The sequence below is a fragment of the Equus quagga genome, chromosome 3 (genome assembly GCF_021613505.1).
Source record: "Equus quagga isolate Etosha38 chromosome 3, UCLA_HA_Equagga_1.0, whole genome shotgun sequence".
Classification (NCBI taxonomy): Eukaryota; Metazoa; Chordata; class Mammalia; order Perissodactyla; family Equidae; genus Equus; species Equus quagga.
The window spans coordinates 88,728,667-88,872,845 of NC_060269.1; the positions used below are offsets into that span (position 1 = coordinate 88,728,667).

At 40.6% G+C, this 144,179-nt stretch overlaps 2 protein-coding genes across 8 annotated transcripts in view; one reads left to right on the forward strand and one right to left on the reverse strand.

Annotated features, from left to right (window-relative positions):
- WDFY3 (WD repeat and FYVE domain containing 3) overlaps nt 1-19,059 on the forward strand; it is a 251,147-nt gene extending 232,088 nt beyond the window's left edge. For all 7 annotated transcript variants that reach the window (XM_046656544.1, XM_046656548.1, XM_046656546.1 and 4 more), the window contains 8 exons: nt 1,029-1,187; nt 3,042-3,221; nt 6,488-6,670; nt 8,365-8,461; nt 10,758-11,081; nt 11,660-11,771; nt 12,189-12,386; nt 15,894-19,059. In XM_046656544.1, coding sequence (XP_046512500.1) covers nt 1,029-1,187; nt 3,042-3,221; nt 6,488-6,670; nt 8,365-8,461; nt 10,758-11,081; nt 11,660-11,771; nt 12,189-12,386; nt 15,894-16,017 — 1,377 coding nt within the window. In that variant the 3' untranslated portion in view covers nt 16,018-19,059. The remainder of the gene's footprint in view (nt 1-1,028; nt 1,188-3,041; nt 3,222-6,487; nt 6,671-8,364; nt 8,462-10,757; nt 11,082-11,659; nt 11,772-12,188; nt 12,387-15,893) is intronic.
- A 15,405-nt stretch (nt 19,060-34,464) lies between these two features.
- On the reverse strand, nt 34,465-95,687 carry CDS1 (CDP-diacylglycerol synthase 1). Its single transcript, XM_046656196.1, has 13 exons — nt 95,559-95,687; nt 79,091-79,218; nt 73,461-73,557; nt 66,871-66,968; nt 63,476-63,615; nt 53,886-53,944; nt 51,446-51,528; nt 50,051-50,138; nt 47,463-47,531; nt 45,423-45,575; nt 43,772-43,891; nt 41,377-41,480; nt 34,465-37,286 (listed from the first exon to the last, which is right to left on the reverse strand). Exons 1-13 carry the CDS (start codon nt 95,673-95,675, stop codon nt 37,157-37,159), a joined length of 1,386 nt encoding a protein of 461 aa, XP_046512152.1. The 5' UTR covers nt 95,676-95,687; the 3' UTR covers nt 34,465-37,156.
- Nucleotides 95,688-144,179: the final 48,492 nt, after the last annotated feature.

Here is a 144,179-nt window from a genome sequence, read left to right on the forward strand (position 1 = left end):
TTCACTCTGTCAGGTCAGGATGAAGGAGCCAGTGGACAAGTCACTAGTTTTCTGCAGAGCAAGCCTCTTTGCAAAGTTGTGTACTAGGGGCTAGCAGTTTCCCTTCCACTCAGAGAATTCCTCCACTCGGTCCTAGCCAGCCAGGCAGTCAACATTTCCACCAACCAGAAGAGCCTCCTTTTGATGAGTCACCATCTGGCCCACTTGTCATTTCAGTACAGTCAGACATTGCTTAATGACAGGGATACGTGCTGGGAAACTCGTCGTTAGGCGATTTCGTCATTGTGCGGACATCATAGAGTATACCTACACAGCCCTAGATGCTAGAGCCTGCTACACACCGAGGCCCTATGGTGCTGATCTTATGGGCCCGCCATCACATACATGATTCATACTTGACCGAAACATCATGTGGCACATGACAGTACTCTTAAATGGCTGACGGAAAACCTGTCACCCCTCCCCCAAGAAGTAGCGGCTACTAGTTTGAGCCCTGTAAGTCCCTCCTGGAAAGGCAGCATGTCATGATCCTTCAGTGCCCTGTGTTTGTCCTCGGACAGTCCCTCCTGAGTGCAAGGGAGTTACAGTCTACACAGGCCTGCGTGTTGGACTACGACATGGTTCTGTTTAGTTTACGTTCTCATTAAACAGCAACACTCGTGCTTTCCCTTTACATCTTACTGACTGCGGCAAATACATCCTTTTCCCAGATTATCCCCTTCATCTTACTTAGCATCGCACAATCTGAACATCATTTTCCTGGACTAGAGAAACTAGAGACCCCCATTATGAGCAAAGTCCTGTTTATTATGATTTTTAGCAGCAACTGTAGTTAGGAGGCTGTCGGGGGCGGTTCAGAGAAGAGCTTCAGTGGAAATGTTGCTAAATTGAAAGTGGCCCAGAATGCATGCAGGTGTTTGCCTGTGAGATGCCTGCACAGAGTTCTTCTTGGCTCAGTGTGCTCGCTGTGTCTCAGGCGTGTCTAGTACTTGAGGGCGTGTGTGTCTCACATCTGTTTTGTTTTACAGGCAGTGACTGTCTATGAGTGTTTGTCTGAGTGGGGCCAGATTCTCTGTGCAATCTGCCCCAACCCAAAGCTGATCATCACGGGTGGAACGAGCACAGTGGTGTGCGTGTGGGAGATGGGCACCTCGAAAGAAAAGGCTAAGACCCTCACTCTGAAACAGGTAACAGAATGGGCAGGATATGGACGCAGTCACTCTCAGCTGCCCACACTCGAGAAACAGACGTAATGGACAAAGCCAAAAAGTAGATGTTCCTTTGCTAGAAATGGGTCTAAAATAAAAGGAAAGGAAATGAGAAGATACTGTTTCTAGAAATGATCTAAGCTGGTCCTTTAAAATTGAAGCAAGCCGTCTTTGGGTAATATTTTTTAAATATATTTAAGTAATATAAATGTTTCTCAGAAATTATATGTAAATTGAATTTTTGTAAACCAAATTATATTTGCTATTAATTCATACTAATTTCTTCTCTGGGTGATTTTCATTCTACTGGATGACTAAATCTTTGATTCTTTTATTTTTCTCTTTCCTCTTGAGGAGACAGCAAACTTATGCATGTGTTCAGTAGAAAAAGTATTTGATCACATGTTAGATAATGACTCTATTATAAATTTTTACTTAAAGCAAGAATCTTTTTATAATTAAGCCATCATCTTTTAATATTTGATTCATGAGTGAATTTACCATAAAGTTTTTTTTAATGGAATATACATCTAAGTGTTTTTTATGATACAGATTTGAAAAGTAGTATCTACATAATGTCTGCATTTATTGAGCACCTCCTCTGTTCAGAGCACTCTGCTGGGGGCTTAAAAATGTCAAAGTCCAATCTTTACAATTCTATGAGGTAATTATTGACCCTATTTACACCTGGAAACACCACGGCTTGGAGAGGTTAAGCCACATGCCCAAGTCACACTTAGTGGTAAAGTCAAGATGTAAACTCAGTTGTATGTGACTCCAAAGCTATTTTAAAGCCAAACTCAAACAAATAGTAGTGGCTTAGCTACCTGTGGAAAGAATGGAAGCCCTTGTACTTATACCAACAACCGTCCATGTGGGCCAGAAACTTCTCTGGTTGCTGAGTCTCATGGTGGGCCACATAAAGAGATACAGTGTCCACAGATACAAGGTCGACAGAGTGGTTTGCTGACTCAAACTCTGCTGCTTACAATATTTTCAGTTTAGAAAATGGGCTTTGAAGCTAGTGTGCCAGTAACCCCTCAATAGAAAGCACTTCTTATTTAAAACAGCCTTCTGGGGTTTGCTAAGCATATGGTAAGTGTGTCTGTATGACCAAAATTTTAAGCCAACTCATTATTTAAATAGTAAATACTCAGAAACTCCTAACAGTAATCTAAATCTTTTTCTTCAAAATACTTCCTTATTTTCCCACATTACCATTTCCTGGGGTTCTCTTCATATTCCAGCAGAAGAGGGAAGTTCTTATTCTGGTTTGAAGGAGGAGTCCCTCTTGGTCAGAGATGTCCAGATGTCTCCAGTTCAGTAACAGGAACTCAGCAGACACACCAGGACCACATTTTCCCTTTATCTTTCTAGGATCGCGTGCTGTAACCACGCAGTCCTCACACTCTGTGCATTTTTTTAAAAATCCATTCAGTTGTAGTTCAGAGTTGGTGGCGTGAAAGAATTGAATCAGAATTTTAATTCTGTACTTTGAGGGCCATGATCAAGACATCCCCAAGTAAAACTGGTCTGAAGAAACCCAGGCTGGGCCAGTTGCCATTCTCCCTTCCTTCTATGATACTGGCCCAAATCCAGGAAAGAGGTAACGTAAAAATGGCGATTAGACCTCCACAGTCCTCCAGACTTCTCTCTTCCCCTAGTGGGATGAGGTGAGGACAGTTGACAGAGGAGAATGAACACTCTCCAGACACCACTGCTCGAGGCACTGGCTCCCCCAGCGTGCTCCTGTCATTTCCTCCAGGACCTTCTGGAGTCCCTTAAAGAGCACTGTGCCTGTGATCATCCTGGTTTTTTCTGTCTCTATTGTAGGCCTTACTTGGCCACACCGATACTGTTACCTGTGCTACAGCATCATTAGCCTATCACATAATCGTCAGCGGGTCCCGTGACCGAACGTGCATCATTTGGGACCTGAACAAACTATCGTTCCTAACCCAGCTCCGAGGCCATCGAGCTCCGGTTTCTGCTCTTTGTATCAATGAATTAACGGTAAGTAGTAAATTACCCACTTTGTTTATGTTTTGGAAAACAAGTAGCTCTGGCCAGTGTAAGTAAAAAATGACTAAGTGTTTTCTAAGGTTATAGATGCTTGTTTTATAAAAGCCACTATATTTTCCCTGATTTATGGTTTCCTTGATTTATGATTGATTTATTTGCAAAAGCAAATGGATATTAAAGTTTGTAATCTGGGGCTGGCCCCGTGGCCGAGTGGTTAAGTTCACGCGCTGCGCTGCAGGCGGCCCAGTGTTTCGTTGGTTCGAATCCTGGGCGCGGACATGGCACTGCTCATCAAACCACGCTGAGGCAACGTCCCACATGCCGCAACTAGAAGGACCCACAACGAAGAATATACAACTATGTACCGGGGGGATTTGGGGAGAAAAAGGAAAAAATAAATAAATAAATAAAATCTTTAAAAAAAAAAAAAGTTTGTAATCCAGAAAGCGATTTTGTCTTAGAATCCATTCACTGCTGCATATACTTTAAAGAGCAAGGTTTGGTTCAAAACAAGACATTCTAGAATAGGCTTTTTTAAAACCAAGGAATTTGGAGGATTTGTTAAGAATGTTAAAATTGTGTTGAAATTTTTATGAAATATATTTAAATTATTTATTTCTTAAGTAAAGTGAAGAGAGTAATATTTGGGTACCCAAACAAGAGAAAAATTGTTATAGAACTATTTTCAAAACCGATTCCAAAGTTATCCAAGGATATTATCTCCTCTCAGAAATAAATATTTTATATACAGATAAATAAAATGAGTGAGAATAAAATAAATGTACTGGCCTAGGAGCCCACCATGTAGCCCAGGCCCTCCTGAGGTGGGGTGACAGGAGCACAGGTATGTTGCTAAGCTGTACTGGTGAGCAGAGGAAGCTAAGGGTGAAGTGTCAAAGACTGAGGCCTCTGTGTCCAAGGGACAAGTCATCATAGTCCTCATGTAGATGATGCCCACATATGCACGTCAGTCTTGCAAATCAGTCAGAACCCACCCAACCTCATCCCTGCTTAGCTTTACCGACCCATTCCCACCCTTGCCCTCAGCCCCACCCCAGATCATCCTGCACGACCCGGAGTGGTTCTGGCCACGTCGTATCATCACCTACACAGCCAGCTTTCCTTTTGAGGGACGCTGCATCTTTCATTTCTACCAGAAGATACCAAGTATTATGCTTTTAATCAAATGCCCTGTAGTCACTCAAAGGAAATAAAGAAGAAATTCAGTTCTAGTGAATGACGCTTAGAGTGTCTGCTACTAGTAAGAGTAATCAGAGTTGGCTGTGAGTGGGGAGAGTGCAGGGGTGAAAAAGTTGGATTAGTTTTTCATGGTATTTGAAAGGTTTAAGATGTTAGAACAGCACCTTGGATTGGTCCTGTAAACGTTTGTACCTGAGAGCTTTACGAAAATGGCAGTGCAACAGAGCCGCTCTGCCCTGGCGGTGTTGCTGTGGGCCACATGCTTAATTGCACTGTTTGGAGCAGTTTGTTTGGGGGTTGTTCTTACGTTAAATACTGAGAATTTTATTTATAGTCAGCTGCTATTTGAGCGAGTGTACACCCACTGGATTGCAGTAGTTGCTGCAAACACTACAGAAGCGTTTGAGTTTTCTCTTTTAAGATGCTTTCGTAATCTCTTAATAACTCATGAAAAGATTCCTATTTCTGTTACATTTTTGCAGCCAACATCACGTCTGCTTTACTTCAGTCTACAGTTTTGACTAAGCTACCTTGCAGCTGTCCTTTAATTCCGCTTCTCACTGCTCAGCCCTCAGAACCACAGGATTTGCTCTAATGACTCTAACTGAGGTGCCCTGGAGTAATTGAAGAAAGCTTGCGTAGTGCAGAGTGGAGCGGCTGCCTCTTGTCTCCTGCGGAGACTGAGGCCATTAATTAAAGCTCAGCTGCCGACACTCATTGTCAGAGGCGGTTCAGTGGCCAATACAGAGGTAGACACAGGAGTGCTTTGCTAAGTATTATTTTTGTTTGAGTTTTGGTTTGGTTCTTGCTGTCTTGGTAGAAGGACGGAGAGAACAGGAGCAGGACCCACACAGACAGTGGTTTGGGCAAATCCCCAGGCCTCCTCCCGCGGACCTCGTGCTTGCGTTGGTGCTGCTGTTCAGCTTCTGCTTTCCCTCTGTTCTTCATGACCATCTTCCGATTTCTGTAGGTCCTCCTGTGCCTGCTGGCTGCCCTGAAATTCACCGGGCATTTCTAAAGTCAGTCCCTAGCATCATGGCAGTCAGGCTGTCCGAGGGATAAAAGAGCCTGCGTGGTATGGTGTATAAGCTTTGGGGCCAGAAAGAGCTGGGTTCAAATCTTTACTCTGTGATATGAGGCAAGTTACTTAAGCTCTTTGCACCTCACCGTCCTCTGCTCTAAAGCAGGGCTAGCAAGAGGTCACCTCACAAGGTGGTTATGAGGATGAAATGGAATGTCTGAAGTGCCCACCATAGTAACACACACAGTAGATGCTTCAGCAAGTGTGTTAATCCCTTTAACAGTGAACAGTGGTGGGTTGTATTCTTACTAGGTTGGATAGAGCACAACCAAGTAGAATTTGAGCAAAGGACTAGTTCTTTTCTGTCTCTGGAACTCATGAGAACCTGAGTTACAAGCTCAGGGAGTCTTAAGGTTTATTCGGTTTGCCAAGAAGTGACCTCTATACCAGTTTTCTTCTTTCTTTCCTCATTCCCCAATCCTAATTGTGAATGCAAATTTTAAAATAGAATACAGTGTTACCAAGATTTCATCTTTTCGTTTATCAGAGAAAGATCCAACTGTATCTGGACTGAAAGATTTCTCTTCTACCCTATGGTTTTGGTGATTGGACTCAGTTTGTAAAATTAAGTGGGATCTAAATGAAAGCTCTAAATAGACTTGTAAACAATGAAAGGAGGCAGAGCAGTTCGTCACCTCGTTAGGTCCAGGCAGCTTTGGCGTGGAATAAAACATTCCTCTGCAGTTTGCTGGGGCATAAGCCAAGAGCGTGGAAGGGCTCCTGCCCTTGTCTCTGCTGGAGGTGGGCCTTGGCCGCAGCACCCACTCAACCTTGAATCCTTGAAGAGGCCTCTGTTTAGGGTGTTTTGTTTAAGGCAGCAAGCACTGAACTCCAGGCTACCTCAGAAATTGCACAGTCACTAGTTGAAGGGCAGGAAGGTATTTTGAGAGCTAGGCCAAGGATTCAGTTTGCTTCTGAAACCAGAACATGGTATGAAGGGAGCAAGAGAGTGAAGAGTTTTCCTTTATCTTCTCAGGGAGACATTGTGTCCTGCGCAGGCACGTATATCCATGTGTGGAGCATCAATGGGAACCCTATCGTGAGTGTAAACACATTCACAGGTAGGAGCCAGCAGATTGTCTGCTGCTGCGTGTCGGAGATGAACGAGTGGGATACACAGAACGTCATAGTGACGGGACACTCGGATGGCGTGGTTCGGGTAAGTCAGCTGCGAGCAAAGCACATTAGGTCTCTGCTGCCCAAGCTTACCTGAGACTTGTGAAGCTGTCACAGTTGAAAGACATCTGAGCAGGTTACAGTATTGTTTAGCAAAGTCGCTCCAATGCAGACAAGCCTTGGCCACCGTGTTACTGGACAAGGAGAACATCAGGGACTCGGCTTCTTTTCTTCCCATGAAGTAGATCTGTTAGTGCCACTAGCCACTTGGCACCTTGACGCAAGATGGTGACTTAAACATGATTCCCACGTCGTGTTGGGCTTGCTAAAAATGGAAATTGCCTAAGTGTTGGCTTTTCAGCCTGCCAAATGGCTTCTTAGGGAAAACAAGGACTGTCTCTTTTCTACAAAGATTTGCAGAGCTGGAAACTGCTTCCAGAGGCCTCAGGTTGTCCATTCCTTGTCTAGAATCCTAGATGATTTCACCTGAATCCTAGATAGTTTCTCTTTTTCTTATTTTTGTATGTGTTGGGCTTCTGCAGAAAATGGAATCCAGAGTATTTACTTTCGTAGTCTTTTCAAGCATTAGGGCAGTTTTCTCTCAGGAGATTTTTCTTTATGCCTGTTTTCTTTAGTTGTGCTCTTTGTGAAAGAAGAGAGCAGCTGATTGCTGCCCTCATAGTCACAGTCACAAGCTGAGCGCAGTGAGGCTGTCAGCCACCCCCACACCACACCCTGTGCCTCAGACAACTGGCACCCTCCAAAGTCTGCCGTCTCCAGAGCAGCGGTTTAGGTGACCCCATATGTGAGGCATTATGAAAAGGTCTATAGCCGGATGCATTTGGGGATCCTGTTTCCTGTATGCCTTCTTGGAGATCTGGAGTATATGTTAGCATATGCAAGGCTTCAGAGGTTTTCGTAGGAAACAAAAAAGTGTACGTAGTTGAACTGTATTTTTCAAACTTACTTGACCACAGTCCTTTTCCCTCCACTATGAAATACCCATTAACATCTTATGGAACACAGTTTGGGAAGCACTGTTTATGTGTAGTTTCAGGGAGGGGGAAATTCCTCCCTCTACCCTTCTTGAATACTTATGGCTGGACTAATAATAAAATTGACACAAGACTAGATTAACAGGAGAAAAACCAATTAGATACATATGTACGAGAGATCATTAAAAAATTACCCTCAGAGAATGAACAAAGAGACATTGTCTCTTTTTACACAAAGAGACAATAAATTTGTAAGGAACTGACAGGCCAAAGAAACTTAGGTTTGGGGTGTCATAAGTGAGAAATTTAAGCAGAGTTTAGGATTGAGGTAGTAAATTAGTAAAAGTAAGAAAGTTTGTTTACACAGGCTTCTCGGCCCTGAATCCCCCAGCTCTGGTGATGGGGATGTCTTTACCTCCTGGGGCAGGGAGGGTACCTTTCACATGGCTATTTATTTCCTGCTTTCATGGGGAACAGAGAGAGGAGGGTCAAAACTTTAAGTCAAAATAAGTAACTTTAATTCAAAATGATAAGTATGCCATTGTGGGATATTTTGAGGTATCCTGCCTTGGGCCCCAACAGTAGGCAATCCCCTGCCACATTTTTTCAAGATACAGGGAAATCTAATTATCCACAATGTTAGAAATTAACTTATTTGTTTAACCCCAAGAACCCATCTTCATCTAGTAACATGCAAATCATTTCCTTAATCTATTTAAGTGTTTTTTATTTTCATACTTAGTTTTGGAGAATGGAATTTTTGCAAGTTCCTGAAACACCAGCTCCTGAGCCTGTTGAAGTCCTAGAAATGCAGGAAGACTGTCCAGAAGCACAAATAGGTACCTGACACTTTCTAAAATGTTATTCAATAGTTTTCATATTTTTTTCCAAGTCATTATGGATAAACTTACATCAAACAATAAGGACAAGAGCCTGAGGTGGGGCACTGTTCTCAGAAGCATGTTAAGTAGCAGGGCAGGACGCAAAGGTTTCTCCAGTTCACTGGGCAATGCTCGCTGTGAGCTCTTGTGGTTGGCTTCCCCAATCTATATTATAGTTATTACTTCCTGGAGTATCAAAGGCTTAGGCTTTGAATTCTGAAAACACAAAGCATACCTGAAGGGCACAAGGTTGGACAAATCAGACAGCCCGTACCTCAGTCCCGCGGCTGTTCTGCCCATCACTTGGCCGGCTCAGTGTGGATGACAGGGCGGCATCATGTTTGTAAACTGTCACAGAGGCAGGCGGAGTCCCCACCCTGGGCCTGTCAAGAAAGGCATTCATTCAAATCGAAGCCTGGTGATCTGTACTCTATTATCTGTTATTTGTGAAGCACTTTAAAATTTTCCAGTGAAATATGGAGATACATGATTACTGTACAGAATGCTTGGAAACAATGCCAAAAACCCGGCTGAGATCTGCCTTGGGTTGCTCATCTCCAGAGAAGTTACCCACCTTTGAATTAGAACAGTTGGTGCAAGAGACCTCCTGGAAAGGAGCAGAGTTTTAAGTTTGGCCTTCAGATTGTTTCTCGATGGTTAATGTTTGTATACTGAGAATTCAGTGTGAGTTTTATGATATGAAAGCATTGCTAAGGGAAAAGGTTTATTAGAAGGGCACAAATCACTTCCTTTTGTAAGCTGAAAGCACTTTTTATTTCTTTGCCAGAAACAGAAATGATCTGACGGGCAGGGCATTTTAATGCTTGTATTACTTTAATACGTGTGAATTTCTACAAGGTCAATTGCAGCTTCAATAAAAAGGTCATCTGGGTGTTTGGAGACATAAAAATTCAGTTCAACTCAGTAAATATTTGAGGATTACCATATTGTATGTCAGACATGGGCTTAAGGGTCCATTGAGAAGTGGGTCACTTTCCCTTCCTTTAACAAAGCTGTTGAGTGAACAACAGTGGATGATGAGATGAATAATGAGGTAGAAGAAGGGGTCAGATTCAGAGAGGAGAGACATTTGTTTTTCTTCCTCCTCCTTGTATTGTAGACAGAGTTTGGCAGAAGTAGCAGGAAGGGGAGAGCAGCCCACAAGGAAGGCTTGACTCTGGGCAGCGTGGAAGTGGGGGACTGGAGGGCGGTTGCCTGGTGAAAGGGAAGACAAGCCAGTGGTTCCCTGGAAATTAAAGCCTTTTTCCAGACTGCTTGTTTGAAGACCTTAAAGCTCATGATCATAAGCCATTGGGGTGAAAAAAATCCACTCAAATTAGTCAACTAGGCTACTAGTGTGAGTGAGTAGAAGGGAGGAAAATTATTTGTCTTACTAAAACAATATGTGTGTGCAGTGGGCTGGTACTTGCACACTTGTTTTCCCAATTATATATATTTATTTCTCATAAATTTCCCCTTCAGTAGACTTTATTGCAAGGGAGTAGAGAGTCGAGGTGCAGAAAGGCAAAATAACAATGGAAAGAGGATAAATAACCGAAATCCTAAATTACAGCTTTCATCAGTAATTGATTCATCTATGTGGTCATTTATATTGACTGCTCTATGGAAGGCACTGAGCTTGGGGCCCCTTCTCGCAAGCTGACTACTGTCTTGTAGAAAGAATATCCACAACTAATAGGTCCGGGTGAGAATTTCAAATACACGAGAGGCATACCAGCGTTCCAGAAGAGAGAGAACTACTTTCTGCTGCAGGAACTGGGTAAGATTTTAGAGAAAGAAGTATTTAAGCTGTGTCTTGAAAGACAGGTAACGTCGGCACACACAGAGATTGGGAAGATGGGTCTAGGTAGGGCCAAAGGGATGTGCCGAATGAGCCATAAGGCAGAGCAGAGCTGCGTGGAGAACAGAGCTGGCACCGTCTAGCCAAACTGAGGGTAGGGAGTATGAGGCAGGTAGTGAGAAATTCGCAAAGGCAGATTTGGCCAGATTGTGAAAGAAGGAATGCCAAGCTAGGATTTTGGCCAAAGCAATCTATGAACTCAGAAATTCTAACCTTTTTTTGCTATATGTAATCCAGCCAAAAATTCTGGTAATTTTTTTCTTTTATTGTTATACTTAGCTTCAAATACTATGTTGATTGTGTCTTAACTGGTAGAGGAAAAGTTCCAGTGGGACAAAGCTGGGTCTAACATAATATGTGTGCGTTTTCTCATTCTCCCAATGCGTTACCCAGGGCAGGAAGCTCAGGACGAGGACAGCAGCGATTCAGAAGCGGATGAGCAGAGCCTCAGCCAGGACCCCAAGGACACGCCCAGTCAGCCCAGCAGCACCAGCCACAGGCCCCGGGCAGCCTCCTGCAGAGCAACAGCCACCTGGTGTAACGACAGTGGCTCCGATGACTCCAGGCGCTGGTCCGACCAGCTCAGTCTAGATGAGAAAGATGGCTTCATATTTGTGAACTATTCAGAGGGCCAGACCAGGGCCCATCTGCAGGCTCCCCTTAACCACCCCCACCCCAACCCCATGGAAGTGCGGCATTACAGCAGATTGAAGCCTGGTAACTTGAAGTCCGGGGTCTGTGCCTCGCTCCTGTGGGTGGTGTGGGGGTTGTGGGCTCTGGCTCTCCCTGCACCCCATCCCTGTGGCCCGGGCCACACAGAGAAGGCCTCTTACCTTTCTTTTTGTGTAAAGTAGACTTAGAGGTTCTGTCCCACACTGAGGATTGCAATGTGTGGGGCCTTTCTTAAAGAAACCAAAAGCTTTCTTCATTCATCAATCATGAAAGCAAGTTAGTGATTACAGACACATGAATGAAAATGCACTCACAGGTAGCTTTGCCTGTGATAGATTTGGAGGCGAGGTCCTCAGCAGGAGAAAATTGTATCTTCTTGCATTGAAGATTTCCCCTTCTCTGTGTTCGCCTTTGTGAATGAGGCGTTCTTCGACCTGGCCCATGATGAGGCTTCAGCTAGATGGCTTCCCCTTCAACCAAGGCAGCAGCTGCTGAGAACCAGAAAAGCTGCTGTAACTGTGTGTTGTGGAACCCGGACTTTTGAGAGCACTGTGTCAAGGAACACCTACCAAATGTTGGCCTCCCTCACTTTAGTCTGTCATGTCTTGACCTTCCCACTCCAGGGTACCGGTGGGAACGGCAGCTGGTGTTCAGGAGTAAGCTAACTATGCACACAGCCTTCGATCGGAGGGACAACGCACACCCAGCAGAGATCACCGCCCTGGGTGTCTCCAAGTAAGTGTCGGACCTTTTCTAGCTCCTCTTGCCAGCAGAGCCGTCTGCTTAGCCTAGGCCCACACTCCAGGCCAGACTTCAGGGAAAACAGACCCCATTTGCATTGTCATATGTGGCTTGAACAGACAAAGCAGAAGGAGAAAGCTGCCAGTGGGTAGATTTTCATTCCAAATTTTAAAAAAACAAAAAACTTTGCCTTCTCTGTTCTTCAAACAGGTGGCAAGGTTTGATCCAAAGACAGTTGAGATGGAAGTATAAATTTGGGCTCATTCTACTTTTGTCTCTTTATACACACAACCGCCACCCCAACACACACCCCCCTGAAGACTGGAGAGGCTCCGGAGTCCCAGAGAGCGCCTCCACGTGGGGCCTCGTGGAGGCCTGCCCTGAGGCGGCTTCCTGTTGTGTCTCCTGCAGGGATCACAGTAGGATCCTCGTTGGTGACAGTCGAGGCCGAGTTTTCAGCTGGTCTGTGAGTGACCAGCCAGGCCATTCTGCTGCTGACCACTGGGTGAAGGATGAAGGAGGCGACAGCTGTTCAGGCTGCTCGGTGAGGTTTTCTCTCACAGAAAGACGGCACCATTGCAGGAACTGCGGTCAGCTCTTCTGCCAGAAGTAAGATGACATCCACGCTTTCTGAGTTTCTGTGGGTTAAGCTCTAAGGATGTTAATTATGCCTCCTGAGCATAGGTTCTGGTTTTCCCCGGGGTCCCCACTACAGTCTGCTGTGTCAGTCTAAAGCAGTCCTCGCTTTCTCTTGGTTCTTTTTTATTACAATTGTGAATTATTTCTATCATATTGAAAAATACAGAAGTAATCATCACAATCACCTGGTCACCCAAGACTCAGAATGGGAAGGTGCTGATGTTTCATTACACTTGAATATAAGACGTTCTGGATTACTTTTAAGTCCTGACCAATCACACCGCCTGCCTCTCCATGTCATTATACTTGGAGTGCACGCGTCATGTCCATAAACAATACTATGTTATTGTTTTGTGTGTTTTCAGTTTTATATAAATAGAGCATACTGTCAGGACGTTCTGTAACTTACTTTTTTTCACTCAACATTGTTTTTGAAATCCATTTACTTAAATAACTATTATTCTAATATTTTAACTTTAACTACCGCCACATATCTTTTGTATGAATATATCAGAATTTATCTACTTCCCTTTTGATGGACTCAAGGGATTTTTTTCATTTTATCAGTACTGTAACCACTGCTCCAGTACACACCCTTACAGTTGCCCTCCTAACAGACGAGCTGGAGCGTCTCTGAGGAGGTACCTCAGAAGGCCATGGGTAGGGGGCTGGCCCCGTGGCTGAGTGGTTAAGTTTGCGCGCTGCGCTGCAGGTGGCCCAGTGTTTCGTTGGTTCGAATCCTGGGCGCGGACATGGCACTGCTCATCAAACCACGCTGAGGCAGCGTCCCACATGCCACAACTAGAAGGACCCACAACTAAGAATATACAACTATGTACCAGGGGGGCTTTGGGGAGAAAAAGGAAAAAAGTAAATAAAATATTTAAAGAAAAAAAGAAGAAGAAGAAGAAGGGGAGGGGTAGGTGGGAGACATGCCCTTTGAGCTTACCTAGGTATTGCCAAATGCTCTCCAAACAGTAGTGCTAATTTACCTCCGCAGGAGAGGCGAGTTCTCCAAATTCTTGTTCACACTTGCAGTCGCCAAGCCTTTCTCTTTGCCAAGCTGATAGCCAGTAGTGCTTTGTTGTTTTCACTTGCAGTGCTAGTGAGCTTGAACATCTTTTCATATGCTTATTGGCCATCTGAGTGTCCTCTTGGGTAATCTGGCCCATTTTCCTTTTGGGTTGGCTTGTCTTTTCTCTCCCCTCCTTGATGCGGCCTTCTTGTACTCTGGGTGCTAATCCTTTGGCTTTATACATCTTACAGATAGTTTCTGTGGCTCGTGTTTTGACTTTATATATGTTTCTTCCACCAAACAAGTTTTTAATTTTGATGTAGTTACATTTATTACTTTTTATGATTTTTGCTTTTGGTTTGTTCAGAAATCTTTCCCTGTGCTGAGATCATAAAAATAGCCTTGTTTATTTTTTTTTTTTAAGTTTCAAAGTTTTGTTTTTCCTGTTTAGTTCTTTAGGTCCAAATCCATTTTGAATTTATGTAGGGGTTTAACATGGGATGAGGTTCTTTTTTATTTCTCCTGTATGAAAAATCACTTGTCCCATCACCATTGATTTGGGTGCCATCTCTGTCACACACTGGGGTCCCATGCATGCGTGGACAGCCGTCACTCTCCACAGCAGACGCAGGAAAGATCCCGTGGGCAGCACTCTCTAATGCTTATGTTGCCTTACCATAGAGATGATCTCACAGAAAACGCAAATTGTATCATTGTTTTGGGGCCAGTTACTGAGCTTTTGAGGGCACTGACTTATTGGAAAGGGTGTGGTCTTTGGGTTCACGCTGACCAGATGCTCACTGGGTTACTGCCCATTGTGTCACCCCAGGCAAGTTACTGGCTCTCTCTGAGGTTCAGTTTCTTCATTTGTAAAGTGTAGATAATTAGACCTCTCCTCATAGAGGTGGTGAGAGAATTAAATGAAATCATGTATATGAGTTTTGTAGATAGCGCAAAATGCAGCATCTGGCAATATAGGTGTTCATTAAAAGGTGGTATTATTACAAATTTTTTTCCAGATTAATGTCTTAAACTTTTTTTCCTGGAAAGGCTGATTTGAGATGAGGTAGCCAGGATGTCGCTATCAGCTGTTCCCAATGGGAATTTCTGTGAGGTTGGCAGAAGAGTTTCTGTGCTTTGAGAAGCCCACTCCATGAAACCTAGTACTCTAGTAATTTGAGAGTCGACACCCTTGTATGTATGCTGCTACACATCTGTTCTTTGTAGTGCTTAATTTTCCAAATATTGTTTAAATTTGTTTAAATTATCCATTGCTATCAAATGTTGGCTGGAGGCTCTGTTTCGAAAGCCAACCAAACACTGATTGATTATGATAGAGCAGACACAGAAGGAAGAGCTGTCCAGGAGGGCAGAGGCCTGCCTGTGCTCTGCGTGCCCTTCAGTTGCTGAGTGCTTGTCAGCACTCCTGAGCATCTCTTCAAAGTCCAAGAACAGGCCTTTAACCCCTTACTCTGGTAGTACTTCATTTATTCTCTGGACGCTTTTACTGTTAGATTAATGGAGGAAATAGAATTCTCTGTTTTAGTCTTGTGGAAAGCCAAACTTAAAGTGATTAAATGCCACATGTAAGATCATGCCCTGCTTTACTCCAGGAATAGGAATACTTCGTAAGGAATTTGAACATCTCTTAAGTATAGTCTCCTTCAAGGAATTCTATCAAGATAAACAGAAAACGAGAACATTTGGACCAGAGAGAAAAACCAAGCTGCCCATTTAAGAAATGACTAAGGAGTGGATCAAACGAGGTGTTTAAAAGCCCAAAGGACTTGATAGTAACCAAGTGTCTTTTAAAATGGGTAGTAAGTCTTCTCCTGCCAAGAGAAGAAAGTGAAGCTCAAGTAAAGACACTGGCATACCTCCCAGGTTTCTAGGGCATGAGAACCAGTCCTGCACAGGGACAGTGACCTCACGGCTGGTCAGACCCCTGGCTTCATCCTATAGGAGAATCTTAACTTTTTTGTTTCCTTCCTCTCCCCCCACCAACCCAAGCCCCAGGACACAGTTGGGTACAGTTGTAAATTCTTCTGGTTCTTCTATGTGAGCCACTGCCACGGCATGGCTACTGACAGACGAGTGTGTGGTTCCAGGCCCGGGAACTGAACTCAGGCCACTGAAGTGGAGTACACAGAACTTTAACACTAGGCCATCATGGCTAGCTCAACTTTTTTTTTTTTTTTTTTTTAATTCAGTCAAAAAAGAGCTTGCGTTGGTTTAATATTACATTTCTTTGTAGCCTGAAACAAATAGTATAGCATTCCTTGTGGTCTTGGGTCAACCACATGACACAAACCATGACACAAAAGGTCTTTGGCATTCTTTGGCATGATACGGTCTCGGGCAGTGTACTGCAGCCTTTCCATTCGATTTGTAAATTAGTGTTTCTCAGCCCAATGGTCAGACGTGGAGATGACCTTTAACTACTTGATTTTGCTTTCCTTTAGGTGCAGTCGATTTCAATCAGAAATCAAACGCTTGAAAATCTCATCCCCAGTGCGTGTTTGTCAGAACTGTTATTACAACTTACAGCACGAGAGGGGTTCAGAAGATGGGCCTCGAAATTGTTGAAGATGCAGCAAGTCGATTGGAGACCACGGTCTGTAGACCCCTTCCTGATTCCCCGTCACAGCTCGCACCTCGGAAGGCATCGAAACAGTCTCCGTTTACACATCTCTTCATGCCATGTGTTTGAAGTATTGAATTCAAAGGGATCATTGAATAAACGGGTGTAGAGTGCAGTAATGGGGCGGACGCTATTCAGGTGAACAGCACAAGAAGACTATGAGGTGGTTCCTAGGAGCAACATTTTCAATATCCAGTTCTCCCTGTTCACAACAGCTGTCTCCAAGAGAAAATCCTCACTGTTGACTGTCTTTTCTCATGTCGCATTTTTGTAGAGCTACTCATCCTTATTTGGAAAAACCAACAACAACAAAAAAAGGCTTTTAGAAAATGGTTGTAAATCTATCTTCTTTGCAAGTAACTGTGTATATTGTAAATAGGTATAAAGGCCTTTTTTCTAAATAAGGACTTAACTGCCTGTAACATGAGACTTCAAACTAAACGACTAACTCAATGAACGACTTATGGTTTGTCTGACGTCTCTCACCAATTAATTATAAATATGTTTTTTTAAATCCTCAAAGACATTATCTGTGGTCTTTTTTTTCCCCCCTTTCAAAGCCAGCCTGTGAGCCCGATGTCCTTTCTTTCAAGTTGCCCACAGTATCTCCACTTAAACTAGGCTAGTAACCAAAATAACATGGACCTTCTTTAGGAAACAGTGTGGGAGAATAAGAGTCGGGCTGTAAGATGCCCTGGAAATGTTTGGGCGTCTTGCACCTGGCTACGCACCACCTCAGTGTTGTTCTTCTGTCATGAGGCCCCTGTAAACGTCTGTGTGGACTGCCGTTTGGTCGTAGCTCACCTTCTTAGCATTGACAGCGGTGGTCAGGTGATGGATGCAATGCAGGAACCAGCCCTGCCTCAACTAATGGGAATGTATTTGCATGTAACCCAAATTAGCTTCTCTTGCATAGAACAGAGTAAGCATATGTCCTTGGTGACACTAATGTTCTACCGTAGCTTATTTTCAAAAAAGGGGAAAAAAGGAAAAAATTGTACAGAATTAACATATAAACCTTGTTGTAAAACTGGATCATGTCAGAACTGCTTATAATTAACCTTTACCATTTAATGCCATCTACCTGAAAACAGTGAGATTTATACTGTATCAATGTCTATTTTTTTGTTTTTGCTATGAATATAATTACAGTATTTTAATATTTAGTTATTTAATTTGTTCTACTAGTTGGATACAGAACACACAAATCCAGGGAGACTAAAGCTGGTGGGGGCTAAGAGATAAGTTTAGTTTACAGAAAAAAAGGCTTTGGTGGTGGGATTTTTTTAAATGTGTGTTGTGTACATATATAAATATATATATAAAACAAATGAAACAATTAATCTAGATTTTAACATTTTCAGATATTTAGTGATAATATTATGAACAATTCTAAAAGCCCTGTGATTTGAAAAATGTAGAATCATTTATGGCCCAAGAAAGGAAGGACAGGCCTTCACGCCATCGTGGAGGCATCTCACAAAGGACAGTGGCTTCGGCTTTCCCGACTCTTCATCTTTAGGCCCTGGTGACAGGCACACTTATGCACTAAAATGCACATATATGCACATGCGTTCAAAAATAGGCATTGGTACAATAGTAACCTTGTACCTAATGGGCTGAAACCAGCTTAAGAACAGATTGGTTCTTCCTGATAACTAGGTCTCCAAGAGAAAATATAAAGGCTGCTTTTAGTGCCTTATGCTTACTAAATTGACACCTTTATTTACCTAGGTGTGAGCCTACAGTCTATTTATGATTACCTATCAAAATTGATTAAAACACTTCCATTTCTAAAAGTTCAAATATACTTGTTAATAAAAGGATTATTGGCATTAATACTTTAACTTGAAGAAAAGTTGTGTTCTGTTTTCCTTTCTGTGTCTCACTCCTCCCCACGCTCCCCTCCCCCCCCCCCCCCCCCCCACCCATCTTCCTTCAGTCTGATAAATAATGCTGGATGTTCACCAGCTGCAGGAATTGTGCTGTCCCATAACCACGGGCTCTGCCCCCGTCTGGCCCTATCGATGAGTTGTAGCAGTGTTATTCTACACTTTTTTAAAGAAGCATCCTCCTCTTGTCCATGAACCATGTTCACCCCAAACCCAGTGGCAGAGGTGTTCTTTAAAGACTTGAATATATGAATGTGTGTATGTAGTTAAAGGTTATTCCTCTATGTAATATGAAGTTATATGGGATGAACACTTTTAAACTTTCCGACACAACTTCCATAACTAGAAGGTGGAAACCAAAACCCTCATGATAGTATTTCCTCTGGCAGCTGGTGCTGTGGGCAACTGTTTTGTTCAGTGGGGTTTCTTTTCTTTTTGCTTCTAATGCAGAAATCACGAATCACTCACACATACAAGTGCACTCACATACATAAACTAATTGTTTCTCTGGATGTCTTTCCGTGTTCCATGGGTATTTGTTTACTGACATATCTTAGCATGTACATCCACCTTTCTGTGGTCTCTATTCTTTCTCTGAGAGTACCTCCCAGGGCTCCTGCCTGATCTTTGTAGTTCGTTTGTTCATCCATCCATCCATCCCTCCCTCCCTCCATCCCTTCATTCATCCATGTGTCCTAACATTCATGTGTCGTGTGCAGCTGTCATGTCATGCCTCCGCAGAGAATAGCTGCCTGTAGCAGCCCATCCATCTGGACAATAGCAAAACCCTCTAGATAAGTTATTTTGCACTTTCTTATGTATAAAGTTGGTAGAAACTTATTTTTGCTTTGTATCATTTAAATACATTTTGTTTTGGTAAATGAACTGTGTATAAAATATTTATGCCGTTAAAACTGTTTTTAGAAAGTATTTTTAATTTCAGCAAGTTTGGTTACTTGTTGCATGACTATTAACACAGCTGACTTTTTGTGTCAGTGCAATGTATATTTTTTTGTCCTGTTATTAACTTGTAAGCCCTAGTAATGGCCAATTATTTGTACAGCAACAGAAGTAAATTGAAGATACTGGCTAAGACTGGACTGATTGTGGACTTTTGTACTATATTGCAGAATCTAATATCTGTTCTTTGGTGGTTATGTAAAAGGCCTGAAGAATTACTATCTAGTGTGCAATCTGTGATAACTGAATGTTCATTGTATATCTGTCTCTGATGCAAAAAGGTAGAGTAACACAATTACAATACATGATTAAATGCACTAGTCCAGGTACTTTTTTTTTTCATTTCAAATAAATACCTACTATTTACCACTCCCCCCAAAAAAGTTGTTTTTAAGCCAGTTCTTCAGGGAAGGAAAAACAAAACTAAACTGAGATCTAGTAATTCCCCAAACTTTGTGTAGTTCTTTTCTAGCTGTGACTGTAGCTTTCAGAAGCGCCTGCTTACGTTCTCTGCTTGCAGAGATGTTGGCTGTTGGGCTCAGGTTCAAATTCTAGTTTGATCCATCTGTAAAAACCAGGCTTTGTGCATTCTGAGCTTCCCAGTTATGCTGGATTCCAGAGGCTGGCGAGAATGTGCAGACGGCCACAGCGAGAGGCGGATGACTTCTCGGAGACACGGCCCTCAACAGACTCATGGGAAAGACCTCATGGCGTGGTCTCGGCTCTTTTTTCCCGAGCCTTATTTTCTATCCATCGTATTGTGAAAAGTACGCAACAGTAAGTCATCTCTCTCTCTCTCTCCTACCCGTCGCGTATTCACATCAGGACTATTCTGGTGTCCCGCCCCTTGTCTGGAAGTACAGCACCCACTGTCATTAGCTAGTCTTCCCATTTCAGTCTTTGAGAGTGATAGAACTCATAAATCCGTTTTTATTGTTACTAGCTTATTTGGTTTTAAAATTGCCTTCCCGGTAAAGAAGAACATAGAAAACACTTTTTAAGTTTATTTAGGTTGCTTTAGTAAGTTGACTTTCCCTCTTTCTAAAGATGCTAACAAAAATCCCAGTCCATTTTAAGCTTGAACAGCAGAGCCCCAAATTGGAAGATTGTGTTTATTACGAATTTCACCTCAGTGCAACTCCACTGTAGAGGCAGAAGATAGAGGAATGCCAAGAACTTCTAAGACAGTAGCTGTTTCTTCAAAAATAAAATGTCAGTGGCAAGAGAGAAACCCTAGGGCGCTTCCCATTTCTTTAATGCAGTACTACTCAGTTCCAGTGACCTGGAGATGAGGGGCAGTCAAGGAAGTGCGTTGCAGAATTCTCAACTGCAGAAATTCTTTCAGGGTTTAAAGGACAAACATGCAAATGATTTTCAAAGTCCCTTTTCTGCCATTTGCTTCTCCAACAGGATTTCCTCTTCACTGCTCGTTTTGGCCCATCTGAAGCATCAAAGAGGAAGCGGTCCCATGGGATTGGTCCAGCGTTGGCTTAGTCTTTTTGCTTTATATCAATAGCCTCATTTACCCCCACCCATTGCAAAGCTCTTTTTCGTTTATTGTTCCTTTTGACTTTTGCTAGGAATGGCCCCAAGCCAAGCGCACACACTCAGCGGTACCGTGGTATTTGGAGAGCCCTGGAATAGGAATTCAGAGACAGGCTGCGGCCCTTGTTTCAGCGCGCTCCGTGCCTCACGTCTCCCTTGCCAGGAGCTGCCTGCAAGCATGCGAGAGGCCTGAGAGCGCTGCTGCAGCTTTTTGGTCTCGGCACCTTCTGATCCTTAAAAACTATCAAGGACCCCACACCACTTTTGTTCACGTGGTGTGCATCTACCAGTAGTCATTGTCTTAGAAATCAAAACTGAGATTTAAAATATATATATTCATTTAAAAATAATGATAAAACCATGATATATTAACATCAATTACATATTTCTAGGAAAAAAATTTGCAAACCAGAAAAAATTTAGAGAGTGGTATTGTTTTACAGTTTGGCAGATCTCTTTAATGTCTGGCTTAATTGAACACAGGTGGATTGTCATGTCTGCTCCTGCATTCAGTCTTTTGCGATACTTCGTCTGGGTTGACGCATACAAGGAAAATCCAGCCTCACACAGGTATGTGGTTGGAAAAGGCGGAAATATTTTAATAGCCTATTCAGATCATTCTTTCTTTTTTTTTTTTTTTTTTGAGGAAGATTAGCCCTGAGCTAACTACTGTCAATCCTCCTCTTTTTGCTGAGGAAGCCTGGCTCTGAGCTATCATCCATGCCCATCTTCCTCTACTTTTATATGTGGGACGCCTACCACAGCACGGCTTGCCAAGCAGTGCCATGTTCACACCCAGGATCCGAACCGGCAAACTCCAGGCTACCAAGAAGCAAAATGTGCGAACTTAACCACTGCGCCACCGGGCGGGCCCCTCAGATCATTATTTCTTAAAGATAATAGTTTAAGTTTCTTAAAGATTGGTTACTATATGACATCTGAAACTACATCAATAAACTTCTCCTACTCTATTACCTTAAAATCCATTGGTTTATCTTGCACTTTGAGTATATCTTTCTCCCACACTCATTTTATAGCCTGCATTGGTCATTTAGGAAATACTGCTACTACTGTAATGAGTGTAGATCTGCCAAGTGTTGATGTATTTCATTATATAAAATATCAATAAAAATCACATCGTATATAATATCAAAATATCATCAGCAGGGGCCGGCCCTGTGGCATAGTGGTTAAGTTCAGCATGCTCCACTTTGGTAGCCCAGGTTCACAGGGTCAGATCCTGAGCAGGGACCAGCTCCACTCATCAGCCATGCTGTGGCAGTGACCCACATACAAAATAGAGGAAGACTGGCACAGATGTTAGCTCAGGGTGAATCTTCCTCAGCAAAAGAAAAAAATATCACCAGAGATCTCAGGACATTCTAAGTCAGACTCACAGTGGTGAATACAAGTTTTCCAAAATTAGACTTTTTGCTTAAGACCTAAAATTTTATTATTGGCAATAAATACTCTTTTCTTTTAAGTGACAAGCTCTCTTTGTTAATTTCCAGAACACTTGTGCCAAAGAACCATAGTTTGTCAGTTGTTCTTTCAAATAAAAATGGTGTGCCATGAGGACAGCAGCCAGTTCAGCCCACAACGCAACTGCACAAGTGCTTTTCTTTGAGACAAACATTGTACTTCAGGATGGGAGTGCCTTATGGGTCCTTCTCGTTTTGTGTCACACTACTTAGGGTTCAAGATTTAGTAAAAGTAGTCATTTTTACTGCTCTGTTCTTCAGTGCTTGGCGATGAAGACTATCCTTACTACCAGCAGTGTGGGACCACTGGCCTGATTGTGCTTAGATCCCAGCAGTTCTGCTCACCGTTGCTCCTGCACCTCAGTTCAAATCAATTATCAGTGCAGTGAAAAAAGCAAATAGCGTTTTAGTATTATTGTGAAAATAGTCTTCACCTTGCAGACCCCATGCAAGGATCTCAAGACTCCCAGGGGCCTGTGAACCAGACTTTGAGAAGTGCTGGTCCAAGGAGAAGATGCTGAGACACTACCTACACTGTAAAGCAGCATGTGCACGATCTTACGCGGAACAGTGTTCCTAATCGCAGGCCCGGGGCTCCCATGGGAGCCGGCCCGGTGGCCCAGTGGTTAAAGTTCCACCCTCCACTTGGGAGGCCCAGATTTGCAATTTCCATCCCAGATGTGGACCTACTCTACTCATCGGCCAGGCTGTGGCGGCATCCCACGTACAAGATAGAGGAAGATTGGCACAGATGTTAGTGCAGGGACAAGCTTCCTCAAGCAAAAAGAGGAGAATTGGCAGTGGATGTTAGCTCAGGGTGAATCTTTCTCAGCAAAAACAAAAAACCTGCCAAGTGCAAATAGCCACACCCAGCTGTGGGTATACCGCCTCCACAGCTCGGGGCAAGAGCGCATCTCTGAAGTGTTGGGTTTCTAATAAGGTCTGTTTTCAGTCACCTTCTAGTCAAGACTCTAAAATTGTGACAATGTAAAAAAACTGTTAATAGTAGTCTTTTCATATAAGGTACAGGCGTACCTAGTGTAATACCCAGGTCAGGAGCATGGCGGCTGAGTCAGTCGGGTTGAAGTTCCCATCCCACCGCTTCCCGCGTGGTATCGCCAACCTCCCCCGAAGCTGAGTTTCCTCCTGTGTAAATTTTGTGTCATGATACCTCCCCCCGGAGAAGAATTGTAAGGACTAAATCGGGCAATATGTGTAGGACATGTAGTGCTTGACAAGTATTTGTAGTGTTAATTTGGAAGTATGAACGTGAAAGCAACGATGACTTTTACGAAGCCTAAATAAAGCCACTGGCAGGGAGTTCACCCTCAGTGAGATGCACAGCAGGCGGAATGGGAGTGTGGGAAGAGCCCTGGGCGGTCATCCTGCCCAAAGCCTGTAACACACGAGGGACGGGACTCTGAGGACTCAGAGGTGTTCACCGTCCCCAGAGCCAGTGCTGCCTGGGTCTCCTTCTCAGCTCCAGCCCTAACCCTCCCAACTCCCCGGCCAGTGCTCTTTACCAACAGCTCCCAGTTTACATTTTCCTTTTATTTCTTTGGTGACTGCAATGAAAGTGTACGTAGGATGTCATTTCTGTATCATCTATGCATAATCGTGCCCTGCTTCATCAAGACGATAGAGCATACGAACTTCACCCTCGGCCTTCAGCTGTCACACTTCCTGCTCAACAAAGGCAAAGCAAAGCTGCAAGCTGCAATCCAGAGCAGAGGGCGGCGGCGGCGTTGCTTAAAGACAAACAGCTCGTTTATGATCGTGCCCTCAAGCGCTACTGCAGATTTCAAACAAAAGCTGTGCCCTAAAAACTATTTCTGTTCCTAAAAGGAAGCCGCCCCTTTGCAACCTGAAGAGAGTGGAATAAACCACGGAGCGAAGCTCAACCTATGGCGTCTTGGGCTGTGAACTTAAGGATCATTACAGTCTGGCTCTGTGGGTGATTCTGCCAAGAGGGAGAAAGAATTCTGCCAGGGCCATGTCATCAGGTGTGCTCGTGGTGCCGGGTGGAACCCAGCCATGTAGATTTATTTCTCTTCTCCTAAGGTAGCAATTTCTGTGTCCATGCTGATACATATTCCACTGGGCTTTAAGAGTGATACAAAAATGATGTAACTACCCTCTTCAAGAACTTTCTGCCCTGTACCCGAGAAGCTTGCCCTCCTGTGAGTATCTGCAGTTCACCTTTCAGCAGGTCAATCTATTTCGCGTTGTTTCTAATCCAGCCAGGCTGACTGTCTCTTCACAGTTCACTTTCTTAGCTCTGCAGTCTTCGTTTTCACAGCATTCTGTTATTTCATCATCTTCTTTGATCGTTTATTGAATTCATATTCTTACTAAGTTCTATAATACAAAGGCTTCCCAGAAAATTCTCTCCTATTCAGAGACTGGGTTCTTGGTCTTTTGCAAATATTGTCCTGCCCTCTTGCCTGCCTGCCTGCCTTTGTTGTGTATAGTGTGACACCGTTGATTTCATCGTGCTCCTCTTAGATGGGGACACTCCTGCCCGGATTTGGTATCTGCTGAGATACGGTGCGAGTGGATGCTCCTCTGCCCTCTTCCCAGCCTTGCTTTGAGGACCAGCTCTGGTGATTTTGCACTTCTGCCTTTGCCTGCCAGTCGATTCTCAACTCGGCAGCAACAGTGAGCTGCTAAAACATGGATCCCGCCTGGCCCTGCATGGCTCCTCGCCTCCTTCCCCCTCCCTCACTATGCTTCTGCGTGCAGGTCAGGCCCACCCTGGGGCAGGGCCTTCACCCTGATGAACCTTGACCTGTGACCATCCTAACCACGGGCCTCCTCTGCCTCCCTCACCTGCTGTGGTCATTTCACAAACGTCACCTTCCAAGGGAGGCCTTCCGTGACTCCCGTGCGGCACTGACAATTGCTGTTCCCTGCCTCTGACTCGCCCATGATCTCCCTTCTCTGCTTTGTTCTTCCCTGCGGCATCTATCGCTCTGACATCCCAGGTGTTATCTGTTTGTGGGGTCTCCCCGTAAAGCGTGGCTACATGGAGGCTGAGATTTGTGCCTATTTTGGTTACAACTGTGCCTGGCAGAGTAGCTGCTCTATGAATTTGCTGAGTGAAGGAATTAGAGGCAGCCCTTGACTTACCGACCTTCAACTTCTTTGTTTTATTATTGTAGTAAGAACATTTGACATGAGATTTACCCTCTTAACAAACTTGTAAGTGCACAACCCCGTATTGTCAACTGCAGGCCCACAGTTGTACAGCGGATCTCTAGAACTTGTTCATCTTGCGTAACTGAATCTTAACGCCCATTGAATAGCATCTCCGCATCTGCCCTGGCCCCTGGCAACCACCCTTCTCCTCTCTGCCTCTGTGAGTTTGACTATTTTAGATATGTTGTATAAGGGGAATCGTACAGTGTTTGTCCTCCCCTGACTGGCCGTATTTCACTTAGCACAATGTTACGCATCTTCAACTGTAACGCAGTCTGCCTTTGTGGAAATCTTAAGTCTTCTTTCTTGTGTTGAATTTGAGCTTTGGCATGCCACATGCCTGAACACTTGTGTTTCAAACTGTCACTGGGATTTAATCTTGAATATTCCAAGTGCATTTGTCCTTGAGGGTGCCCTTGAACAAGGCACCCTCTCCCTACAGGGAGAACTGCCTGCCTGCCTGCCAGCCCAGGGCAGAAACCGTAGAGTCTTCACAGCAATGCCAGAGAAAAAGCCTCCCCTTGTTCTAGTCCAGCCTAACTTGGATGCTTAACTATTCCAGGGCAGCCCCCACAACACCGCGCAGCCGATAATTCAAGGAGGCGTGGCTGGACCCCAGCTATGGGGTCCCCAATTAGGGAGATAGTTGGCAGCCCGTTCCTGGACCTCCCCAGGCCCGGGATACCCTCCCCTGCCGATTTCATCATTGCAGATTCTCTGGTCAGATTTTTCAACAAGTTCACTGAGATATAATTAACATACTTTGAAATTCATCAAAGTGTACAACTCAATGTGTTTTAGCATATTCATGAGTTGTGCGACCATCACCACAATCTAATTTTAGAACATTTTCATGACCCCAAAAGAAACCTCACACCATTAGCAGTCACTTCCATTTCTCCTCGCCATCCCCAAGCCCTGGCAACCATGACTCTACTGTCTGTCTGTGGATTTGCCTATTCTGGACATTCGCTATAAGGAATCATGCACTATGTGGTCTTTAGTGACGGTCTTATTTTACATAACACGCTATTTTTGAGACTCACCTGTGCTGCAGCGTGTAGCAGAACTTCATTCCTTTTTATTGCCAAGCAGTTTAGTCCACTGTATGGCTAGGCCACATTTTATTTATCCATTCACCACTTGATGGACATTTAGGTTGTTTCCACTTTTTTGCTATTGTGAATAATGCTGCTGTAAACATTCATGTACAGGTTTTTGTGTGGGTGGGCATTTTCATTTCTCTTGGGTATTTACCTAAGAGTGGAATTGCTGGATCACATGGTAACTCTAAGTTGAACATTTTGAGGAATTGCCAAACGTTTTCCAAGATAGTTGCACTATTTTACATTCCCTCCAGTAATGTATCCAAGTGTTTTTTATTCTCAGGGAACAGCACCAACCAACCTGCCTTGCCTGTCTATGTCACCTACAGGCCCTCATTAAGATGTGTCTTTGGGGGCTGGCCTGATGGCATAGTGGTTGGGTTTATACACTCTGCTTTGGTGGCCCCAGGTTCGTGGGTTTGGATCCCAGGCATGGACCTACACACCACTCATCAAGCTATGCTGTGGTAGCATCCCACATGCCGGGTGGAGGAAGATTGGCACAGATGTTGGCTTGGTGACAATCTTCCTCAAGCAAAAAGAGGAAGATTGGCAACAGATGTCAACTTGGGGACAATCTTCCTCACCAAAAAAAAAAAAAAAAGTCTCTTTGATTTATACACAGGCCACTTTCCAATATACTTTCAAGAAGGATCTGGTAAGAAAGTAGGTGACAGTGACAGCCTTCACTAGCAGCCTTGGAATGCACCAGGGTCTCTGGTCCTGCTGGGTTTTTCTCGCCACTTCTCCTCACTTCCTCCCCAGCTCCAGCCCAGGTGAGAGGCCCTTCCCATGTAGACCACAGTGTCTCCCCAGGTAACCTGGAAATTCTTCTGAGGGCATGAGGATATATTTGAAGGTTCCCATTTAGAACTTCCATGAAGTCCTTTTGGCTCTCCTTTTATTTTTATTTTTTCTTTAATATTAGTGTGTACGCTTGGTTACTACTCACCAGCTGAAGGTGTCATATTGGATTAAGATCTATCCCTTCTCTTCCTAGCATACAATAGAATTGCCACGGTGGGATTTCCAGCTATGTCTAGGGGAAGAGGTCAGCATAGCCTCTCCCCAAAAATGATCTATAAAGCTCGACAAAATTGATTATTTCCATGCTCTGGAAATCAAAGAAAGATAAACAATATGAAAAGCATTTATGCTTGAAAAACTGCTGCACACGGGGAGCCTGTGGAGTTCTCTCCCCAGGCTGCTCCCACTGCCCTACGAGCTTAGTTCATGTGGAGGTTTGGTCAGGGCAGGACAGAACTGTGGGACCCCAACAGTCAAAGAGGACTCACTCGATTTGAAACAGTGGATGACGCTTGTACCCGATGAAGTTGTCAGTAGAAGTGACTCAGCCGAGAGTGAGTGGAGTGGACAAATGGCCCCATACGCCTGGAATTGTGTGGTTGGACCAAGTCTGTTCCTGGATGAGGCTACACACATGCACAGTGGAGACCTGTAGAAGGTCTGAGTGATCCACATACTCCTGGCTGACCCTGAGGCTACACACAGGATCCTCAACAGACAAAATTAATTAATTGAATATCATCAAAATTAAAAGATGTCAAACTTCAAAAGACACCATTAAGAAAATAAAGTCAAGCCGTGCATCTAACAGCAGAGTGTCAGACTACATGAGGCAAAAACTGATAGAACTGCAAGGAGAAAGAGATGAACGCACTATCATAGATGGAGACTTCAACACACCACTCTCAGAAATGGATAGATCCAGCAGGCAGAAAATCAGTAAGGACGCAGTTGAACTCAACACCACCACCAATCAACTGGCTATAATTGATATCTATAGGCTGCTTCATCCAACCACAGCAGAATACATTCTTCTCAAGCTCACATGGAACATTCACCAAGATAGACCACATTCTGGGCCATAAAACACATTTTAATAAATTTAAAAGAAGAGAAATCATACAATGTCTGTTCTCAGACCACAAAGAAATAACAGGAAAATCCCAAAATATGTGGAGATTAAACATCCCATTTCTAAATAACACATCAGCCAAAGAAGAAATCTCAAGAGAAATTTTAAAATATTTTGAGCTAAACAAAAATGAAAATTACAGCTTATCAAAATGTATGGGATGTAGTGAAAGCAGTGCTTAGAGGGAAATTTAGACCATTGAATGCAAATATTAGAAAAGAAGAAAGATCAAGAATCAATAGTCTAAGTTTCCACCTTAGGAAAATAGAAAAAGCAGAGTAAATTCAATCCAAAATAAGCAGAAATAAATAATAAGAATTAGAGCAGAAATCAATCAAAATGAAAACAGGAAATCAAAACAGAAAATCAATGAAACCTAAAGCTGGTTCTTTGAAAAGATTAATAAAATCAATAAGCCTCTAGCCAGGATACCTAAAAATAAAAAGAGAGAGGTCACAGATTACTAATATCAGAAAAGAAAAAGAGGACATCACTACAGATCTTATGGAAATTAAAAGGATAATAAAGGAACACTATGAACAACTCTATGCCCACAAATCTGATAACCTAGAAGAAATGAACCAATTCCTTGAAAGACACAATTTGCCAAAGCTCACACAGAAAGCAATAAATTGTCTCAATAGGCCTATATCTATTAAGGAAATTTAATCAATAAATAATAATTTTCCAAAACAGAAAGCTCCAGGTCCAGATGGGTTCACTGGTGAATTCCACCAAACTTTTAAGGAATAAATTATACCAATTGTTTATCATCTCTTTCAGAGGATAGAACAAAGGGAATACTTCCTAACTCGTTCAAGGTCAGCATTAGCCTAATACCAAAACCAGACAAAGACATTAGAAGAAAAGAAAACTACAGACTAATATCTCTCATGGACATAAGTGCAAAAATCCTCAACAAAATATTAGCAAATCAAGTCAACAATGTATAAAAAGAATTATACACCACAACCAAATGGAATTTATCCCAAGTATAGAAAGCTGATTCAACATTTGAAAATCAGTTAATGTAATACATCACATCAATAGGCCAAAAAAGAAAAAACAGATGATCGTATCAATAGATACAAAAAAAGCATTTAACAAAAGCCAACACCCATTCATGATAAAAACTCTCAGTAATTATGAATAGAAGGTAACTTCCTCAACTTGATAAAGACAATCTACAAAAAACCTGCAACTAACATCATACCAATGGTGAGAAACTCAAAGCTTTACCACTAAGATCAGCTACAAGGCAAGGATGTCCCCCCTTATCACTCCTTTTAAATATTGTTCTGGAAGTTTTAGCTAATGCAATAAGACAAGAAAAGGATACAAGATAAGTATACAACTTGGGGAGAAAGATATAAAACTGTCTTTGTTGGCAGATGACATGTTCATATGTAGAAAAGCCAAAAAAACTGACAAAACTCCTGCAATTAATAAGCAATTATAGAATGGTTGAGGATATAAGAATATTATACAAAAGTCAATCACTTTCCTATATACCAGCAATGAACAAGTGGAATCTGAAATTAAAAATAATTCCATTTACATTAGCACCTCCTAAAATTAAATACTTCAGTATAAAGCTAACAAAATATGTATAAGATCCCTATGAGGAAAACCACAAAACTCTAATACATGGAATCAAAGAACTAAATAAATGGAGAGCTATTCTATGGTCATGGACAGGAAGACTCAATATTGTCAAGATGTCAGTTTTTCCCAACTTGATCTAAAGATTCAATGCAATCCCAATCAAAATCCCAGCAAGCTACTTTGTGATATCATAGATTGAATTCTAAGGTTTCCATGGAGAAGCAAAAGGCCCAGAATGGTCAACACAATATTGCAGAGAACAAAGTTAGAAGACTGACACTACCTGACATCAAGACTTACCATAAAGCTACAATAATCAAGATAGTGTGGTATTGGTGAAAAAATAGACAGATCAGTGGAAGAGAATACAGAGCCCAGAAATAGAAGCACACAAATACAGTCAACTGATCTTTGACAAAGGAGCAAAGGATATACAATGGAGCAAAGATAGTCTTTTAACAAGTGCTGCTGGAAGAACTGGACATCCACATGCAAAAAAATAAATCTAGACACAGACCTTACACCTTTCACAAAAATTAATTCAAAATGGCTCAGAAACTTCAACGTAAAATGCAAAACTAGAGAACTAGAATATAACAGAGAAAGCCTAGATGACCTTGGGTATGGCAATGACTTACAATATCAAAGTTGTTGTTACATTTTAGTTACATCATAGTAACTACATAGTAACTACATACTACAAAGTAACTACATCAAAGTTACAACACTGAAGGTAAAATCCATGAAAGAAAGAATTAATAAGCTGGTCTTTATTAAAATTAAAAACTTGTGTCCTGCGAAAGATAATGTCAAGAGAATGAGAAGGCAAGCCACACACTGGTGGAAATATTTGCAAAAGATACATCTGATAAAAGACCATTATCCAAAATATACAAAGAACACTTAAAATTGAACAGTAAGAAAACAATCTTATTAAAAAATGGGCCAAAGACCTTAACAGACACCTCACCAAGAAAGATGTACAAACAGCAAATAAGCATATGAAAAGATGCTGCACATGATATGTCATCAGGGAAATCCAAGTTAAAACACTACCTACCTATTAGAATGAGCAAAATCCAGAACACTGATAAAACCAAATGCTGATGAGGATGTGGAACAACAGGAACTCTCATCACTGGTGAAAATGCGAAATGGTCCAGCCTCTTTGGAAGACGGTTTGGGGGCTTCTTAAAAATCTGAACATACTCTTACCATACGATCCAGCAATCGCAATGCTTGGTGTTTACCCAAAGGAGTTGAAAAATTATGTCCGCCCAAAAACCTGCACAGTGATGTTTACAGCAGCTTTATTCGTAATTGCCAAAACTTGGAAGCAAGCAATATGACCTTTAGCAGGTGAATGGATAAATAAACTGCAGTACATCCAGACAATGGACTATCATTCAGCACTAAGAAGAAATGAACTATCAAGCCATGAAAAGACATGGAGGAAACCTAAGTGCATATTGCTAAGTGAAAGAAGCCAATATGAAAAGGCTACATACCATATGATTCCAACTATATGACATTCTGGAAAAGGCAAAACTATGGAGACAGTAAAAAGATCAGCGGTTGGGAGTGTGAGGGAGGAATGAATAGGAGAAGCACAGAGGATTTTTAAGGCAGCGAACATACTCTGTATGATACCATAATGACGGATACATGTCATACATTTGTCCGAATCCAAAGAATGTACACCACCAAGAATGAACCGTAATGTAAACTACCCACTTGGAGTGATTACAATGTGTCGATGTAAGTTCATCAGTTGTAACAAATGGACCACTCTAGTTGGGGATGTTGCTAATGGGGGAGGCTATGTATGTGGTGAGAGGTGAGGGGAAGAGCAGAGGGTATATGGGAAATCTCTGTACCTGCCCCTCAATTTTGCTCTGAACCTTAACTGCTCTTAAAAAAATAGTCTTAAGAATAGAAGAAACAAAAAAAAAAGCTACAGCCTGGGAGAATATTTGCAAGTCATATATCTGGTAAGGCATTTCTATCCAGGATATATAACGACCTTTTGCAACTCAATAAGAAAAAGCATCCCATATAAAAATGGGCAAAGATATGAATAGAGGAATCAAGGAAGATATACAAATAACAATACGCACATGAAAAGATGCTCAACCCCATTGGCCACTAGGGAAATGCAAACTAAAACCACCTTGAGATACCTCTACATATCAGCTAGACAGGCTATCATTAAAAAGACAATACCAGGGGCTGGCCTGGTGGCATAGTGGTGAAGTTTGTGTGCTCTGCTTTGGCAGCCCGGGGTTTCCCAGTTCAGACCCTGGGTGTGGACCTACACACTGCTCATCAGGCCATGCTGTGGCGGCATCTCACATTGAAGAACTAGAAGGACCTACAACTAGGAGATACAACTATGTATTGGGGCTTTGGGGAGAAAAAAAAAAAGAGAGAGAAGAAGATTGGCAACAGATGTTAGCTCAGAGCCAATCTTCCTCAAAAAAAAAAAAAAAAAAGACAATGCCGGGTTTGGTGAGGATGTAGAGAAAGTGGAACCCTGTGCACTGCAGGCAGATATATAAGATTGTTCAGCCACTTTGGACAGTTTGCTCATTTCTTTAAAAGTTAAACATAAATTTATCACACTACCCAGCAATTCCACCCCTAGAAATCTCTCCAAGAAAAATGAAGACATGCTCACACAAAGTCCACAAGTATTCATAGCAACATTTTTCATAAGAACCAAAAGGCTGAAATAACCCAATTGTCAATCAACTGGTAAGCAAGTCAGCAAAATATATTAATAAAAAGAAACAAAGTACTGATACATGCAAAAAATATTATGCCAGATACAGAACACTACATATTGTATGATTCTGTTTATATGTCTAGAAAAACCAAATTTATAGAGACAGAAAGCAGATCAATGGTTGCCTAAAGCTGGATGGAGTGGGGATTAACTGCAAATGGACACCAGGGAACTTTGTGGAGTGATGGAAATGTCCTCAGGCTGGATGTGGTGATGGTTGCACAACCTTATGGTATGTAAACTCTATCTTAATATAGCTGTTAAAAAAAACCCAGAATTGCTGACAATTCAAATGTGTCTGTCTGAAGCCTCTGCTTCCTTTTCTTCATAACTTTTTGAGATTTATTAAAACTGATCAAAAAGACATTTAATAGATTACTCAAGAGCATTCTCGAAACGTATCACTCTTCTAGGTCCTGTCAGAAGTTTGACATTGCCCATTCTTGACTAGAAAACCACCCAGATCCATTAAACTCAAGCTGGATGCACAGTAGAGAGGTCTGAGAGCTTAAACCCCCAATCCCATACGTGCCCTATTGTGCTGAAAGTTTGACGGAGAGCAGTTTGAGATTTCATTTTCTCACTAAGAGGACACCTTCCAGCGGACTGTCATGAGATGATTTTCTCTCTGGGCAACAAGGCTCTTGCTTTATGCACCCATGTCTTTTATACGCCTTAGAGAACTAGACTGCACTCTCCCAGCTGCTTCTGGAAGCTCACTTTGCCATCATCAGATAGCATTCCATTCATCAACACCTTCTTAAATGACTTTTGATGTTATCTGATGATTCAAGAGAGTTCTCCCCTTCTGCAGAGGAAAAGGAAGACAACAGGAGTGCGGTAGGACAGGCTTCTGATTTGGGTTAAATTGTCTAGCCCTCCTTTCTATTTGCATCTACTACATAGATTCCCAATAGAGCCCCTCCTCAAGGAGTGAATTTTAAACTTCTTAGTGTCAGGAGCGGGCAGGGAGATCTGGCTGTGGATCACCCGCACGACAGACAGCTCCTCTGCAGTGGTCTGAATGGTAGTCTCCTGTCTTCCCCGAACCTGGTTTACACGTGTGACATCGCCCTGGTCAACATCCACCTCGTATGGCACTGACCTCTGTCTCCATCTGTCTCTGTGGCTAGGCAGAGATCTACTAGTTCTAATGTTTTCTTCGTGCTAAAACAAAGCACAGTGCTGGGTGTCTGGCAGACGTTCCAGGTTTGCTGAAGTGAACTGATGGGCTGTCTACCATTCAAGGAATACTTAGGTTACCACCACCTAGATCAGATGTGGCCAAAGGTGTGGGGACCTTTCTGTTCAGTCCCACCAACCTGTCACTTCCCACTGGAGATGGGCAACACCCTAGGAACTAGGAGTCACGAAGCCCATCTTAGAACCACGTAAAATGAAAGCCGAGGTGGGTGGGGAGGGCCTGTCCAAGAGACACAGTGCACAGCTCGGTCTTCAGACTCCAATCCACTCATTTATTCAGAAGCTTGAGGGCCTGTGGGGTGCCAGCATCGAGCCAGACACTGGGAACACAATGGCCCATCAAAACAAATGCCATTTAGTTCCACATAGCTCAAAGCTCTAGTGGGGACTGGATCAGAGATAGACGAAAATAAATGTGTAATTATAAACTGTGGAAAGTGCCAGAGAAACTCAGTACTCTTTCTACTAAGAGCACATCGCCTCTCAACAAACACACACGTTCAGTCATCAGCAGATTTATTTATCCCCAGCCCTGAGGATGTCACTGCAGGTGTTGGTGATGGTGATGGAATACACACAATACACAGTACTTATGTATGTCTGTCATTATTTTGTAAACACTGGTTGAATGAATTAATGTTTCTTCTCCAATGAGAAAATGGCACAACAAAGTCAAAATGTGATTTGTTTCAGTTTTATTTTCCTATCTCAATTTCAGTAAAAGATTCAAAGAAGTGACTGACACATAGCATATGCTATCTCCCGCCCATATACAGTATACATATACACTGTTTCTGCTTGTTCTTTTTCACTGAACAAGGTGATAGTATCTTTCTTCAAACCAAAGTACAAATGAAGAGATACTAAAAATGAAAAAAACTAGGGTGTGTGTGTGTGTGTGTGTGTGCGCGGTCTTTTTATTCTCAGACAGTAAATGTATACACACCACCTCAAGGGAAAAGTACTGAGGAAACATTTGCAACCCACAGGTTAAAAAGTCAAGCAATGAATCCATTAGAGTACCTCCCAAAAGAGCAATGCGGGAACAATGAGCCACGACTGTGAAGGAAATTCCTAGTCTTTCATTTTCCTGCCACCACGCTGCTACACTGAAATTTAAGCTCTCTTCACAGTGCAAATATAAAAATGATCAAAGTCAGGGTTTTATGGCAATCTTTTGCTAAAATATATTCTATTTTAATATACATGCTATAAAAGTACACTAAAAAGGTTAGTCCTTAGAGCTCTGTCAAAATTAAGAATTTACTTTTTTTACATACAGAATAATGTACACCCAACTCTAAAAGTCTATTTGAGGAACGCTTTTACTGTGACCCCAAATATTCCGAGCTTCATATTTTGTTTATAATAATGTTGATTTTATAATACATGGATCAGTAATGCTCTCATAATTCTGTACTGCAGCGCCTCACCCATCACTTCAGGGAAAAATGCAGGGGCAACTGTGTCTCCAAGGGGTTCTTACTGTGGAAATCTCCAAGTTTTCAAAGTAAGTTCCTATCACAAAATTTTCATTCTATCTTTTAAACTTTGGTATGCTAAATTCTTTTATGATCAACATTTGGAGCTTTTAAGGAGCCAAATAAAAATGAGAGATGCTGAAAATTAACTTGTTAGGTAGCCTGATTTTAAAAGTGATCATTCCCGCCTGTAATATGCCAATAAGGGGTTTTTTGGAATAGTGTGAAATAATGCTGACGGAACACATCCAGCGGTGATGAACTGACTAAATGCATGCCAAACCCCGAAATCAGACTCTCGGTACTGAGTTCAACTGTATCTACTATGACCGTGTGGTACACACGAGGAAGCTGCTAGTTACAGATTACGTCCGTGGAACCCAGGCGTATCTACAATCTTTTATTGTAGGGACTAGTAGTGGAACGGAAATAAAAAATAATTGAAATTTGTTTCTAATTTAAACAAAAATATGTACTCTTTCCATTAGCAAAACATTCTTTAAAATATATCTATTTCTCCTCTCTGAACATTTAGCCAAGGAGCACTAGACAATTTTCGAAGGTTTCGTGCTGACTGTTCATTACAATAAATATGGTTGTGGAGAGCCCACAGCAACAGTAGCTTATTTACATTCACTGATAAGAAATTTATTCTCATCTGGTTAGTGTCCAGTCCACCAAAGGAAAGGTTTGGCATTTGTGTGCTTTTTGTTCTTGGTGGGGATCACTTCTGCTTGATTTTCATTCTTGGAAGAAAAACAAAAAATCAGCTGCTGTCCTCAGATTTTATGACATGATGTGAAAGAAGAATGAGACAAAGATTAGCCGCTCCCGTGCACTTGGTCTGGGGCTGGTCTCCAAGCAGATCCTCCTCCTTCCCAGGGGAGCGACCAGTGGGCTGCACAGGGCACCAGCAGGGAGGCACCCAGAGGCCCGGCCGAGCACCCTCTGCTCTCCTTCAGCCACTACCCCCACTCACTACCCTAGATGCTGATCTTATGCGCTCGGGGCTACAGAACTTAGGGAAACAAGGAAAAGCAGAGAACTCGACCAAAAGGCAGCCCGCGCCAAGTGTTACTGTCTTACGCTGCCTCCTGAGCTACTGCTGTGGGCTGAGGTCATCTGTGGAGGTGCGGACACTGTGTTCTTCACGGCAGAACTCTCCTTTATTTCTCTGGAAAAGTTTTTGCAAGGTCATGTTTTTCCAAATAATTTTATCAGAAGTCGAGTTTGATGTCTGCTCTTTCTAGCAGGCCAATAACTTAGACATTTCAGCCTCCCTCTCCTGAATTTCAAACCTACCTAAAAGTGGGATGTTTTTCCCTGGAAAATGATTACTTATTTCTTTGAAAAGTGGACAATCTTCTTTTTTTTTTTTCTGGAGAGATCCAACTCAGCCCTTCAGAAAATTCTTCAGACTGAAAGAAGAGGAAGTGCGGGACAACTACCAACTTCCTATTTTGCCGTACATAAAACATTTTGCTAAAATTAAGAGCAGCTCCAAGTGCAAAAGTAAATATTTGTGCAAGGGGCACGCTGCCAGGTGCAATCTGAAGACATCCTCGATTTACTCGTTTTATAGTGTTTGACTCTTTACAACACAAGTCTCTTAAATTAGGAAACCTAGCCAGTGAGGGGAAGGAAGTTAACACCAGAATATACACTTTAGAAAAAGTACAGGATATTTTGCTGGCAATTTGCTACTTATTTCATAACTTAGATCAAGTGTTTGTTAAATATTCACAGTAATTTCAGAGAAGAAACATTCATGTCTGTAAAACTTCAATCTATTGCATTTTTAACCATTTTTCTGTACAATTACAAAATTTCATCTGTCAGTGCTTTTCTGTGGAATTCCTTCTTGTCAGTCCTGCCCTCTCTGGATCCAGCTATACCTTCAAGGTGGGCTGTAGGATTCCTTTCTCGATGAGATGGCTCTTCAGGGTTTTATATATATTTAACTGCTGCTCTGGCTGAAGCACCAACAATTGCTGTAGTACTTTGCTGGGATTTGGACCCCTGATAACAGAGCAGAAAAGACAAAGTCCATGCTATGGTAAGAGAGTCAAAGGAAGCATAATACTCGCAATTTAAAATAAACCATGCATTTAAGTACAGAGCAGCAATATTCACAGAACTGAAACAGCTTTTGATCAGAACTCATCTTAACGCCCAACATTACTGTCAAGGGGAGAAAAACCCCAGAACTATTCTGCACTGAGAGGCGCACAGTCTAGATGTGGGAAGAAGGTACAGACACAGAACCCAGGAACAATACGAGGCAATTTAGGGGCTGCAGATCTAAGTTCTACAAAAATTCTCAAAAGGGCAACCTGAGTTAGAGGTGGGGATAGGTAACGAATCCTGAGATTGGACAAGACACGGAAACCATCCTTTAGGGAAAGCAGCAAAATTCCTGGTGCATGTGGATGGACTAAGAGGACGTGAAAATATAATTTAAACTTTTAGCTTCAAAGAAGCTTCAGATAACGGAAGGTATGATTTTAAGAAATACCCCTAGGGAGCTATGAATGTTCAAGAGACAGGACACAAAGGCCCTGAGCCTGGCACCGAAGCACTTACCCAGGATCTACAATGGGTGCCAGTGCCTTTGTTCAAACAAAGTCTTAGGTAAAGCCCAATATAGGAAACAAAATGAAAGCAGATCTGCTCTAGTTGAACGGAAGATGGGCAGGAGGAGAGCCCTGCCCTCCTCACTCACCTCCCCAGCAGTCCTGGGGGGCAGGAAATGAGCCCAGGTGGAGTCTAAGTAATCACTGGGCAGGGGTACGATGCACTCACTCCACTCTCCAACACGGACGGCCACAGCCGGGAGCGGCCCCTCTGGGAAGGCTCCCCCAGGGTCCCCGCTCCAGGCCTTCTCCTTGCACCGTAAAGGGCTCTCTGAGTGGGAAAAGGTCCTGACCAGGACTCCCACCCTCATACTTTTGCCTTCTGTGACACTGTTACAGTCAGGGGATGGCAATTTCCTGCCCCTTGGATTCTAGAACTCAACCCATTTATAAACTGAAGATCCCCTGTGTTTCTCTATTTCCACTTCTAAAGTGCTATTCTGTCAAATTCAGAGGGAACCTAATTCAGATTTTAACATATACGTGTCATTGTTCTTTGCAATTTCTACAGTCTACTTGAATAGGAAAAGCAAAGTGGTACTTTTTGTGGAGAGCAATCGGCAAAATCCAACAGGAAAAGCAAGACCTAAGTACTATATGGAGAATGGCACAGAATTCTGAGAAAAACATTTACATGATAATTAAATTTATGAGTTACAATGAGGACTGTGCAGTTCAAATGGAATTATAAGAAGTAGAAAACCCAGCAACAAAGAAGTGTCTGCTATTATATAGTGATAGCACAATGAAAATCTTGGATTTAAAAGATGCCATAATAGCACAGATTAGACATCCCACGGGTCACCTTCACGCACGTGGCTCAACTCATTTGCCAAAAACACTGAGGCCATATGTCTCTCGTAGCCACAGTCTACTCAGGACACAGCTTGTCTTACATCTCTTCAAAAGACTGAGCAACTTCATAACATAAACCCAGAGTAGGGGCCCACAGAGAAAAGGAAGGCTATTCTAGCAAGTTCAGCTAAATGCAAAACTGTGTCTGCGGGTGCTCCCAGCTAGTTGCAAACTGGCATGAGCGCTGTATTTCTAATAGTCTAAATATTTGCTTTTGAATAGTGGACAACGTGGCTCAGCATTCTTCCCTCTACTGAGAGAACAGCAGATCGAAAAAGAAAGCAAGAAAAAAAGGATGAGTTAATGCCCTAAAAGCTGCCATCTTCTGAAAATACAGATATGTAAAGATTTAGCCACTAATACTCAAATATATTAGTAAATAAATCATATACAAATGCATCAAATACTCCAATTAAAAAGACAAAGACTGGGGCTGGCCCTGTGGCCGAGTGGTTAAGTTCGCACACTCTGCTTCGGCGGCCCACAGTTTTGCTAGTTCGGATCCTGGTCGCAGACATGGCACTGCTCGTCAGGCCATGCTGAGGCGGTGTCCCACATGCCACAACTAGAAGAACCCACAACTAAAATATACAGCTATGTACTGGGGGATTTGGGGAGAAAAAGCAGGAAAAAAAAAGACTGGCAACAGTTGTTAGCTCAGGTGCCAATCTTTAAAAAAAAAAAAAACACTCAAAGATTGTCAACTAGGTTATAAAAACCAACAAAATCCAGCTAAATGCTTGTTAGAAGAGAAAAGATAAACACACTTTAAATATAAGGATAAAGGAATGCAAAAAATGAAAGGACAGACAAAGATACACTACCCAAAAGGCAGCTGACGTAGCTATTCTAATACCCAAGAAACAGGCTTTAGGCAAGTAGTATATAAAGACGGACATGATAAAATGGCATTGGGAGTGATTCAACAGGGAGATACAACAGCCCTAAACATGTACATACCTAATATAACTTCAAAATACAGAAAGCAAACACTGACAGAACTAAAAACAGGAATACGTAAATTTATCATCATGGTGGGAGATTTTGACAAAGCTCTCTTCACAACTGATAAAATGAGTGGATGGAAAAAACAAACCAAAAAATCAGTACAGAGGATTCAGCTAAACTTCACCTAACTGATACAGACAACACTACCTCCAGAAACTGCGAATGCACGTGCGTTTCATGTGCATGTGGAACAGTGCCTGAGTAGACAATACGCGGGGGCATAAAGGATGTCTTAGCAAATAACAAATCTTGAAATAATAGAGAATATGTTGTCTGACCGTAGTGGAATTAAGACAAAAATCAATAAAGGAAGGAGAATGAGAACACCTCCATTTGTTTGGAAACTATCCAATATACTTCTAAATAATCCACGTGTCAAGAAAGATATAATACTGGAAATCAGAAAATATTTGTAACTGAATAATGAAAATAAAAATATAACACGTAAGATGATAGTAAAGTAGTACTTGAGGAAATTTATAGTCTTAGATGAATGTATTAGATAAGAAGGCTAAAAAGTCAATAACCTAAGCTTTATCTCGAGACACCTGAAAAAAGAACAGCAAGTGGAACCTAAATAAAGATGAAGGAATGAAAGATGAGAGTGAACATCAATAAAATAGAACATAAATATACAATAAAGTTAACAAAGCCAGAATTTGATCCTTTGGAAAGATTAATGAAGTAGATAAACTCCTAACAAGACTTCTCAACAAAAATAAAAATTAATACAAAAATTCTCAGACTGCTATGAGTATATATTTAAAATGTGTATTAGGGATCTATAAATATGAGTTTCACTCCAAATAACTCTATGGAGGAAATACATGTTTTCTATGGCTCAGGTACCAGTAGAGACCATGGAAAATACAGTTAACAGGTGGTTGATGTGGTTAGCTCTCACACCCCAAACTGGCATTTTAGGACATATCCAAAACATTAAGGTTTAATAATAAGAATAAACTACTCTATATAAAATAGCCACAGCCCGATACCTACCCCACCCCACCTCTCCACCCGCCACACAACCGTAGTCCCCTAGCCTGCTTTAGTTTTCTCCCTGGCACTTACAACCACCTAACAAGCTGTATTTATTTGTTTATCGTCCCCTTCTGCCCTTTATCCCTCCAACTCCCTGATAAGAACGTCAGCTCTGAGGGAGGGACTTGCTTTGTTTTGTTCTCTGCTATATCCGTGCCCAGAACATTCCCTGACACATAACAGGCACTCAAGTAATAACTGGCAGACTGCATGAATTATTATGTCCTCCTTTTTAACTCTTAGCATTCACTAGCCCTGCAGTGCCCACACTTAAGAAATTAAACCTCCTGGTGTCCCAAATCCAGTATCAGCCACGTTGACTGGATTTTAACTCAGCCCTGTTGAAGACCATGACATATATTGTTTTTTTAAGTTGTTCAAATGTATGTAAAATAATTATAATTTAACCATACTGCTCAGGGCTACAGTATGACAACTCCAGGGGCCTCCATTCCCTTTTGATACTATAGATTACCATTGACAGAAAAAGTAACTCCTTCAAACTAATACCTATGGAAACGAGAACTCAAAGAAATCATCGAATAAAACATTTCTTAAAAATCTAAAAGTACCTTATAAAACTTGTGATGTACACATGCACAAAAGTTGCCATCAAATACTGACAATCAAATCTGTCCATTATCCCACCGTGTCCAGGAATGGTGTTTGCAAAATCCTTCAGAAACAAAGAAAGATATTAGGAAATTTTCAAAAACTCATCTGCTATAAAACTATCTGTAAATGTCTCTTCAGCATCATGGACTCCAAGGAAAATCCTTTACTAGTGGATTTTCCCACTAAATACAAACTTATCTGAACATGTCCAACAGATTAGAACCACAATTATGCGGCCACGTTAGAATGATTACTGAATTGATCAGCAGCATTCAAATAACACTAGTTAAATATTAATGAAATCTAACACTAACATTTTTTAGTTAATAACACTTTTTCTAAATCAAAAGTGCTATCGGCCATTACTAATCTAATATTTTTAGAGCCTACTTTTCTGTTTAACCAGAGATGATTTGGGGGGCTATTTGAATGTGTTTTTGACAGATGTACAACTGGTTCTAATTCATGTTTATCCTAATAGTTATTACTCATAAATAAATATTTTACTATTATGATAAATATTTCCTCCTCTTCTTTTTTTAAGTGTTATTTTAAGTTAAAAATAAAATAAAACTGGTAGTTCATTTGGGACTCCTTAGTCCACTGAATGGTCTACTTGAGGGAATGGTTAGCAAGCCTCTGCAAATCGACTCTGTACAGATATATCCGCATGTCTGAGCGCTCAGGAAATGGAAAAGACTAACTGCTCGTCTAGTTTACTCAGGCAACCTAAAAACATCTAAAATGAAACAGCAATTACACCTTCATTTCAGATATGCAAAAATATCTCTCCATTCAGCAAGAAACCTTGGATTCGAGACCATTAAAGAAAATACCATTCTAAATATACATTTCTCTATTTAAAACAAGTATTGAAACAGCGTTTCGTTAATTTTTGCCAACGCATTTCCTTCCTTCTCTTCCTGCTAACCAGAGCACAGGAGAGCCAGGGTTACTCAATTCTGCTCTGCTATTTGCAGCCTGGACAGGACACTTGTCACTCACGGCTGTTCTGGTGGTTCTTCGTGGATGTGTATCATCCCCATTAGGTGGTGAGCATCTTGACAACTGGGATGACATCCTATACACTTTTGTATATTGCATTCCACCTCACATAGTCTCTTCCCCATTGCAAGCGCTCAGAGTTAATTAATTAATTAATTGGCTGCTGGGGTACTATGTGATCTGGCCCCAGCAACCTCTGCAGTCTGACCTACTCCACCACAGCCACACTGTTCTTGCTCCCCTTGGAACAAGTTAAGCGCCTCCACTCCTTTGCACTTAGATTTCTCTGCAGGACTACTTCTCCTCCTTTTCTCAGACCCCTGTTCAAATGCCACCTCCTCATAGAGGCCTGCCCTGACCACCCCACCTTCAGTAGCCACTCTCTAACTCCTAATGGCACAACATTCAATCTTAACTTAGTGGAGCCATCTGAGGAGAGCTGAGGTAATAGGGCAAAGATATGTTGCTTTATAAGAATCTAATTAAATAAAACATAGTGATAATTTTAAGTATCTGGAATGGAGATCAACAAATTATGTCCCACAGACCAAATCCAGCCCGCTGCCTGTTTTTTTAAATAAAGTTTTATTAAAACCAGTCATGCCCATTCATTGACATACAGTCATGCCATCGCTTAACGACAGGGATACATTCTTAGAAATATGACATCAGGCGACTTCATCATCATGCAAACATCATAGAATCTACTTATGCAAACCTAGACAGTTTAGCCTACTACAAACCTAGGCTATATGGTACTAATCTTATGGGACCACCGTCGTATAATGGGTCCTTCACTGACCAAAACATCATAAAGCAGTGCATGACCGTACTGTCCGCAGGGTTTCCAGATTACAATGGCAGAGTTCAGAGTTGAGTAGTTGCGATATGATTAATAACCATATAATTTGGCCCTTTACAGAAAAAGTTTGCTGACCCCTGACCTAATAGAAGGGATGGTTACATATTCAAAGGCTCTCTTGCACGTCCCCTCATGTGAGACTATAGCAAGACACTAAACTTCAGACAATTCATGGCTGGATTCTTGGATGAGCACTTAAAGGACCAAGATGCTGTGTTTGTCCCAACATTAGGTAACACATGCCATTTCTATAAAAGAGGCTGATGTGACACTTCAAAATGTATTAACGTGGCATGACCAAAACCTAACAAGAAAGAATACCCTCAAATCAGCTAGGAAGCATTTCTGTGAGACTGAAACAAACAGGATATAAAAAGGTTTGCCTGGGGGCTTAATGTGCAAAACCAGTAGAGAACCAAATTCCAACCACATTACATTCTCTAATTATATTCTCCAACAATGCAACAAAGAATCTAAACACACACCTTGATTTTGAAAGCTCTTTTGAATCCACTGGCAAAGAAGCCTCCAAATGGGCCAATCAAAGATGCAAACGTTGAAAGAGCAATGCTGTGTATCTGGAAAGGATACAGGCTCACTGTTTCCTAAAAAGGAAAAAAAAGGGGGTGAGGGTTGGATTGGGGCTAACTGCATTAAAATTGTATTCAAGCATGCCATCTAAACTAAGAATCATGATACAAATAGTAAGTCAAAGCATATACCACATTTTTGGTTAATTTCACAAACTGTCAGGATCACGGGAAAAGTATATTGTAAACTCTCATTACCGTCCTCTACTTACCCAGCACTCTCCAATCCCTCTATAAACATATTGACAGCATCTGGCACACTAAAATCTTGGAGCTGAGAGGCTACTTTGTAGTTCATCTAGAAACTTCTACAACACAAGTTGTCGGCTTACCAAGAATCAGTTGAGTTAATTTCTCAATTTGTTTTTTACCTGTAGCCCTTTGTTTTTGTAATTATATAATGTATTTTAATTCTCTATTTTATTTCACTTTAATTTTATATGACAAAATGAGAGGAAAGTGGTCTTTCTCTTGAAACTAAATTAAATGCTGTGGAAACACATGAAAATAAGTTGCTTAAAAAAGACTACCAAAATGAGCATCAACAAGATGATTATAAAAGATTCAGAGAGGAGATCATAAAGACTGGAGAGAATTCTGCAAATTATTTTGTAAATTCTTAGTTCTTGCTCCACCTTAAATAAACAAACTACAAATTGTAGACGCGCGTAACGGGTGTGGTTTAAGAAAGATCATCGAGACCACCAATCTTTGGACCTGTTCTCAAGGAAATGGCCTTGCCTCTTATCAAAGACTGGCAGTATCAGAAAGTTTTATAGCAGAAAACAGATGGCTTGGACGTTGAAAAAACCTCTTGGAATCCATGTATTGAGCACTCAAGAAGAGAAATAATTTGTTGGCTAACGTGTTTCTCAAAAATTATGGACTTTCGTTGAAAATAAAATGTTTCAGATAAACATGTGCATGTCTGCGCACACACACATAATTATTTGATTCCCCACTTTAACCACCCACCCAGCAGTCCTGATGGCAAAGATCAGCAAGTTTCTACTGGAGAGCATGCCAACATCCTCCAGTGGGAGCCCTCAGTGTTGCCTTTAAAAGGCGGAAGTGAGGTTGGAAGGAAAACTGATTTTCAGAAGCAGCAGCTTTCTGTACTAGTAAAGGTCCCCTAAACATCAAGGAATCTTTGAGCCGGTGAATTTTAATTAAGCTTTAAATTGAGTCAATTCATACCAGTCACATGTGAAACTCACTGTAACCGATTTGATTTGTAGAAAACTAAGGAATATTGAAAAATGTTTTCAAAACAAATACAAGATAAATTACCATCAGAATTCAAACCATTAGGTAAGTAAATTCCTAAAAGACAACTGGTTTGTGATAGTAATATTCATTTTACGTTCAAGAAAGAGAAATCACAAGGGGACAGAATATATTATTGATGCCTAGCAGACAGTGAAACCACTTCTGTATCATAGAGTTAAAAATTCAGCAGAAATCAATTTCTCGTAAAAATCCTAATCCTACTTTTAAATGAAGCTCAATCTTTGGGATAGACGGTCCCTAACCATGTTTATCTTACCCGTCTCAACACTGCCTTTAGAAAGGGAGGAAGTGAATAACTCTGAAGCCGGAAAAGTTCCGAGGGTTCACATTCTGTAACAAAGGAGTTGACATCGCTTCGGTATTCCACTGGGCAGACAAAGTACTGGTACTTGGATAACACGTAGGCAGCCTGAAGAACAAAGCAAGAGTTATGAAACACTGAATGAAAAAAGTACATATTTAAGTTATGTATCAGAAAGGTCAGAGACAGAATGCCAAAATGTGTTTGCAATCACATTCTGCTCTGTATTTTCAAAGTTAGATGGTCATAACTGATCCAAATAAAAGACTTTGCAAAGCCATTAGAAAACAACAAAGTTTTCGAAATCAATGAGATTATAATTTCTGTATGACCATAATAAAAAGAGAGAAGGGAAAAGAAAGAAGATGCTGATTTGAACATTTAGACAAGCACTACAGTAAGGTTTTACTTTTCCAAAGTACACATAATTATTGTTAGCAGAAGCTAACAATTATAAAGTATGAGAGAATACGGGACTGAAGTTTATCGTATAAAGGTTACATTAATTTCATCAATTAATAAATAACCAGTAATTCAAAATTACTAAGAAAATAGTATAGTGAAAACACCACTGTTCTTAACCAAACCAAGAAACTTTGACTAAATTATTTTCTCTGGCTACTTTACTGCAATTTTTAAAACTTGCTGTCCTCAGACATGGAGGAAGATACATAAAACCAAATATCTTATTATAAATTTAAATTGCTAGACAACAGTTTATTCTTTCTTTTCTTGTGCAGACATTCACCCTATTATATTGCTCAAGAATAGTTAAAATAAGTGCAAACACGACACTAGGAATGGATATAAATTGATTTTGCTTCCAAACAACCAGTTTCCTCAAAATCATTTATTAAAAATATATATATAATTTCCCTCCTCATTATTTGTCATGCATTACGTTCTTATAGGGTAGCTCTTTATTTTCTTCCAATGACATGGCTATTCTTGAAGTAGTTCTAAATTAGCCTTTAATAATACCAAATTCTTGTGGTATTATTTAACTTGGTGTTCTAATTATCCCCGCTTTGTATGTACATATAAACACTGGACAGGACTGGATCCCTTTTTATTATTCTATTTATCAATTATTATCTACCACAAAAACATTGAAATAATTTTATTAAATTCTATTACCATTTTCATTGAGAATGAACCAAACTTATAAATTAAACAGGAAATTATGGTGGTTTTCCCAACTAGAAACCTGGTACCTTTCCATTTATTTGTATTTTTGCTCCCTCTCAAAGTTCCATATTGTTACTAGTCACTCTACATTCGACTATAGGATATATTCTAGAACTGTCGGGAACTAGATTCTTAAAAGAATTAACTTCCTAACAGTAAATTTTTTTTTTGTATATTTATCTTATATCCAGCCACTTTACTGTACCTTTATTCATTCTCATGAGACATCTTTTAATAAAAACCTAAGTTCTGTAACTGTAAATTAATTTTTAAAACATTGACAATATCCACTCTTCATGGCTAAAGGTGAACATCAATTATTTTTAACACTTTTCCTGTAAGTTGGGCTCACAGCAGAAGTACCCACTAAGCCAAGGAGCTGGCACGTATTAACGAGGCAGAGCTCTTCATCATCATTTGCACTCTCTGCCTTCACTCAAAGCGACCACCTGTCCCAGCACCTGTGTCCCCCCACAAGGCAGGATCGCTGCTGGAAACTAACAAAACACAACAGCACAGCAGCGGGTCTCAGTCCTAGCTGTCCAGTAGAATGGGGGGTGGGGGTGGGGAGCGGCTAATTGACCTGTGATAGGGCTGGGACATAGATTTTGTATAAATTCCCCCAGAGGATTCTGATATGAGGCCAGGATGAGAGCTACTGGGGTAGAGACTAGATTCTGTTTAGTGGCTTTCAAAAAAATACACTATTAGCATTTTGTGGTTTAACTTTTTAGGTTTAGAATAGACTAATAAACTTGCTACCATTTTCCAAAACATAAATAAAATTAAAATCCTAGTAAAACTCACAATGAATCCAAACACGACTGTGGAAAAGAAACCGCCAATGAATCCTTCCCAAGTCTTTTTAGGAGACAACTAAAAAAGGTCAAATAAAATTTGAAAAAGTTACTGCACTCACAAAACACATAAATACATATGCAAACTCTGTACAAAGAATTCCCACAATACCTTATACATCTCCCCTTACTTTTTCTTATTGGAATAGCTTTGCAACGCTTTTTCCTTAATTCCATGATCCTGATTTATTTGTGCAAATATCTGTAGTAGTGTCTAACAGATATTAGGCCCACAAACATTTGACATGCTGTGAATGTTTATTTCTATAAATAGCCTCAATGTATTTGCTTTTTCTCTCAGAGGGCTATAAACTAGATACTGAAATAATTGTCCCATGGCTTTTATTCTTATATAAACCCCCATAATAGTGTAGTTCTTGAAATAAGAATGAGATATATTCATTCCAAGTACACATGGTCTGTGTCTACCTACAATTGACTAAACATAGAATGATTATGTATAACAAAGCATGAACATTGCAGCACGCCAGATTTTCATACATTCCCAAAATGCCATGCACACCACACACTTCTTTCTGAAATGGTAAAATACTCCACAGCCCCAGATACAGTCTTCGCACTACAAGTATTCACATATCATTCTCCCTTTGGTCACAATCTATGTCTGTCTCCATGAAGAAAGGAACATGCTGTACTTCTAAGAATAGATACTGTTTGTTTCAAATTTGGGCTATTGTTTCTCAGTCAATGGGGCATTCAAGGAAAGAAATCTGGAGGGAAGTCGAGAACTTGGTGATGCAGGGGCAAGAGGAAAAGATGTAAGAGTGGACAGTGCTAACTGCCTGAGGTGCCCTATAAGATAAGGACTGATGTGTGGGCATTCGGTCATCAGGAAATCACTGACGGCCTCTGTGATGATCCATTTAGCGGAGCAGGGGCAGAAGCCAAATAAATACCAGAAGGAAGTTTCTGCAGATAGAAACGGATGATAGGCTAAGCTACATAAGCTCTTTCTACCTTTCATGCTGATGTTCATAAAGCCCAAAGCCAACAGTGTTGGCAGAAATGGTTTCCTGACAAATCTGATAACAATTCTGCCATAGAGAAGGGATTGATATATACCTTCTCTCAGGATAGTTCAGTATGATTGTCATGAAGTAGGAGTTGACTCAAATTCGAAAGTGCCTGCTGATTCTTTTAAACGTAGCTTATCAGATTAAATTGATCCATGTCATATTGATTTAGGGGTTAACTTGCTTAGTTACATCTGGGTGTATTATACAACTCATCCAGCCTGGTAGATCCACTAGAAACCTGTGCTGGACGTCAGACGGGGAGTCTTCCACAGCCATCACAGCCTCTCTGAAGGCTTCCGAAGCCAAGACCTCTTGAATATGAAATCACTTCCTCTTATGCTGAAGCAGCTTTAGAAACTTTTACAAAATATATAGCTTGCTTGCCAGTATCGCTACAGCTCAGTCTGATGCTGTGTGCTGGACTCCTTTGCGGGGAAGAACTTACGCAAGGTTTTCTCAGGAACAGGCAGTCCATGCATTCCTCTGGGAGCGCTAAGCTACCCTTATATCACTCTGAACAAAGAAGAGGTTTTCTGTCTGAACATCTATCTCAGTCCCCCCAAAACTGCCCTCATATAATAACATCAAAATAGCCAATTAATATATTTGTGGGAATAGTATTAAAATTTAGCCCAGTATGTGAACTGAGCGAATCCTATTTAAAGCCCCAAATGAAAAATTTTTTATTTTTTATTTTTTAAATTGAGGTAACATTGGTTTATAACATGATATACATTTCAGGTGTACATCATTTGATTTCTGTATAGACTGTAAAAGCTTTTCTTAAAGAAATCAGTTCTAGAAAAAGGTCAGTTTTTCATGAGGAATTGGTTTGTTTCTTTCTTCCCCGAAATGAGAACTGTATAACTTAGTTCATTTCCTCTCTTTGCCTCCAGCAACTGTAAACAGAACCAAATCTAAGGCAAAACAACATGATCTGTTCAGGTGCACTTTCCTTTCCCTCATCTTAACCTTTCCTTATTACTTGCATTATCAATATTTTACTGTAGGGCCTCAAATTATTTTTTGAAATGAGCTTGGGTGTGAATAGTTTTACAAATGGACGAGTATATGAAGATGGTGTAATGTACACTTTCAAAAAATTTGGTAAAGGAAGGGATGGATGAGACAGCTTGAGGGGAGAGCAGAGTCAAGGCAAGGCTTGTTGACAGGGTCGTTGGGGAGAGGAATGAAGAAGAACTGCACAAGAGTAAAGGGAAAGAAAGCAGCAGGAAGATGAAGTGAGCCTCCACAAGAGACAGCGTAAGTGATGGAGTCAAGTCCTTGTTGAGGAGCAACAGAGTATCCAGGAAGAACCCAGAGGGAATCACTGGGAAACACGGCTCACCGCCCCCGCACTGTGGCCAGCAGGCCCAGCCAAGGAAGATCAAAGCACCTCGGAAAGCGAAAATGTGCAACAGCACCAAATTGTTGGACATTTTCTCCAGTGGCTAATCTTTAAGGTTATGGTAGTGGCTTGCTTGTGATATTTTTCCTTTACCTTAATTAATGGAGTTCTCCCAAAAAAAAATCCAAAAAGGTAAGCAGTTATGTCATTGCAGATAACACTTGATATTGGAACAAGGAACCTTTAAAGAAAAAAAGGTCAGCAGAAAAAAGTCCATATAATTAAGCGACAAATATTTACACAGGTTATGACTCATAATGAACCACTGCAATAACCATTTGGACTACAGTGCACCTAGTCCAGAACACAACACTTGCCAAAACATTAGTAGAAACAATCCATATCAACCAAATTTGATCATTTAGCAATTAAGCAGAGCAAAAATCTCTAAATAAGCTAACATACTAGGAGAATATTGCCATGGAAAATATTAAAAAATCAACTTAACTTTAATATTAAATAATCATTTTCTATAGCTATGGACATTCAAATTTCTGTTTTATGAGAACAAGTCATGACAATATAAAGAATTTTTTTAAATCAGCCTTTAAAAATGAAAATGAGTCATTTGTTTAGACAGAATAACCTGATAAATTTATACCAAGCTCTTAATACAAATTCTCTTTCAGGAAAACATCAATTTTAATTCTATCTTAGCCTATAGTTGCATTAAACCCTACTAATTATACAGAACCTACTAATTTCAGTAACTGCCCCCCATCAATTAAAAGTCTGTATATGGAAAACAATCTTAAAATGATTCTAATTGTTTACACACACACGCACACACACCCCTTAGTAAAAAACATGAAGCTGTTAAGGGAATAAATTTATCATGGCAAAACCCATCAACTATAAAAGATTTTAATTAATGGGTTTAAAAAGAATATGAGGAAAATATGATCAGATTTCTTAAAATCTTAACTTTTTCTCCACTCTAATTTTTAACTAATAATAATTTTTATAATTTTAAACTAATAAAAACGCTTCCTGAATCTGTGAGCCCCTGCTATACAGCAAGGAACTCCATACGTCTGACATCTGGACACCTGCTCCCATATAAAGGCAGAGTAGAACCTAGCCAACTTTCTCCCTGAGAAAATGCATCACCAGCACACTGTCCGCTGAAAAGCAAACTTTCATGTTCTTTTTGCATTCCACGTAAATAATATATTCTTTTCAAAGTCTATGCTTTGTAAAAAGTCACATTAAGGTGTACTAACACCTGAAAACGTAATTAATTGTTTGGAGTTTTTATGAGGACTTCCTGCATTTTATTTGGTACCTGAATAAGGAAGGTTTCCAGGTGTTAACAAAGCATTTGTCTTCAGTTATCAAATAGTAAGCAAAACTCGGGAAGATATTTTAATGGAATAGAGCAACAACAGATAGTACATTTTAGTAGAAATCTATAAGATTCTGTCCAGTGTGAAAGAGCTTTAAAAGTGCTACGACATAATATAAAGCAGCATAATACCATCCCCTTACCATATCATGCCTTCAAACAGATTTTGGATGACAAGATGTGACTGAGTAACCGTTATCAGTAAAGTGACATGAGTCCATGCGAACTGTTAATAGCCCAACAATACAACAATTAGTGAACACAAGATCAGTGCAGCCCAGGAAGCAAGAGCAATTTCGAAACAAATTTCTAGCATGACTTTTGGTCAAATTTTGTAAGATAAGGTCAAAATAAATGCTGTTAGTAAATTATACTTATTTTGGTGCCTACTGGAACCTTAAAATATGGAGGAACCATGAAACTGGAACCTTAAAACTGGAACCATGAAAACATTTGACCAAAGTAATCTTAATTTATACATAAATGGTATGCTAATAATACCGAGAGACACTACTAAATTAAAAAAAACTCAAATAAAAAACAAGCCATAGTCTTGAATCATGAGATTCAAATGATAATGAGAAATTTATGGTGTTATGTCATTGAGAGAGGAACATTTTACTCTGGTTGTATTCTGCAGTTATTAAAAATGCTAAACACTTCACAAGGTTGTAAACTATCATAACCTTAATTTAAAAAAAAATGCTACACACTATTTTTCTTTCAGAGTTCATTATGGTAACTTTTTCCCATAAAGAGTTAATTCTAACTTCAAATGATCCAAACCAGCAAGGATCAATTGCCCTTAAACTCCAATTTTGACACTTCAAAGTTGACCTTCACAGCTCTGTTCAATGACAGAACTCAATTTCTAATTTTCAAAGGTCTCTGTGTTTCATCAATTCCATCCAGCCTGAGAGATGGCTACATTAGCGACTTTTAGCATCATCAGTAGAATAGGTAGAATGTGGGGAAAAAAAAAAAATCTAATGTTTCTATGTACTAGTCTCATAATTTTGATTGGAATTTATAAAATGACTTTTCAAAATTCTTAGGATTTTGATATATTCTAATAAACCTGCTTCCCTTTTCAGCAAACAATATAGTATCTTGGTTGTCTTGTTTTATTTTTATCTACTTAAAAGATCCAATTCTCTTTTACCCTGGTTGCTTCAGAATGCATAAATAATTTTTTCCAATAGGCATCATTCATATTTCCATAGGAGATTCTATTATTTCTTTTTTTTACAGCTTTATTGACATATAATTGACATACAATAAACTGCTTATATTTAGAGTGTATAATTTCAAGGGTTTTGGCATATGTGTACACCCATAAAGCCATGACCATAATCAAGATAGTGAACATATCCATCATTCCTAAAACTTCTTTGTGACTCTTTGCAAACCACCTCCACCCTCAATCCTCAAGCAATCACTAAACTGCTTTCTGCCAATTAGTTAGTATTTTCTATAATTTTATGTAAAATTAGTTTGAATTTTCTATAATTTTATACAAATGGGATCACACAAGAACTCTTTTGCTGTCTTCTTTCATTCAGCATAATTCTTTTGAGATTCAACCTTGTTGCTGCATATATCAATGATTTCTTCTTTTTTATTGTTGAGTAGGATTTCATTGTATATATGTACACCACAGTTTCTTTTTTTTTATTTTTTAAAAAAATATTTTATTGGGGCCACATTGGTTTATAACACTGTAAATTTCAGCGTATATCATTATGTTTTGGCTTCTTTATAGATTGCATAAGAGATTCTCTTATTTCTAAGTTGGTTTGATGGTTTCTAGATTTTCACTGAGAATTTTACTCTTTCCTCTCAAGATCCCCAGAAATTAAAAATGTAAGAAACACTACAATTTTCCACTAACAATGCTCAGCAGGATGTCCTAAAGGAGAAAAGCAAGGCATAAAAAATAGGAAATACACCCCAAATCGAAAATAAGCCTCACTAATACATGAATTCACAGGTCAAAATACTACATTTTGCATTTTAGTGTCTTATAATTAGCTACCTTTTAAAGAAATAAGTTCAATATACAGTGATAAATTTCATAAAACACTGAACACTGTTTATGATATACTTAATAAAATACCTTAGGCCAAAAAGAATTACGCAGTTAGGTGACTAACCATAGGTACCGAGAAAATATATGCTCTGTTCCTTTCATGCTCAGGCTAAGAGCAAGTAAACATAGTTACTTTCCTTAGAAAAATATGGTTGATGTTTCTCAGACTTACTAAACGTTCAGGAGACTATAGAAATGCTTCAAATTTCTACAAATTTAGAGAATCCAAATACTTGATTTTAATTTTATAGCCTCTGAAAATATTGAAAGAAAATTTTTTAGGAAACTTTGAAAACAGTTAAAATTTTAAAATCCTCAATAATTTTTTAGCTTCAACCTTTCGTATTTAATAGCCATCCAAAACTGAAATATCCCTCACGTTCAGGCAAGACATCAACTAGCAGATTAGATTACATTTTTCCACCGCAGAAAAAAAAATAAAGGTAAGGGTTTTTCTTTTAGATAGTGACTACAGAAGAATGGTTAATACACACCATGTAAAACTGCAGACGGTAATGCTTCTTCACCAGGCTCAGCACAAACATGCAGAAACCTGTTCAAGAACAAAAAACATGTGCCTGTTATGCAATTTGTTACAAAGTGTAAGACTCATTGAGCTCAAATCAGCCAGTGTTCTGCACCCCATCTAGCTACACTTCAGCCACTTACTCATAAGCCATCTCCTCCCCTCTTATACTAAGCATTTTAAGTAAGTTTCTTGAGGGAAACCATCTTGTATTCTCCAAAATGCCTAATATATTCCATGGCATAAATTCAATAAACATCCCCTGCATTAAGTGAATTAGTCCCTTGCTAATATGTGAACATGGAAAAACAGATCTTGAATTTCAGTTAAACAAACTTTATTTGCTATATCAATCCATCAAGTGTGTGCACGGAATGTTTCAATCTCTACATAATACAAAAATTAGTAATAATTATGATGGCAGCTAACATCTATGGAACCTTGTTACTAGGTTCCAGCCTCTTGTCTGAGCATTTTACAAGTATTAACTCATTTAATCCTTCCAACACTCCCATGATGTAGGTTCCTATTACTATCTCCATTTTACGGATGAAGAAAAATGCACAAAGGACTTCATTAATTTACTGAGGACCACAGGGCTAGAAAGCAGGTAAATTCTCAGATCCTACTGACTCTCAAGAGTCATGTGGTTCCATAAACCATTATCAGCAAGAGTCAGGTGAACAGTGACTTCAAATTTCTCAGAACAATATTACAATAATTATAGTGAAACATAATACTCAATAATTTCAAGATTTATAAACAGTGTTTATGTTTATATCCTACAAATTTATTACAATGAAATTTTACTAAATAAAAATTCTTCCTAGTTAGATGAAATCTAATACTCATACACTAAAATAATGAGAGGCAATATGAAGCACTTTCTGCCCAATTTATCAGTAAACTTCTAGAGATAAATATCTTTTTACAGAGACAGGTATTGGAAATGCATAAACCAAGTTTAATTTCAGATAAACAGTCACCCGTGCATTCTGTTCTGCAACATCTTTAGAGGGTGAGTTCTCTGAGGCAGAAAATGAATTGTCAATTAATCCATCCCAGATGAAATAACACTAGCCTTTGTGTATCTAAGATAGACTTACCAAGGCAATTCCACCCACCAGAGTAAACCAGGTTGATACTCCTCTGACCAAAGAATCAAACAGCAGCTGCCTTTACCTATTTTTTCATAACTGATTTGAAATGTCGGTGTAAAAGACAATGACAAAGGAAGAGAATGCTTACTGGCTGCCAGATCCTACCTCACCCCGTTTGTCACCAACAGAGTAATCTGACTAGTTGAACTATAAGAAAATATGGAAACATTTTCTGAGTGGAAGCACAGCTGAAAGCCATATGTCACTTTCTTGAGAGAGAGAAAGAAAGGGACGGGGGGATTAAAATATGGAATTCATGGCACTGAAATCACCAGTAGTATAAAAAACCTCTTTAAAAATTACTACTTTTAAGTTTTTCTTCTATAGCAGGTAGACTTATTTTGTGGCTCAAGTAATAATGTAATTTCTATGCTGTTTTATGCCATTGGTCCACGGTTAAAGGTGAATGTACGCTGGAGCTGGATCAGAGGCTAATAAGGTAGGAGCACAGCAGAAACAAGACAGACGCCTCTGGAACTCACCCTTTTGTCCAAAGGGACCCCTCTGATTCTCCCAGCACAGCCCTGGAAACTTCTCAACATCACTGACTGTGCATTATCTCCTCACAAATACTACTCCAACATGTATGGTTTTCTCTTTCATGAAATTATATAATACCATTCACCCTTAAGCATTTCTTCAAACAAAATTACCAGGAGAATCATTTGATATTTTCCTAATAGTGATTTTATCCGGGAGAGTCTTGGTGACTCACTTTAACCTGATCTAATTTCACCATTAAATCAACCAGCAACATGCGGCTCTTTAGGGTGCTTTAATCAGGATACAATTATCTGACTCCTACGTACGTTAGGATAAAACAGTTCTCTGAATTTGGGGGTGCATGGTGGCTGGTTAGAGTGTTTTCCTAGCATATCTAAAGTTAAATATCATTTTTAAAGAAAAACAATCTGAAAAAGAAACATGTGAATTTACTTTTCATTCACAACCATATAGCTGTGTGTATATTTTATGTTTAAATGTATAAAAATACATATATACTATATTTCAATAAATCTATGGGAAAGATAACTTTGTACATTTGGATCTATAGTTTTGCTTTTTCCTTAATTAACAGAAAATGCGTATGATTATATTTGCAATTAAAATTACAGGATTTGTTACAGTATTATAAATAAAAGTACTCACTGATAAAGCTTCCTAACATACAGTTCTTGACATATAATTATGTTTAGTTACACTTATTGATCACCGTTTATGTACACAGCACTGTGCCTGGTGCTGTCCATACAAAGATGCGCAGACCCTGTTGCCCAGCATTAAGGAGTTCCCAGGTGGTCAGGGAGACCTGGTCATCCAACAGACTAAAGAGAGGCGTGTCCAAAAAAAACAAAGAATGACATTTCTAAAGGAGTCAGGAGAAGCAAAGCGGGGAAAAGATACTGAAAAATCCAAAAGATGACAGAGGGAATTTCAGAAAAATGGACAACCAGAAAATATTCATTGAATGCTTAAGATGTGCCAGATACAAGATACGAAAAATGAGTAAGATAGGCATTCCTATTCAAGGAGCTCATAAGCTAGTTGAAGAGGCAGGAAATATAAAAAAATAATAAAGATTTTTAAAATGTGCTATTGGTGATTAACCAATTTAGTAAACATGTGTAGTCCTTAATTCAAAAAACAGATATTAAGAGAGACCCAAGATTAAATACTGGAGCTTACTGACTTCTCTCTCACTCTTTCACGTGCCTATAGTTTTCATTACTGACCTAAGTAATCTAAACTCCAAACGCTGCAAACATCATGTTAAATAAATTCAGAAGCATACTGCCTTGTGTGAGCCGATATTCAGACACTAGATTACAACTAAGTTGCTCAAAAAAAGTTTTAAGCGAATATGCATTGTAGAAATTGTCACGCAAACTGACCATTATATTAGCTAAGATAAAGAGAAATTTTCTATTAACCTTCATGGTGAGTTTAAGCTGTAGAACGACACTGGCATGTGGACAGATTCTAACAGTCTGTAATTCAAAAACTGTAAGTGGTTTTGGAGATACAGTCCTTTGTGAACAGTTATTTGTGACATCTTTCTAAAGACTTCATCAACATCCTTTGAGATAAAAGATATTCAGGATGGCTGGGGAAAAATTCTTAACTATGCATTAGTTTTAGCTATAACAATTTTATATGTCCATTGATTTTCTTGAATTCCAAGTATTATATTCAAGCCATACCTTCTCCTTAGGGTTTTTAAAAAGAAATCAAAATAGTTAGCCATGCATAAAACACAAGCAAAAAAACCCCCCAAACTAAACATAACATGCATATCACTGGTTGGCTAAAGAGACGGTCAATCACCTCAAGATTATTCACCCATCACTGCTAAACATGCAATCACATGGCTGCTCTGGTTTTAAAGAGCCCCAAATCCAAATCACCAACATCTTTTAAAAATATATCTAGACTCGAGGGGCTGGCCCCGTGGCCGAGTGGTTAAGTTCGCGCGCTCCGCTGCAGGCGGCCCAGTGTTTCGTCGGTTCGAATCCTGGGCACGGACATGGCACTGCTCATCAAGCCACGCTGAGGCAGCATCCCACATGCCACAACTAGAAGGACCCACAACGAAGAATACACAACTATGTACCGAGGGGCTTTGGGGACAAAGAGGAAAACAATAAAATCTTTAAAAAAAAAAAAATATCTAGACTCGAGAGAAAATGTTTGTCCTACTATTTTCAGTCTCGCTGAATTTCTCTTTGCTCTCAGTCAAATTCATTTTACAACAAAATTATCTAAAGGTCAGAAAGACTTCCAGATCATAGTCACTGAGTCATTTTGTATGATATTAGACAAGCCATTTAATTTTGTGGGCCTTGGTGAGGGGCCTTGAGACCTGGAGATACCTACATTTTATTTTAATAAAATTCAATGTCAATGAAATAGCTTGGGCTGTCTCTGCTTTTTCAATCTGCTAAGACCTATGATTTCCAGAGCCATGTGACCACTGCAAAGCTGAAAGTTTCACAGGACCCTTGGAATACTGTTTTACAAAAAGAATTCCAAAGATTTCCACAGCATAACTTGAGAGAAAGGGCCACACGTCTCAACAGAGCGCTCAATTTCCTCGCTCCTGTCTTAAATCTAACTCCATTTGCTAGACTAAGCTCATAAATGTTGCTAACCACAAGAATCACCAGTAAGGCCTCAAGACTCAGCAAACCAAACACTGATGCCAAGAAAATATCTCTAAGAAGCAGCGTGTGTGGATGTGCATGTTCTCAGCCTCTTGATCATTCATCCAACAAATAGGCAATGGGAACCTAAATGCCAGACCCTGTGCTAGGCATTCAGAATTACAAAAACAAGAGAGACACAAAGCGGGTGGTTACAGTCTAAAAGGATCATATTTAGGGCACACATAAAATGATAATAGATATAGAATACTAGGAGTGATTTATATTGGAAGTTTCATCAATTAACGCAGTAGCTCTCAGCTTACTACAAGGTTGCATTTTAAAAGTACATTTGTAGGACTGTAATAATGTAACTATACTGGTGTGATGTTTATACTGTAGTTTTGCAAAATATTGCCTTTGGGGGAAACTGGGCAAAATGTGTAAGGGATATCCCTATTATTTCTTACACCTGCATGTAAATATACAACTATCTCAGCAAAAAGTACATTCTAAGCCAATAATTAGGGATACAAAAGCAATTTTCTCATAGACTTCCATAAATAGCAGTTGGTTTCTATGATCAGCCCACAGTATTTTTATCTTTTTAATTTACAACTCTTTTAGTATTAAATACAAAGCTAAAGGGCTCAGGCCCTCATTCTATTTAGCATGCATTACAGCAGCAGTTTCCAATGTAGTCACCCTATTCACGTCTCACAATTCATCTTTCATTTAACTACAAATCTGGTTATATTATCTCTTAGCCTAAAACCCTCCAGTGGTTTCCCAGGGATAAAGCCCTTCCCATGATACACGGAGCTTCTCAAGACGTGGCTCCTGCCTACCCTTCCAACCTTCAGTGCCTGGCACCAGCCCAGAGCATGCAATCCTCTCTCATTTCCAAGCCTTGTGCAGCTGCTCCTCTGCCTGGAACGCCCTTTCCCACTATCCACCCGGCAAATGCCTGCTTGTTCTTTACTCTTCGTGATACCTGCCATCTCCTCGAAGGCCTTCTATGGCTTTCCCATCCCCTAACAGAGTAAGGCCCTCCCTCTCCTTCTTCACGCTCTTAGAGGGCCCTGCTCATGTTTCCGTGACGCACTAGGGGACTCATGTCCCACCAGCTTCAAGACCCTGGAAGGCACACTATTGGCCTTATTGCCCCTTGCACCCTCAACAACATTCACAGTATCTAGCATTAGGAAACCACTCAAATGTTTGTTGAAAGAATGACACTGATGACTTTCAATGAGCTTCTGTGATTCCAAGAGCCTAAAACAGCAAGTGGTGAGCTATTTCTATGACAGAAATCAGTTGGGAAAAAAAAGAAATATTGATTTTATTTTATAAAAGTACAGTGAGAAAGTTTAGTGTATGAAGCAAACAATTACTAAAAAGGGATAGTTGGGAGGTGATCATGTATAAAATATATAAAAAGAAACAAAATTAATTATATGGTCTTTACTCAATTGAGAAGTTATTCTCATATATAAGTTACAGCAAACCACAAAGGGAAAGTAAGCCAAGTAAATAGCAGTCACCCTATTTTCTGACATTCCACCCATCAGACATTACTGCATGCACATCAGTAGAGACAGAATCACAGATAGGAAAAAAAGAGATTTAGATGTGCTGATATAAAACCATCCATAGGCTACTTTAAGTGGAAAAAACAGGTACAGAGTAGTCCACTCTCATTTGTATTAAAAAAATGGGGAGGGGGCAGCCCAGTGGCATGGTGGTTAAGTTCACACACTCCACTTTGGGGGCCCAGGGTTTGAGGGTATGGATCCTGGGTGTGGACCTACGCACCGCTCATCAAGCCATGCTGTGGTGGTGACCCACATACAAAATAGAGGAAGATTAGCACAGATGTTAGCTCAGCGACAATCTTCCTCAAGCAAAAAGAGGAAGATTGGCAACAGATGTTAGCTCAGGGCCAATCTTCCTCACCAAAAAAAAAAGGGAGGGGGATATAAAAGTATAAGCTTGAATATTTAAAAACTTTCTGCAATAACAGTAGTGAGCCCCGGGAGATTGTAAGTAAGGCTCTGAGGTAGGAGGGAGATTTCACTGAGTACTCTTTTTCAGTCTGAATTTTTACTATGTGCATGGCATTATGTTTTCATTTTTTAAAAACTAATTTAAAAGAACACAGCAACCTAGTTAAGGACTCTTGAAACACTTGGCTTTTGTCACACTCCCTATTCAGAACACAGCCACGGTGCTCTGGGACCTCCAAGCCCCATGGAGAGGCCATCCACAGGTGCTAAAGTCCATAGCCGGCACTAACCATGGCCACAAGTGTGCGCCACGCGGGCCGTCCAGCCCACTCAAGTCTTGAGAAACAAGCACCACCTCCAAGTGGCTGCAGCCAGGGGAGCAGCCCTGTAAGAACTGCCCAGTGACGCCTCGGCAACCCACAGGACCAAGAGAAAACAATAAACTATTGTTTTAAGCCAAGGGAAAGACAACTACTTAAGGATTTCCCTATTACAATGACAGCTTGATCACGTGCATTTATTTCCATTCCACCTTGGTAAAAGAAATTAAGACAAAAAGCCACAGAGCAAAGAGAACTGAAGAAATGTCAAGGAAAACAGGAGAGAACTGGCTGCAAAATTTGGGAGCTGGAAAACAGACTGGATAACTTTTAGAGACCTGAGAAATCAGGGAAAACGGGGAGTATTCTCTAGAGAAAACTTAACAGAAAAGGCTTGGTGGAAGGCAGGGGTGAGGCCTGTGCTTCCAAACCAGAGTATTTAGTCAAAGTCTACTGCTGCTAACAAAAGCGAGCCCCAGACAAAGCAGCCAACTGTGAGCCTAGAATAAAGATAACTTTTGGAAATGTATGAGCATAAAACATTTACCTTCTAAGCATATTTCATAGGAAACTACTGGAAACCACGAGGGTGTTAAGCCAGAAAGTGAAAGACATGGGATGGAAGAAATGGGGAGGCTACATCATGAGGACACGTGGGCAGTAGGCCTACACGCAGCCAGTCAAAACAGGACAGGACCACAGAGGTCTCCAGGACAGAGCTCTCCAAGAAAAAATGGAAATGATACACTATTTGATTTGTGTGAACATTTGAAAGAATTATCAATAGACAAGTGACAGACCTGAAGGAAAAATTAAGGATTCCTACACAGAAATTGCAAAGGTTGAAAAGAGAAGGTGAAGCAGTTGTTAAATTCAGGAAAAACAAAATGTTGTAAAAGAATGAAAATGTAATTGTAGATACTAGTTGGCTCTATAGGATGTGATATTTTAGGTACCTGTTTAATAACGTAAACAATTACAATAAAAAACTGAGTGGGAAGAAGAGAGAGAGGTTATAACAGGAAAACAATAGATAATGCCTAAAATAAATTAAGAAACAGGCATGTTACTTAGAAAAATGGAAAAATTCTGTAAGTGGGATGCAGGGTTGTTGTTTACATTATAAGTCTTTTAAAACTGATTTTTTAACTAGTGGACATATATTAATGACAACAAATGATTTGTATTTTAACCAATCATAATTTTTGCTATGTAATCATAAGAATAATCACATAAAATAAAGTAAAATGAATTGGTCAGGTTCAATAGCGGAAGCCACTAGAGACACTTCTCTTGCTAATGTTATTTTTAAAACTCAAGATGCCAGACAAGTCTTGCCAGTCTAAATATAAACTAGAAGATACTGTATTCTTTTCTCCTGTAATACTAAAGAATCCCAGAATTTACCTTACATTTAACAAAATAAATCAGACATGTTGGTTTGATAAGTGAGAGAAACTACTCAAAGTTTCTACCAAGAAAAAAATGTCACAAATGTCCTGTGATAAACACAGAATCAGAGTCAAGTGTTCCACTCCCCAAAATTCTACCCATTAGCAGCCATCATTAATCTCTCTAATCAGGATTCTTCTAAACCTATTAAAATTTAAAACGGAATAATTACCTTAAAACGAATAACTTCCTTTGCCCTCGGAAGAACAGAAATGCTTTTCAATACCTATTTCCAAGAATCTACTTTCTTTAGATATATCAGTAAACAATTTTTAAAAATGAAGTAATAGACTTAGAAAACCGGACTGAACAAAACCCCTGAATACAAAAAGGAAAACGCTTCGGAAAATGTAGGTCTCCGCTGCCCCCAAAACAATTCTCTGAAAACTGCTACTATCATTTCAGATTGTGTTTCACTTTCTGCCTTCCTAGAATCAGAAACAAAAGAGAGACCAGGATCTGAAGGGGCCTTTACTAAGGCAGGAGCACCATGAAGAAGAACATTACAGTCACCGAATAAGACAGAGACTTTCAACGGCCAGGACGGACTTCCCCATACACTCTGTATGTGTCTAGCTTAACGAGGAATGGAGTCACCTGTATTGTACGCAGTTTCCAAAGTTGCACTAAGAGGACAAAATTACTTCTTAAGAAACTCCTAAGAGCTAAAACAATAACTATTTATTACTAGCTAAAGTGAAAACCCACAAATTTCACTTCCTCCTTTAAAAGTGAAAATAACAACAACAAATATAGAAAGAGTGCTGGGTACTGCTTGAAGTGCTTTACAAAGGAACTGAGGCACAGATAAATTAAATTTCCCAATGTTTATTCAGCTAGTAAGTGGTGGAGCCACGCTTCACATTGGCAATCTGACACTTACAAAGTACATATCCAAGTCAATTTCCTAGAAATTTTTTTTATGATTGGTAAACTTTTATAGAGAAGAACTCTGTTAATTCTAACTTTATCCTAAGTATCTGATTCCTAATCCAAAATCATAAAAACATATGGCATAGCATACTATAAACAAATATGTATATAATATTTACATATATAAATATATAATGAATATATAATAAACCATGTCAGGAAAACTAAGTACCCTGATTAATTCTATATGAAAACTCTACTTCCTAGGGACAAATAAAGCAATAGATATGTGAAAATTTCCTTGTAAATTATACCTAGTTAATAATCAATCCATATATTTAAAAGTTTCTTTACTACAACTTGCAAAGAAAATTTTCAAGTATATGGAGTAACTACTAAGTGAGCAGTTTTGTTAGCCACCATTAGGGAGTGACTGCCATTTAAGACCACAACGAAAGAAAGAGCTTTATATGTGGGACAATTAAAAAGAGAAGCTGGATTAAAATGTAACAAATAAAGGATGTTATGAATTTAAATAGCACAAATATAAGTAAACATGTAAAATATATTAGCTACATATCAATACAGAATATTTTCCTAAACTTACCTGCCAGATAGAGGGCAAAGGATATAAATCTGTGGTAACGAATAAGGAACTGAAGTTGCTCTTCTCTTTGAACAAATGTAGCAAAATAATCTGCTACGGTCTCTCCATAGAAAAAGTAGTTTACACACAGTAGAAAGTACCTATAATTTAAAAACAATTTGCTTTTTATATTTGAAGCTTTCTTCCCTCCTCAAACTCAACAAAACTATTCTCTACATTTTGATGATGACACAAAGATTCAAACCAAGCTCAGAAGACCAGTTCAGGATATATTCTACCAAAATGCTTTTTTCCTGTTTCCAACTCAATTTTATTTTTTTATCAGTCAACAAAAATTTCCTGATAATAGTTCACGCCTTTATTTAGCTCAAAATCTAATGCCCATGGGGCCAGCCCTGTAGCATAGTGGTTAAATTCACATGCTCTGCTTCAGTGGCCTGGGGTTTGCAGGTTTGGATCCTGGGTGCGGACCTACACACTGCTCATTAAACCATGCTGTGGCGGCACCCTGTATACAAAATACAGGAAGACTGGCACAGATGTTAGCTCAAGGAGAATCCTCCTCAAGCAAAAAGATGACTGGCAATGGATGTTAACTCAGGGCCAAACCTCCTCACCAAAAAAAACAAAAAAAAATCATAACTATTGCCAGAGACAGAAAATTAGGAAACTATGTAGAAAATACTACACATAGACAAACACACACTCTCTCTTTCATAGAGACACACACACAGAGTACTAAGTTTATGATGAAAATTCCCTCCAAGCTACTTACAGCTCTAATTTTTGGGGTTTGTTTTGTTTGCTGAGGAAGATTAGCCCTCAGCTAACATCTGTGCTAATTTTCCTCCACTTCATATGTCAGTCACTGCCACAGCATGGCTGAGGAGTGGTGTAGGTCTGCACCCAGGATCTCAACAGAGGCTGCTGAAGCAGAGCACATGAACTTTAACCACTATGCCACAGGGCCAGCCCCTCTGATGCTTTTTAACAGTAGAGATCCTAAGCCAAATTCCCATCTGCCCTAAAGAGTATCAGCAGGGAAAGAAGGAAGGGGTAATTCAGCCTCACCCCTCCCTGCCCACTGCCCTGCACACTACTGGCATCTCTCTCCCTCTCCTCAATGCCTCGGATGCACTCAGCTGAGCAGTGATTTTTATGGGGTAGCAGGGGGGTCTGGGAGCTAGCTGCAGGTGAAAATCTCTAGGAGAAACTTTTAAAACTCTATAAATCACCTGTCCCTCCTCCCAGTCCTGGTACATCCTTTTCCAGAGGGAGAGGCTGAGCCCACGAGATGGCTGATGGGAGCTTGTACGAGCCAGGTTTCAAGGCTGAGAAACACTGCCTTGGAGCTCCTCTGTGCCTCGTCCTTTGAAGGGCAGAGTCTGAGGTAGCCAGGAGGGCAGAAGAAGAGGACAGGGGTCCTTCCCCTCGGGTTCTCATGGATGGAATCAGACCCCACTGTTCTCAAAGTAAAGCACAAGTGTTCTCGTTTCCATCAGCCGTGTGTGCCACTTTTCTATTCTCCTGTCTTTGACTCCTCGGTAAGGCTATCAAGGCCTACTCTAACCCACCAACCCAACATTTGCCCACTATTCCCTAATACCTTCTGCTCAGGAGGGCCAAAGATGTCTCACCATCTGCGGCACATGCCTCCTCCGCCCCACATCTAGAACCTGATGGGTGCTGCTTCCCCAGCCCAGAGCACTCTTCTCCATCCAAAGCTTGTCTTTATTTCAAGTGACAGTCTGTGAAGCCTTCTGCAATCACTGGAGCCCGTCCAGACCTACCTTCTTTTTCCTACACTTGGAATCAATCCTGCATGGTTTAGCATTTAATTATTCTCCAACTACTTAATCTACCTAACAATTCCCTATGCATGTCACCACTCATGAAGAAACTTGATGGAAGGAAAAATCAACTATTCCCAAATCTAGAAACTGTTGTTTGACTATTCTAAACCCCAAAGGTGATACATCTGTTTTGTTTGTTTGTTTGTTTTTTGCTGAGGAAGATTTGCCCTGAGCTAACATCTACATTAGTCTTCCTCTATTTTTTTGTATGTGGGACACTGCCACAGCATGACTAGTGAGTGGAATAGGTCTGCAACTGGGATCCAAACCCATGAACCTGGCCTGTCGAAGCAGAGTGCTTGAAACTTTAACTACTCAGCCATGGGGTCAGGCCCACACATAAGACTCTAGCCCCTCTGGCTGTTACTAATCAAACAGCCATATTCAAAGGCACAGCCAGTGAGGGTAATTATGAACTATTATGTTAGCATGTTTCCCGGTCAAGGTCTTGATAACTAAGAATTATACCTGAAAAGTTTTTAAAATATACAAAATTTTATATACTAAAATCATTTGGTGATTTATTTATTTATTTATTTTGCTGAGGAAGATTGGCCCTGAGCTAACATCTGTGCCAATCTTCCTCTATGTTGTATGTGGGACACCACCACAGCATGGTTAGTGAGTGGAGGAGGTCAGCACCTGGGATCGGAACCCACAACCCCCAGGCTGCCGAAGCGGAGTGCACAAACTTAGCCACTACGCCACCAGGCTGGCCCCCATTTTTTTTTCTTACTAATATTACACACATTTGTGCATATACAGTTTTTCAATGGCTAGTAACTGCTGGTGCTGTTTACAAGGATGCCTTGCACACTGCCCCCTCCATCAGAGTCGTCTTCTTCCCTCTGACTACCCTGCAGGTTGCATGTCACAGGGCCCAGAGCCTGGAAAGGAGACCAAACCAGAAGCAGCAAAGGGTCATCTCTCCTCTCACTGCCCCACCCCCCAGGGCCTATGGGGGCTACGAGAGGGTGGGCCAGCTTCCAGGGAGGGAGGGAGGGAGGGAGACAGTCAGTTTGGGTTTTCCCCTCCTGAACAAACCACTGATCACTCAAAAAAAAAAAACAAAACAAACTATTTTCATACCTCATCTTTCAATCTTTGTGGAGATAATTTAATTTTGTGTGTGGTCTCATGCCAACTGAGGGGATATAAATAAAGCATAAGATTACATATATTTGTAACATTTTACAAAATAAAACTTTTTGTTAAAGTTGTAACTTATAGTTACAATGCGTCCAAGGTAATGTTGAGGGTTTTTTTAAAGAGGACAGAATGGTATATATATTCAATATAAATTAAATGTCTTTACAAAGAGTGAAAGATTGGATGTAAAAATAGTTGTGTTGGAATGGGAGAGTTAAGAGTGTTTTTCTTTACAAAATTCAATTGCATTCTTTTATTTCTCTCTCTCCAAAATCAATCTATAAATCTATCTATAAGGCCAACCGTGTGGATACTGACTGATAAGGATGCTTCCTTTACAAATTTTAGGAAAGAATCCAATTTTCCCATCTAATATGGTTTTAAGTTACTCACCAGCTTAGCGTTCTAAACCATGGCAGGTCATAAGAACGATAGACTCTGTAGCCTATGGTGATAATTTCATGGAAGCACTTCACTTGGATGCCCAAAACCTGAAACCAAGAGAAAACAGTAACATACATTTCTCAATGTTCACTTTGTGGTTAATCATTTAATAAGGAGCTTGTTGTTGAATGTATTTTAAAAATCTTTAGCCTACTCATTTTTACTTATTCTAAATGTCAGTAGCAAACATTCAATATTTGACATCTCTAAAATCAAGTGATGTCCCAAAGGGACAAGCAAAACAATGTTTTCTCCAAAAAGTTTGAGAGCTCCTTCTCGGGGTAGGAGGTAGCACTCTAGTTTAAGGTTTAAAGATAAAATCCTTTTGTCCTTTTGTTTCTTCAGTTACCCTAGGAAAATGATCATATGTGAAAGTTCGCTTGTACATATTTATTTTTAACCACACATCCTGATATACGTGCCAAGGATAAGCACAGTGTCGGGACAATGGCTAAAACATCTTTAGCCAGTCACCTAAGGGGCTGTGCCAACTCTCCCACAGTCAGCTCCACATGACCCGAGCAATGCCAGCGGGGCTGCTTTGGCAACTTATCCGCAGCTACTCTGACCCATCAACTGAGTCCATGCAGTTCTGTTTGAACAGTGTCCTATATACATGCCTAGGACACAGGTTTGTATTTATAAATCCCTTTTTGATGGTCTATTTAGCAGTCCTTCCAACTGCTGCACCCACCAATCTGCGTACAGGTAACTCCTGACATGCAGCATCATAGCCAGTGCTTGGCTTAAGTCAATTCCAAGACTCAAAGAGCAAATGGCAAGTTGGACACATTACCATGAACTAAGAGATTAAAATCTTTGTGAAGATAGCAGACTAACTTTTTCAGCCTCTAGAGAATATACCCAAGGGCTTGTTTTTGTATAGCCCTGGAACAAAAAATAGATTTTATAAATATTTGTTTTCTTTATTTGAGGAAGAGTAGCCCTGAACTAACATCTGCTGCCAATCCTCCTCTTTTTTTGCTGAGGAAGACTGGCCCTGAGCTAACACCTGTGCCCATCTTCCTCTACTTTATATGTGGGACGCCTACCACAGCATGGCTTGCCAAGCAGTGCCATGTTCACACCCGGGATCCGAACTGGCAAACCCCGGGCTGCCAAGGCGGAACGTGTACATTTAAATGCTGCGCCACTGGGCCAAACCCCAGCCTAAAATATTATCTGGTCCTTTACAGAAAAAGCCGACCAAACTCTGCCCAAGGATATACTTTGGGATTTCTTTTTAAGATCTCCACAAATTAGCTTTTCCAAACCTACTGCTCAGGATATTCTTGAGCTATTTTCCCCCGCTATACCTATTACATGTCCAATCACACGCTTCAAATGTAATTGAGTCTCCTCAGTCACATGATAAGAAAGCATTATGCCAAACTACTATAATTAGTTCTTTTAAGAAAAGGTCATAAATGTGTTAAATATAAAGACAAGAGAAAATTAAATATTGTCCTTCAAATAACCTTTGTATATAATATCAAGTCATTTTTTAACAAAAATAATCACAGAATGGCGGCACTGCTAGATGTTAAGATAACATGGCAAAGCCATGCTATTTATAGAACTAAGGGCTTTTAAAATATCAAAGGCACTGATGCAATTTCTATGAACACATTTGCTTGAGAACAACCATGAGCACTATATATGGTATTTTACTGACAGGAAAAAGAAAAGTATTTTTAACAGCACACACATATATTTATATGATTGTCAATTATAGCTTGCAATTAGAATTAATACAGAACTGCTGGGGAAATAGAAAACGGGGATTCAAAACACTAGAATTAAAATCCTTGAAATAGATGTATATCTTCCAGGGCTGGGTGATTACACAGAAAGCGATACTCCACACCATCAATGCTGGTGGCAATGCACAATGGTGGGACTCTGATGGCCCAGTTAATGTGTTAAGAACCTTAAAAACAACCACCAATATGTAAATGCCTACTTTGCTAGTCACTGAGGACTCAGAGAAATAACACATGGCATCTGTGCTCAGAGAGGCATCACCTGTCAGGGAGAATGCACCAACTACAGTACCACGTGGAAACAGCCACATGGATATAAGCTCAGGCAGACAAAAAACCTGCAGCAGGGGATGGGCGTGGCCACAGTTTGGGCAAAGGAGGAGGATATACAGAGTCACGTAGGCAGAGGAGGACAAGCATGTTAAGGGAACCACAAGTAGTTCAAAGTTGCTGGAACACAAAGGTGGGGGTGAGAAGCAGAAAGAGACAAGCCTGGTCACAGAATCACAGGAAACAGCCCAAAGGAGTTCATGCTGATCATAAAAGGACATGATCAGACGTGAGTGTTTGGGGTAACAGCAGTGGAAAGAATTGACTGGAGCGGCAGCGAGAGTAGAGACAGGAAGGCAGGCAAGATACCACCAACCAGATGAGTGGGGATGAACATCGACCCGGGACAGCAGCAGAGGGGTGGGGTACAAGGAATAAGAAACATCAAGGAGGAACAACTGACTGGATTTGGTGGTTGAGGAAACTGAGGGGTAAGGGAGAGAAGGGAACACAGGATAACACCAGGGATGCTTGGGAAAGTAGACAGATTTATGCAGGATGGCTGGGACAGAAGAGAAGTTCAGATTGGCATATGCTGAGTTTGAACTATGGTATCTATGGGTTATCCAGCGAAAAGCACCTACTTTCACTTTGAGAACCTATTTGAAGAAAATAAACCTACATATGAAAAAAAAATTCTAATATGTTCAGGAATAGTGTTCTTCATAATAAAGAAAAACCAGAACACAACCTGAATGTCTAAAAATAACACGATGGTTTAAATAACAGGATGCACTCCATTCATCGAGTAGATGGGTGTCTTAAAGCTGATGGTTGTAAAGAGTGTGGAGCAACATAAAACATTCGATAAGCTGTTTAGTTTAAAAAGCAGGATGCAAAATTTTAGTCACATTATGATTATAACCGTGGTTTTTAAAACATAAAAGAAAAAAAGGAAGAAACGAAACATACCAAGAGGCAGAATTACTTGGGTTTTGGTGGTTGATGATAGGGTTAGGAGTGTTTTTTTTTTAATTACCTATTTTCCAAAGTAATTTTAATACACTTTTATAACTTTCACAATGGGGAAAAAAGTTAACACATTATTTAAAAGTAAATTACATAATGTGAATTCAAACTTAATTATTAGAGAAGTTTCCAAGAAGGTGGGGGGGACCTCTAACAATATCTTTTATATGTTTAAATCTGCCTTTAAATCAAAATATGCTTTAGCAACTCCATCACTTACAAAGTGTGATTCCAAGCTGTGAATGCTACAATTAAAGTACTATAAATAGAGGTTTGAAGGAAAAAAAGCTTCTTTTATTTTTAAGGATCATGAGTATGAATTTCATCTTAGAATAGTAGCTATTGTTTCCTAGAAGTAAGTTTTTAATAAAATTCTCTTGAATTAGTCATTTTTAAGTGTTCATATTATAAGACAAATACAAGCTAGATACAATGTGTACTTCTCAAAATATAAATGACCTAGTTTTGGATATGAATGCAAACAAGACTTTAAAACACATAAAAGTCATATTGATTAAGTAGCAACAGCACGTGTGTACATGTGTATATCCATCCACATTCCCTTAACGTAAATGTCATAAACCTAACATGTATGTATGCATGTGTACATGTAGGCATGCACGTGGGTGCATGCATGTGCAACAAACCTAAATAAGAGTAATAACAGTTCAATGCTACTTTGACTAGATCTTTAACATTATTTTCTTCTCTGATTAAACTCATCGGTCAAAGCAAATAACTTTGTGATAAAATGGTATTTTCCTTTCATAATAGAAAAAAATGAACAAAAAAGCCCAAGTACTTTAGGTATGCTTATGATTCTCTTTCAAAAATTCAGAATCCAGGGGCCAGCCCCATGACCTAGTGGTTAAGTTCAGCACACTCCATTTCAGTTGCCCGAGTTCAGTTCCCGGGTTCGGACTTACACCACTCGTGAGCAGGCATGCTATGGTGGTGACCCACATAAAAAACAGAGGAAGACTGGCACAGATGTTAGCTTGGGGTGAATCTTCAAGGCAAAAACAAAAAAGGAGGAAGATTGGCAACAGATGTTAGCTCAGGGTGAATCTTCCTTAGCAGAAAAAAACCCCCAAAACTCAGAATCCAAATATGCAAGGATGTCTTTAAAGATGTTCTGAATTTTGACATAAAGAGTAGTTAAAAATTGTCTCTATCCACAAATTCTGGCCCTAGTTACCACACTAGTTTACTTTGGGAAACAATGTAACTTATTCACAGGGAGCCCACCAAATCAGACTGAGTCAGTGTATTCAGGACACTGGTTTTTTGCAATGTCTTAGATCAAAATTATCTTCTAAAGGGGAATAATGATTCAAATGATCCCTATTATTTTCAATGTCTCCTCAATGCTTTATAAATAAACCCCAAACTTCTTCATATAGTTTTGCAAAGGCCCTCCAGAAACTGATTTCTAACTATCTTTCCAGGTTCAAAGGCCCTGTGCTCTAGGACAAGGGCATCACCCTCTTCTCCTGACAAACCTGGTCATTTGGACCTTTGCTCACAGTGCGCCCTCCACCCTGATAAGAGTCTCAAGATCCATTCAAAGGCACCTTCATGTGCAAAGCCATACCGGGCTGTCTGCCCTCACCTGGCCTTCCTCCCCGTCCACTCACCGCACAGCGCTGAAAAGTGCTCTGCACACACTCTCACTCCGTAAACGCCCAAGGCCCAAGGCCAGTGGTGGTCACTGACACTCCCAGCCCTCACTGGGTTCAGTCTCAGAAGACTGGGAGCTGGGGCCCTTCCCTCAGGTCACACCTGCACAACGCTCACACCTGCATATCTGGCTTTCAGACTCGGCATCTCCTGTCCTCACATTGTCGGTGCCAACCATTACCATTTTTCCTTTGTAAGAAAAAGCTTTAAGATGTCAGCAAATTAACAGGACAGAAAAAGTAATTTCTTATTCATTTCTATTACCTTGATATCCCCAAGGAAGTACAAAATTAATGAGGACAAAAAGAAAAGCGAAAGGGCCTTATGGTGCTTAGAAGAGGGGCTTTAAGTGGTTTCAGGAGTTGATGGAATTTTTCGTCTGACTGTGTCTAATTTCACTTCAGAACTTATTCTTTTACAGGATGAAAGGAAAACCATATCATGTTGCCCACAGCTTATCACTATGAATAGGACTGAGCACGGAGGGGGTGGGAGAAGGCAGGTGACACAGTTAAACACACTTCTACCTGGGTGAGAACACAAGGAGAGGTCGACCTAACTGAGGGGGGTGGGGAAAAGGAAATAAGAACAGAGAGGGACAGCGTGCACATCCTGGAGAGCAGGTTCCCCAGGTGCACTGCCAGACCACGCCCAGCCCCCAGTGCCTGAGAATTCACTGAACAAATGCATTTCTCCTTCTCACTTCCACCACTCAGGGCTTCAAACGTTCAAGCTTTCTAGATATCACGGCTTTTGTACGTGGGAATCCTCTGCTGTGACACTCCTGCCCCCAGGTCCCCCTTCAGCTCGCTGACCCCTCCTCAACTTGTGCACACAGTGGGCACAACGCTCCTGAAAACTCTCCTGGCTCCCCTCTGCTCTCATAGCATCCTATTCTTTTCTCCAAATGCTTATTGCAGTTTGTGATTATATATCCGAGCGCTTCTTTCAAGTGTGGATAGTAAGCTCCATGAAGGCAGAGGTAGAAGCATTTTTCTCAGTACCACCGTATCATACCCCAGAACTAGGGCAATGCCTGGCTCCTGGCAGGCATCCTGAAAGCATCTGCCAAATGAATAATTAAAAGCTGGAAATATTTGTCTGGCTTCATGACTTATTGGGCTTACCGTACACAACAAACTCCCAAACTCCCAGGATGGCTTCTGCTTACCTCTCTGGTCTCATCCGCAGACACCTTCCACACGGACAATTTGCAAATCCCGACGGACCAGACTCTCTCATTACCACCATGCCTCGCCCATGATGTCCCCACCTTGGAATGCCTTCCCCTGTCCAGTCTCTTCTTTAGGACTCGGCTTTGGCGTCACCTCTCTGGAAGTCTTCCTTCATCTCTGTCTCAGGCTGGATTAGGTACTTTTTTTTACTGTGCTCTCCCAACAAGTTCTATTACATGACCTACTCCACTTATTTACTACACTATTTATTCATATGGTTACTTCTGTGTCTCTGCCACTAGACTGAGTTCCTTGAGTCAGGGATCTAGCTGACAGTTATCGACACTGAAGCTGTGTGTGTGTTTCGGTAGCACCTAATGCTTGGCAGACGTATCTATTATGTATACTTGGTCTCTGCTGAATGAACACAGTGAATGGCCATTTTGCAAATGGAAAAGATTAGTCCAGGTCACTGCATGAACGAGAAGATGCTCAGAGGAAGTAAATTTCCTGTTACCGAGTCTTGAATTACCTTCTCTTTTATGACATGCTTAAATTAGCCCAATCACATCAATGCTGAAAAACAAAGCACAAGATACTTAGGAAAATGTAAAACACTTACAAGAAGCATCAGCATAAAGGATCCCATATAGATGATCAGGAAAAACAATGAAATCATAGTCAGAGTGAGAATTCCACGAATCCACCAGTTTTTCCACCTACAAAGAAAACGTTTGTAAAGTTAGCATTTAATGTGTTCTTTTGTTTTTTTGTGTGGTTTCAGTACTGAGCTGTCAGACTTCTAGATTTTCCCTAACTATACTCTAAGAATCCCGTACTTCGCCTCATTTAATAACACCACCACCAAAAACCAACCAACCAAACAGCATTCCTTTGCTCACTGAGAGGTAAAGTAAATGTAAAAATGTTAGCCAGAGAAAGAAACTAATTTGTGTTCAACATGAATAAGGATGAATTGTGGGGCCAGGAAGTCAGGTGGTCGGTGTGCATGTGTGCACATCCCTCCAGGAGTCTTTGGGAGGGAAGGAGGAGCCAGGGGCACAAATCCTCTAAAACGATGATGACCAGTCCTTTAGGGTGGTGGACAAAAACAGTAATGATTTTAATGGGGTATAAACAGAGAGCATGGCCTTGCAATGAGAAAAAGAAAGGAGAATACAAAACTGAAAGTGAGAGCACAGTGAAATGAAGAAGGCACGAGGAGGTCGGTCTCAGAGGGCAAGGCCAGAGTGAAGGTCACTTCCTTCTATTGCTCAAAGTGCGCTGTCTGCTTTCCTTGATTAGGGACAAGGCCTTCGGTAGGCAAGTTTTTCTTATCCTCGGTCCTTGGCTCAGTCCTTAGAAGAGCTACGCTGGCTGGTTCCTGGGAAGCCGAGAGTTGATCTCCCTCAACCCTCTGGCTGTAAGTAAGGGCCTGGGGTGCCCAACTGCCCCCACCCCTCGCAGGAGCCTGGCCCCTCATCTCCAGTGCACCTTACAAATATTATCACTCTTGATGTGGCCATGTCATGAAAAACGTCAGCAGCCACTATATGAAACACCCAAAATGATTCTAATAACATCTATATATGGATAATGATTTCTGAATCTAAAATTGCTGCCCTCTGCTTTTATTCATTCTACACTCATTTTACATTATTACCCACAGTAAAGTTTTTTCTTTAAGACTTTTCTGACTTCTATTAATTCAAATGACAGCATTTAAATTACCTTACAAGTGATTTGGATTCAACTTAAAGTATGGGAACACACATGCACTGTTTTCTAAGCACAGGCCTTCATTCTCCTGCCTGTAACAGGAAAATTAGCTGATTTCATCTATTTATCAAATACTGATTACATTCCCTGCTTTCATTCATACATCCCTGCATTCATCCTATATAGTCCAGATACTGCTAATAAACTAATCTTTCTCAAATATCCCTTTTATCATCTCATTTCCACACTCAACATCTAAAATGCCAACAACAGTAAGTCCAAACTCTTTTCTGTAGCTTCAGAGGATTTTTCAGGAGGTGATCAAACTGTACTCATCCCACTTCATTTCCCTCTACTATTTAACAAACTATGTAGACTCATAAATTTTTCATGAGACTGAGTTTGGGGATTGAACTGAAATGAATATAGAGTCAAAAATGCTACAGCTGAAAGGTTGCCTTTAGTTTTATAACTATAACTTTTTATGGATTCATGAGTGGATTAGGAAACCGGGCTAGGCCACAGAGTGAGCCAGAGGTAAGTAAAGGACCATAAACCAGTCTCCAGACGATAACCCTGCGCCGTATGTGAGAAACCCAGAAGCGTATTTAGCCCTCCTTTATAACTGGTCCTCAGACTCGGAATTATCAAGAACCTCTTCCAGAGAAGGGGACACTACGTAAGTATCAGGAATCAGTCCCTCAGAGTGTGTGGCCAAGGTCCATGTACCTCTAATGTTAGATGCCTTGCTTTGAACTTCAGAGAATGGTAGCTGCTAAGAACCAGAGATTTTAAACAGGAAACGCAGTCTCTTCATATCATCCAAAGATTTCATGGTAACTGAAAACCTGGGCTCGGAGGAACATATTTTACCAAGTTGCCTTTCATTATACAGGTATTTCCTCTCCCAGAAAAATTCCCCACCCCCAACAAGATTAAAGACTTGATTCCCTTATTTTTAATTCAAATAACTCCCCAAAGCTCCCAAGAATACTAATACAAAGTCGAGCACATAAAAGCACATACTTAAACATAACATTTAATCATGGAAACAGTAACCGAAAGTCTTCCTGCAAAAGCGAAGCGCTGAATTCAAAACAGACCATGATATGTGAAAAAGAATCACTGTCACTAAAAACCAGAGGACAGTATGGTTCTGAATTCAAAATTCTTGATTCCCTTTACCAGGCTACCATGGTCACATCACAGAAAGCCTTCATTGTGAGTCCAAGTCATCACTCCACAGATTATTCTGGAAAAAAGAACTTGGAATCAGTAGAGGAGAATTTCATTCAAGTCTCAGGTCCCAAGGACCTATATGAGCTGGAAGTGAGACTTTTTTTTTAAGGTATATAATTAAGCAGTGTCCTTAAAAGTGATTATCTTAAGTGGTCACACACATTGTTCAAATCACTTACGAGATGTACAATGTCTTACTACAACTATTAAATGGTTTTTGTTTCAAAGTCACGACAAGATTTTTTTTTTTTTTAAAGATTTTATTTTTTCCTTTTTCTCCCCAAAGCCCCCCGGTACATAGCTGTGTATTCTTCGTTGTGGGTTCTTCTAGTTGTGGCATGTGGGACGCTGCCTCAGCGTGGTCTGATGAGCAGTGCCATGTCCGCGCCCCGGATTCGAACTAACGAAACACTGGGTCGCCTGCTATGGAGCGCGCGAACTTAACCACTCGGCCACGGGGCCAGCCCCACAACAAGATTTTTAAAAGACTATTTTCCTAGTGGTACAAGCATCATGAGTCATCAAGAACCTGGCAAGTTCACCGGAGCCAAGAACTGGGCCACAGGGGCACTCCTCAAGAATAAACAAGAACTTGCTGGGCCATTTGGCAAACAGCAGGAGTTTTGACAAAGTCCATGTACCAGCCTTTGGAGGAAGTGGACAGGCAGTGTGCAGGTTCCCAGAGGGAAGGAAGATGCCATCACAGAGGAAAACAGCACAGTAACATGACACCTGCATGTGTCCTCGGTCTCATCCTCAGCACAACTAACATCTGGGGCCAGGTAATTCTTTGTTGTGAACAGCTGTTCTGTGTACTGCGGGATGCTCAGCAGCCTTCCCGGCCTCTATCCACTGGATGTTGTGGCAGCCTCTCTCGTGACAACCTAAAATGTCTCCAGATATTATGAAATATCTGCTGGGGAGAAGTGGCAGGATCCGGGGCATTGCCCCCGGGTGAGAACTACCAAGCTAGACTCAGAGCTGAAGAAAAGCTTCACTCAAGGATAGAGCCACACTTAACTGGCTAATGAATATTCACTCCCCGGACCCACGCTCAGGTCTAGAGACGGATCGGGAAAACTTGCCAAGGGGCTGAAGACCATTCAGGCCTCTTCCGATTTCAACAGCTCTTTTTGGCTTTATATATTAAAGCCTTAACAATGAGCATAAATCTTGACCAAGCAATTTCACTTTTAAGATTTTATCCTAAGGAAATAATTATGGATGCTAAATAAAAGTTAGCTACAAAGAAAAATGTTCAATGCAGAGCTGTTTTTAATTGTGAAAATTTAGAAATAAATGAAATGCCCAGCAATGGCTGCTTAGTTGAGTAAATTGAACTACAGCCATACAACGGAATATATCACGCAGCCATTAACAATATTTCAGTATATTTAAGGATGTTGTTCCTAATACCACAGAAGGAAATGAAAATAACAAGGTAGAAAGTACGACGCTATTTTCATGATACACACACACGCACACACTGCACAAGGGAAAAAAAGCTTCCAAGAGTAAACACCATAGTATTTTAAGTATTAATGTCTTGGCAGGAGGATTACAGGGTTTTTATTCCTACAATTCATGTAAATTTCTTCCATAATTAGTATTTTTAATCGTATACATATAAAACTTCTAAATCTTTGCAAGGCAGACTATTTTGGGGATTAGATATAAAGCGGCTAAAATATAGACAACACAGACTTTGAAACATTCATTAATCTTTATAGAGAAGTTTCCTGAAAAGATTGAAACTGGTCATATATTATCTACTGCTCATTTTTTTAAACCAATTCTTTCATAAATAGACCACAATGCCTAGGTACAGAATGCACTTCTGTCACTTACTAGCTACATGACCCTTGACATATAACAGTTCTGTGCCTCAGTTTCCTCATTTATAAAATAGGTATATAACCATACCTGCGCTACTGAGTTGCCATGGGAATAAATTAGTCCATATGTGTGAAGTGCTTGGAGCAGTGCCTGGCACAGACTGCACGCTCAATAAAGATTAACTGCTATTACTTGCTACTGTTACTTTATACCAGAAAACAAAACAAAACAAAACAAACCATCATTAAGGAAAATCTTGTTATGTATAACACACAGGAATCCAGCATCATTCTTATATAACATCTGTATAAAAAAACTTCCGATCTGAGATAGATCTCATGTTAAAGCGAAAGTACATCTGTGAACTAGGTCATGAAAACAACTGGGAACAAGAACTATTAAAATAATCATGCTTTTAATAATAGACACCAAAAATTTGTTCTATTGGTTAAAAAAAAGATGAAAACTGTGCTTTGAACCAATTCTAATATGGTTACTCCTACCAATTAAAAAACAGAAAAACTCATATTACATTTACTAGATATGACTAAAGCAGTGTTTTTCAAAGCAGAGGTTATAACCCCCAGGGAGTAGAATCAATTTGGTAAGTCACATCCAGCACTTCTTGTTCAGTAACATAAAACAGTATCAAACAGAAAAGAAATGAGAGGTCATCAAAAACAGTAACAGCAAGAATTCTTATACATTTCTGTGTGTCTTGGGATGTGGTATAAAATTTATCTCTTACTGTGTGTCACAGTCAAAAAAAAAGGTAGGAAAAACACTGCTTTATACAAATATTTAAGATTTTACATATTAATCTGGATAAAACTTTACATTTATTTTGCTTAATATATTTTATATATATTTTATAATTTTATGTAAATTTTATAATTTTATAATTCATATTACTAAAGCATACAGTGGAGGACAATATAAAATTAGCTGAAATTTGGTGGTGATTAAATACTTAAAAATACAGCACAAGTATAAAATGGTAAACGGTTGTGGAATTTGGGACAATAATTTTAAACTTGGTTAAAAGAAAAAAACGACTTATTTCTGTCTGGCATTTGAAAAACAGGGAACAGAGAACATGGCATTTTCTTTATCAGATGCTCCAATACTACAAAAGACAACCTGAGGTGGTAAATGATCACTGGCTTCAGGAATCTGACAGAGTGCAGCAAAAATCCCAGCTCCGCATCCTACTAGCTCTGGAACCACCAGTTAGCCTCTCAGACTTGGTTTTCTCATATTTCACAAGATTTTGAGGATGAAATGAAAGGATGAACATCAAGCACTTAGTGCCATGCCTCACCTATGGCAGAAGAATATAACAAACCCTCTCTCTCATATAGCTCCGAAACTTAGAAAAAGAGAAATTTATTACAGGGACCAGGATGAGCTCACAGCTTCCGTTGTGCCCCCATTATATTCACCTTCATCCAATCCTACCTTGAAGATAAACCAGACAGAGCTTTCTTGAGGATCTCAGGGGTTCTATCTGAGGATGGGGGAATTTCTGGAATATCAGAATCTGTTCTGGAATCCAAATCTCCATATCTGTCATCAATATCTGTTTCCTAAAATTAAAGAAAAACAAAAATCACTTTGCAAAAGGAAAAAAAACCATGCTTCACAATGCATTGATTTACGCCTCAGTGTGTTAAATCTCAGTTACACGACTTGAAACAAAGAAACAACTACTAACTTATCTTGAACATCCGAGCACTGCTGTGTTTCCTTGTTAGGAAAGTGATTATCTGTGTGAAAATCTATCAATATAAAGGCTTAATTTTTTCTAAAAAAGACACAAAAAGAAACTCTTATATTATTTAAATCAGAAATTTACCACAAGTAACAAATGTTTATTGTTTTGCTACTTAACTGAGAGAGCATGGTGTTAATTCCATGTAGATTCTGATCAGCAGTCCACAGTCCATTTTTTTATTTGATTACAAAACATTAACAACAGTAATATCTTACACTGGCAAAACATTTTATATAATTTTTAAGCATTGTAACTCCCATCATTTTTATTAGATTCTCAAGAGACAATCCCAATGAAACAGGTCAAACAGGCATTATGATCTCTGTTTTACTGATGGGTAAACTATGATTAAAACCTTTTGCTTTGATGGTGAGATTTTTAAAATAAAGTTATTTAAAACTCAAGCCGACTTCTCAGAAGCATGTACAGCAGTGTGCATGTATGTGGGGCCTTCAGACAAAGGCAGTCACTGTAGAATTTCCAGGGATAGAGTGGCCAAGAGATTTTAAGAACAGAGCCGCCTGATGCTCGGTTTTGAAGTTATTCGTTCTGCTGAAAAGTTAATGGTCGCCACTCCTGCATCCTCCCCTCTCCCACAGCAACCTTCGGTGAAGAGGGCTACACATACAAATGCTTCGGGAGAGTGGTCTACAGAGGGGGAAACTGGGGCAAAGGGGTTCTGTTGGGGTGGAGGGAAGAGAATACTCAGAGGCAAGTACAAGCAGATGGGGCACAGAGCAGAACAGGGGGCCACAAGTGATCCCAGGAATGAAAGCACCTGGGAATTCGGAATGTTCAGGAATCTCAGACCAAACTCAGCACTTATTAGTTTCAAAGTTTTGGCAAATTTCATTACCCCTTTTAACTGTTTCTTCATCCATAAAATGGAAGCATTTAATATAAAGACAAGGACTTCATAAAGTCAAAGAAGTAGTAAACTATTATTACAACTGAATCATCTTCCAATTCTTCATTAAATGGCTTACCAAATGAAATTTTATCCTTGGGGGAGTATTTTCAGATTTCACAAAGCAATAATAAATGTTTGTTTATTAACTATAACTTTCTTATTAAACAATTATAGAATTAAATGTGTCATACCAAAAATGACAAATGAAACAGACATGTCGAATTCCCACTGTGACACTGAGAGTCAGCTGGCCCCAAAGCAGCTTAAACAGAGACAGATGTTGACTAATAAACTGGTATACAGAAAACGAAATGTCAGAGAACCTGCTGTAAGTCTGACAGGCCAGCAGGCCTTTCACATCTGGAACAATGGAACACATCACTTTTTTTCCTTTTGTCTGCTATTCTTTTTCACCTTCAATAACCCAGAGTGTTGAGGAGGTGGCGTGAGTGGTAGTGGAGACGGTGACTAATGGAAGTGGCTCCATAATGCAACATCGCCACGTTGCAGAAAGAGCACTAGACTAGGACTCCGGAGTTACCGGGACTAATTCCACCTCCACTCTACCTAGCAGTGTGACAAAGGGCAAATCACTTAACCCTGAAGAAACTCAGGCTTCAGTTTCCTCATTTATAACATAAAAACCATTGGAGGAGAATTCAAATTGTGCTCCTCAAGACCCTAAGGCTTTCAGCAAGCCACTCCGAAGTCCACTGGGCAATAATGGTGACATGCCATAACCCTCCCCCTTGTCCCCTCAACAAAGCTGTATTGCTTTATTCTTATTATTTACTCTTCTGATTTATATTTTATATACCTTAGAGAAACACAAAACTAAAAACTTAAGATTTAACTAGGCTTCTTCAATTTCATTCGAATAACTAAATAATAAAGGATAATTTCTAAATAGTAGCATTTTATAACAATGTTACTCAACTACTGGAATTAGTAGCAGAGATTCTTGCTTTCCTCTATTTTTTGCATGGATCCTCTGTTACAAAGATGTCAGACTTGACAAGGAAAACAAGAGTGTAACTGAAGACCTGGGGAAAGAATGAAGTAGTACTTTCACGATCAACTAGAGTTGCGAGGCATTGTGCATGTGGAATGAAGGTATTTAAAATGTTTAAGAAAACCAAATCAGGAGCTTCTTCTCAAGCCCATAATTGGAAGACAGTGATACTCCACTTATGCACCCTCACAGCTTCCCTTCCATCTCTCTATACATTGATGACTCCCCATAACCCCTCGGCTCTAGCTCCCAGCATGCCATCTCTGGATGGGTTTTCCACCAGCACCACCTGAAACTGAACAGAAGCAAACTGTTCTCTTTTCCACATCATACTTGCTGCTTTTTCTGTATTTCCTACTCAGGTGAGGACATCACCACCAAAACAGTTAAGCAGTTACTCAGTTCAGAGACCTGGCTTAACATCTGCATCTCTCTCATTTAACCAAAACACATTCAGTTAGTTAGCAACTAGCCTGTGTGCCATTCCTCTTCCTCCATCTCCATCCTCACCCACTGCTACCACCCCCTTGCTGAGCAACGTCCTCTCTCACGTACCTCATCCCCGTTCCCTCTCCCGTCCTGCCCTCTCTAACCCACTTTCCACGTTGCAGCCAAAAGAATATTTCTAAACTGTAAATCTGATCTTAACACTCTCCAGCCTAAAACCAGCAGGATAAGTCAAACTCCTTAGCATTGATTTTTTCATTTTTCACGATGAGATCCTGCTCTTCCCAGGCCTCTCTGATGACTCCAGTTTTCACACAGTGCCATTCTCTCTCTTGCATGTGGATGTTTGTTCTATGTGCAAAGTACAAACTGTGCACTGTCTCTCTTGCCCCCGTCCCCGGTTCTAATCCTCCCTTCCCCATTCCTCAAGACCAGCTACTGCCCACTCATCTCTGACTTCGGCTTCAAGGTCACCTCCTTTAAATATCTTCCCTGATCCCCAGCTCCAGGTTAGCCGCTCTTCAACTGCGTTTCCACAACTCCCCTGATTTTACCTATTAGTCTATATTAAAATAATCTGTTTGCTTGTCTGTATTTTCCAGTAGTCCACAAGCTTTGTGAGGAGAGGAAATACAGTCCACTGGCCTCACTCTTGAATCCAGAGGCTGGAAGAGGACCTTGGACAGTGGCTGGCATTTATTAGGCACAGATAAAATATGTGTTGAATGAATCGAGTCTGTCAATTCAGGCTAACATTTAAGATTAAAATAAGAAGTTCTCGTCTGTTCTTGCTAGCTGCGTAGTCTTGGCCAAGTCACCATGCCTGTGACCTCAGCTGCACTTACAAAAGATGAGGGCCTCTGACTATGAAGGACTACCCCTTTTCAAATATAGAATTATAAGGAAATATGCCTGGTAAATGATGGCCGAAAGTTGAAGAAATAAGCTTCTTTATTACCCTGTAAATCCAATTCCTACAGTGAAAGTGCACTTAGAAAATAAGAGCAAAAGCACTTTACAAATATTGATATATTTACTCCTCACCTTACCATAGAGATAGGTAAATAATCACCTCCATTTGGTAGGTGAAAAAGTTTAGGATCAGAAAGATTAAGTAAAGTGCCCAAGTTTACACAGCTCTAAGCAAAGCAGCTGGGAACTGAAACCAGACAGAAGGAAAACTGAAAGGACAATTCTCTCTCAAATTGATCTACAGATTCAATGCAATCCTAACAACATTTCAACAGGCTTGTTTTGTAGAAACATACAGGCTGACTCTAAAATTTATATGAAAATGCAAAGAACTCAGAAAAGCCAAAATAACTTGAAAAAAGAACAAAGTTGAAGGACTTAACACTACCCATTTTCAAGACTTATTACAAAGCTGCAATCAGACTGTGGTGTTGGCGTACGAGAAAAATGATCAGTGAAACAGAATAGAGTCCAGAAATAAACCCGCACACACACGGTCAAACGATTTTCAACAAAGTGGAACAGGTAATTCAATAGATGACGCTGGAACAATTAGATATCGATATGCAAAAAACAAAAAAAAAAAGGAAAAGAAAGAACTTTGATCCATATCCCACACCATTTATAAAAATTAATTGAAAATAGATCGTAGACATTTAGAGAAAACTACAGTCATGCGTCACTTAACGACAGGGACATGCTCTGAGAAAGGTGTTATTAGGTGATTTTGTCACTGTGCGAACATCACAGAGTGTACTCACACAAACCTAGATGGTCTAGCCTACTACACCCCTAGGCTGTATGGTACTAATCTTATGGGGCCACTGTTGTATATGCGGTCCGTCCTTTACCTAAACATCATTATATGGCGCAACTGTATAGAACTTCCATAAAATCTTTGGGATCTTGGGTTAGGCAAAGATTTCTTAAATATGACAACAAAAGTATGATCCATAAAAGAAAAAAGTGATAAATAGAACTTCATCAAAATTAAAATTTTCTGCTTTTCAAAAGATGCTGTTAAAAGAATGAGAAACGCCATAGATGAGCAAAAGATATTTACAAACCATATATCAAATAAAGGTCTTACACCCAGAATACAAAAAGAATTCTCAAAATTCAATAAGAAAACAATCAATTCAATTAAAATACATGGGTAAAATATCTGAACCGGCATTTCACCAAAGGCAATACACAGATGGCTAAATAAGCATATGAAAAAATGTCCAACATCATTAGTTATTAGGGAAACGCAAATCCAAACCACAATAAGATACTACTACACATCTAATAGCATGGCTAAAATGAAAAACCTGAACAAACCAAGTGTTGAAGAAGATGCTGAGAAACTGGAACTCTCACACACTGCCGGTGGGAATGTAAAATGGTACAACCACTTTGGAAACCAGTTTGGCAGTTTCTTAAAAAGTTAAATATACATTCACCATTCTACTCCTAGGTAACTGTCCAAGAGAAACGAAAGCATATATCCACACAAAGACTGTACACAAATGTTCATGGCAGCTTTATTCATAATAGCTCCAAACTGGAAACAACTCAAATGTCTAAGAGGGAAAAAGACAAATTGGGCTAAATCCATATGATGGAATACTATTCGGCAATAAAAATGGGTGAACTACTGATACATACAACAATATGGATGAATGTCAAAATAACTATGCTGAGTAAGAAGAAGCCAGACAAAATACATACAGTATGTATACGTGTGTATGCATACATGTGTGTACAGTATTACATTTACACAAAATTCTAGAAAATGCAAACTCATCTACGGTGCCTGAAAGCAGATCAGTGGTTATCTATCAGTGAGGGGGGAATTACAAAGGGGCAGGGGCAGGGGCTGGCCCCATGGCCAAGTGGTTGGGTTCGTGTGCTCCACTTCAGTGGCCCGGGGTTCACCAGTTCAGATCCTGGGCATGGACCTAGCACTTCTCATCAGACCATGCTGTGCTGGTGTCCCACACAGCAGAACTAGAAGGATATACAACTATATACTGGGGCTTTGGGAAGAAAGGAAAAAAAAGAGAGGAAGATTAACAACAGATGTAAGCTCAGGGCCAATCTTCAAAACAAAAGGGCAGGGGCAAACTTTTGGTGGTGAAAGATATGCTCATTGTCTTGATTGTAGTGATGAATTCATGGGTGTAAACACATGTCAAAACATCAAATTGCGCAGTGTAAGTAAGGTCGCGTATTTGGTTAGTGTATGTCATTTATAGCTCACAGTGACTCTGAAGTGCACATAGGAATCAGTGGTCAGGGAAAGGTGACTGAGGTGCTCCCTGACACTGGGGACAGGAACAAGGGCATTGGGGCTCCAGTCCATACAAGATGATGCCACCAAAGAAAAGTCTCTAAAGAAGGTAAGCAGCGGTTTAGAATTCAACAAAGGGGGATACATTAAGTCACTCACACTTTCCACTCCTTTTACACCTGGTCCCTAAAAAGTGAGTCAGACAACCAGGGTCAGCTTCTCCACCATGGGTCCCTTCAGGGTCACACTGATCCCTGTGCCTAGTTCAGCACTAAATTTGCAGCCAAGCAAAAGGCAACCCTGCAATGACACAGAGCTCTGGGCCTAAAAGGAGAAGTCCTTTTAAAAATCTTGAAGTTACACAGTTCTTACTTGAAAGAACCTTAGGTTCTATTTCCAATGTCAGCATTTCCTCTCTGTTCCTTCACTGTTCCTATGTAGACACAAATTCCTTCCATTTCTCCCAGGACAAGAAGTGAACTGCCTCTACGTGTGCTGGGAGGGGACTAAGCTGATTTATTTCCTAGTGAGTCAGCAGTATTGTGAACCAAGAGTGGTTTTCGGGGGTGTTCCAGACCTCTGTGACAATGACGAATGGTCAATGGACTGAATAACACAGCATTCTGTGGACAGAAATCCGATTATCTCAGTGATCAGCTCCAGGGTCCTATCCTACACTTATTAATTATAATTGATAAAGCCTCTTCATCTTTTCCAAATTTGAATTGAAAAGAAAAAGACTGTTCCTCCAAATCTTTCTCCGCAGCCCTGTCCTATTCTCCGCTGAAGGAGAGAGATAATTGGATGGTCCACAGCACCACCATACTATCCTGATCGGGCACTACACATACAGTGGATCCCAAGGCTGGGATCGGAGAAAACCAAATGTACCTCAGCAGTACACAAAACGCCGTAGTAAGAGGCAAATCTGATGACGCCACTCATCCATTTAAAATCTTCCAGGGCCTTCCCACTGCTCAGATCCGACCTCCTCTCACTCTCCAGCCAGGGCTCTCGGTACGCCCACTCTGCCACTTCATGCTCTGTAGGACTGAACTTCCTGCAACCCCCAGAGCAAACACAGTCTTAACCGCTCCACATTTTGCTGTCTGTAACATTCTTCCTCCTCGGAGCCTAGCTTTGCTGGCTAGTGTGTACTTCTCCCAAGGTCTCAGCTTAGATATCTTTTCTAGAAAACCTTTCTTCAGGGAACCTGTCATAAGCAGAATAAGGCCCCCAGGGATGTCCATGTCTTAATCAAGGAACCTGTGAATATGTTATGCCACAATGCAGACTTAAAGTAACAGATAGAATTAAGTTTGCTAGTCAGCTGTTCTTGAGATGGGGATAGTCTCTGGATTATCCAGGTGAGTTTAATATAATCACAAGGGTCCTTAAAAGGGAAAGAGAAGACAGGAGAGTCAGTCAGAGATGTGATGACAGAGGCAGCGGTTACCGTGATGCTGGCGTTGAAGATGCAGGAAGGGGCCTAGAGCCAGGGCATGCAGGCAGCCTCTAGAAGCTAGAAAAGGCAGGGAAAGATTCTCCCCTGGAGCCTCCAGAAGGAAGAGGGCCCTGCCAACACCCTGACTGCAGCCCAGCGAGACCCATTTGAGACTTCTGACCTCCACAACTGTAAGACAGCACGTTTGTGGTGACTGGCTACGGCAGCAATTGGAAACTAAATTCAGAGCCCCTCAGCCCAGCCTGGGCAGCCCCTGCAGGCCCCTCGAGCAGCCTGCCTCTGCCTGTTCACATGGCACATGTTTAGGTTTCCTGTTCACCCACTGAAGTCTCACCCACCATGGCTCCACCTGCAACCAGGAGCTGGAGAGTATGTGCTGAGGGAATGACACTCAGTCATCTCTGTCTCCAAATGGAATCGGGCTGGTTCTTCCAATCTGCAACAATGTTTTTCTTACTCATTTTTGCCAATTCTAAAATGCTATCTACAATATTCAAATCCTATCCAATTTCAAGGCCTGTTTTAAGACTTTCCTAAATTTTTGGCTCATTCTGATCTTTCCCCAGAGACACCCAATTCTATTATACATTAAAATCATACTATGTCTTACAGTTTCATTTATGTAAGTGTTAAATTCCAAAGTAGGAATAAAGATCCCTGAAGGCAAAATCCATGAGATAATATGAAAGAGCTTAGAAAACTGAGTTTTATTCAAATGCAAAATATTACTGTCATCACAAATTTGCATTTTTATCTGAGATCTTATTAGTGCTGGGATCCCCACAGGTACATCACTTTTTCAGGGCTAAGAGAAAAAAATGCTTACAGCTCTTCCACCTTGCCCCCATTTGGAGGAAAAAACAAGCATATGAACCAAGAAGGATTAACCCTTCCCTGCATATTTTCTGCAAGGAGTGAACCTTGATTGGATCTCGGTTTGTGGGAGAGGGCAGAGGAAGAGGGGAATCTCCAATAGACACTGTGGCAGCAATTGGGGAAATTCAAATATGGATTGTTAGTAGACAGGAAATTTAATGTTTTTGTATATGATAACGGTTTTGCAGGAGAATGCCTTTAAGAGATGTGTAATTTAATATTAAGAGCAAAGGGCCGTGAGGTCTGCAACTTATTTTCAAAAGGTTCACCAACAAAATATTTGCATATACAGACATGGGAAGATGAAGCAAATTTGGCAAAATCTTAACAATTGATAAATCTAAGTGCCGGATGTACTGATGATCACTGTACTAGCTTTTTAACTTTTCTATGTTATTAAAAACGTTTATAGTAAAAAGCTCGGAAAAACTTCAAAGCTAACAATAGACTGTTTAGGGGATAGAATTACTTTGTAAACCTATCAAAAGAAAGAAGGAAAGGATGAATATACCATCCAAGCTCTGATTACCCCAGTGCCTAAGGGGTTCTGGTATCATGATCCTTTTGTACTGATTCCATATCTATTAACAGCAATATAAACTATTATAAGTGGCACTACCACATGCAGAATTCCAGGGGGCACCATCTAGAGTGCACTCTACACGAATGGTACCCCACAGAGTTGTTCAAGCCTTAACCTAGAAACAGTTCAAGTACAAAGACAGTAAGTGGGTGGAACAAAAAAACAAAAACAAACCTTGAAAGAGACATGAGTCTAATTTTGCTTTCCAGATCTAGACTTTCGTATTTTAAGGTAAAATATTAAGCCCCAGATGGGCTTAGTAAATATTTGCTGCTCCACAGCACCACTCTGTTTTCAAACAACCTGCTTGGAATAGGAAGTGGCAGTGAGCCCAGTCTTAACTGCCAAGGCGTTTGGTCCCACCTGAGCCAGCCAGATGTGAATGAAGTCCGACTGGCTTCATCGGCCTTAGACAAAGCTCTTAAATAGCTGGCCAAGGGTCCTGGCAAATAAAGAGAATTGCAAGCAGGAAGCAAAAGAGGAACACTACCTTCCCAGCCACCAAGTTTGCAAAAGCAGCTTTAAATTCCCATAGGTATGCGATCCTCATGCTGGACTGGATTCTGGTTTCTCCCTTCCTATGCATTCCAATTTTATATTTAAAAGAAAGATTAAAATCTTGACCATTCTGAGAAAGTCTTAAACATTCAGTGGCATGACATGAAAAATAACTTTGACCTCTCCTGGTGGATAAGAAAATAAGTAAACATGGAGAAAGATAACTAAGCTTGGGATGCCTCAGGGATGAGTATGATGAACCACCAATTGGTCATTGATGAAATTAGTTCCTCTGATTTTCTGGAGTCGCTTCAAAATATGACATCATTCTCATTAAATCGGTTCTAAAACATGTCCCAACTAAATGAATCAACGTGTGAACAGCTATAAAATAAAAACTAATGATTTCTTCCCATAATCAATCATAAAATAAGTAAAGAAACACAAGAAACAGTTTTATTTGATTTAAATCTGGGTGCCTGAAATCAAAGAATTACAGGTTTTCAGCTAAAAGTTTCTAGCGAAATTCAGGAAGGCCAATTTAGTTTAAAAAATCACAGGGGCTGGCCCTGTGGCCCAGTGGTTAAGTTCACATGCTCTGCCTCAGCAGCCCAGGATTCACTGGTTCGGATCCTGGGCATGGACCTACACACCACTCATCAAGCCATGCTGAGGCAGCATCCCACATAGAAGGACTAGACTGACCTACAACTAGGATATACAAATATGTACTGGGGCTTCAGGGAGGAAAAAAAAGAGGAAGATTGGCAACAGATCTTAGCTTAGGGCCAATCTTCGGCACCAAAAAGCATTCAAAAAAAGAAAAAAAAAAATCACACAGAGTAGTAACAGTGTAAAAAAGTTCCTAAGTAAATATTTTAATTAATTTTATAAATTTAGGACCACATTCCTAATTTCTCCTTTACATTTTTCGTCAGAAAATTTAGTGTAAACTCCAGCTCTGAATAGTGTGTGACCTTGGAAAAGACATTTAGGTTTTCAAATCTTAGTTTTCTCAGGTATAAACTAAGGCTATTTCCCTTGTCTACACAATTGTTAAGAGATTCAAATTGACATTATGTATAACCGAGTATTTTTACAAACTATAAATTATTTTACACTGATAATCTACTTTATTATCTTTATGCTATGCAGTTAAAGTCCACAATCCAAGATATTAGTATATCCTACAATTAGCTGTCGAGCAACAAACACATCCTGGCCTCACCCCTTTTCTCAAAGGTACAAAGAGTACAAAGAGCCACAAAAAAGGTGACAATCAGAACCTCAAATCTAACAGGCACCCAACCAACATTTATGAATGCACAGAACCAAGCCAAGCCTCAGGAAATATGTCTGTAAATTCTTAAATGATCTATTTTCCTTATACTGAATTAAAGCAGGTATTTTTTTAAGACATCCCCAAACAGAGAATAAAGGAAAAAAAACACACACACACAAAACCTCTGTATTTCGCTGCGGTGTCTGCGAATAAACATGTGAAAGTCTGTTTAACAAACCTACATCTACACAAACATAAAGAATAATCATACTATATATGTACATGTCATAATTTTTTTTTACAAGCTAATTTTCCAGAGGGCTATTTTAAATTGTCCTTTTCCATAGTACATTAATGACAAACAAAATATTGTTTGCATCAAGAAGTCCACTGCAGTACACACACCCAAAGGGTGATGTAGGTGATGATGGCAAAATTTCTCAAAATATTAAGAAAATAAACGAGTCAAGATCATAAATAGTAAGTAATAATATGGTAAAACCACAACATGTTTTACAAATTCCAAGTAAAATGTAGAACAGAAAGATGTGAGAAAGAAACTACTGCCCGCTCCCCCACATAGCTTACTGCCTGCATTAACATGACTTTAGAACTCAACTGTCTTCGTTAGCATAACTATACTACTCCTGGAGACTCGCTCAGTTCACAGATCACCACTAGAACTTCTGAAAGACATCAGCTCAACAGGAAGCATCAACAAGTTTCCCCGTAAGATTCGTTGCCTCACTTATCCCCTTTGCCTCAAAATCCTTGCCTGGCTATTGCCACCAATCCCAAACTGTCACAGTGTGATCCTTACCCAATCCTAATCAAGTCCCTGCACAGAAAGATCCAGCCTAAAACTAAACCTCCGGTTCTCAAGAAAAGCCGACCTTGCCCTTCCCCCTCCAAGACTCTGCCCCAGCTCTCCGGAGGTCGTCTCCTCCCCCACCACAGGAAGCCCTAAACTCAACTTCATCGGTGGGGTGGTGGTATCTGGGGAGCCGGCACTCAAAAAATGTTGTTAAATAAAATGACTATGCTGCAAATGACAAAAAAATCATGGAAAATTGCTAAGGAGGTAATACTGACTACAGGTGATCAACAACAGGGAGTATCAGCCTAAATGGTATTCCAGAAGTCTACATCTAAATATTAATATTTTATTAATGGCCTAAATTTAGATGAAAAAATATAGAAAATGTTCATTACACCTGCAGGTGACACCAAGACAACCCATAGTGAAGTGTGCCAAAATGAAGAATTTATGGAAACACAAGTTCCAAAATTAAAATTTTACTTTAAAAATATTGGAGTATTTATGAAAGAAACTGCACACATTTCAAATGAGAATGGAAAGAAGTTAACCAATCTCCAACCGATTCACCCTCAACTTCACAAACTAAAATCTGCAACAAAGTAGCAACCCCACTTAGAAGCACACCAGGACCGCGCCTGACAGCACACTACTCAACGTGTGCTCCCCTTTTCTGGCCACAACTTCCATGTGCACCCCCTTCTCTCCCAGTTCTGGTCCAGTCAGTCAGGTCTTAACTTTGACTGCCAATTGCTCAATCCTTCTCTAGCCACCCAGAGCTTCAATAACTCACTGTGGGCTTCAGCCCACTTTCCAGCCCACCCTAGCCTGTGGTCAGCCACTTCAGTGCTGGCCTCACTGACTCGCTCATTCCTTTGCCATCCTGGCAGTCCCAGACCTAAATCACTCCCAGTGCCTTTCTTAAGTCTCAGCTACTAAATGGGGCATATTCCAACACGTATACTTGTTGAGGAGCAAATAAAGATGTAACAGTGCTCTGTGAACTCTAAATTACTCTATAAGCATCAACTATTATGACTGGTACTGCTACTGAGTTAGGAGCCATGCTGATATAGTACACAACAAATCTGCATTATTTTAGTTCAACTGAATCTTCACTGAGTTTGATAATCCTATTAGCTGATTCTTGGTCATTTCATATCACACTCCCTAAAACACATTCCAAATGGACTGCAGTCAGAGAGGAGTTCTAGTTCCAGCTCTGCCACTGGCTCTAGGTCACTTTGGACACACCCACACTCTAGGGCAAGTTTACTACTTTAAAAAATATATATAGGGATCAGGTTGAATTAAATTGTTCCTAAGATCCCTTGAAGCTCTCTGGGTCTGAGACCCTACTTTGCTGAGAAAATTGAAAGCATCAGTCAAACACTCTGATCTTCTCTCTTCTGCTTTTCAAAATGTTTCTGCATCCACCCTCCATTCCGCCCTTCCTTTCCTTGGACACTCAATCATCTGCATTCTCCACACCACATCTGCATTCCTTTTTCTGAGGCCTGCCCATCTTCATCAGCATCTTCACTCTCACCTTGACTTCTTTCACACAAATTCATATCACATCCCCTTGAAAAAGAAAAATTCCACTTGATCCTCCAGTCCTCTCCAGATGCTACCCGGTATTCCCTTTCACTGCCATTTCCTTACAATAACTACCAATATTTCACCTCTCGCATTCCTCAACCTAAGACCTGGCTTCTATCAGGATCTTTTCCTAAACTCAGTGTTGCAGGCCTCACCCTCATTCCTAAATACTATTGATGACATTCTCTAAGCAGTCCCTTCTCCTTTAGCTCCCCGCACCTCATTATCTTGGTTTCTTCCCTCCATCTTCAATCCTACTCTAAACATGGGCACCTCCCAAGGCTCTGTCTTCCGTTCTCTCCCCTCTCTATCCTAATCAAAAGTCCTCATCTACAACCCTGACTTTTCCTTTGTTTCCACCCCCATCTTGAACCACCTCTCTATTTTAAGAAGGACACATCCTGTCCAACCCAACTTGTCCATGCTCACTCCTAACCTGCAAAACTCCCCAATAATTTTTGCTTCTTTCCTAATAGTCTCTTGAATTGTGGATCAAAATGTGTCTTCCAGCAGGCTCTTCTTTTATTAGTCTTACTCTGATCACCCTAGTCTAGGTCCCATCACCATTATCTAAAAGATACCTCCTCTCTCACCCCCTCCTAGCCCACCCCTACTCCACATACTACAAGTCCTCATCATTTCATAGCTGTAATATTTGCAACAGGATCCTAGCTGGTTTCTTTGTGGCAGGTCTCTCCTCCTTCCAACATTTTCTCCAGACTGCTGCTAGAGTGATAGACAAACGCCTCTGCAGAAACTTTCTAGTGGCTTCCCAGAGTCCAGGCAATGAAGCCTGGCCCCCTTCACAAAACTCTCAAGCTCCCAACCCCACCTCCCAAACATGCACAGCTTATGCTCCAGGAGTATCAAACTAAGTTTAGTTCTCTGTGCCTAGAATGCTGACTCAAGAAAGCTTCTACACACCCTTTGCCTAGAATGCCCTTCCCCAACACTTGTCTCCCTGGTGAATCCCAGGCATTTTTTGATTCCTAGCTCAACCCTCACCCCCTCTCTTTTCCTGTTGTCTTCATATAGAGTCCAAATGCCCTCTATGCTAACAACGAGCCTTGTTTAGACTTCTAATAAATCTAACTCATATATGTCTCCGGAGGGGTTCTTCGAGGGGGAGGTCTTGTCATCTTTCAAGTATGACTCCAGACGTAACAATTGGGAACATTGCGCTGCAGGTAAGAAACACTTTATCACTTGCTATTTCTCTAGGGCACAGAGCTTTCTCTCAGCATAAGTCTCCAGGTCCTAAACAAGGAGAATGTCATGTTAATGACACCATTATAAAAAGCCTACAAAATGGCATGGGAGTGTACTATAATAGCAGAATAGAATACACCTCCTCCACTTCCTTCATTAATTCCCCAAGAGTTTTGCCTTTAATGCAACTTGAACAGAGAAAGCACTTAAAGAGTTTAAATGGACCAAATATTAACCAGGCTCCAATGAGCACACTGATTTTAAAATAGCCCTTGACCTGGAAATACAGGTGCATTCAAACACACACCCCGATAAGAAAGGACAGAGGAGGATAGAGTTCAGTGTTTTCTCAAAGCTTACCAAGAGTTCCTCGTGATAAACTTTCCAAGTACAGCAATATTTTAGATAAGGTTTGAAACTCATCCCTGTCTAAGAAATCTTAACAGAACTGGGTACATATGGCAATATCTACTCTCAGAAAACAAAATCCAGCTGGGTATGTATTAATGAAAACCAAGAGTGCACCATTTATAAATAAATACACAGTGAGGTAACCCAGTCACAGATAGCTAGAGACAACAGTTCTAATAAGTCAAATCAAACCACACAAGTAGTTTCCATTTTAAATAGATTAGGGTGTTAAGAAACCAAATTATTTTATGCATGGCTTCCTGAAAACGTTTTCTCTTATTAAAAGCTTGTTCGCTTCTTCTAGTTAAGGAAGTCAACATGGGGAAGCTGGCATTTCCTTGAATCTAAACTATACCAGTGGTAAAACAAAACAAATCCCAACCTAATTAATTCTATTTTTGGTCTAGTTTCCAAGGCAGTTTTCATGGAGTATTCTCAGCCCACTGTTTCTAGCTTTGTAACATCAACCTTCAGTAGCTGGAAACTGTTACAGTTTGTGTAATTTCTTGACACATATGTTCTATTACAGAGTCTCATTTTATTCTACTTGCTATCCAGGGTAGATTAGAAAAAACAACAAAAAAGGACGTCATCCCATTGATTCTAAAGTTTCATTCCTAAAATCACTGTTAAACTTATTTCATGATATCGTGTGGTATGTTCCTACCAGGGCTTTGTAACTTGAGTTACATCAAATTCACCAACATCAAGTTCCAGGTGGAACCCTCTCCAAATGACAACAACCAGTGAGTCTCAGCAACAGCACCAACCAGAAGAAAGGGAATCAGGAACCAGGTCCTGGTTCCACAAGGCCCCTGACTTGACCTTGGGCATTCCACTTCACTTTTGTAATTCCAATGGCAGTACCTGCTTCTGAAAGAGTATGCTTCTAGGAATAGTTTAAGTGCTTTAAGCTTCTACAATAAAATGGAATTTTATAAAAAGATTTTATAAAACTATCTATTCTCTGGCCCAATTTCGTAAACCGTCCGATCTAAAAGGTCATAAAACTGTAGTTTTCTTTTCAAAAACTCCTACTCGTACCACCGTATTCCCGAATAAGCAGAACTTTGACTCTCTTTCTACCTTTTAATAGTAGTATTACATCTACTTATTCTTAAATGTGAAGCAAGGGTGATCTATAGAATTGGGAGTTAAAAGTCCTCATGAATTAACGTGTCAGGTCAAATTAGATCTACCGGTAGACACAAGAACTGCACTGTCTCCCGGGGACTCAAAGGAAGCTGGAGGATTACAATGTGTCCCGTGAAGGATACTCTCAGACCTCCAAAATCTATTGTACTGAAAAAGGGCAGAGGAAACGAAAGTGCCGATGGGGCAACGCGAGAAGCAAGGGCTCCAGCTTCAGGATCCAATGGCACTGCAAGAACCCAAGGTGCACGTCTTCAGTTTAGTCCTTACTAACTTTGTTCCTCTACTGTGAAGAGATGTGAGGTGGCAGCTACCAGAAAACTGCAGCTTCTAGGGTGGCAGGTTCCATCCTGACTCTAGCGTCGGAGGGCTGGAACGCGAAGAAACGAAATTGTAGTCAAGTTGAACCATCCAGCTCTCCCGGGAAGGGGTCGCGGGCATCCTGGAAACACCACCATGGGGCCCGGCTTCTCGAGCCCACCGGAGGAAGCAGGAAATAATGCCAGGCCCGGAGGACGGCGCCGCGGGCAGCCCTCAGCTTCACCTGACGATCGGCGGGCCCCACCCCTGCGCCCAGGTGTCCCGGCCCAAACCGGGCGCCAGGCGCGGCGCGGGTGCGCGCCTTTCGCGGCTCCACTTACTTTGTCACTGGTGCTCTCGGTTTCGTGGTCGCCGCCGGCTGCCTCTCCCTCGCGGGGCGGCGGCGCCACCGCTCCCCCGGGGCCGGGGCAGCCTCCCCGGTGCCTCAGCTCCAACATCTCCCGCTCCCGCGTGGCCGTGGAGGCCCCCTCCAGCGCCCCGAAAGCCGAGCTGCGCACGGGGTCCGCTGGCGGGCCGCCCCGCCGCCCCGCAGCCGCGCCCGCGACGTCCGGCCGAGCCGCGGCCACTAACACGCCCCCACCATGGAGGCGCCGCCACCGCGCCGGGTCACCCCCAAAACGGCATCAACGAGCGAGCGCTCGAGGCCGCTCCCAGCGAGCGCGGCGCCGGGGCCCGGCAGGGGTGCGGGGCCAGCTCCGGGCGCCCCGCCCGAGCGCAGAAGGTGGGGAGCCGAGGGGAGCGGAGGACGGCGGCCGCCGGTTGCCAGGTGCGCGTCCCCACGCAGAGGCCCAGGTGGGAGGAGAAGAGGGGCGGGGAGGGACGCGGGAAGCGTGACCCGCGCTGGCGCTTCGCGGGGCGCCCGCCGCCTCGGCCCTGCCACTCCCCGCCCCGCCTCCCAGCTCCGGAGGCGGCCGGTGCCGGCCCCCTACACCTTTCGCCCGGTTCCTGCCTCCCGCAGCCGGGTCACGCGCCGCAGGCCCCGCCCCGCCCCGCCCCTCTGCGCTGCACTGCGGTTCCCACAGCCCCGCCTCCCGCGGGGGGTGACGTCACGACCCGACCCGCCGCCCCGCCCCCGTCTCTGCTCGCACCCGGGCGAGGGCTTTGAGAAAAGGTGGGAGCGACGCGGGCTGGACCAAAGGGGAGGAGCAGGGAGGTGGAGGAGGGACGAGCATCGTGCCTGGACGTGAGGAGTGGGGCCTTGTGGACCCGTCCCCGAGCACCTGCGAGGGCTGGAAGAACCACTCGAGGACGCCTGGCAGTATTGACAGCACTCAGCGCTCTCTCTTCAAATGACTCCTCGACCGCATGTGGTTGACGCACCGCGGCGTCCCGGAGGTTTAGAGGCGTCCAGAAACTTGTCTGGCAGGATCGACTTGTAGACTTCGCGGCCTTCTAGGCCAGTGTCATCACCTCAAAAACAGGAGGTGCGTTTGTCTCACTGGGCATCCCTGGATGGGTTGGCCAGTTTCAATCACAAACCCAAGCTCTGTCTCCGAGAAACTCGACTGTTGAATCTCACAAAACTCATTGCCTAGGGTCCGCAGAGAGAACCCGGACCCAGAGATGCCGTGGGGTGCGATTGCCAGCCCGCTAATCTCTGAGCAGTCATGGACCTTAGGCTGCTAAAGCTGGAACAGGAAGGGCACAAGAGCCGCGTTAATTCCATTCCAAATCCTGTTAGAAGATGATTAGTTTTCTTGACGTGTATCTGCCACCTGGTCGTTCCTGACAAGCTGACAAATGGAAAGAAAAGGAGACAGGCCATCATACAAACAGGGCAACATTCAGGAAGGCATTCTTACAGACATAAATCAACAATGTAAAGTTCTCAAGGTCATTACTGACACGTTGCAAATAAGTAACGTTGTTCTGAAAATTTAATAACACACAAAAACAAAAAGTCAAAGTAGGATACATTGAAATGCAGAGCACAAGGACATCATTTTACTTCACCAAACAAATCTTTAAAGTTCTGGGTTCGGTTTGGGTCACTACCACATTTTCAAAAGGATTTAGAGAAATTGCTCAGTCTTATGAGAAGAGTAAGAAAAATAATAAAGATATGAAAATAAGTCCTTGAGTGGTGTTAGTGGTGTGGTTTTTCTTAAGAAGCAGAAGACTATGTTTCTTCAGGTATTCAGTCGTTCTCCATTTCTTTGGAGGACCAGAAATGAAGGACCCCATTTCTTTGGAGGACCCCATCCAGCCAAAAGGGATATTAGAAGTGCTCCATTGGTCCATTCTACCTTTTTTTATTATTATTATTGGGGTAACATTTGTTTATAACATTATAGAGATTTCAAGTGTACATCATTATATTTTGACTTCTGTATAGACTACGTTGTGTTCACTACCAAAAGTCTTGTTGCCATCCACTGGTCCATTCTAAACTTTGTGGAAGTTAAGAAACCTGAGTTCTAGTCCCACCGATGCCACTAATGCCTGTCTCACCTTCGCCAAGTCATTAAACTTCAATGTCCCCAGATGTAAAATGGATAGTAAGGAGGATGGCCTCTGTGGTCCCTTCCAGCTCACACATGATTCTGCAACTAAAGCCTCGCTTTATCAGAATCCAGCCCTGCCTTTCCCCCATGCCTCAAGAAAAGGGACCCAGCATAGCAAGGTTCCCTATGGTTTCCTTCCTCCTTCCCCTTCCCCTAGTCAACTCTATAGCTCCTTTGACTTCTCCCTTTGCTGCAGGAGAAAAATACAGAGAGAAGTGGCAGGAGGGAACAATAGAGGACAGAAGTGCGTGACAGAAGCGACAGTATTCCCAGCCCCAGGAAAAGTGGGACTACTGCAGAGACTGCCAAGATAGAGTGCTTCACTGCTTGACCTCACCCTTCCTGAAGCTCTGCCTGCTTCCTGCACTTCAGCTGAGGCGGTAATTTCTTCCCATCTTCATTATGGTTATTGCCACTAATTGAGTGATTGCACTGAGCCCAGACAGCAGAAACCAGTTTATTCATCTCCACGGGCCAAGTGTTTGCCACAGTGCTACCCACCCCCCACCTCATAATCCACATGTTTGAAGAAGTGAATGAAGAAATGAATGAATAGTAGATGTAATAGCATATATAGTATTTGTAATTTTTTAATAAAAAGGTCTATAGTAGGTAAGTACTGACTTATCTTCATTTTTACTTTATGTGAAAAAGAGAGAGATTGATTTTAATAAGTACTAAATGGGGATTCCAGAGGCCGGCCCTGTGGCTGAGTGGTTAAGTTCACACGCTCCACTTCACTGGCCCAGGGTCTCGCTGGTTCAGATCCTGCACGCGGACATGGCATCACTCATCACGCCATGCTGGGGTGGCATCCCACATGCCACGACTAGAAGGACCTACAGCTGGAATACACAACTATGTACTGGGGGGCTTTGGGGAGAAAAAGAAGAAGGAAAAAAAGTGGGGAGGAGGTTTCTAGTAATGACTTGCACCATGTACTTAAGATTATTTACCATACAATCAACCACAACTGGACTTACTGAGCTCTGCGTCTCAGACTTTCTTAATGTCTTTTTTCTTTTTCATTTTTATCTTTCATTTTTCTCCATTCAGGGAGCTTACGTTCTCTACATTTATTACATTTATGTTCAGTGACACAAAATCTGGCATGTAATGGCTTCTAAGGCTTCACCTCTTAGTTTTAGGAGAGTTCAATCTGCTAAAGGGCCCCCCCAAGCACACACATGGGTGAATCACACAGGAGACACTTGGCGAATCCTTCTTGGTTGGTTTATAGATTTTCTACTTTAGTGATATTAGAATGATTCAGAACTCAGTGAAGGATTTGCTGCAGGGGAGACAGAGTGCTAACATTATCATTTATATGGTTTTTATTTTTCATCTGATTTTTTTTTTTTACCTTCTCTTTTGCCCTAAGATGGAGAGACCTTGCCTGAAGTAGTAAGCATATGAGATGGAGAGACTGGCTATTACTCTCTTCCCTGAGTACCTTCAGAACGTTCCCAGACTGATAAACATTCCCCTCTTGTATGGCAATTTGAACTGCTTTCCACATCAGAGGCTCAAAGGCGCCTGGCTGGAATGTCCTCGTCTTGCCAGGGGAAGAAGAAATTTTCCTCAGCCAAGGTTTTCCAGTTGCTTGGACACCCACATTATAGCTTTTGTCGCTTGACCTATCTTTCTCTGTTGCTCTCTCTCAACTCGGTTTGTAAGTCAGAGGTAGGAATTTCTGGTTTAGGCCTACCAGAGAAACATTTTGTGGGAAATTCTGGAAGGACAATTTATGTTTACATTCTTATTTTTGATGAAACTACACGGGAAAACAATGGTGTGCCATCAAGTACTATACTGACCGTCTTTCAGAGAAGTGAGTGTGGTGGTCTAGTTAGAAGCATGGGTTTTATACACTGGGAACTCTGGGTGCAAGTCATAGCTCCACCATTTTTCCAGCCGTGACCTAATTTACTTTATGCAAAGTTTCATTACACGTAGCTGAAGCCACATTGTAACTGACCTGCCCATTCAAAGTTTAAATCTTTTGCATCACTTTACAAAGCACTTTCACATACATTGTTTTATTTATTCTACTCAACAACCTATGAGGGAGGCAGGACAAATATTATTATTCATATTTTACAAGGAAAACAATCTGAGGTTCAGAATGTAAACTGCCCAAGTTTACAGTGGAAATTTGGGATTGAAATCTAGGTTTCTGTATTTCAAATTCTGCCAGGTCCATGTAAATATGCAGTAGCAAAAACAAGTAACTTGTAAGAGGGAACAACTTGTTACAACCACCAAGCACAGGACTTCTGGAGCCAATCCATCTGCATTCAAGTGCCAGCTCTGCCACCTGCTGGCGTGTGCCATCAGTTACGTACCTTCACCCTTCTGTGCCTCAGTGTCCTCATGTATAATATGAGGATAGGGGTAATAATATTTTCCTCCTAGAATTCTTATGAAGATCAAACTGGTTAATATATGTAAAATACTTAACAGTGCCTGGTCATAGTGACGCACTATATGAGTGTTCCTATTATTGCCATTTGTATTATTGAAAGCTGCTCTTCTTAAGGAGAAGACTGTTCGACTTCTAAATTTACTGAATCTGCAACACCCCAGAAGACTTTGAGGAATAAAATGATATGCTGACATTACTTTGGTGAGGTGGGTAGAAATTATGAAATGAAGTAGGGCAACTTTGCAAAGAAATCATCAGTCTACCAGATTAATTAATTTTTGCCTTATCCTTCAATGGTGGTAATATTAATGAAATTGGCATTCCCTCTTTTTAACTAGAATCAATTACTCCCATGTATCTTACGTATGCTATGCTGACTGCAGAATTCCTGCCATTTATGGCTTCTCCAGTGAATCATAGTAGCTCTGAGCAAATTGTATTTTGCTGATTTAATTCTTTTGTAAGACAGGCAATAGATTCTTTCTATAACTTTATAAATTATTGTCTAAAAGAATGGGTATTTGTGTGCTTTTGATACTGCATGGCTCAACTATTTTGTTCATGTGGAATATGGCTGGATTTCTGTTTTTTAGAGGTGGTCATTTAGAGAAGTGGAAGAGATTGGTAACTGTCCTTGAAGGGGCTGAATCAATGATTTGCTTTGAATTTTATTATCTCTGAAATTGTTGAAATCCAAAGGTATTAGTCAAGGTTCTTAGATGTAAATCTGGCAGATTTAGGCAGACAAGGCATTTATTGAAAGAATGATAAGAAGCTCACAGAACTCTTGGAAAAGCTGAAGGACCCAGTATAGAAAACTGGTAGAAACAAAGGATGCCATGCAGCAGCCAGGACCACAATCAAAGTCATACCCCAAACTACACAACTGAGCCAATGTTGCTGCACCCACTGGGACAGGCCACCACCGCTTGCGCCATCACTGTGGGGGCACCAGCCACTGGATGCCACAGTTGTCATTGCTGACCCTTTCCATCTTAGGTTTCTCTTCACAAACTCTTGTTTACTTATACTTTAACAATGGGAATTGTTACCTAATAAGATGTAATAATAGCCATAAGATCTTTGTGAAAAAAGCCCTAGCGATCAGAGAAATAAAAGCTATAATTCACATCTGTTGGAGGACATAACAACTACCGTATTTCTTCTGAGACATCTTTTTTATTTACATTTTAACTCTTCTGAAATCACAGTGTGTCTTAAGCCGATGTGATAAGAAAACATTGTGTCATTTTAAAAGGCCATTTTATTTTTCTTAGCAGCATATAAAATAATGGTGCATTTTGAAAATGATGTTTGATTGAGCGGATGAAGCACAGCACTTTACAGACGTGTTGGTTAGGAAAATCACGTATCTTGGATTTTTCTGGATGGTCCTAATTCTATGTATTTTTTTCTTTTCAGTAAAGGATATTCATTAAACATGTAATATATATGATTAAAGTTTTAAAAACTTGAAAAACTTTTCTATGTCTATATATTCTCACAGCAAAAACAAACAAACAAAACACCTTTTGCTAGACTATATGAGACCTAATTTTTAAAAATTATTTTATTGAGGTCATATTGGTCTATAACATTGTGTGATTTCAGGTGTACCTTATTATATATCAGTTTCTATATAGACTACATCGTGCTCACCACCAACAGTCTAGCTTTTTTTTTTTTTTTTGAGGAAGATTAGCCCTGAGCTAACACCTACTGCCAGTCCTCCTCTTTTTTGCTGAGGAAAATTGGCCCTGAGCTAACATCCGTGCTCATCTTCCTCTACTTTGTATGTGGGATGCCTGCCACAGCATGGCTTGACAAGCGGTGCGTAGATCCGTGCCTGGGATCTGAAGGAGTGAATCCTGGGCGCCAAAGTGGAGCACGCAAACTTAACTGCTACGCCCGTGGGCTGGCCCCATAATGGTCTGATTTTTATCTGTTACCATACATATGTGCTGCTTTCCACTTCTTGCCCACCCTCCCACCTGTATCCCCTCTGGTAACTGCTAATCTGTTCTTTTTATCCTTGTGTTTATCTTCCACATATGAGTGAAATCATACTGCATTTGTCTTTGTCGGGCTTGTTTCAGTTAACATATTACCCTCAAGGTCCATCCATGTTGTTGAAAATGGGACAATTTTGTCTTTTGCTTTATGGCTGAGTAGTAGTCTATTGCATATAGATACCACATCCATACAGCAGTTGATGGGCACTTGGGTTGCTTCCACATCTTGGCTATTATGAATAATGCTGCAATGAACATAGGGATGCACAGATCTCTTTGTATTGTTGGTTTCATGTTCTTTGGATGAACACTCAGTAGTGGGATAGCTGGATCATACGGCATTTCTATTTTTAATTTTTGAGAAATTTCCATACTGTTTTCCATAGTGCCTGCACCAGTTTGCATTCCCACCAGCAGTGTATGTGGGTTCCCTTTTGTCCACATCCTCTCCAACACTTATTATTTCTCGTCTTGTTAGTTATAGCCATTCTGACTAGTATGAGGTAATATCTTGTAGTTTTGATTTGCATTTCCCTAATAATTAGTGATGTTGAATATCTTTTCATGTGCCTGTTTGAGGCCTAATTTTTGGTTTGGAAAATATCATCAGCAAGCATGTTTAAAAACTATTTCAGGGGCTGGCCCCGTGGCCGAGTGGTTGAGTTCCCACACTCTGCTGCAGGCGGCCCAGTGTTTCATTGGTTCGAGTCCTGGGCGCGGACATGGCACTGCTCATCAAACCATGCTGAGGCAGCGTCCCACATGCCACAACTAGAAGGACCCACAACGAAGAATATACAACTATGTACTGGGGGGCTTTGGGGAGAAAAAGGAAAAAAATAAAATCTTTAAAAAAAAAAACGAAAGAAACAAAAAGAAACTATTTCATTAATGAATCTATTTTATTCCAACATATTAAAAAAGGACTTTTAAAATTAGACATATTTTTGGGGCTGGCCCCGGGGCCGAGTGGTTGGGTCCCGCGCTCCGATGCAGCTGGCCCAGTATTTCGTTGGTTCAGATCCTGGGCGCGGACATGGCACTGCTCATCAAGCCACACTGAGGCAGCGTCCCCCATGCCACAACTAGAAGGACCCACAACAAAGAATATACAACTATGTACTGGAGGGCTTTGGGGAGAAAAAGGAAAAAAATAAAATCTTAAAAAAAATTAGACATTTTTAATAATACCTATTGCCTATTGTCCCCCATTCCTCAGTTCAATTTACTAAAAATATTTTTATCATATTTTAAGAGATTTAATTGATTTTCTTCCTAATATTAATATCCCAAATTATCACAAAGATTAAATTAATCTCATCCATCCCTTAACAACAATAACTTGTGCCTTGATCATCTGGTGTCTGATGCATTTAACTGCAATGCGTACGTGTACGGGGGTGGAAAGAGATTGTGGCCTTCACTGTGGCCTCCAGCCAGTTGGGAAGAGCCCAAACAGGAAATCTAGTAGAGTATCTTTAGGGGGGCCAGGAGTGGTGCTTGACCTAAGATGCTTAAGAAAGACCTAATTCTTCAGCGTGTGTTTTTGTTTTTGTCAACAAACCTGGCTTCAACAACATACCACTCAGACAGTAAATACTGTACTGTTGTGTTTAGGGAACAAACACCAAAATGACTTACTAACTGGGTTTGGCCAAGTTATTTCCAGTATATTTGAGGAGAAGATTTTTTTTTTTGTGAGGAAGTTTAGCCCTGAGCTAACTACTGTCAGTCCTCCTCTTTTTGCTGAGGAATCGTGGCCCTGAGCTAACATCCGTGCCCATCTTTCTCTACTTTATATGTGGGATGCCTACCACAGCATGGCATGCCAAGTGGTGCCATGTCCGAACCAGGGATCTGAACTGGCGAACCCCAGGCTGCAGAGAAGTGGAAGGTGTGCACTTAACTGCTGCGCCACCGGGCCAGCCCCTAAGGAGAAGATTATTGATGCAATGAAAACATTTTATGTAAGGACACTGAGATTTTTATAAGGCAAAACTTTGAATTACCTTCCTTGCAAAGCAAATTTAGACACTTTGTCACTTAGCAATCTTGTCGAGAGAATGCATGAAAAGCATCAGTCTGCATATATGTGGATTAAAGAAATCACTCAGAACTGTGGAGTCATTGACGTATATCAGAAAAGACATTCATCAGTGTTTTAAAACACCAAGAAAACAGATGATTGCTAACATAGCAGTGTCAGGAAAAGTTGACAAAGTTTTGGAAATGAGCAAAGAAAATTCCTGGCTGTCCTTGCAGTGGAGTTGGGCATCATTTAACAGGTCTACCGGGGACTATCTGATACTACAGAGGGATGCGCCTTTGATTGTTGTCTCAGTCAGCTCAGGATGCCATATCAAAAATACCATAGACAGGGTGGCTTATAAACAACAGTCATTTATTTCTAATAGTTCTAGAGGCTGGAGGTCCAAGATCAGGGTGCCAGCATGGTTAAGTTTTTGTGAGGGTCCTCTTTCAAATTGTAGACTGCTGACTTCTTGTAGCCTCTCATGGCAGACAGCAGAGAGAGGAAAGAGACTCTCTCATGACTCTTGTAAGGTCATTAATCCCATCCATGAGGACTCCACCCTCATGACCTCATCTAATCTTAATTACCTCCCAAAGGCCTCACCTCCTGATACATCACAATGGGGGATAGAGTTTCAACATGTGAATTTGAGGGGAGACACAAACAGTCAGTCTATAGCAATTGTCTTTGATCCAATTGGGCTATTTTGCAACTTGTAGGGATGGAAGTTAATTTGCGGAAAACTGATAACCATGCACGTGGTTCCTGTTCATGGTAATGTAAGTGAATTTTGTCTGATAGAGAGGATAAATCATTTTAAGTCAAAATCCCATTTGAACTGATTTTAATATCTTTCTGGCTCTCTCATTAACTACCCCATTAAGTAAAATATTTGACATGTGTTCATTTTATATTTGTATGAGATTCATGATTCATGACTTTTGGAAATTATATTTTAGCAGCAATAATAATGCCCCTCTTTTCATTCAATAGACATTCATCTGTTTATATAACAAATATTTATTGAGTACCTACAATGTCAGAACACCGTGCTAGGCACTCTGGGATTCAGAGATAAGAATCAACTGAAATTCTCATATGTGAATTTGTTTTTTATATACACACAGATACAGACACACACACACACACACATATTTAATTACAAATGATACGTGAATACACACTCAAGTTAAAAAGTTAAACAGTGCAGTATTATCTGGAGTATATAGTAATATAAAGACCCTTTCCATCTTCCTGGAAACATGCTACTTGCCCTAGAAATAACCACTGTTATCTATTTGCTGGACTTCTTTGCAGATCTTTTTCTATGCTCTTATATACATATCTAAGTATATATGCACATGTATAGATGCCACATAGTAGTATGTAACATGCTTTTTTATTGAATAGTATGCCTTGCAGCATACTATTTAATAATATGCCAGATATCAGGCTGAAGAATGAAACTTGAGCTGAAAGGGGGAATCAGTTGGAAGCCAGTGTATTAAAGACCTCATTCCATTATTTCAATTAAACCATCTTTGTGCACAGAATGCTTGACAAATATTAAGGACTTTTTCTCTAAGATTTTGTAAGTAAAGATATTTCCCAGAGCAATAAAATTCTCCACTGCCTGCATCTCATCCACTTCTCTAAAGCAAAGTCCTGTAGTCGACCGACCTCTCCCCGAGATAGTACCATAACCAGATATTTTCACCTTGCTCTTTAAGATGAAGGGCAAAAAAGTCACCACGTATTTAAAGGAAGTGCTATACAAAACAAAGATATAGATAGCTAAGCAGGAACAACTACCCCAGGCAAAGGTAAACCAGAAACCAGAAGAGAATTTTAAAACAAGAACAGAATGCTAGAACAAAGGAAAATAGGATAAGAAAGAGCTCTCAGAAATGGAAGATATGATTGTCAAAAAAAAATCCAAAAAACGAAACCATTCAATAGTAGACATATTAGTCAAGGTTCTCCAGAGAGACAGAACCAATAGGATATATATCTCTAGAAAGATATTTCTTATCGATTATTGGCTCATGTGACTATGGAGGCCGAAAGTCCCACTAGCTGCCACCTGCACGCTGGAGGCCGAGGGATGCTGGTGGTATAGTTCCAGTCTGAATCCAAAGGCCTGAGAGCCAGGGCAGACGGTGGTGTAGCTTCCAATCTGAGTCTAAAGGCCCACGAACCAGGAGCACCGATGTCCAAGGGCAGGAGACGATGGATATCTTGGCTCAAGCAAGAGAACAAATTCACCCTTCCTCCACCTTTCTGCTCGATTAGCCCTCAAAGGAGTAGATGATACCTATTCACATTGGTGAGGACAATCTTTTTTACTCAGTCTACGGATTCCAATGCTAACCTCTTCTGGAAAAATCCTCACAGACATACCTAGAAATAATGCTTTACCAGCTATCTGGACATCTCTTAGCCTAGTCAAGTTGACACATGAGGTTAACTGTAACAGTGGTACAGCCAGCATTCAACACAGGTCCCACTCTTAGGGGAAGAGATTGTTAGCACTACTTCTGTTTTCTCTCGAAGTTCATCTTCGGCTGCCTGTTGCTGCAGTGGCCTCCTAAGCCTTCCCTTGCAGCATCTCCACCTCCCCATCCTCCATCTTCTTGACCCTCCATCTCTCCTCCTTTTTATGCCACACAACTTAAGTCTAGCCCAGCTCTCTCAATGGTGCTTCCTACTTTTGTTATTTCAAACGTGCAAAAGCCTTTATGCTGAAGATGAAAAGCAAAATATACTCCAATTACCAACAAACATTCAACCTCCTGAGAAAGGTGGGTGGACTGTGTGTATGGGGCAAGGCAAAGATTTTAAATAATAACTAATTTTTTATTCCTGTCAGATGTATCATTATGTCAGTTATGCTTTTGTTTTTCAGGGATTTTCCTTCTCTTTTCCTGGTATTTGGTAGGTGTGCTTTAGTGGGTGATTGGACATGAAGGATGATAGAAATGGATGTGTCGAAGATAACTCCAAGGTTTCGCCCTTGGGGACTACTGGAGAATGACTGTGTTTGCCCAAAGCAAGGAAACTGGAAAGAGCTGGTCCTGCCTCCCTGACCCCAAAGGAAATTAGCAGTGGATGAGAGCTGAGAATTTTATTTCGGACATGCACCTTTTGAGGTGATGGTAATACTCTGAAGTAAAAATGTTGAGGTGGTGGGAGTTGTATGAGACTGTGATGTAAGTGGGGGAACAAAGATTGAAGATAAAAGAGTTGGGAATTGCCAGCTTGGAGGTGGGGGCTGGAGCAGAGGGACTGAAAACTTCCTTCAGGTGATGAGTATGCAAAAGGCTGACTGACTGGGGCAGGGGAAAGGGAAAGAATCCAGGATGGAGAGGGATGGAGAGTAAGAAGGGAATCAGAATGTTACAGCATTGTGGGAGCCAAAACAGAAAACGTTCAGTAACAACAGCAACAACAGCTAACACTTACAAACCTTTTATAATGGCAAGCATTGTTTCAGTTAAAACTCTCAATAACCATATGATCCAAGTACTCATTGATGAGGAAACTGGCTTATGGAGGTTATGTAATTTTTCCCACGTCACATAGCTGGTAATCACATCAAAATCAGAGGGACCCTAGGATCCAGGCCCATAAGCCCTGCACTGAAGGGTGCATCTGAGAATCCAGAGTTTCTGTACAATTATGTAATCCTCGCTGTGTCCCAGGTCCTGTTGCGCACCTTTCATATACTTACTGAATTCTCACACACTCTTCAGACCTGCTATCCCCAAGTAAGGTGCAGAGCGGGGTTATGTAACTCACCCCAAACCGCACTGTCCTTAAATAATGGAATTGGGATTTGAACTCTGGCACTTTGTTCCAGAGTTTGTATAAAAAGTGGCTGAGGGGTAAAAACGTCATTATTCCGTTTTAGCCGTTAAAACACATCCAGCCCTGTCTCACTCTGCAACCTGTCCTACAGGACTAAACTTTAGAAGCCACTGTCTCAGCCTCCGACCCATGGCTCTGGCCCTCTCTCCCTGCCCTGCCTCCACCCTGCAGGCTCACTCTCTGGGAAATCATAACATCCATTTCATGGCCTCCTGCCGCCTTTTCTCCCTTTCCTCCTTTGCAGCCATAGCAGAGAACTGAAAGTTTCTGAAGGACCCAGTAGTCTCAGTTGAGCAGATTTTAGTTCCTAGTAAAAATAGCTGACTGGCCCTAATGTAGTAAAAATGTTAATCGTGTGGGTATTATTTTCTTTTTTCCTCTCTCCATTTCTCTTCTCTCTGATCAAAGTGAGGACAAACATTAAATATTTTCCACTGTCTCTTAGGCCAGTATTCTTTCCTCCCCTCACCCATGAATGGATAGGGGAGCAGTGGTTAAAATGAAAGTTTATGTGCTTTTTATGAGCAGAATGTAGGGTTGCCAGATTTAGTAAATAAAAACACAGGACACCCAGTTGAATTTGAATTTCAAATAAATAACAAATAATTTTTTTTAGTATAAGTATGTCCCATGCAATATTTGGAACATACTTATACTAAAAATAAATATTCATTGTTTATCTGAAATTGAAATTTAACTAGGCAGCCTGTCTTCTTTCTGGCAACAGTAACAGATTGTGAATTCAGCTCCTCTTTTTTCTGACTTGGCAATTCAGATGAACTCAACCCAGTAATTCAATGGCACAAAATGAGAAACAGTGCAAAATGCAGCCTCTGAGATTCTGTCCCACTTGAACTCACCTGGAGATATTTATAAACCGCACTTCCTGAGTTCTCTGATATGACGGGTGACCGGAGACAGGATGCCCACATTCCCCAGGGAGTGGAGCAGGAAGATGTAGCTAACAATGAACAAAATTTTGTTTGTGCTGTCATCTGAGTCTGGGTGGCTCATGGCTATCTGGTTTCACACTGAGTTTGAGCATTCACTGGCTAAATCCATTCACTTGAAAGTAGTGTCAGTTCTGTGATTTTCACATTTATTTAAATCAAGTAAATAAGTATTCGAAGTCCCCCAAAGCCTCTCCTTTTCAGTTTTAAGTATCTGGTTTAAGTCTCAAGGTAATCTAGCTGTCTACTGGCTTACCCACTTTCTATAGTACTCTACTAACTTCAGGCCCTTTTTCTAACCTATAAAACTATTAAAGATGCTTAATCAGAAACAAAGATGATTGCAATTGAGATGGATAGAACATGTGCTGATGTGTGATTTTCGTTTTCTCTGATAGGTCTAATATCTTTATACATTTTGACAGTAAAGAGGACCTATTGTGTGTCAGCACCATGGAATTACCATAGTTTGTATCCATTAATAAATCCAAAGGAGTAAAAGGAATTGATCCTTTGTCATTCATTAATTCAGCCCTCAAATATTTACTTTGAGCCTGCTTGGAGACAGAGCTGAGAGGAGTGATGGTTAATCTTTATCTGCCATCCTCTGTTGCAGATGCGCTATAAGTGGGTCATCTAATGCTCACACACTCAGGAGCAGGTCCTCCAGTAATCCTCAGCCATTTTACAGATGGGTGAGCTGCTGAATCACCCACCTGGATGTGCAAGGAGATGCTGAACAACTCACCCAAGGTCGCGTTGCTAGAGAGCGTCAGTGGCAGGTTGAAACACAGGCAGTTTCGTGTTCCAGCCCCCTCCCTTCCATGCACAGCTTCTGGAGGAACAAAACAGGCACGGGCCCGGCGCTTAGGGAGCTTGCGATCCTCTCAGGGGCTAGTGCCTTTGATATACCGTCTCCCCCTACTCTCAGAAAGATCGATTTACCCATTTTGCTTTTGTGAAAGACCTACGTTAGTAGCTGTTTTCACTAACTGGAAGAAATCCCGAGAGGATTTTTCGCTTTTACGAAAAATGGCGAAAAGTGAAAATAGCGTTCAGCATTTGTTTTGCAGCGAGCTGTTATGGAGGCTGAGCAGTCAAGCATACTGTCTTATTTTAAGCCTCCCACAACTGCCACAGCAGACAATGAACCTTGACCTTTGACACTGAGGCAGACAGACAGAGAAGAAGGTGTAGACGTTAGTGACCTGCCTGCCCTGATGGAGTCAGATAACGAGAGGTTAATGGATGACCCTCTTCCTCTCTCTCCTACCACCCCCGTCTCTACCTCCCACCGCTCCGACCTCGGACGACTCAGCCTAACATCCCATCATCACCATCACCACCTCTCAGCCTTGCTCGCTGCCTTCCCGATTCTGTATGTGAAACTACACTGTACATACATTATTTCCACTTTATAGAGGCTGGGTATTTATCATAGCATTCCTGCTTTTACTATGTGTTAGTGTTATTTTCTGTTTTATGTGTTATTTGGAATGATTTGGTAGGTTAGTTTTTGGGTCTGGGAATGCCAAAAATTTTCCTGTGTAGGGGCTGGCCCCGTGGCCGAGTGGTTAAGTTCGCGCGCTCCGCTGCAGGCGGCCCAGTGTTTCGTTGGTTCGAATCCTGGGCGCGGACATGGCACTGCTCATCAGACCACGCTGAGGCAGCGTCCCACATGCCACAACTAGAAGGACCCACAACGAAGAATATACAACTATGTACAGGGGGCTTTGGGGAGAAAAAGGAAAAAAATAAAATCTTTAAAAAAAATTAAAAAAAAAATTTTCCTGTGTAAATTAATGGTAATTGCGTCTCTGCTTTCCGCCATTTTGGCTTACAGAAGGTTTCACAGGAAGCTCTACTTCCAGATAGTGAGGGAAGCCTGTACACGCTGTGTGCAAAGCCCAGCATTGATTAACAAAAGGCATTAGACCTACTAATTGCCAAAGCAAATGAATACATATTTGCAGGAGTTTATTTTTCATCTCATTGTGGAGAAGTAATAGTTTAAAAAACAGATATTGGTCAAGCATTCAGTAATTACAGTCTAGTCTAAAATGCTTATCTTCGATCATGCATATTTGTAAAATCTGAGCAAAAGTCTGCAAAGACATTGGAATATGAACCAATTTGAGCTTTATATGAAATTGTTCTTACTGTTATGGCATCTTTGCAAAAAACATTTCACAGTACTTGTGAGTCAAAAGGTTAGGATAATTTAGGAAACCGTGACTTACCACCTGTTCACTTGTTTTCCATGCTAGAATTCAGAAGATCTCCACTTCTCAGAACCCAGGCGGTCTCATGTACCCCAAAGCCATTGGACTAGTGGACAGGATGTCTGGTTGGATGGGCTACGCAGCAAAACTACCTGGTTTAATTGTCTATGGAGAATAATTCACTTTGTCCCTTTCAGAGCAACTGTCTTCATCGGATTTCCTTGTGCATTTTGTATAGAGACCTTTTTAAGTAGCTTTCCTGTTTTTTATTCATGGGTAATATTTGAGCTTTCTCCTACTTCATTTACTCTTTTTAAATAAGATATTCTCTGTTTCCTAATAAATCTACTATGGTCCTTTAATCTTGTTTTTCCATATTTTCCTACTGCTCAATTCTGGAATGTATTTTGTAGGAGTGTGTTGTATGTACCAATCCAAACTGAATATCAAGAACTCCAAATTTGCCCAAATAAAAATGGGTACATACACACACACACTCGTTGCCTTATAAATGAATTATTTACTGTATTACTTTAAAGAGCAAGTTCTTCTGGCTTATTTAAAATCTTCTTCTAAATACACATTCTTTAAAGAAAGTGTCTATTTTCTGACCTCCGTCCATCTGATGCCAGGAGAGTCAAACTTTTCAATAGTTCTAGACTCGCCCTGGCCCCAGTTTAAGCCATTTTGAAAGGTTGGCTTCTAACAGCTAGCTGTGGTAGGCGGCTAGGAGTGTGGGCTTCCCAGGAAGGCTGCCCTGGTTTGTAATTCCGGCTCTTTTTACTTCCCTGACATTTGGCCTGGGGCAAGCTATTTAATCTCCATAAGCCTATTTCCTCATCTGTTAAAGTCAACAAATATTACTATTGACCGCATAAGGTTGGTGTGAAATTTATAAAATAACAAATACTTTCTATTTACACCAGTATTTAAGACTTGTTATCATTCTAATTAGCAATTATTCAGGCATTCCAATTTGTGGATTACCACTGGCTCAGCTGGGCAGGGAAGTCTTATTTTAATTATAGCTAGTCGGATGGTACGACTTAAACATGTTATTCCTGTTTTCACAGGCTGCTCACAATGCCGCAAATAATTTGCTGCTCTGAAAAATCCTGAAGCACGAACAGTCTGTCCTTCCAGAAGGAAGTTAAAAGCAGAAAATGACAGCCTGGCTTCTCCAAGCTCATTTCAATATGTTTATCAGCAGAAGTTTTCTTTGTTTTCATCTTCTTGAGCCTTGCAATTCAAAGGAAAAGACGCCCAGAGTATCAGCTTTCTGTGTAAAGGAGAAACAAAAATAAGTATTGTAGGACTCTGGAGTTCCGACTTTCACTACCCTGCTGGCTTCTTCGGACACACCCAGAAACAATCCTAAAGATCATTATCCAAACCAAGAAGCAAAGTCCACAATCAACATGCCTCCTGAGTGACGAGATGAAAAGAACACTTACAGCCTGAGGGTTATTTATTTCAGGGGTGTGAGGATGATTACTTTGATTCTTTTTCCTGGCCAAAACAGAAGTGAATTTTATGCGGTTTCTGTTGATTTCTTCATTAACTCTTACCCTTTAGAATGGTTATATTCTTTTTCCAGGATTTGAATTTCTCTGAAATTTTCCTTTAAACTTTAAGTTATTGCTGGTCTTTTGCCATATTCCCTTTTAGTCTTTTGTGGATGGATACACACACACACACACACACACGCGCACTCACACACAGTGTATGTCTCCATACACTGCATTTTAATCTTTTTTTTCCTTCGCTTAATAGTATATCGTAGCATTTCCCCAAGCACAACTTTTAGGGCCTGGATTACAGAGGGTTTTTTTTCTCCTAATTCTACCTTTCTGTGAAGCAGACCCTCAAGCTTGATGTGGCAGTGTCACATCTGTGCATGGGCTGTGGGGAGGCTGGTGGAGTCTGTGGGACCCACCTGCTCGTTGCTGGTTTTCCAGCTTACCCACTACATTGCCATAGTGAGTGACACTTAGACTCACACGACCTCAAGCCTGGACGGCTTAGCTATTCAGTGAGGATTATAGTGTGTTTGCCAGACCTTTTTGGGGATGAGGGAAATGGAAGAAAGGAATGCCAGCCAAGTTTCTTCTTTCATAATGTTAAGGGCCCACAGCTCAGAGTGTGATTGCCAGTTACTTACACTCTGCTTTGATGCAGGGTAGATAACCAGTCCCACCGCCCGTTCCAGCCTTTCTCCACAAACACCTCACAATGCTGGGGTGATGGATGGAAACTAGACTTTTGGTGGTGGACACTACACAGTCTATACAGAAGTTGAGATATAATGATGTGCACCTGAAATTTATATAATGTTATAAAACAACATGACCTCAATAATATAAATAAATTTTGAAAACACCTGACAATGCAAACCAAAGCAAGGTTTAGGGTTTCCATCCACGTGGTAAGAGTGAGGGGATTATCAGTAGCTAAGTGGGGTACCGCTTTTTGAGAGCCTGCTATGGACCAGGCACTAGACTCAGAGCTTCATCTACATTCTCTTTTGCTTCTTGCAAGACACCACCAGATATTGTCATTATTTCACATATGCCTAACCTGAGCTTCAGAGAAGGTAGGGATAAGAGATTTGCCAAAGACTTAGTAGCTAGTAATCAACAAAACTAGGGTTTGAACGCAAGATTGTTGTATGCTAAGGTTTTGTTCTTTCCACTATGACGATCTGACTCCCAATATATGGCACTATTTTGCAGTTCTGCATCTATCCAGTTAGTTTATTTCAGTGAGTAAAGGGACCTTCTTTTATATTTTATTTTACTTATTTTTCAATACTGCTCATCGTTCTGCATCTTTTCTTTTTTTGTTTAACAATGTACCTTGGAGCTCTTTGTATATGAGGACACATCGATGAATTTCATAATTTTAATGTCTGGGTAGCATTCCATTTTTGATTGTAGAGTATTTGTCATGAGTCTTATTTGTGCACAACGGAATTTCCTCTGGATGATTTAAACAGAAGAGAATTTGTAGGAGACTATTGAACAACTTGAATCTCTGAGACAATCAGGGAGTGAATCTCTAAAGCTCTGCAGCCAACAGCGCTGCCCCTAAAAACCTGCGAGGAGTCCATGTGCATGGTAGGCCTTGCTGACTGGTGGACTTCATCACTGCACGGTCAAGTGGAAGCCCGTGAATATTAATATCCTTTTTTTTAAACTTGATTTGGTCAATTTCCCCAGAGAGAAATTCTCCAATCTTCTGCCTATAGATTAAGTCTGCCTGTCATGTTCTGGAAGCCGTATGGAGGTTGGTAGTGGAGGGGAGTAGATTTCCATACTTGCTTTCAGTCCAGTCCCTTATCACTGCTTTCAGCTGTGTCTAATGTCTCCAAGTCCATGGACTCCATGGTTCAAAGAGAATCAGCCTGTCTTCTGCCAGAGTGGGGAATGGTACTAGCCTGGCTACATAGGGCGTGCATAGGAATATTGGACTCCTTATATTTTCATTTGCTTTTTATATAGAATCTCAATCAATGCTCCAGTTTTTAGCCCAACTTCTAACATCCCACTTCAGACAGGCCTGGTACGTCCATGCCTTTTCAATGGCAGGGGTAAGAGGTGGAGGAGCCTGATAATGAGAAATTCCTTACTTTTTATTGGCTTTTCTCCCTGGTAACAATTCAATTTCAGCTTTCTCTGGCCTGCCACATCAGTTATTATTCATCTATCTACTTTCTGGTTTCCAAAATTTTGTAGACATTTCATTTGCTCTCTTCTCATCTCCATTTTCTTTTTCTTTCTTTCTTTCTTTCTTTCTTTCTCTCTCTCTCTCTCTCCCTCCCTCCCTCCCTCTCTCTCTTTCTTTCTTTCTCTCTCTCCCTTTTTTCTTTCTTTTATCTTCCTTTTTCTTAATTCTTTGGCCCTATATCATTTTAATTCCCTTACTGTAGTTTAAATGGAGTCTTGGTAGGTAAGTCGTGATAAACACCATATTAAATATAGCACGTTTAAATGGAGATCCTTATTGCAATACGACTTACAATAATATTTATCAGAAAGAAGATCTCCAGCCCTGCCCTTATTTATTAAGTGCTATTGTTGTCAGTGTTCCTAAGCACATCATATGAAGTTACTTAGCTAGTCCCTGGGGAAGCTCAGGTCATTGACTTCGGCATTCCAGGACTGCTGGCTAAGCTGTGCCTCATAACAGCTGAAGTGAGTGGTAAATGAGAACCCTGCCCATAAAGAGATGTCCTGGTGCCAAAGAAAATACGATAATAAAAACATGAGCTTTACTTACTTTTTAAAACGTATTAAAAGATCATAGGAAAACTTAGATACTATTTTGCAGTGTTTTACTATTTTTTTTTTTTACAGCTTTTAAAAGTTATTCACTTTGTCAGTGCAGTGGTCATGATATTTCTCAATTTTTACAAACATTTTGTTTAGAAGGCATAGGGAAAATTAAATTTGGAGGTTAGGAAAGATGAAGATACTGTGGATTTATGGAAAAAGTACCCCAAAATGTTTAGATATAAAAGAAAGAAATTTAAAGGCAAAATACAATAAAATAATTCATCTCAAGCTAATTCACATGATTAGCTTAGGTGACTGATTACGAATTGAAGTTATTTTGAAATTTCCGTTTTTAGCTATTATGGCATAATGAGGAAAACGGTGAGGACTTCTGAGCCCCTGCTATGCTTGGTTCAGTCTTTCTCAGCTCCTTAACATTAACCTGGCTTGATGAGATGGTTTGATGTCTGGGTTTTATTTCAAAATAACCCAGTGGAGGGGGTGGAGGGAAGTGAGTGGGTGTACAGATTAAACAAGATTGGCTCTGTGTTGATAGTTACTGAAGCTGGCTTGGTGAATTCATTTTCTTTCTACTTTTGTATTTTTGCAAAAATTCATAATAAAATCTTAAAAGGAGAATAATCACTTTAAAAAACAGACTTTATTTTTTAGCACAGTTTTGGACCACAGTAAAATTGAGCAGAAAGTACAGAGAGTTCCCGTATGCCATCCTTGTCTCCTTTCTGGCCCCCACAGCCTCCCCTACTATCAACATCCCACACCAGAGTGGTACATTTGTTACAATCGACGAACTCATATTAAGAGATCATTATCATCCAAAGTGCACAGTTTACATTACGGTTCACTCTTCGTGTACACTCTATGGGTTTGGACGATTGTATAATGTATCCACCATTACGATATAATACAAAATAATTTCACTGCTTTAAAAATCCCCTGTGCTCCGCCAGTTCATGCCTCTCTCCTCACTAACCTCTGACAACCACCAATCTTTTTACCATTTCCACAGTTTTGCCTTCTCCAGAAGGTCATATAGTTAGAATCAGAAGTCACTTTTTAAAATCAATACTCAAAATTAAAATCAGTATTTTCCCACATAACATTTATTTATGTAAAAATAAAAGGAATGCAAATGTAATGACATTCAAAGAAATTTTAAAACCTGGCTTCCCAACAAAAACATGAATGAGGAATATGCAAAAACCATCCCAGAGAGTAATATCCCATCTCAGGAACGAATACAAACCTATCTGCTGTTTGCCCACTCAAATCTGTTTCTCTTCTCTTCATCTCCAAGATGCTTCCTGATATTCTCTTAGACTCCTTTGGATTGGAGACTTGCGTCAGACTTGCTTTTCTGGCTTGACCTTAACCCTCTCCTTAAGACTTTACTCCCCGTGACTGACTGAGGAAAGGTCCTCGCTCAGCTGTCCCTACAGAGGAGTAGACAGCAAGCTTAGAAGTAAGACAGGTCGTATACTTCCTTGCTAAAGAAGGACTCTGTTCACTCTTTTTACGTTCGCAATGGTGGGTAACACAGTAATAATAAGAAGCATGTTTTTGAGTGTTAACTTATGTGCCTAGACTAATTTCATCCTCAGAACATCCTTAACAAGGTCGACTTTAATATTATCTCCATTTTGTAGGTGAGGACACTGAAGCAACAGAAATTAAATAAGTGGGTCAAGTTTGCCCTGCTGGTAAGAGGTGCATAAACTCTAGACAGGGAATTAGGAGGCCATGCTGTCCTCTGGCCTCTGCTGTGAACTGGTTATGTAACTTGAATAAGCCCCATAAACTCCCTGGGTCTGAAGACCACGGGGTTGGACTAGCCCTTGACCATCTTCTGGATCCTGTCAGCTCTGTGATTTTGTGTGGTGTTCACTCAAAATGAGGCATGCCCAGCCTTCAATGAGGTTCTTTTGGAGTATTGTTTTCAGTTAACTTTTCAACTAAAAGAAGTGTGTCCAAGTAGTATATATTGCTTTACTTCTTTTCTTTCATTCTTGCATCCCCAAATGGTTCCTCAGAGTATGATTTATAGCTGAATGGGAGCGGCAGTTTGTCCTCATGCAATGACTTCTTTCTCTAGGACTTCAGAAGCATAATGCAATGTATAATTCATCAGGATCCTTTACTCTTCATGCAAACATGTATCTGGAATCCACTCATCCATCATTTGGTAATTCTCTGCTCCACTTTTGTTATATTTTTGAGGCAAATAAAAGGTCAGACAAAACAAATGTATACCTTTGGTAGCCAGCCTCCAAGATGGTCCCCAATCCTTGCCTTTTGGTATTCACACCCTTATATGGTTCCTTCCCACATTATGCCAGTTGGTCTATGTGACCAATAGTAGATGGCAGAAGTGATATTATATCACTTCCAAGACTGGGTTATAAAAGGCTTCCATCTTGGTTGCTCTCTCTATTTCTTCTTGGTTCATTTGCTCTGGGGGAAAGCCAGCTGCCATGTCTGGAACAACTGTATGGAGAGGCCCATGGAGGGAGGAACTGAAGCCTCCTGCTTGAAGGAGGTCCTCCAGCCCAGCCAAGCTCAAGATGCTGCATCCCCAGCTGACATCCTGACTACAACCTCCTGAGAGACCGACAGCCAGATCTACCCAGCTAAGCTGCACCTAAGTTTTAGGGTAATTTGTTACGCAGCAGTAGGAAGTTAATTTTACAGATGAGGAAACTGAGGTCCTGGAAAGTTGAGCGAGTTATCCAAAACACTCAGTAAGCAAGTGGCACTGCTGAGTAAAGCTCATAGTTGTATTTTCTTCCATTTTGACGTCATTTATCAGTGGCACATTTTCTTGGCCACCTTATGAAGGCATTTTTGTTTGGGTTAATGATATAAAAACAACTCTTGTTATACCCTTAACTTGTAAAGTTACATTGTTTGTTGAAGAATGAAGGACTGATGTGTTCTTAATTTCTTCAGTCTTTAATTATTCCAAAAGAATAATTACTTTAGAATTGCAAAAAATGAAGGTAAATTTAAAATGACTTCTGTATATTTACACCACACATGGCGCCTGATTAGCAGGGTGGCCAACTGTGTTCAGTATAGTCCTGCCTTTTGCCTGTTGTCTGGCGTAATTGTTAATAGTGCTCCCTTTCACTCTCAAAAGCAGACTATGAATTATATGCTCACTGTGGGTAGACCAAGTCAACAAATGACTAATTCCTTGTTTCCTACCACACCACCTCCTGTTTCGACCAGAGCTACCTGCTTGGCCCCCTAAGGCTTGAGCCCATCCATCTGCATTCTCAGATTTGTTCTGGCCACCCCAGGCATTCTCAGTGAGTGCCTGTCTAGAACATCTTTAGCTCAGAATCAAACAGCACTCTTGGTGCCCGTTATTCTCCTGGTAGCAAGAGCAGGCTTTGCAGTCAAACAAATCTGCTCTCAAATCACTGTTCCCTGACTTACCAGCTATGGGATGAGGCTGAATTACTTAGATCAGGCTGTTAACAGCGCTTCTGCAATAGTGGAGATGTTCTATAGTTTGTCACTGTCCAATAGAGTAGCCACCAGCTACAGGTGACTTGCAGTGGGGTTAGTGTGAATGAAGAACTTGATTTTTAGTCTTAATATAACTTAAAAATAATTAGCCACGTGTGGTCAGTGGCTACTATACTGGACAGCTCAAAAACTTTTTGAGCCTTAGTTTCCTTTCTTAAGAAATAGAGATAGTGATACTTACTTTGAAAGGTTGTAAAAGATTTGGGAAAATGCTTCATACATAATTGATACTCAAATTATTGTTGTATTTGCATACATAGACTATTTGCTAGAGTCTGTCATCCAGTTGACCGTTGTCTGGCTCTGTGCCTTGACATCTCCTTCTTCCTCATTGCCGCCATGTGTAATCAGTCACTGTCCAGTGTTACTGGACCTCCTCAAAATGCATTGTGTCCCATGCCTCCCTTCTACTGCCACCATCCTAGCCCAGCTACCTTCACATCTGGTTGATTTGGGCCTAAACAGTCCCTCTGCTTGACTCTTGCTCCCCTCCAAGTCATTCATGACACTGCAGCTTGAGGCATATTTTAAAAACACAAATATTGTCATTCCTCTACTTAAACTCCTTCCGTGGCTTCTCAATTGTTAAACAAAGATAAAGACCAAGGCCGTTCCTGAGACAAAAAGCTGTGCAAGACCCCGCCTCGTCAACTACACCAGCCTCCTTTCTGATCAACAAGTGCAGCAAACTCCTTAGCTCCTCAGGGCTTTCCCACACACGGTCCCTTTGGCTGGCCTGCTCTCAGTCCATTCCTGCCATTGCATAGTTAACTCCTACCTCTTCCTAAGACCTCTGCTCAACAATTCTCCTTCTCAGGAGAACACAGTCTCCTGGCAACCCAAATTAGGTGGGATCAACTCTCATTGCATGCTGCCTTGTCCCTTCAAGGCACTTATCACAGTCTGAAATTCTACACTTATTCATGGGATTACTTTTTTAATGACTAACTCCCACGCCTTTCTGTAAACTCCAGAAGCACAAGCACTGTTTTCCTTTTGCTCACTATTGTCTTTTTACACCTAACGCAACACCTAGCTCATAGCAGACTCAATATATATTTGGTAAGTGAAGGAGTAGGGCCATGGAAAATGACGGATTTTGCAACAGGCAAACTAAACCTGTAGTTAGAACAAGACACAAACGCAAAAACAGAGGAGGAGAGAGAAGTTCAGCTTCAAAATAGTGCTTCAGAAAAATCTAGAAATAGCCTATTCACTATCAACACATCTATAAGTTTTGTTCTGGTGGGAGTGGACCAGTGGTCCTTTTAGTGCTTAGAGCTTCTAACGTTCATAACCTGGCCTGATTATGGCTGATTTTTTAAAACGCATATGCATTTTCAAATTTTTGAAAATGAGCTGTATTACTTTTACTCTTAAAAAGCCTGTTTTTGAAACCTAGGTTAAAAGATGTTGTTGCTTATACTGATAAACATTTTCAAATCCAGCATCACTTTATGATTTAGATAGTGTGAAAAATAGTGTACGTTGAAGTTGCGCTAGATCTATCCATAATATCTTTTTGCTCTTACTTTCAGAATCTTAGGCTGAAGTAATCAGAAATGACATTGAGCATGTGCTCATTTATGAAACAAATCCATTTTGTGAGCAAAGATATGCACAGTCAGAAAAAAATTATTTCAAAAAAAGCAAGAACATTGAAAGCACAACATACTGGATTTGAGCATCAAAGTTTTGATAAATACATGAAAAATTTGAGAATAAAGTGGAAGCATCATTGGATGGCTGAAAGTCTTTGAAAATTTCGAAATAGAACAAACAAGAAAAACCATAAATATTTAGAATAAGGCTAACATCGTATTGGTTATAAAATTGCATTAATATGATATAAAATCATATTAGAAGAATGATAGTCATTAGAAATGTCCTTCAACAAAAGTGTTTAAGAAAATCCTTAAGGCTAAATAGTAAGTGAAATTAAAAAATTATGCAGAAAGTATGCAAAAGTTCTTAAAAGGGGCTACACTTTCCTTTCGTATATGGAATACTTGAAATGAATTTTAGGTGCCTATGTCGATAATTTGAATATTAGTTGAATTAGATTAAGGAAGACTGTTTGAAGGCCAGTTGGTCTGTTCCTAAGGCAGGGGCAATGAGCTTGATGAGGAAGGGTGATATTTAGAAACAAAAGATGCAGGACTTGTGAATGGATAAGATATATGAAGGCGACACAGGAGTCGTTGTCTTAGATTCTTTACTTGAACACCTGTGTAGATGGTGGTATTGTATCTCATCCGGAGAGGATGAAAACTCAAGAGGAAGTGTATGTTTGAGGGCAGAAGTGAGTTAATTTTGGAGCATGTTGAGTTTGAGATACTTTTCAAATAACAAGACATGTCCCATTTGGCACTTAGAAATATAGGTATGGAACTCAGGAAAAAATTGGGAGTGATAAAGTGATCTAGGATTTATTCATATATAAGTGAAATCTGATGCCACAGAAGTAACAACAACAAAATCTTCCAAGGATATTGTGTAAAATCTTGCTCCTTAGAGCATAGCCCACAGTCCTGTATGAAAGTCAACATCCAAGATGGTCCTGTAGTGGAGGAAGAAATTTTCCTCTACTCTCTAGGTCCATCTGGCTGGTCTCAGAATTAGATTGACAAGAGACAGAATAACAGGAGAAAATCAAACAAGGTTTAATAAGATGTATACATGGAAGAGACAGGAAAACTGAGAAACTCACCAAAATGGCTGAAGTCACCACCTTAAATACTGTCTTCAGCTGAAGACAAAAGATGATGTTGGGGATAGTGGTTTTGGGCTTCAAAGAGGAGAAAGGCAATTTACATACATAGAAAAGCAAATGTTTGATAGACAAATGTTTGCCATGCCGTGTAGAGACAATGGGATGTGGAGAGGACTTTGATCAAAGGGGCCTCCATATCTACCACACCTAGTTCATATTATCCTATAGTTATCTATGGTGATAGCTCCTTCCTGGAACAGGTCTTCTATCTTAAATTCTTTTAGGCAGTCGGGGGGAGGTCAAAGTTTCTTCTTGAGTCTTTTCTTCTTGAAGATAATCAGCCCCACATAATCAAGCCAAAGAGACAGATTTTGAGATGGCAAATCCTGCTCCCCTGCAGTCCCCACCACCAGGTATTCATGACCTTGTGCAGTCTCCTCCCGTACTGAATAGGACTGACTTTATAATCAACAGGATATTGTGTAAATGACAGATGTGACTTCTGAGGCCAGGTCCTAAAGGACACTGTGACTTCTCTTTTGCTCTCTTGAATCACTAGCTCTGAAGGAAGCCAGCTGCCATGTCCTGAGGACACTGAAACTACCCAATGATCAGGAACTGAGGCCTCTTCTCAACAGTCATGTGGAGCAGATGATCCTCCATTTAAGCTTTGGATGACCACAGCCCTCGCCAACATTCTGCCTACACCCTCAAGAGACCCTGATCCAGAACCATCCAGCTCCTGGGTTTCCTAACCCTTGAAAAACTGTGTGAAATAATACCTGTTTGCTGTATTAAGCTGCTAAATTTTAGAGTAATTTGTATGCAGCAGCAGATAACTCATACCATCAGTATCAAAGGCATAACCTAAAAGCTTGTTGAAATGCAGAATCTCAGTCCCCACAGGGACCTAATGAATTAGAATCTGCGTTTTAACAGAACCCCAGGTAATCTGTATGCACACTAAGTTTGAGAAGGCCTAGTACACGGTAAAAAGGTAAGTGTGACCAGGACAGTACTGATGGGTAGGGGGAGGGCTACTATTCAAAAGTTGGGCAGAGAAAAAGGAGTGTGGAAGAGTTTGCTAGAGAGGAAGGAGGGCCATGGGGGAATAAAGTAACCAGGAGAAAGAACTGACGAGGAAGGCAAGAGAAGGGAAAGTTTCACGAAGAAAGGAAATGTCAATAATATCAAATGATGCCGAGACATTGAGCGAGAGAAGAAATAGAAAATGGCCATTAACGTTGTGTCTATGCTTTTAAAAATATATTCTTGTATTTTAGAGATAAATTCTAAAATACTTAAGGATGAAATGACATGTCTGGGATTTGCTTCAAAATACTACAAGAGGAGAGGAAATGGTGGTACAGCTGAGAATTGATAATTGTTGAAACTAGGGGATGGGTACATGGGACAAATAGTGTTCTATTAGTTGATCTATTTTATGTACGTTTGAAATTTCTCACATTAACAGGTTTTACAATAGCCATAAAATTGCTTTAGGAGATTATGGGTTACTTTTGTCAGAGTAAATCTATGAGAGTTCTGGAGCAGAAGCCAGACTGCTGTGGGTTGAGGAGTGAACGGTACGAAATAAGTATAGTGAGTGGTGATTACTCCTTTTAGAAGTTTGATTTTGAAGGAAAGGAGAGAGAACAGAAGCTTCAAGGGGAGGAAAGGTTAATGTGGGGTTATAAAAATGAGAAAGATAGCCAAAGGCTCTGTATAAAATGAAGAATAAAGACAAAAATGCAATTACTATGACCCACAACAGCCATCAACACCAGCCTCAAGGCTCTGAGTTTTCAAAGCTGGCCTTCAGCTTTGTTTAAAGACTTTGTAAAATTTCTTTGAATTTGCTTAGGAGTCTCCAAACTTGATAATAATTCAATTACCAGAACAGCAGTTAAAACGAAAGCTTTCATAAATGGTTATTGACAGTGCTATATACAGCGCTCAAGTGGTGAAGGTATTACCTGAGTTGAGAATTTAAGGGTTGTTTAACGAAATCTCAAACAGAAACGAGTGGCCAAAATCCAGTATTGCCAGCCATGGGGTTGTGATGAGCGTTAAGTAACACGAATAATAGTGCTTAGCAAGTATGACTTTTGTTTCCTTCATTATTATAAAATGGTATTTTCCAAAATGTGTTTGAAGGGCACCAATCCTAAAGGATGTTAACAACAACAACAAAAAGTGTTCCATGGGCAAATGAATTGAGGACATGGTGGGTTAACAGTTGAACATCTGTTTTATGGCGGAACATCTCAAAATTACTTGCATGCTGAAGTGCTTTGTGACTTTCCAAGAATATGCAATATTTTCCAAGTGTATTTAACCCTAGAATTCTTTTGTAGAGGAGAATCTCTCAGGATTGCTGTTCCTCAGAACCTACTTTGGGAATTAATTGCACTAAATCCACTTAATCATCACATGACTCTGTATGCATTTAAACACTTATCACCCACAATTTCTCACAGAGAAGTGCTCACTTTTAGTTTTCTGGTCTTGTCAGTTACTAATAAATACCTTATATGCTCTGAACAATGAAATGCATCCTCCATGAGTCATTCATAAGGATTCAAGGACACCAAATTCCTTTCAGCTCTCGAACATAATTGAGGTTTTTTTTTTTTTTTTTTTTAATCTCATTCTCCCTTGGAGATAGGAAGAATATCTCCTGGTCCCTAGGAGACAGTTTTCTCTAGTGGTTAAGAATATCAGCTCTAGAATCTGATAAGCAATGTGGATTTAGAATCTAGCTGTGGGCCTTTGGGCAAATCTCTTGGAGAAAACTCTGACCCTGAGCATTCTCATCTGTAAAACGGCAATAACTATAGTCATATCTGTTATATGTTGTTAGTTTTATACATATATATGTATACTTAGTTAGCTGTCTACTAAATTGCATTTTGTTAATAACCTCTTATAGTTTTAGCTCTTCACAAGTAATATCTTTGTTTCCTTTATAAATTCTCTATGGGTATTTTTAAAGAAAAGATGAGAGCCCTGAACTGAGAGGGCCTCATCAGCTTACAGTGAAGAAAGATTCTGCTGCTAAGATTAAATGAGCAGGTATGAGTCTCTCCTTAATGAACGGTCAGCATCCTAGGGATGGGGCTAGAGATTAGGACCTGCTTGGAGAAATTTCAAGAGTGGATAAAGCTAAAGGACACATGTCAACTCATGTCCATGGAAGATCGCCAAGGGTTAAACTGAAGAAACCAAATCTATCATCAGGTGGTAGAGGTGATGGTGATGATGAGGGGTGAGGTGATAGCTGGGGATGGAACCAGAGACTGACTTGTGCAGGGGTTCAGAACATGTCACCCCCAAACATGCCACATTGGCATATTGATTATTTTGAATTACACGTATTTAAGAAACAGCTAGTACAAGAAGAACTCTCTGACCCTCCTTTATCCCCCTGACAGCAAGAGAGAAATTTCCCATGTGAAAAGTACCCTCCCTGTACCAGGAGAGTAGAAGACATCCTCATCACCAGAGTCAGGGTTTACGGTTGAGAAAGCTGTATAAACAAAGCTTGTTACTTCACCATTTTACTGCCCCTAGCCCAAACCCCAAAGCTGTCTTGTCAATTCTTCATAAGTTTACTGTTTCATTGTCGAAAAGATAAAAGCTTCCTGCTCTGGTCACTTCTTTGAGTTTCATACCTTTTTCGGTCTCTAGTACATACCTATCTGAGTACGTAATTAAATTCGTTTTTCTCCTATTGATCTATCTTTTTGCTACAAGAACCTAGAAGGGTAGAGGGAAAATTCTTTTTCCTCCCCTACACTTGAATACATTCAAGAAACAAAGCAGGAACAATTCGGGAGAGTTCAAACCCTTGTTGTGAACAGCACTGAGTCATGCTGAGCTCCCTCATACTATGTGCTGGTAGATGTGTGGTTTGGGCTGCTTAGAAAGCCCTGTGACACAACCAGAAGGTGCCCGGACAGGTCTGATGCCTGTGTGGTTGTCCAACTCATTACAGATACATTGGCTGCTTACTGAGTCATCTCCTCCTCCTTAGGCTCATTTCTTACTCCCTCCTACTTCCAAGTGTTACTTGCAAACCCCTTACTATTTGTATTAGTCAGTATTCTCCAGAGAAACAGAACCAATAGGATAGAAATAGAAGCAGGTGTAGATGTAGATAGAGATATAGACATAGATACAGGTAGAGAGAGAGACAGAGAAAGAGAGAGGAAGAGATAGGGAGAGAGACGCACTTTAAGGAATTGGCTTATGTGACTGTAGGGGCTGGGAAGTCCAAAATCTGCATGCTGGAGACTTGGGGGAATAGTTGGTGTTGCAGTCCAGTCTAGGGGAGGTCAATCTTTTTTTGTAAGACCGTCAACTGATTGGACGAGGTCTACCCACATTATGGAGGGTAATCTGCTTTACACAAAGTCTGCTGATTTAAATGTTAATCTCACCTAAAAAATACCTTCACAGAAACATCTAGAATAATATTTGACCAAATATCTGGGTACCATGGACTACCCCAGTTGACAAATAAAATTAACCATCACATTATTCTTTCCTCTTCTTTCATCAAAAGCCTCCTAGCTTCTACCAGTTAGCCTATTAAAAAGAGAATTAGGTTGCTTCTTGGAAACTTGAAACTCCTCTTAGACATGTGTATTAATTTTTATGGTCTCATTATTGGGCTCTCACATTAGCATGGCCTAATTCCACTACCAGGAATAGGATGTGTGCTGTGCTAATGGGAAATGATGTATTTAGTGTTTTGTATGATCATTCTTTAGTGTCTGTGTCCCTTTTATTGGATGAGAGCCCACATGGAGAAGCTGGATGAAAGTGTCCTTTCTGCTTACCCCTGCATTAGGAATAAAAGAGAGAAAAAAATACATGTGTGCTCAGGAAAAAAAATCCATTATTTTACAGTTATTTATGATATTATAATCAATATATTAACTTTCAAGTACCTCACAGTTAGTAAGCTTTGCAGAGGATACAGTAATTCCATATTAGCTGAAACCAGTGACTTCTCCCATGTTGAGTTCAATTCTAGTTATGCCTTAAGTGACACATGCTCCTCCATAAAACTTCACAACTAAGTACTATTTTTCTTGGGTAATAAAATTAGCAGAATAACGACAAAATATAATTAAAAACAAGGGCAATCCTTTTCAAACCATATATAAAAATATTATACTTAGCAGATAGATTCTATTTTTTGAGTTAGAGTAATTTTAATCAATTCAGTGTCAATACACCACAATCAATTTACTTTTTCACAATATATTAAATAGCTACATTCAGTTTACAAAATAGCATGATGGTGTGAAATCAATCTTTTGAAGCCTCATGACATTTCTCTTTGTTGACACGTGGGAAAAGATAACATCTTCAAGTCAATCTATTTGTTCTCATCCAAGATTAAGAGAATGACGGATAATATAGACTCCTTAAACCTGGAGACCAAGTATCCTATTTCTCCAAACAAGGGGACTTAACGTGGTGTTTGCTTAACTAGTGAAGAAAAGCTGGCTACTGCACTGGAGTGAACCAGGGAACAGCCTGGTCTACTCCAGTTAGGAACAGCTATGAAGTCTCCGTGGCGCCCTGTGCTTCCTTTAGCAACAAGAAGGGCAAGTGATCATAGAAATGGGTACACTGATTCTGTTTCCTGTAACTCTTTCAGTGGTTTATGAACTTAGGTGGAGAAGCTTACACTTGTGAGAAAGGAATTAATGCAAAGCTGTATAGATTACAGAAAAATCAATACAAATGTCCCTAAACATATGAAGAGAACATGCAAATCAGGACTATGTGAATTAAAACTATACTAACATACCATATTTTACCTGGAAAGGCAGAAAACCAAAGGACTGACAATTCATTCTTGGGTAGAGTTGGCAAAAACAGTTACTATCACTCGTTGCTGTTGGGCTTGTAAAATGTTCTAACACACATGACAGAGAAACTCCTTCTATCTTCAAACAGTGAAATGCATTTATCTTTTGTGCCAATTATCTTATTTTTGTCCCTTCTCCTAAGTCTGATCCATTTTTTGCCCTTCTCTGTACTTCTCTGACCCTTGAGAGGCTAACCCTCCTGGAAGGCCTCGCCCAGGCTTCCTTGTAGCTGCCTTAACCCACTACAATACTTAAGTGGTTTGCTAACAGACTTGGCTCAATGGCACCATAGACAAGTCCTCCAGAATGCTGGGTTTCTAGCCTGTCTCTCCCGTCTCCCCTTAAACCTCCAAAGTTCACACATGCTGGGGAGAAAAAGTTTCACAGAGTTTTGAAATACAGGCCTTGAGTGAGATGTGTAAAGAAATGGCATTGATATGATTAGTGGATCCCAAACCTGAGTGATCATCAAAATTATCTGAGGCATTTTTAAAATTAATACAAATTCCTGGGCCCCATCACAGATCAATTGCATCAGAATCTCAGGTGGGAGGGCTGGCAATCTGTCGTTTGAAGATCTGCTAGGTTGAGTAACCACTGATCTGGAACAGTTTCTCAAGATGCTGACTCAGATCTGGATCACTGAGATGTTAGCGTAGTTCTCTAAAATATCAACTAAAATAACAGTAACAACAATACAATAATAATAATAACATAACAGCAGCAAACATTTTTCTAGTATTTACTATGAGCCAGGTACTGTTCCAAACACTTCACACATGTCAACTCATTATAGGGTCCTAACAACCCAATAAAGTAGGTACCTTTATTATCCCAACTTTTCAGATGCAGAAGCTGAGTTACAAAATGATTAAGTAACTTGTCCAAAGTGACACAGTTACTGGAGACAGCATTTGAACAAAGGCGTCTGGCTCTGGAGTCTGTATATTAAAATAAGGGTTCTGTGGTCAAATATTTTTGGGAAATTCTGCTTTGTCCCTTTGATTTATGATATAATAGTATTTTAGTGCAAAGCTTTGAGAAGTCTCTTTGTAAATAACCCCGATTAGCATTAAATTATCTAACATTTCACAAATTTATCCTTTTATGTACAACATCTATTAAATCTTGGTGAACTTGCATTCCAAGGGATATGATCTGATACACAATAATGTGGAGACAGAGTGTCTTGATTACTCTTGATTATGGTAGCTTTCTTCTCTCTTTTTAGATAGTAGGATGTTGTGGACCCTTGACCTGAAGTTCAGAGACTTAGATTTCAGTTCAGGCCCTCGTCCCTACCAGCCGTATCATCCTGACTCATGATTCAACACTGTGGACGTTAGTTTCCTCATGTGTGAAATGAGAAGGCTGGGCTGACTGCCAAGTCCCCTTCCAGCACAAGCATGTTGGAGTCTGTGATTTGCGATGGGATGCTCCATGAGTGGTGTTGAATGGATCCATTTATTGTCACTAGAAGAGTGGACTTTAATTTTAGCAGGAGGAACTAAGGTAAGTTTTATGAAAAACATTTTGAACAAAAGGATTACATGACTCTGAAACATTTTACCATGAAAATGTTCGTATAATGGTAATAACAATAAAAACAATGACCAATAAATAGTCAGGCTGCTACAGTTTACAAAGCTCTCTCACTTCCATAGGCCACATTTGGCATCCCGATAAGTGGAGATTAGTATCATTTCCATTTTAAAGTTGAAATAACTAAAGTTCAGTGAGGTTAAATGACTTGCCCAAGAGCCAGAGCTGGTAAATAGTTGAGCTGATATTTCAATCCTTTACTTTTAACTCAAAGTCCCAGATTCTTTCTAGGCTCCCACTGACCTTCAGTTTACATGGTGACTGACACCATATTGATCAGGCTAGATGGTCATCTATTCCACAGAGTTTGAGTGTAGACCTTTTGGAAAGCAGAGAATGATCTTTTGATTTCAGGGAAGTCCTGATATTCTCTAAGAAGTTGTTTTTTTTTTTTGCTTTGCTTTTTTGTCTTATATTTTCCATGGATTTATTTTCTTTTCGAATAAAGATGTAGGTATAGTTAAGCCCTATATAGACCATAAAGCAATTCAATAAGCAGTGTCTCATATGCTATTGGGATTCTAGCCATAGTTATAATGGTGATGACATGGTTTATATTTGTGATCAATTCTTATCATCATCATCAACACATTGTCAAGCCCTGCTTTTTCCTTTGTTCGCTCTAGCTAGGGTATTTCCGGATTATTTTTCTGGATTATCTATCACCACTATCTTTCTGTAAGTTGAGTGATATGATTTCTCCTATAAAAACGAGGCCTGACATTTGAACATATATTACACAACCAGAGAGCTGCAAGTTAGCAAGTCTTCTCTGACAGGTTAGAGTTTCAGGGAATTTTTACATTTTTATATGGAAAATTTCCAGCATTTCCAAAGATAAGAAAAAGGTAGCTTACAAACAACAGAAATTTATTTCTCACAGTTCTGGAGGCTGGGAGTCTGAAATCAGGGTGCCAGCACGGTCAGAGGAGGGCTCTTTTCTGGGTTGCAGACTTCTCCTTGTGTCCTCATATGGCAGAAGGGGCAAACAAGCTCCTGGGGGTCTCTCTTACAGGGGCACTAATCCCATTCATGAGGGCTCAACCCTCAAGATCTAATCACCTCCCACAGACCTCACCTCCTAATACCGTCATCTTGAGGGTTAAGAGTTAAACTTATGAATTTGAGGGGAAAAAAAAACATTCAGACCATAGCACAATGTCAACCAACTGATAAGTGGCAGAGCTGGAAACTTAAACCAGTCTTAATCTCAAGTATCTCTTTTCGTTCCATTACACACTGCAAACGCATCTCAATGAAGGACCAAATTTATACGTATTTTATTATTAGTGATCTTTTGTTGTATCAACTGAAGCTTAGGCAAAAGGGGAATTTGTAGGTTTAGGAAATAGAAAGGTGCAGGGGTAGGTCATGCTCAGATACTGCAGGATCCAGGCTGTCAGACAGAAAGCTATCTTTTGCCATGTCTTGGTTCTGCTCTCTTTCACTTTCATCCCATTCTCTGACAGGTTCTTTCTGTTGGTGGCAAAGATGACCACCAATAACTCCAGGCTTACATTTTACCAGTTACCAACCCTAGCAGAAAGAGATTCACATTTATTGACCTCAGTTGGGTCAAATGCCCACCCTTGGAGTGGGCGTGGGGTTAGCCATATCTGCATTGTGCCCATTGGTAATGAGGAGGAGGTGCATCTGGAAGCGAAATTTGAATGCCGGTACTAGTAAAAAGGGAAAAGAGTGCTGGGTAGATTAAAATCAGCAGGTCTCCTTGGCGCAGGTCCTTACGAAGGAGCAGAAAGTCCAGAAAAACATATTGGGAAGGGGCTGATGCTCTCAATTCTCTCAGCCAATCCATCTGCCCACTCCCAATTCTTATTGGGGAGATGACAATGCTGTTATATAAGGCTCCATAACCAGCGTGTTTTCATGGTTTTACCACTAGATGGTTCTAAACTGAAGGGCATTTTCATGTTTACAAAACACTTTGATGTAAATTATCTTTGTAACCTTCGCAGCAACATTGCCCCAAGGCCTGGCAGTGAGAGCAACCTGTGGGAATGTGGGGAGTGGGCTCTCAACTTGGACTTACCTGCCACATTTTCCTAACAATGGCATTTCAACCCTACCAGTAGGACCAGAGGACCACAGGGCTCACAGGGTGCTTGGCCACTCCAAGCAAAGGTCTGGGCACTGAAGAAAGTTTCGCTTGGGCAAAGCAAGTCACTGAGGGCAAAAGGGTATGGCAAGTTATCTATATCCGCTTATGAGACTGAGCAGGGAACCTGGGTCGGTGTGGCCTCCCCAAAGGGCTAGTTAGATACGAGGCAGAAAACTAATGAAAATCTAGTTAGTTAAGCAGAAGACAAACTTGAGACATTGTCCAGAACTCAGAAGAAAAGGACAAAATGATAAAAATGATGAAAGCTGCAAGTGGGACAGGTGGAAGAGATCCAATCTGTTAGTAAGAGGCATTTCAGAAAGGGATGACAGGTCACGGCAGAAGCAGTAATCACAGAGGATGAATTTCTTGATCCAAACAAAGACCCCAATCTGATAAATAAGAGTGAGTACCACGTACCAGCCAAATTATTAGAAAAAAGCAACATACCTGACTGTATTCTGATAGAATTTTAAAACTTTAATGATAAAGAAGAAATCCTACAAGAATCCAGAAAAAGTAGTTATCCACAAGGAAACGAAAACAATCAGGCAGGTCTCAGTCTTCTACTCCACAACATGGAGCATTAGATGGAATCTCAGCCTGTTCCTCCCAGACAGCAGAGCCTGAGGCAAGGGCTTGAGCGTAGGCAGTTTCTGGGGAGCACTGGTAGAGCAACACAGTAAAGAGGAAAAGCTGATACCAAGTTGCATTTTTGAGCTGGTTCCTACTGTGGGCAACTGGACTAGGGCTTGATGCTTGATGCCTCTAGAAGCTTCTGAGGATCTCAGGCTTGTCTACCTGAGGATGGAAGAAGGGAGTATTTATCCCCCAGCACCCATCCCTCATTGGTCAAGAGTTGCCCCATTGGGTACCGACTGCTGGCTGAATTTCCCCAGTTCTCAGGGCAGAAAGGAGAAGGGAGGTCAGGCATGCCAAGGCCAGAAAATGGCTGGCGTGAAAAGTGGGCACAAAGCATCTGAGAGACAAGGCACTGGAGCAACATCTACAGTGCTCTGAAAGAGAAAGGTTTATAGCCTAAGAATTCCCCACCCTATTGTCATGTGAGTGTGATGGAAATAGAAAGACGCGTGGTTTAGATCCTGTCTCCTAGTTTCTACTCAAGAACACCCTCTGTCCTGGATCACCCCCACCAGCATACAGACTGCTGTTTCTTCTTCTTTTTTTAAATTGAGATACAATTCATACATCATAAAATTCACCCTTTTAAAGCGTACAGTTCGGTGGTTTTCAGTATATACTCCATAGCTGTGCAGCCATCACCACTATCTAATTCCAGGATATTTTCACTAGCTGCCAAAGAAACCCCGTACCCATTAGCACAGATTATTTCTTTTATTTATTTGGTTTATTGTTTATCTCCCCACAAAACAGAATTCATATCTGTTTTATTCACCACTGTATCCTCAGCTTTTAGAACAGTGCCTGGCATACAGTAGCCACTCAATAAACATTTGTTGAATAAATTGTCAAATATATAAGGGTAGATTCAGAAAATATACCATTGGAATACATTTCCTAAATAATGACTCAAAAATCTATGGCTGGATAATGAAAAGCATGAATCATAATCAAGCATTCAAGAAGAAGAAAATTCATGTTAGAATGGTCAGACCTGATTATTGAAAGCAAGAGATGGTTATTTTATACTTAGACATTTATATTTAAAAATTGGAAAGAAATAGAAACAGGTCATTTATTTTGGAAGAAGAAAAATCATATTTGGCATAAAAAGTGACATTCTATAACATAATGTATATAATATATGTATATTCTGATACGTATAGAAAGTGGGTGAAAAGCATATCAATACATCAAACATCAAAACAGTGCAGGCTCATTAGAAGGGTCTGTAGAGGGAGGGGCCTTTAACCCTTCACTCCACACTCTTCTGCCTTGTTCACATTTGTTTTTCAATAGACATGTAGAACATTTATGATAAATTTAAAAATAAAGAGGATAAACAAGAATGTCTAATATTACTGTAATTATTAAAAGTTCATCTAGAAGTTTTAGGGCAATAAAACATAAAAGAAAAACAATAGGTATTAGGAGGAAGCAAAACAATTACTATTTGCAGATAACACCATTATATATTTAAAAACCCAAGAGAATAGTTTCATAACTGCTAGAAATACTAAAAATTTGGCAATTGGCCACATACAAAATATATTCATTCATTCAACAATAGTTTTCTTGTGTACCAGTAGTAATATCAGAACATATAATGGAATAAAACTAATAATTTGACTTTAAAAATGTGAAAGCTTATGTTAAGAAAACGAGAGAACTTTCCCGTATGGCCTCCAGTTGTTCTTACTTGTCTGGCATCCATTTCTAGTAGCATTCAGTAACTTACTCGACATCCATTTTCTTCTCTTCTAGTAACATCGGCTTGATTTAGGTGAGCAGGTGACCCAGGCCAGCTCAGTCGATTCAGTCTCCCTGCAATTTGGGTTCTGATTGGGTCAGACAAAGGCTGAAAATGGAAACGCATTCATCCCAGAGGTGGTGCCCCGCAGAGCGTCCTGTTTCCTGCCAGCCAGAGCCCTGGGGCTGCAAGAGGTTTGGACTTTCTCTCTGGTTGTTCTGTTTTCCTTTGACTCTGGAGCTACTGTCTGTCCCAGTTCCTTCCTTGCCCAAGTTAGACAGAATCAGCCCACTGGCTGTAAAGAAGCCTGACTGAACACTACTGTAAATGGCCTGTTTTAATCAATCATTTCATGCCTTAACAACCAAAACTCCAATTGAAGAGAACAAATGGCCCAGTGACAGAATCTATGATATAAAAGGACTTGCATATGACAAAGGAGGATGTATCATGATAAAGAGGAAGAATAACAAGATACATAGGAAAATTAGTAGTTTGGAAGTAAAAAAATCATTTCGTTTCCATGCCTAATACCACATGCTAAAATAAATAAATAAAAATAAATCCCAAATGGATTAAAGTATTAAATTTTGTGAAGAGAGAAAATATAGGGAAACGATATGAAAATTGGAAAATTTTGAGTGGCCACATCTCTGGTCTATGCATGAAAGACCTTTTAAGCGTAAAAGAAATGGAAGAAATGCAATAGAAATAGATTTAACACAAATATTCAAATGCTGTGTTGAGATCTAAAAAATGAAAAAAAACCCCCTAAAACAGGCACAGAGGACCCAAGTACCAGCCACACCTACCTAACTACGTGTCTCCCCCTGCTATGCCAGTGATCAGGGACCTGCCTGTAACGGCAAAGGAAAGAAACACAATCTTCCAGGGATGGTGACAAACTTTGAAGTACTTAAAATTCTGAGATTTTCTTTAAAGTTCTGTGGTTTGTCTTACAAACTCCTTATGAATTTGCTGTTTTAGTACATATATTTGTTTGAATATAAAAACGTGTTAAGGTGTCCTTGAAGATTTGCCATTTTATCAGGGACTTCTCAGATCTCTTGGAATACTCCCGCACACTCTGGAAAAACCCCCTTTGAGAAGCATTACGCGCTGCTGCTTCCAAGCGCGACACAGAAGCTTTCCCCTCTGCCTGTCAAGCCCTTCGGATCTGCCACCAGTTTCTCACGTGACAACTCCAAGTATATGCATTCTTGCCTTTTATGAATCTCAGGTGCAGATGGTTGAGTTGATCATACTCCTCATTTCCCATTTGGTGAACTCTTCATTCATCCTTCAGTACTCATCTCAGTAAGGGGCCTCACCTCCATGTCGCCTAACTGGGGGAATCTGCAGAGAAGAGGGCCTTGTCCCATCTCTGCCCCGTGGATGTACCTCTGTTGTATATTACACTACCACACCACTTTCTGTCTTCATCTCCCCACTAGACGCTGAGCTCCTGGAGAGTAGATGCTATCTGGAAATGGCCAGTGTCTAGCACAGCAGTGATTGTTGAGTAAATCTTGTTAGGTAATGATGCTTTTCCATCTTGGGTTGCTGGAATCTTCTACTCCCATCACTACTCCTATGCCTTGGGCAGGAGACCTTGCCTTCCCAGCCAGCCACTCTTCCCACCATCCCCATCAGTATTAGAGAAATCGGGTTGGGGGTGCCTGAAAGCTTCCTGACGAACAGTTGCCAAGTCCCATTCCTGTCATTTCCTTTTGTTCAGTTAGCACTGAGGAGGAATATGGGAATGTATGTATACGCATTCCCCCAGGGGCCAGGGGCAATGTATCTAACCTGCCTAAATAGACCTCCTCCAGCCTTTGCTTGAACTCAAGGCACCTGTCCTTGAGCTCACTGGTAAGCACTAGGCACAAGAGGTGGAAGTTGGTCACAGTTCCTCCTGTACATGTCCTTATATTTCCTTCCAATCTGACACGTGTCTGTGAACATACACCATTTTATGGACAGAATATTTATAATATTTTCTTCTAACCTGTTGCCCATTCCTCTTCCTCTGTTCCTCCTTCCACTTTTCTTTCTCTTCTCACCTGTCTCTGTGAGAATTTAGAACAGTAGCTAAACAGTTCAAAACAAAACAAAACAAACGACTCTTTAGTTATTTTTTAGAAGAGCGAAACCGAAACAGAGAAAAAAAAGATCTTTTCCTCCAAGGATATGGAGAAAGAATGACAGTAGAAATAGAAAAAGCAGTAAAGTTCAGACCCGTGAAAGCTAGAGTGATGATTTCAGAAACAATGGAATGGTTATCAGTTAAATGTTGCTGAGAAATCCAGTAATATAAGGACCAAAAACTATCCATTGGATTTATCAACCAAGAGGTGGTAGGTGACTGTGGCAAAAGCAATTTTGGGGGATGGGCTGAGGTGGAAGACTTCAGAGGTTTGAAAGGAGAGTGTGAAAATGGAAGTCAAACGCAGAGATTACAGGCAGTTGTGGGACAGTCAGGTGGCAAAGCCTGTGACCTTGAACTTACAGAGGCAGCAGTCTGAATCAATGGTCGTGTAGCTCCTCCAACAGGACTCAGCGGTCAGGTGAGGGAGTAGATACCATAGATTAGATGCAAAAAGCTTTACACACCTCAGTAGCCTCCAAGGAAACAAGTATGACTACAGAGGTTATTTAGAGCATCTGGTCCCTGAAAAGCCCGCAATTATCAGGAATAGATTACATTATGTTCCTTATATCTTGTTTAACATATCATAAATATGGTAAATATTTTTATAAGTTGATCTGAAAATTTATTTCAGTGTTGAAGGAGCTACACTTCAGTTTTCGTTTTTGTTTCAGAAAAGTCACTTCTGTGAATTGTCATATTTCTCAATAATGACAGATGAAGATAGTATATTGTAATAAAATCATAGAAACGGCACTGTGACATACTGTTATTATAGTAATGAAAATAGTAGAAAGAGCGATCTGACACTTCCTAGAGTGTTTTTATCTCAGATGTTTTCTTGCTTATTTACTTTATTGAACTTTTTATCTTGAAAACATTTCAAACCCAGAAAACTTACAAGAATAATGAACTTCTAGATTTTGTCACATTTCTGTCTCTATGTAATAAGCATAGTTATACTAATATGCACACTTTTTATTCTCCTGGTCATTTTTCTCTGATCCAATTAAAAGTAGGTTAGAGATTATGACCCTTTATCCCTAAATACTTCAGTATTACCTCCTTAGAACAAGGGCATTCCCTTACGCCACCCTGGTGCAATTACCAAATTCTGAAAATTTAGCAGGAAGCAATACAATCTAATATACAGTCCAAATCGAAATTTTGGCAATTGTCCCAGTAATGTCTTTTATAAGAGCAACTTTTTTCTCCAATCCAATTTAGAACCACATATTCAATTTAGTTGTGCTGCTTCTTCAGTTTTCTTTATTCTAGAAGGCAGTTTCTCAGCCTTTCTTTGCCTTTCATGACAGTGACATTTTTGAAGCAAACAGGCCTGTTGTTTTGTAGAAGAAATTTCATAGGTTTTGAAATTTTTGATTGGAAAGAGCATCAACACAGGGCAAAAATCTGGGACTCTAACTGATGAGCCCCCACAATGAGCCAAGCGCCGTTTGCCTTCTCAGATTCAATTTACTCATGTTTAAAATGGGGATAATGTTGCCTATGTGATTGTCTCACAGAGTTCTTTGGAAGATAAAAATGATAACACGGATGTGGAATTACTTCAAAACTGCAAGGCATTTTACAAAATGAGAGGCATTTTAGTTGTGGGTCAATGCTACAGGTTTTTAAAGGTAATCAGGCTGTTCTTCCCGATGGAAAGAATACTCTTTGTCCTCCTGTAACAACATAATACTAAAAGTTAACTAGCCAGAGGAAAAAGTAGCACGTGGAAGATTTCACATCCTCTGTGGCTGTATCATTAGAGAGAGACCTATTGCCTACTCCTTAATCAGTGGCCCTGTTGTAAGAAGGGGTGGCTATAAGACATCAAATCATAATACTAGAAAGGAGCCTAGACAAAGATCAGGTCAGAGCATTCATCTCCCAGAGGCAGCATGACTTGCTCAGGCCACAGGGCTCGTCCATAGAGCCCAGAGCAGATGTGCAGGCTTGTCCGCTCCTTCTCCAGGGCCCTTTACCTCACATCCACTTCCTGAGTTTATCCAGGCCCCAGGGAGCCGGTCAGCTCACGACAAGAATGCAGTCACTTCAGTCATCTAAGCCTCACATGAGAGGCCTTTGGAGGATAGGGCGACTGGAGAGGTCAGTGAGGAGAGAGAGGGGCTGGGCTCAGAGCGCAGCTTGCAGAGGCCACCTCCTGCCCCTCACCGCTGGCGGAGAGGGCTCTGCGTGGGAGGCAGGCAGAGCTGCGAAATGGCCCTGACTGGTCGCCATTACTTTATTTATACGGCAGACTTTATTTGGAAACAATTCTAACCTTACAGAAAAATTGCAAAAGTAAAAATAGTACAAAGAACATCCAAATGTCCTTGACCCAAAGTCACTTATCTTTTACATTTTACCCCATTTGCTCACTCTCTCTCTCTCTTTCTGATTTTAAAAAATTGTGGTAAAATACACACAACATAAAATTTACCATCTTAACCATTTTTAAGTATACTGTTCGGCGGCGTGAAGTACATTCACATTGTTGCGGTATCATCACCACATATATCCACAGAACTCTTTTCATCTTGCAAAACTGAAAGTATGTATCCACCAAACAACATATATACATACACACACAACTTTTTTCTGAACCATTTGAGGGTAAATTACATAGATAACCCTTACCCTTAGATACTTCTGTGTATATTTCCTGACACTGGGATGTTATCTCACATAACCACAGTCTAGTGAGCTTGCATTGATGTAATACTTTATCTAATCTGCTGTTGGTATGTCAGTGGTTAGTTGACCTAACGACTTATATAGCATTTTCCCCCTCCTGTACAGAAGCAAGTCTAGAAACAAGTATCACATTTAGTCCTCACTTCTCTTTAGCCCCTTTAATCTGAATTGTTTCACAGACTTTCTTTGTCCTTTATGATTTCGACTGTTGTAAAGAATATGCTCTCCCTTTTAAAGAGCAGAACATTCATCATTTTGGTTTTTGCTGATGTTTGCTTGTGGTTGCAGACAGGTTATGTATTCGCAGTTGGAATACTACATACATGATATGCTCTTCGGAGGGTCTCACATCTGGAGGCACATGGTGACCAGCTGTTCCCCACCGGTGATGTTGTGTTTGATCACCAGGTCAAGGTGTTGTCTTACTTCTCCCCTGCATATTTACTGTTTTACTTTTCTCTCTCACAACCAGTAAGTTGTAGGTGAGAAGACACTTTAAGATTATGCAAATATCTTATTCCTCATCAAAATTTCTGTGTAGGTTTGGATTCATTGATGTTTCTTGCCTGATTTAATCTCACCATGATGGTTGAAAACGATCATTTTTTAATTCCTGCACTCCCTCCATACTTACAGTCTGCTGTCAACATTCTATCAGCAAGCGTCCTCCATTTTTCTTATCTGTCTGCTTGCCTATCTATCTCTCTTTCTATCTAACATTAGTATGGATTCACGAATTCTTAATTTTCCAGTGGTTTACAATGAATCATTTTAGTGTTCAAATTGCCCAGTTTTGGCTAGAAGTCTCTTCAGGCTGGCTCCTGTGTCTTTGTGACTTGCTCCTACGTTTTCTTTGAGCCCTTCCTTTCTCTCCAACACAACAAGCTGTTTTGGGCTCATTGTGTATCTGTCCTGCCCCACCCCTGGGATTAATTAGTACGACTTCTTAACTAGGTGGCAGCCGTAGACTCAGGTGGGTGCGCAGAAAGGGGGAATTACAATCCTGGGGCAGGAAGACTTTGGGGCTCTCTGTGAGAGAGTTAAATAGAGAGGACAAAAACATAATAATCTGGCAAATAGGTTTGCTATTATGAGAAAAACCAGATTTGGGACTAAGTTATCCTGTAGCTGTGTCAACAGAATAGAATGGAGGCTGGGAGCATAGACTACCTGGATTCAAATTGTAGCTTCCACTTGCTAGCTGCGTGTCCTTAGGCCAAAGACTTAGTTTCTTCATCCGTAAAATGAGATTAGTAATAGTATTAACAACATAGAGTGATTTAAGGGTTAAATTAAATAGCCTATCTAAATGCTGAGCACACTCGATAGCAAATAGTGAATGCTCAATAAATCTCAGCTGTTATTATAAATTATATTTGCCGGATTCTTTCTTTTTCATTTTTCTCATTTCAAGTTGAATGAAAAAAATAATACTATTCTTTTCCAGTTGAAAACAATTCTGCTGATAGGGTTGACTATTGTGAGTATATGTGGAGCTGAAAAGACCATTTGGTGACATAATTTTTCTTTGTATGGATGTTAGAAGGAATTAGAACAGGTATTAAAATTAATCACCCTAAAAGGTGTTCAGAAAACGATAGTGGGAATGTTCACTAGAGGGAGCTAGTATAACAAATTATGGAGTATTCCTTTTAAAAATATTTATCATATTACATCGATAATATAGCTTTGCTGTGAAGTGAAAATTGATAAGTATTATGCTGTACTTTTGTGCAGACTATAAATATGACAGGCAACTGTTTTAAAAGATAAACATTAATATAATTTGGAGAGAATAAATATTTACTAAACCTCAAAAACTGCACTAAGATCTCATTCCATCTTGGCCAAAAGGATTTCGTAGAAATTATGAGAGCTAAATAATCAGTAGCGTGATACGGTTAAATAAAATTCACATTACGAAGTGCAACCAAAAGAAACCACTTACAATACTTGACAGCATTCTCTGAAATGACTGTAGAAAGTAAAATAAAGACAGATGACAATTTAAAAGTGGTTCTCCCAAGTTTCGCTCCACCAGAAGGAGGAGAGACTTTTAACAGAAAAGGGGTGACTTTGAATCAGAAATAATCTGGCAGTTTGGGACTCAGTGTGACATAGCAGCAGGGGAAAGGATCGCTCTGGTAGTCAAGTGACCTGGGTTTGGGGACCAGCTTTCCTGCCATTTGACCCCAGGCAAATCATTCAGCCTCAGTTGCTCAGCTCTAACAGGAGGGGGCTGGCACTCCAAGGTTCCTCCAGGTTCTGACACTCTATAATGCTGACAGTAAAGAGCAGTAAATTAGTGCAATCATGTTTAAGGTAGACATTTGCTTAACTTTTAATCTTAAGTGTTACAGTCACATGGCTCTTGTTATGCTCCAGCGAAATCTCCCCTAACACCAGAATCAGAGTCATACTTTATTTATGCAAAAATTTCTAATGTGTAATTATTACCTTTTCATTTTGTTTTGGCTCTTTTTGGAGGGTAAGAGAATAGTTTCCTAGCACTGGACTGAGCGGAAGAATGTGCCAACTGGCTATACTAGTCCAGCAGGAAGAATGGGAGGGCTAGACTTCACAGCACAAAACCAGGTAACCCAAGAGAAGAAACATGATTTTTTTTTTTTTTGAGGAAGATTAGCTCTGAGCTAACATTTGCTGCCAATCATCCTCCTTTTGCTAGGGAAGACTTGCCCTCAGCTAACATCCATGCCCATCTTCCTCTATTTTATTTGTGGGACGTCTGCCACAGCATGGCTTGACAAGCAGTGCCATGCCTACACCCGAGATCCGAACCGGTGAACCCCGGGCCACCGAAATGGAACATACAAACTTAACCACTGCACCACCAGGCTGGCCCTGGAAATATGAATTTTTTGAATAAAATTTTGCATTTTCCAGTGAAAACTCTCATGTCAATTATGAATATATTTGTAATTGGCAGCCCCAAATCATATCCACACTTTTTATTTTGTTTGAGAAAATGCTTTTCAGTATTTGGAAGATTCCTTAGAGCCTATTGAATTATATTAAAAAACACACTATTCCTATTTCGACCAAAACCGATTTTAACTTGCTTGTAAGCCAAAACTCTCTTAAATTTCTCCAATTGTCTCTTTAAAAAATGATGTGTTCATTTGTAGACCTTGTTAGGATCCTGATTCAAACAAACTACACATAAAAAGACATGATTTATAGGACATTTGAGAAAATGTGAACTCTGAAGAATATTTAACGGAATTAAGTAACTACTCTAATTTTTAGATGTGAAAGTGATAATACAGTTATGTGGAACTTTTTGAAGAGTCCTTCTCCTCCTTTAGACGTGCACAGTGAAATAATTATAGATGTAATGAAATGATGTCTGGATTTGCTTCAAAATAGTCCAGTGCGTGGGGAGACAGAAGTGGGTGAGGATATGGATGAAACAAGCTTAGCAATGAGTTGGTAATCATTGAAGCTGGGTCCTGAGTATATGGCGGCAGGGTCATTATCTATTCTACTTTTGCGCGTTATAAAATTTTTCATAGTAAAAAGTTAAAAACAAATCACATGCCAAAAAGCTCCCAAACCCAACTGTCATTATTTAATAACTTTGAACTTAGTGTGGACCTAAGAAGACATCTTTTACAAGAGAAATTTGCAGTTCCAAGTCTTTTTCTTGATGATTGGGTCTGAATGTGTTAATCAATGCTGCCCTGTCATAGCCCCTGACATAGGGAAAATGCTGAAATGTGATTTTTAAATCATAAAAATGTGCCCATAGTAATAGCTCCATCTTTTGCATAATATTTAAATCAATTCATTGATTTCCAGTTGCCTGATACTCTTATTTCAGTAACAAAATAAACGATACATAGTTCAGAAAAGTTGAATCCATTTGGGTTCATTTCTGCTCAAAGTCTGAAGCCAATTAAGATCTGCTTCTTAGCTGTGTGTTGGGGGACAGGACATCAGTCTCTTTGTAAGGCTCGGGGTTTTTTCTTTCTTCATTGTACATTTCCTAACGATGTTCATGAAAAGAGAAATCAAGAGCAAAACCCATCTATGTCCTGCCTTGGCTCTTTGTGTATTTGCATATAAAGAATTATGAATAAAGTGAGAGTCTATATACATCTCCATAAAAAACCCAAAACATCCCCAGAAAAAACCCTTCTCAACCCCATATTCTCTTTCTCTCTATTCTTCTCTTCTTTTTACAGCATAACTCCTCAAAACAGTTGTCTATACTTGCTGCCTCCAGTTCTTTTCCTCATATTCTTTCTTGAATTTGCTTCATTCAGGCTTTTGCCCCTACAGCCCTGTTCTTGTCAAGGGCATTAATGACTTTCCCTTTGCTAAATCCAAGTGCCAATTCTTTGCCCCATCTGACTGGATCTGTCAGCAGCCTTTGACATGGTTGACCACTCTGCGCTCCCTGATGCATTTTGCACTTCACTTTCTTTCTTTTTTTTTTTCATTTTTATCTTTTTAATTGCAGTAACATAGGATTATAACTTTATATAGCTTTCAGATGTACATCATAATATATTTCAAATTCTGTGTAGATTACATCATGATCACTACCCAAAAACTAATTATAGTCCATCCTCTCACATGTGTGCCTAATCACCCCTTTTGCCCGCCCCCTGCCTTCCCCTATGGTAACCACCAATCCAATCTCTGTTGCTATGTCTTTGTTTGTCGTTGTTTTTATCTTTTACTTATGAGTGAGAGCATACGGTATTTGACTTTCTCTGTCTGACTAATTTCACTCAGCATGATACCCTCAAGGACCATCCATGTTGTCACAAATGGCCGGATTTCATCATTTCTTATGGCTGAGTAGTATTCCATTGTGTATAGATACCACATCTTCTTTATCCATTCGTCCCTTGATGGGCACCTAGGTTGCTTCCAAGTCTTGGCTGTTGTGTTTAATGCTGCAATGAACATAGGGGTGCATGTATCTTTATGCCTTTGCATTTGCACTTCAATTTTGATCACAATAGTCTGCAGCTTTTCCTTCTACTTCGCTGGTCACTCCTTCTTAGTCTTTCTTGCTGGTTCTTCCTCATATTTTTGATTTTGATGTCTCAGGTCTCAGTCCTTGAAATCCTTCTCTTCTCTATCCATGCTCATTATCTTGGCAATATCATTCAGTCTCAGCTTACCTCTAAATGTCATATGAATGCAGATGCTCCCAAATTTATATCCAGCCCAGACCTCTCCCCATGAATTTCAGGCTCTTATAATCTACTACTTCCTTGACATCTTGGATGTAAAAAGGCATCTTACCACCCCAAACCTGGTCCACCTGCGGTTCACCTTATCTAAGGGAATGGAATGGCCACTCCACTATACCAGTTGTTCAGGCCAAATCCTTAAAATCATCCTCTCTTCCTCCTATAACCCACATCCAAACCTGCAAATCCTCTTGTTTCCACCATCAAATCTATCTGGACTCTGTCTACTTCTCACCCTCTCCGTGAGATTTCTGATTTCTCTCCTGGATTATTCTGGAAATCCTGGAAACTCCTGGAATCACCACTCTGATG

Coding starts and splice junctions, on each gene's coding strand:
- CDS1 (XM_046656196.1), bottom strand. CDS start 95,675: ATGTTGGAGCTGAGGCACCGGGGAGGCTGCCCCGGCCCCGGGGGAGCG. Junction 66,969..73,460: donor CCTTTATGCTGATGCTTCTT/GTAAGTGTTTTA, acceptor TCTTGGTTTCAG/GTTTTGGGCATCCAAGTGAA. Junction 47,532..50,050: donor GGAGAACTCCATTAATTAAG/GTAAAGGAAAAA, acceptor GACCTTTTTTAG/TTGTCTCCTAAAAAGACTTG.